A 123,148-nucleotide genomic window follows, 5' to 3' on the forward strand; every position below is an offset into this window, starting at 1 on the left:
TTCAGATGCAAGAAGTTCTTCCCATTACAATTTACCATTGGGAAACACCGTCTTAATGATTTGCATGGCCTTTAATAAATGTCTAAAATGTACGCGTAAACCTGGCACTAATACACATTCCATTGTTCCCTGTTTGGGGTGTAGCATGTAAAAGTCCTCTTGGGCGCGCCCCGCAAGGAGTGATGGCACTTTATTGGTCAATGCCATACAAATTAATACCAACTGACATTAATCACGGGGGAAGAAAAGCAATGACACAGTCAAGCCACCAGAGAGCAATGTTGCTGTCATTTATAAGCAGACTTGTAGTAAAATATGGCAACAATTTACAGCATTTACAAGCACTTCACCTATAATTCAAGCACTTTGATTCCTGAAAACAACATTAAAATGCAAGTACCGTATTTTCCGCACTATAGGGCGCACCGGGTTATAGGGCGCACCCCCAAAAAATAGTTTTTGGTCCTATATCTTCCATAGATAAGGCGCACCGGATTATAAGGCGCTACAATGGGAACGTCGACAAAACAGTCAGATGATTCAGTCAAACTGATTACCCCCTTAACATTCCCAAAGCTTGCAAAGAAGCAAATACGTGTCGTAGACACGTGCGGATGCGGTGTTCGTACGATGTCACTCAAATGCATCATTTCAAATATCATTCGGAAGGTTGAAGTCTTGGGATTCAAGAAATGCCAAACATTTCTTAGTTTCTATTTTCTTTTTCGCTCGCAACTTTACTGTGCATATGACAATAAACACTTGGAATTGAGTTTAATTCACTCAACTCATCACAGCAACATCAAGATTGTTCTAAAACAAGATACCGGGAAAATATAAAGCCGCATAGCTCACCTAAGTTCTCACGTTCAATATATAAGAAGACCATGATACGCAATCATGGTCTTCTTACAACTGAAGTAAATCCAGGAGAGTAAATTATTTGCAAATACAGACTAATAAAACATGTTTCTTTATGGTGTACTTTAGCAAGCTTGCTACGCCATTGCTAAACTCGGCCAATTGCAGGGTTTGTTTTGGCCATCTAGCCAATCCGAGGCTCCGAATAACTTCAGCCAATAGCGATCGATTTAACGGATGATTGACACATCTTTTTTGGCCAATTGCAGGGTTTGTTTTGGCTCTCTAGCCAATCCGAGGCTTTGAATAACTTCAGCCAATAGCGATCGATTCAACGGATGATTGATACATCTTTTTCGGCCAATTGCAGGGTTTGTTTTGGCGCTCTAGCCAATCCGAGGCTCCGAATAACTTCAGCCAATAGTGATCGATTCAAATGATGATTGACACATTGGTTAGCCAATGAAACGCCGGTATATAAATCCCAGCATACACCGCGGACTACTCCACGTTCGGGGGAAAATCGAGTCGGCGGCTGTGGCGTAAGTTGCGAGACCTTGTGATTTAATGTTGATCCATAAATAAGACGCACTGTATTATAAGGTGCATGGTCAGCTTTTGAAAAAAATTATGACTTTTAGGTGTGCCTTATAGTGCGGAAAATACGGTATTTTAATCATCTGTACGAACCCTGATAGACGAGTAAATCAACCGGTAAAAAAACAAACAACAAAATGTACATACACCCTTCCATTTCCTGCACCGCTTATCCTCAGAAGGGTCGCGGGGGTGCTGGGGTACATCCCAGCTATCTTCGGGCAGTGGGCAGGGACACCCTGAACTGGTTGCCAGCCAGTCGCAGGGCACACGGAGACATACAACCAGTCACCCATTCACACCGAGGGACAATTTGGACTGGCCAATTTACTTTGAATGCACGTTTTTGAAATGTCGGAGCAAACCGGAGTGCCCGGGGAGAACATGAAAACTCCCTCCGGGAAGGCTGCGGTAGCTGGAATCGAACTCTGGACCTCAGCACCGTGGGGCTGTGTGTGCTATGTACATACAGTAATTTTCAAAAGCTATGATAGAACATAACCTCGCCTTCGTCCTCAGCCTCAATCAGCCGTCTCGCTCTTTTCCTGCCGGCTCTTGTCTCTTTGGTCTCCTCCTTGACCAGCACGGTCCCTTTCTCCTCCTCGCCCATGACCAAGTCCACTCCCACGTCACCTTGGTCGCGGGCCGTGCAGCGGCTGCAGTGCCTCCGGAAACCGGCCAGGACATCGGACCTGAAGCAGCAGAAAGGGCAAGCGTAGCGGCCCGGCCGATGGCTCGTGCGGACGTGGTGCAGGAGCCGACTGGGCAGGAAGAACGTCCGCTTGCAGTCCTTGCAGGCGTAGGGACGCTCCACGTCATGGGTGCGCACCACGTGACTGATGGCAAAACCTAAACGGTAACAGTTGACGAATCCGCATCACGAAAAAAACTCCAATTTTAACTTCGGATCAAAACTACTAATTGAGGGAAAAAAGGAAGAAACTGGGGGGGTATAGGAATCATTTTGGAAATGTGCAAAGGCTTGTCGAAAGGATGCATGTCACATCTGACTTCAAAACATGTTTTTGATACCATGGTGGACATGCTCAGAAGGCGTCTCTCATCAGGGTTTCTACAGCTTAGGGCAAGTTACATTAAATACATTTTAAATGCCTTTTAAGAATAAAATTTAAGACCAAGTCGAATAAAAAACAAATCCCCAAATACTTCTTGCAAAGAATACATCGTGTCTCATACGCATTACCTGGCAGCTGCTGTTCATGAAGTTGCTATGCGTATTTTGGATAGACCGAGGACATGCGTCTGCTCTGAAAGGCCCGACTGAAACCAGATCACTTTGATAGTTCCGTTATTGTGGTCACGCCACGTTGCCACCAAAGTAAATCGGTGAATAATTAAAAGACAATTGATAAATGTGACTCAATCTTTTTCGTTCAAACAAATAATTCTTATTAATGTCTTCACATTTTTAAGACTTTCCAAAATTGGATTTAAGACATTTTAATGCCAATAAGGCCTTATTTTTAAAAATAATGAATTCAATTTCTTTTAAGACTTTTCAAGGATCTGCAGGAACCCTGCTAATGTATTGCCCGTGGGCACCAGGTAACCCCCTAAGAACACCCGAGTAGCCAGCAGATACGTTCTTGAAATAGCTCACCAATGATTGGTCTTAGCGCTTTTCGAGGACCGTATTTTCCGCACTACTGGACTGTCTCAGAAAATTAGAATATTGTGATAAAGTTCTTTATTTTCTGTAATGCAATTAAAAAAACAAAAATGTCATACATTCTGGATTCATTACACATCAACTGAACTATTTCAAGCCTTTTATTATTTGAATATTGCTGATTTTGGCTTACAGCTGAAAAAAACTCAAAAATCCTATCTCAAAATATTAGAATACTTCCTCAGACCAAGTAAAAAAAATAATTTTATAACAGCAAAACTAAATCAAACATTTGAAAATGTCCATTGATGCACTCAGTACTTGGTTGGGAATCCTTTTGCACGGATTACTGCATCAATCCAGCGTGGCATGGAGGCAATCAGCCTGTGGCATTGCTGAGGTGTTATTGATGCCCAGGATGCTTCGATAGCGGCCTTCAGCTCATTTGCATTTGTAGGTCTGGTGTCTTTCATCTTCTTCTTAACTATACCCCACAAATTCTCGATGGGGTTCAGGTCAGGGGAATTAGCAGGCCAATCAAGGACAGTGATGCCATGGTCAGTGCACCAGTTACTGGTGGTTTTGGCACTGTGGGCAGGTGCCAGATCATGCTGGAAAATGAAATCCTCATCTCCATAGAGCTTTTCAGCAGATGGAAGCATGTAGTGCTCTAAAATCTCTTGGTACACAGTTGCATTTACTCTGGACTTGATGAAACACAGTGGACCAACACCAGCAGCTGACATGGCTCCCCAAACCATTGCTGACTGTGGGAACTTCACACTGGATTTCAAGCAACTTGGATTTTGCTCCTCTCCAGCCTTTCTCCAGACTCTGGCGCCTTGACTTCCAAATGAAATGCAAAACTTGCTTTCGTCTGAAAAGAGGACTTTGGACCACTCTGCAACTGTCCAGTGCTTCTTCTCCATAGCCCAAGTCAGACGCTTCTTCCGTTGTCTTGAGTTCAGAAGTGGCTTGACCATGGGAATACGGCTATTGTAGCCCATTTCCCGGACACGTCTGTGAACTGTGGCTTTTGATACCTGGACTCCAGCTTCAGCCCACTGTCTTTGAAGCTCCCCCAAATTCTGGAAGCGGCTCTTCTTCACAATTTTGTTAAGGCTGCGGTCATCTCTCTTGGTTCTGCAGCGTTTCCGGCCACATTTTTCCCTTCCAACAGACTTTTTGTGGATATGCTTTGAAACTGCACTCTGTGAACAGCCTGCTCTTTAAGAAATTTCTTTTTGTGTCTTACCCTCCATCAGGAGGGTATCAATGATGGTCCTCTGGACAGCAGTCAGATCAGCAGTGATTTAGTTTACTGAACCAAGCTGAGTGTTTTTAAGGCTCAGGAAACCCTCGCAAGGTGTTTCGAGTTAATTAGATGATTCAGGTGATTAGTTGAATAGCCTACTTGTATACTTTTTCATGATATTCTAATATTTTGAGATAGGATTTTTGAGTTTTCTTAAGCTGTAAGCCAAATTCAGCAATATTAAAATAATAAAAGGCTTGAAAGAGTTCAGTTGATGTGTAATGAATCCAGAATGTATGACATTTTTGTTTTTTTAATTGCATTACAGAAAATAAAGAACTTTATCACAATATTCTAATTTTCTGAGACAGTCCAGTATATGTTTGCACAGGATTATAAGGAGCACCCCCCAAAAAAAATTTCATATATGAGGCGCATGAATTATTGTATTGTATTGAATGCCATTGAAAATTAATTGCTTTGCAAAAGAATGATCTCCAGAAACCTTTGCAAAGTAATGCAAAACAATTTGCATTCAGTGGTTTGCAGGCAAAATGATATTTTTATTATTAGATAAGGACTTTGGCATCACTCAACATTTTTTTTTTTACTTTGCATACAATTGACTCCACGGCACTAAAGAGAGGAATACCAAAATCCTGAGAAATGCATTGAAATACAGGATGTTTATGATAAAATTATGAATTCTAATGAATGTTTATACACCTAAATAATGCACATAGCCAATGTTGTGTATAGTATGTGGTTGGCTCCCAAATGCAATAACATATAAATTGCAGCACATTGCCATTTTGAATATGTACATGTTCTCACAACCGGTGAGAAATTTGAGCTCGCAAGTGTATACTTTTCAATGCTCTCTCTTTTATTGAAAATATAAAAAGCCTGAAAATGTACATAATATGTACCTGCATACCATGAGGGTTAAATTCAGTTTTTGTACATTTGTTGTTCCAGTTAATGCAACACACAAATGATAAAGTATATTGTGTTTGCGGTAAATAATTGGTCCATTTTGTTATAGTGCGTATGCAAAAAGTAAAATGCAACTTTGCTTGGTACAGGTTAGCAGCACGTTAGCAATGTTAAAAAGACACTAGTTGGAGTTATTTATAAATCTATTGTATATTAAGTATAAAACAAGTTTTGAAAGTCATCACTAGCATATTACTACTCGATTACTATCAGTGAATTATCATGTATTTCAGGAGTTCCTTGAAATGTCAAACATTTACTTAAACTGTATTTTGCGACCAATGTAATCAGCCTGTTATTTTACGTCATGCAAGGCCTGAAGAATTCCATTGTTATGCTTTTTTTTAAAGGTTTTGATTTAACAAATGTAAAGCATCTGCAGTTACTCTTTTTATGTTAATTAATGAATAAAAAAGGAAAGATCAGCAAATTCCCAAGAACAAATCGAGGCCTCACCTTTCATTTTGGTCTTCCATCCGCATATGGCACAGACGTAGCGATTAGAGGAATAGCTGACCACTTTGGCCAAGGCCTTCATTTCCTCTTGAAGAAAGTCGCCGGTGAGCTGGCTGTCCTCTTCTTCATCGCCGCCCCTCGGATGAGGTTTAGGGGTAAAAGTGGAGTTTGAGGCCAGGCTGTCTTCAGACTCTCTGACCCTATTGTTGACAGAGTGTCTGGAGATTCTGTGCTTGCGAACGACGTGCGTGATGGCCGAACCTTTCAGTTTGTTTTTCCACCAGCCGCAGATCAGGCACTGGTAGACTTCACCGTCAAACAAAATCACACTATTGTCTGCGTTGTAGTCCGACATTTCTAAAGTGGTGTCTTCGTCCTTCACCTCCCTCCGTAGTTCAGGAGATGCTTTATTCAGCTCATTCACTCCATCACAATCCTTCTGATTTTCATTCACAACTTTGCTGACTTCTTCGTCTCGTTCCCCGATCATCTCGTCTACTTGCCTGACTTCCTCGGCTACTTCCTTCACTTCCTCCTTTGCTTCCTTGTCTTCTTCCCTGACTTCCTCGTTAATATCCATAACTTTCTCTTCTACTTCTATCTCTTCCTCATCTTCTTCTCTTACTTCATCAGCAGTCTCGTGCACATCTTCGCCCAATTCTTTGTCCTCATTTTCAGTCCCGTTGTCCTCGGCGGCAGCCACTCCCACTGCCGACTCGTCCAAGCAGTGTTTGGCGATGATGTGCTGGTAGAGTTTGTCGAAGTCTCGGCTAGTGAAGAAACACTCTGCGCAATGAAAGAGCTGGGCGCCACTTTGGTACATGACAATGTTACCGAGGCGACCCATGGCAACGCCATCCAGGTAGGTGGGATGGGCCGCGGCAATGTGGGACAGCTGGAAGGCGTGACTTTTGGCAAAATTGCCGCAAAGAGGGCACCGGAGGTGGGTTGCCATGCCGCTGCTCACTTCTGAATGAGACTTTTGGATGACTGACATGACTGCGTGGTGGTATAGAGAAAAACAGAGTTGGCGTTTGAACTGTATTTGAAACAGTTGTTTGCTTACTTTTACCATTTTCATGCTACATTAACAGAAAAGCACAAGCATGAAATCAATCGAAGACACTGAATCCCTAATGCCCCCAATAAGCAGGTCGGCGCCTTGCATGGCTTCATGGCCGCTATTGGTGTGTGAGTGTGTGTATGAATGGGTAAGTGTCAAGCACTTAGTAAAGCGCTTTGGGAGGTCTTCCTTGACTTGAAAAGCGCTATATAAATGCAGACTATTTACCATTTAAAAGGTTCATTGTGATAGGTTGATATTCAAGCCAATTCCTTAGCCATAAAATACAACTACAATATTCTGGGTTTGCATTTTTCGCCCTTGGTAGGAATTGATATATGTTACAGGTAAGGTCAAATTAATGGTAAGGGGCGTGGGGGGTGGTCGTAACTATTCTTTTTAGTTTGTTTTTTTGTTAAAAACTGCACACCAACTATAAATGCAAGCATATTCTAAAGAATTGTTTGAACGCGTTTGATAACCTCAACACTTTTTCGCCTAGCTAATGTTTACGCTGGTCATTTCCATACAAAACAATCATGCGGCTAACGGCAAGCAGGCTAATGTTGTTGCTCCATTCGCCTGTATGTTTTAGGCATCATTTCGACTTCTCTGCCCTTATCTGACACTGTCACAAAGTCACCCCATTTGACCAGTTGGACATAAAGCTGAATATCTGAACAAAATGATAGAAATTTCAACTTGAGACAAACCAAATGTAACTCACCGTTTCGGTATGAGCATTGCGTCCTTACGCTAACCCGAAACACCAATCGGAGCATCTGATTCTTGCGCTCACAATTCGAGGTTTACCAATTGCAGCATGTCTTTCATTCCCCTTTGACCAATCAGAAATGCGTTTTTCGCTGCTCTCTCTTGATCGTACTTATCCCTAGTAGTCAACTCTTAGGACGAATGACTACTCAATCGTGATGGGCGAGAATTTTGGTATCGATGCATACCATTTATTGTCTTTAATATCATAAGTATAAATATTTCCATTGCAAAGCCAAGCGAGTCAAACAAAAAAAGCAGCAATGTAACAAAAATACAAACACTGTATAACAGTGTATACAAGACAACTAATGTATCTTCCGTTGCACAATATTTTGAGAATAAAGTCTGTAATGCAAAGAAATTATCCATTGTCTCTCATTGTCTCTGTTTTTGACAAAGGATTAACAGGTTTTTGTTCAGGAACAGTAATATGTTTACACATTTGGTTGCAGCTCGCTGCTCTCTGCAGCGTGAGCTTTTCTAACATGTGTTTATGTAAATGTGTGGTGTTACCACAGTTGCACATCACTTTACTCCACCAACTACACTTGGCAAGTTGGCATTGTCATTTTCTGTTGTTGAGAAAAAAGTCCACACCGTGCTGCACTTCCTTTTGCCTCTATCATTTTAAACTTCTCGTAGGGTGGGCGTATAGAATTTGCTCTCTCTTCTGCCTGGCAGACTATTATTATACTGCAGGAATTTCAAACTCAAACGGACAGAGGGACATATTAAAAAAGGCTACATGCTGAATGCCCCACGAATCAAATGTTGACTTTTTTAAATGACGTATATAGTCTAGTGCACTGGTTCTCATCTGGTCTGACATCAAGACCCACCATTCCAGTTCTCAAAATTACCCAATTAAAGGATTTTGCAATTTAAAGCAGAGATAGTAGAATATATGCACCTTTTTCAGCAGCAAAACCAAATTCAAATACTGTACATACGAGCATATGAGACCACATCGCATACAAGTAACCTGTTTAAAAATAGCCACATACGAAAAGAAATTCAAAATGTTATAAAACGTGTACCTTAACCTCCAACATTATTAAATTATATGGTTTAAAAAAAGGATTATAATGAATATAACATTTATAAACAATTTACTGTTCCTTGCAGCAGCACTAAAATGGCAGACACTCACACCGTTTTCATATTTCGAAAACGTTTCCTTCTTCGACTCGATCGTTGTTGTCACTGTTTTCCACTTTTCCTTCTCCTCATTGCTAACTTTCTTACGACCCATTATTACAAATGAAATAAAACCAACTATATCGCAACAAAATGAGACGTGGTCCCTCTCAAATGTGCCGATTGACAGAATGAGGTAAAAGAGATCAAGCAGGGCCTAATTGCCATCTATTGTTATGGAGTTTAATTGAACATCTGTTTTCATTCTTTCAGCAATATTTTGCTTAGGAAAAGCCCACAAAAGCCACTGAAAACAGGTCCGCGACCCACTTTGGGGTCTTGACCCACCAGTTAAGAACTACTGGTCAAGTGAACCATTTCGAACCAACTGAAATTCCAATATGATCACATAAATATGCTTTATTTATATTTATATTTTATGATGCCTTTATCAGCAATCTTGTCAAGTCAAGTCATTTTTATTTGTATAGCCCTAAATCTCAAAGGGCTTCACAGATTATTACACTATATTACACAAACTATTTTTCAGCCGACGAGAAGAGTAGGTTATTCATATGCTATGGAGTAGAAGTGAGTTTTAAGTTTAGATTTAAACATTTCCACTGAGGTTGCAGACCGGATCTCAGGGGGAAGAGCATTCCACAGCACCGGTGCCCGGATGGAGAACGCTCTCGAACCAGCAGAACACTTCTTTGCTCTTTGGATCACCAGAAGACCGGCACTCTGAGATCGTAGGCTTCGGACCGGGACATAGGGGCAAATCAGATCTGAAAGATAAGAGGGAGCAAGTCCATGTATGATTTTGTATAATACTAAGAGAACCTTGAAATCACATCTAAGGCTAACTGGGAGCCAATGCAGGTTAGCCAAAATCGGTGTTATGTGATCGTACTTTTTTGTCCTAGTTAAAAGCCTTGCTGCGGCATTTTGTACCAGCTGAAGAGACTTGATTCTAGACTTCGGGAGACCAGAGAGTAGTGCATTACAGTAATCTAGACGGGAGAACAAACGCATGAATTATAATTTCCGCATCCGACTGAGACAGTACTGAACGGATTTTAGCAATGTTACGAAGATGGAAGAAAGCGGTTCTAGTAATTTTCTTTACATGCATTTCAAAGGATAGATCAGGGCCAAATATGACACCTAAATTTTTAACTGAGTCACTCTGTGTGATGTGACATTTGTCAATGTTCACAGCAGTTTTTGAGAATAAGTCACGGCATTTAGATTGACCAATGACTAACATTTCGGTCTTTTCAGAGTTAAGACGCAAGAAATTGAGTGACATCCACTCTTTTATCTCAATGAGGCAGGCCTCCAAATTTCCACAGTTTAGTGTGGGAGATTCCTCCAACGGAAGATATAGTTGAGTGTCGTCTGCGTAGCAGTGGAAGCTGATATTGTACTTGCGAATAATATCACCTAATGGAAGCATGTAAATGCTGAAAAGAAGGGGGCCAAGCACTGAACCCTGCGGAACATCACAGGTAACATTAAAGGGCTCAGATGTCATTTCACCATATTTAACACAGTGCGTCCTATCTGAGAGGTAGGATCTGAACCATGATCTTCAATCATAAGAGTAATTTTTTTTCAACTAAAATAGTTTTTTTAAAATATAATTGGATTGAGATATAACAAAATAAAGCACAAAAATCTATTAACTAAAAACAAAACTTTCTCTTGAATCAAGATCATCTCAGGGGCCGCCGAGAACCTTCTCACGGGACGGATTTGACTTTGAAATATGTGCTTTGCTAACACAGCCCCAGCTAAAGTAAGTTATGACATTTTCCTACCGATGGTTTCCAGCACTTCTTCTATAATACTGTTACTTGATCTCAGCGCTGCCTCCGACACTGTGGACCTCAACGTACTACTGAATTGTCTGGAAAATATGAAATGTGCTCTCATGGTTTGGGTCCTAACTTTTAGGCAAGAGACATTGTGTAAGTTATGTCAACGTGATCTCTTTGGATGTCACCTCCACAGGGCTCAGTACATCTGCCTTTCTTTTCAGTATTTATATAATTTTGCTTGGTAATATTGTTCGCATGTATAATATATACTAAACATACATCCTACAGAGGAACACAGCAAGCAAATGAGTAATCACTTTTTATTAGGGTCATATTTCTGAATGTGGGCCTAATGCAGGAATGTCAAACTCATTTTGACTCAGGGGCCAGATGCAGACTTTCTTTTGTCAGTTGAGCCGGATCAGTTAGAAAATGTAAATGCCAAATATTTAGCTTTGTTTGTAGTCTGTCCTATACATTATAGTCACGCATGATTACCGATCTTTTCTAAACACGACACATTTTTTCAAGAAAAATGAGAAAAAAGACTTTTATAATCGGCATTGAATCTGTGACCAAATTGTTCATCTTAACAGTTACAGCTGAAACAACTTACCACAAACAAACTCAAGTGGGAGCAAATAATAAAAATATGCTCGCCTCATTTGTCACACTGCTTTAAAATAAATGAATACAAATAAATGAATACAAAATAAGAGTTTTAAAATGAGCTCACAACTACTAGGTTGGGCCTACTAAAGCTGAGAAATACTGTGCAATATTGTCTTTAACTTGAAACTAGACTGGACGTCAGCTTTTTTACACCTACTCTGCACTCTAGGGGCAGAAAGAAATATTTGGTTTGTATTTACTTTGTAAAACTCATAATTTTTGATAGAAATTAGAAAGGTACTTGCAAATTTAAGACGGATAGGATTAAATCATCCGACCTGTCGGACGTATGCTGCCATGGCCGGTTTAATGCATCCTGACCTAACGTAAGGCGTAAACTTTGAGTATTTGTGGCACCTCTGTTGGTTGTTTTTGACCTGATGCTAGATAAACAGTACGGTCTGAGCATAAGGGTTCACATCAGTGTCCGGGATCCTAAATTGGGAGCAACCTAGGGTGTCTAGGGAATTGAAGATGGAGTAACATGTGTTAAGGTCAGCAGCCATCTGCAGACCTGGATAATCCTCATTAGTAGATTAGCCACACACACAGGCAACGCTCCGAGGAAGATCCCATTTGTGGTCTAATGCTGCGGCAAGGTGGGATTTTTCGCTTTCATTGGGGAAAGATTGTTTTCAGCTGGAGGTTTTGTTTAGCAGGTGACTTGAAAATGCAGAGAGCTTTTTGGGTTAATTTCAAAGAAAGAATTTTGCCATAACAATCTTCAAAAAGCCGATTTCTGTTCACAACAGGATGATATCCTATGTGGAATGTTTGGGTAGAGAAGGAACAGGGAGCGGCATGGCGTCCCAGTGCTGGAATTCGGGACCCGATGAGGATCAAGACCAGCTCCTTCCTCGCAGGATTACGCCACTTCAGCCCAAAACGGAAGGTAGCCTTCGACGACGTCTGTTGACAGCTAAAATCCACCAGCACCATGAAGCCCTTTACGGACGGAATCCGGGCATGGCTAGTTGGTCGGCCTCCGGTGACAAAAAGCCTCTTTTACCTGAGCCACAGTCATCCAATCCCTGGTATGTCCAGTATACTTCGCCACAAGCCCAAATCCGCACAAATACAGAAGTTCGCAGCAAATCGTTGTTGACTGAAATTCAAGGGAAACATCATTCTCAGTTGCATCCGTCTCCACGCCCTGTACTCACCCACTGGCGCCGGACCAGCTCGTGCCCACCAAACCCAGAGCCTCGCCCCGGCTACACTGCCCTGCAATCATCACCGCTGAGTGTCCCATCTAATTTCAGGGATCTCCAAATGTCGCCTCAGTACAGCTACAGGTCCAGCAAGTGTCATAAAAGGAGATTTTTTAGCTTTAAAAAACAGCAACAGAAGGAGGACACTCCCCTTTTGCACAAAGGTATTATGTGTTAAATATTTTGAGTTGTGTTAGTTAGTAGATGGTTTTATTAAGCCTATTCATTCATTCATACCCTCTAACTTATGGCACAATTTAGACCTGCCTTAAGCTTGTCTACAGTCTGGTCTACTTCATGTCACCTAACTCTCAGGTCTGCCATGTCAAGTCAAGTCAAGTCACATTTATTTATATAGCCCTTAATTACAAAAATGTCTCAAAGGACTGCACAGGATTACAATTACAAAATTGCACAATGACCTGATCCTAAACCCGCATGCGGGCAAGGAACAACAAATGGATGTCTAATCCGAGTGTAGCATCGGCCAAAAACAGGACTTGAGCAAATCAAGTTCAAAAAACAAACAAGGATGAAGTGTCAATCTATTACTTTTAAAATGTAAACACAAGTGACATGAGTAAGACAGTTCTATTTCAATTAATCCAGCTCTCTGTGAGCTTGGGTGTGTTTTCTTAGGATTACCTGCAGCTTCAGGCTAACAGCATATTTGGAAGACAGATGGCTTTTTCGTTCAGCAGCTGTTACTTGTCGCCGCTTCGCCTGTCGACTTTAGGAAGTTGACGACTTCCTGTTTTTTAAGCATCAACAACAGCACCATGAAAGACACCTTCTCTCAGAAAAACAAATATTTTCTTTTAAATTGTATTTAGAATACTAATTTAATTTATGAATTCAATTAATATTTGTAAATAGCTGATTTGCACCTTGGATATTCCCCCCTAAAGCTGTATACATTGTAGTGCATTAAACAATCAAGTCATTTATTTGAATAGCTCCTTACTCAGAAATGCCTCAAAGGGCCGCACAAGTCCAGAGTTAAGATAGTGACACCAACCACTGATCTCAAACCTACATGAGGGCAAGGAAAAACTCAAAACCCGAGCATGAGCTCAAAAAAAGCAAGTAGGCCACAATTGGCCCTTGGGCCCAAATTTGGCCACCCCTGATCTACATTGTTTTCTACAGAGGGCACATAAAGGAAATGGATGATAAGGCACCAGTTTGCATAGTCATAGTGCATCTCAAGGCAAAGGTCTATACAAAAAAAGTAATCAATCTCTAATGGGATAATTGTAAAATGTGTTTACAAGACCCCAAAAAGTATACTGTAATGACAAAACATTATTAAATCTGAATATATCACAATACAATTACTTTTTTACCTCTTTTTCTGAGTCTTGATTCAGGCCTGGTTAAAATATATCATTGAAACTCGTGACAGGCCAAGTCAAACCGTGCAAATGCCCTTTTGTGCCAGACTTTTGACTCACCAGGTCTATGAATAACAAACTCAAGTGACTGTGTTAACGTTTTCTTGGTGTAACAATGCGACCTACTTACTGTCTAATTATTAAAACTAATTAAACCTTCATCGAAAAAAGACAAGCTGTCAGGCATAAAGAAAAGTAATTAGTTGCTCCACTGGCCTCAATAGTTGGCACACTTCTCATCCCAAGCCTTCTCAGTTTGTGGCTCAAGTTGAAGGTTGTGTTATCATGCACAACTTGTGAATCAAACTCAAAGGTCCAGAAGAGAGATGGAGAACTCTGAATCGTATTTTGTGGCCAATTATAGCAAGCACAAACTAGAATGGCTGTGTGCCATTAGAGCACCACCCGAGTTTAGGCGGGAAACCCATTTTTAGTGGCATTTCCCTTCTTGGCAGGGTCATTCACCTCTAGAGTGACCTAAATGAGTTCTTGTAAAAGATTGTGATCCTGGCCAAATGTGTCCTGGGCTGCGATAGTAGACTGTCTTTCACAGAAGACTACTGAGTTAGCAATACCAAAAATGCTGAGTCAGCTTTTTGGGGGATTTTTTTTCACATCTAGGGATTGAAGGATGTAAAAAATGGTTGTATTGTATCAATTCCTTCCCCCTTTTCTTGGGTGGACAGACACACAAACAGACAAACAAACAAATCTGTACTTAGATGCCAAACGGAAACATTCTCACCACCCTCGCTTTGCTTGCGAGTGATATTATTACTTCATCATTCTTCTGGAACTGATATTTCTAAGCATTCTGGTTTTACATTATTTTTTTGTTAAGCTTTTACAGTATTATATAATGAATGGGTCTTCAGCCATCATTTGATTTATATTCTTACTTCTTCCTGTCAACCTAAATATTGTGAGAGTTATTTAGCCAATTTGAGTTAGGCTCGAAAGACGTCGATAACCTCCTCAGAGAAACCTACATATTTACTGCAGCATGAAGATTATAAAAAAGAAACGCCCCCTGTGAACTGTGCTTTTATCTTAAATGATGGCGTCAGTGTGCTTGAAAAGCACATCTGCGGTAGTGCGGATAACCTTTATCACCTGGTGACACGCACGAAGGGCATTCGTGACTCTTGGCTGCTTGCCAGTATATTTGTGCTGGTGGGTGTTTGTGTGAGCAAGAACAAGAAAGACAGAAAAGAAAGTGGGATCTACAGTACATGGGATGGGGGCCCAAAGACTAATTGTGTGGATTGGTTTCTTTCTAAATTGCTCTAAGCAAAATTGTTTACCAATAAGTTAAAGTTGCCCCCCTCATTCTTTCAAAATTTGATACATGGTTTGTAGGTAATTCTATTCTAAGTATTGTTTTAGCATTGTACTTTATTTATACCCTATTTTCGGAGTAGAGGGTGAAAAAAAAAAGGATTGTATTTTTTTATAATGATTTTTATAGTGCGTCGGCGGCACAGGTCTGAGGACATGGGATTGAATCTTCCTGTGCGGAGTTTGCATTTTCTCCCTATGCCTGCGTGGGTTTACTCCGGGCACTCTGGTTTCTTCCCACTTTCCAAAAACATGTATGTCAGGTTAATTGGCCGGTCCAAATTCTCCCTAAGTGTGAATAAGCGAGTGAGTTTGACTGTCTGTGTGCCCTGCGATTGGCTGGCAAACAGTTCATGGTGTCCCCTGCCCAATGCCCGTAGATAGCTGGGATGGGCTCATAGTACCACGTTGTTTTATACATCTGGCCATAAATAAAAAATTTAATGACAACGTAAACTATGAACACGAGTTCAAAATAAAGTTAACAAATTATTCATATCAATAAATACATTTAAATAATGATTAAAATAAATGATTTTTAAAAAGAAAGGATTTTAATGTTATTTATTTTTAATGTGAACTATGAACACGGCACCAAAATAAAATTTACAATGTATTTAATTCCATAAATGGTTTCAATCATTGCCCCACATATTCAAAACTGTGTCACTGTGAGTAAAAATTGTGTTACGATGAGATAAAACTTTAATGCATTTTCTATGTCACCTGCATCCCTGGTGGTCTAGTAGTTAGGATCCGAGTTAGATTTCTTGTGCATCCAATTTCTAACAAATGTGGTCAGCAATCATTTTTGACTCATCACTCATTGCTTGAATAAAGTAACATAATACTGTAAAACCTTGTGTGTAATTGCACCCAGTCTTTGAGTTCTTTTGTGCGGGCCAGCACTGGTCCACGTCCCGGTGGTTGCTAACCACTGTACCAAACTACTAAACTAAAGATGATGAGGATGGGAAGACAGTGTATGCCTGGGGTTTGGTCCCGTCTCACTCCGCCTTCTGCATGCCCCTGTAGCAGAATTAAGATAAGCAGAATAATACAGTGGGAGAGAGAGAGATGAGAGAGGGAGAAAGAAGAGAGTGTGTGATCAAAAGGAGTGTGAGAATCACTGCGCTGTGCTGCAGTTCAGCTGCATTCATCGTGTGCATGTGTGTGTGTCCGCTGGCGGGATGGTTCTTATCGGCGCAGCCATCCAATATGTCTACAAGTATCTCAAAAAGAACAGAGGTGAGTTTGTTCTCATGCATGTCCAGTTCTGTCCACATATCAGTGTGAATACCCCCACAGTAATTGGACCATTTTGGGGAAGGACAACTTCACGTGCATGAAACACTGGCTTCCAAAGCAACCAACTGTGTACCTGTGTCAAGGTATAATGTAGAACGTTGTCCTGATTTCTTTATCCTGTCTGCAGCAAAAGACGGCGACCGCTGGGCCATTCATTATTCCAACCAGAAGCCCCAGCAGGGTTTGCGCTTCATCTCTGCAGAAAAGCAGCACGCCAGTGCCGAGGACTTGCAAGGTCAGATTGGATCAACGTTGACTACATCACCGGTGGCAAATTCTATGTGAAATATCGCAACAGATAAGGGCACCACAGCTTACCATTATGACAGTCATGATTTGACCCAGGAACTAAATTACTTAATCAAATGTCTTGTCTCATGATCATTTTGAATGGAAAATAATGTAATTTTGCAAATCAAACCTAATGGAGCAGAAGAGTGAAACATTTTTGAATTTTTTTGGATCAGTGGAGATTGCTGCTCATTTCTGAGTGTGCGTCACAGCCTCCTTGAGAAAAAGTAAAACGAAAGATACTAGGAATTAAGTAACTAGCGTTATAGCTCTCTAAGCTGCTACAAATTTTATTTTTAGCATTGTTTTGGCATTTTATTTTGTCAGTTACTGAGAAGAGACATGAGAAGTTTCTCTATTGCAAGCAACAATATATGTAATTCCCCACAATGTGATCAATGATGCACTCAGTCGCTGATCAAGTCTCGTCGCCAATTTATTAACAAAATAACAAACGGTATAAACATTCACGCAAGAGCTACTGTTGGTCGTAACACGCACCGTTCATGTGAACACAGAGACTGACTTCAAAGCACAAAACGTACGCATCTGTCGCTTCCCCCTTCCCTCGCACGTTCTATCTTAAAGGGTCCATACGTGGACACAAACAACAGCAACACAAGTAACAGTACAGTACAATAATACTGTTTTTACAAACAATGGACATACAATACTTCTGTAAATTTTGTTTTATCATTTGTTTTTTTGTGTTGTGCCACTGTTTGTGCTCAAATATCCACTGTTTTAAGTTCAGAGCTAAGTGCTATATGGGCTGTAGTCATTTAGCATTAAGCCAAACTGATTTTGTTAAAGAAAAATGAGCTTGATGTAAATAGTAAAAAAATATTTTTGCTATATGGGAGTCGTGTTAACCTACTTCTACCCTTTTTCTGACGTTGTTTTCCCGCTGCCAACCTGAGTGGACTGCCACCATGAATATTTATTTAAACCTCATCTAAACTACTTTATAATTGCCGATTTATGTTTGGGTGCATGTGCATATGTGACTTATAGGCTCCGAAATGGCTGAACGAATTTTCTTAAAAATTTACACGGTTTTACTTTATGCTTCTGTGAGTGTCTAGCTCTATGTAGGAAAGGGCAAAGCCGACTTTACTTCCTCAGAAGGCTGGCCTCCTTCAAAATCTGCAAAAAGCTCCTGAAAATATTCTATGAGACAGTTGTGGCAAGCGCCCTCTTCTATGCGACAGCGTGTTGGGGAGGCAGCGTCAAGAAGAAGGATGCCTCTCGTCTCAATAAACTGGCTAGGAAAGCGAGCTCTGTTGTAGGCAAAGAGCTGGACAGCCTAACAACAGCTGCGGTCAGTCATGGACAATCCATCGCATCCACTTCACAGAATTATCTCCAGACAGAAGAGCAGTTTCAGCGACAGACTGCTGTCACTGTCTTATACTACGGACAGACTGAAGAGATCTTTTCTTCCTCATGCCATGAGGCTCTTTAACTCTACCCGGCAGAGTAAAAGCCCACAGTAAACCACACCACCTACATTGCATATTACCGAATTTTATTGCAATATGTATTCTGTGTAGCACTATTTAGATATTCTATATAACACGCTACAGTGGGCATTTGCACGTCACACTGGGTATTTGTATATTGTATTCTTTTTGCTTTATTATTGTATTGTTCTCAGCTCAGGAGTGCTGCTGGAAATGTGAATTTCCCTTCGGGGATGAATAAAGTATCTATCTATCTATCTATCTATCTATCTATCCATCTATCTATCTATCGATCGATCGATCTAGCTAGCTAGGTTTATTGTCAAGGTCCCCTCAATAAATTCCAACCAAATTAATATTAATAAACATCTGCTTTTGTGGCATCGCTAATGTCCTCTGGCGGCTACTGGGTACTGCAGCTAACGACCACCAACCGCTCTAAACAGCCGAATCCAATTGTCTATCGACCCGGCAACGCCGGATCATTATACTCTTATTCTATATATAAGACCGTATCTGATGTTGAATAAAACTCATTGCTGTAAATAAACTAAATACAAATCTTGGAGCACTGTTTTTTCGAATAAATCTTGAGACAACATTTTTGTGTCATTATGCAGCATACACCAGAGTGAGTCAGCATGGGGACAACAAACCGACCACGACTCTTCTCAGCAGACCAAGCCCACCCTCCAGCACATCCCCTGGACTCTGCCAATCAGAGGGTGGGGTACATATGCGATGGAGAAACAAAAGCAGGAAAATGGTGAGAGTCACTTATAAGCATACCTGTTCATATACAGTGTTTGACTGAAATCATTTCACCCCAATACACAAGTGCAGCAAAATTCTTGAATTTATTTTCAGTATTAATATTTTCAAATGCATTGTACCCAAGTTGCAATGTACCCCATCTGACTATGTAAAGAGAACCCTCAGTAAAACCTCAATTTGAAGGTTTGTAGTTGAATGGATAACCCTCTATAGTCATCTCACTGTCTTTTCTTGTGTCCGTCCTTCTTTCGCCTCAGAAGTCTACGTTTTGGGATTTTGTCAGTGAATCATGCTTTTCTGTTTGTCTTGATTCATCAGTTTGGAGAAAAAAGGTAAACACAGAACCCCAGTTTAGAGTATAGAGTAGAACAGCACCTTAGCCGGCTTGTTTATCCAATATAATACCTTGTATAATAGATTAAATTAGCTTTAGTAACATACAGCTAACTATCTGACTGTTTCAGGTCTTTGACTTGTTGCTGAATTTATTACAAAATTTAGCAAAACTTAAGCCTTCTCCCTTTTTCAAATTATTGGTAACCTAAATCTGAAGTCATACACTTCATTTCATTTCATTTCATTTCATTTCATACACACATACAAATATTAAACATACTGGCCAAAAATTAAGATGAGACAGTCCAAATATGACTGAGGAAAATGTGTTTTCATAATGTTTGTAAAACTGAAATGCTGCTGTGTGTGTAAAAAGTACAAATGTCATTGATTCCTTACACATAAGAAAACCTTTTTGTTGTTGCTGAGAGCTTTACTACAAAAGAGCGGGCATGCTTGTTTGCACAGGTTTTTTTTCAATACATTTTTGTCAGTGGAGCATATAAATAGTCAAAGTAAGAAAAGGCCTGCTTCTAGTAAAGTCCAAAACCCCGATAGTTTATTCTAGCGCTCCTAAGAAATGCACGTACTTGCATACAAATCATGAACAGACTGCCTAAGCCTACAAAAAGACCAAAAGCCAAAAGATGGCGTCAGAGAGTTACAAAATTATCAAATAGTTACTTTCATATTAGCCAGGCTTCTGCTGCCTATTGTGGCAAAATTGGGCATTACAGTAAGAGTTGAACAAGTCCAGGACAAATTTTTCAGTAGATAGCCGAGTATACATTTCATGGAAAAGGAAAAGGCCACCTCGTGACTGGCGAATAAAAATAGGTGGGATTGCAAGTAAAACATTATTTTTTAATCAATCCTCAAAAAAATGAATTTTAAGTCCATTTACCCAGGTAAATGAAAAAAGTTCTTTTCCCAGTCCTCAGCCTGCTCAGATGGAGAGGAAATGGTCATCCTCAGCGACAACCGACCTCTAACCCCACTCGTCCTCCAGCCTATTGATCTCACCTCTTGTTGGGACGTTTTTGAATGCGAGGAGCTTGGTGTAAATGCAGATGTAATCCCCCAACTCCCAACTCCAGAGGAAAGGATGAGACAGCAAGCGGATATCGTGGCTGCTGAAATAGTGCCTATCAACATAACAGGTGAGTGATGAGCCTGGATTTAGATCATGACGCATACTTTCCACATTTTTAAATGGCAAATGAAGCTCAACCGAAGTCGAATTGTTGAAAACGGATGTAAGCTTCATTGCGGAAGCTGGTGAGGCTCAATCCAATAACATAAACTGTATCTTTCAACTTGGTCACAGGTCAGAGTTTTGATCGACAGGCTAGCTTCTGGAGAGTGTCTTGCAACACCCCCTCACCATCCAACCACCAACCAAATCAAAGCCACAGCATGACCCACATTCCCGTGAATGATTTGGATGTTGGCAATCAAAAGAGTACAGGTAACGCACTCGTATGACTACCAACCACTTTTTAACCATGATAGACCAATAAAACTTCACACCTGTGAGGCAAAAATGCAAGTAACTGAACACAGATATTCATGCATTACTAAGAGAGCCCGCATACCACATAAATGCTATCTTGGCTCCTATAGTGTTAGAATTTTCATCCTTTAAAGTACTATAAGTCATTTCAGTTTATTCCATACCGCTTTTACTCTCCCCTTCAGATCAATGTGCCCCATTTTCTTCACTGATCCAACAAGAACAAAAGGAGTTAGTAATAAAGAAACGAGACTCACTGGCAAGAAAGATCCGAGCCCCGAGAGGTGTGGGGATAGCCAGCCTCATGGTATCCCTCACTTCGCCACGTGCGGAGAGCCTTTCCTCCTCATCTGGCATCCGTAGCCTGCCCTGCATGGACACCAGCTCCTCTCTAGACTCTGATAACAGTGGTAACGGTGTCTCCTACAGGACACTCAGCGCGTCCTCATCCTGTTCACAGGTCAGTAGGTACAAACTATCATCATGGGAGAGTAGTTTACATCATATCTTAACCTTCAATTTATAGTTTTTGTCTTAACTTTGGCATAGTATTGAAAATAAGTAATTTAGGAGACCATTTTCCTCGTGGGACAGTTATGTTTTGAGAATGAACTGAACTAAGACTTTGTCCCAATCCGCAGGATTTCCTAAGTGAGCTCCAGCCCCTGCTTCCTTGTGACTTGAGAGAAAAGATCAATATTCATGAATCTCCAGATGTTGGATCAAACTTGCGACGCTGCGGAAGCCCTTCTTCACTCCAGTCCTATTCTCTTACTGGTGATGAATGGACCATAATAAACCAGGAGACCAGTTCTATTTCTTTGGTTTCTTCGGCTTGCTCCTCACCATGTAACCTTCAGTCGCTATACTCCAAAGATGTCAATTTGACATCCCCGCAGAGTCTAACCAGATCTTCTAGTACCTCTTCCTGCCGCAGCATCTCCTTTCGGAAGTCGAAGCGTCCCCCTCCGCCACCTTTACGGTCTGACTCCCTTCATCGTCGAAAAAGTCGCAGCAAGCAAAGTCGCACGTCATCAAGCCCTTGTGTGGAGCGCAGTGTTTGTTGGTCAACCCAAACCTCAAATAATCCTTGGGTACCACGGGACCATAGCGAACAACGCCAGAATGGGATTGGCTGTGGCACAGTAACTACAATTGAAGGTTCCAGTGTACACCCAACAACAGCTTTATCTGATAACCTCCATTTAACCTCTGGCTTTAATGTCGGCCTTAATCATAGTTCGCTGGTCTCAAATGAGAGGGGACTACATCAGAGTCTGGCTTCCCCTTCCAGTGGTTACTCAAGCCAGTCAAATTGCTCCCCAACAGGAACACCCCCAGGAGCATTTTCTCTCCCCCAGCACTCCACTTTCTTTCACCCCAGTGAAACCTCACTGCCCTTGACCCGCAAAAAGTCAAAACCTCACCCTCCTGAAAGGAGGTCCTCTCTCATCTCTTCCGTCTCCTCCTCCACATCTTCTTTGTCGTCCTGCTCCTCTTCTAACTCGTTTGTCCAATGTAATAACACTACTGGCCAGATGCTTCCGAAACCCCCTCCTCCACCTCCTCTGCCACCTTCTTCTATTCCTACACCCCTACAGATGCCACCTTCTTTTTATCGTCCTCCACATTCATCACCTCCTCCTAAACTTCCTGTCCTATCACCATCTCATCATTCCTTTCGAGGACATCCTTTTGGTGCACCTGGTAACCCTTCTTATTTCTCAACTTCATTTACTCCTCAACCTTCACTTCTCGCACCTACCCTTACTTCTTCCTCTCCTATCCAACAGTCATTTCCAAATCCCAACCCCTTTGGTCCCTCTTCCTCCCCTCTGCTACCATCAAATCACCCCTCTCTACCTCATTCTCCTTTGGCATCTTCCTCTGTCCATCCTAACCCCTCCCATTTCCTTTCATCTCAAGAGAACAGTCCCTTCCCATCGTCCTCTCCGCTTTCTTCAACTACCGTTAAAGGATTAGATATTCTCTCCAGTACCCTGCCAACTTCCTCTGTTCGCCCAAATTCTCATCATCCACCACCTTCTTCCCCTCCAAATCTTTCGGCCCCATCTTTTTATCCTCCCCAGCCTCCTTGCCCACCTTCTACTGTTCCTGTTCGTACTATTCCTCTGCCAGCTTCATATACTGCTCCTCATCCTCCTTCTCCACCGCCTCCACCACCATTAACTCGCATATCTTCATCCCTCCATTGTCCCCCGCAACCATCATCAATTCCTCCACCTCACAAACTTCCTTTTGCCTCACGACCCCCTCCTCCTCCGTACTCCCATGCAATAAAGCAGTCCTTGCATCCTGCTGTGCTGTTCTCAGCATCACCTGCCAATGCACACCTGTCACAGGGCCTCAGCCCATCCCCAAATAGCAATGTGAAAGGGTCAAAAATGTTTCAATCCCCCTTTGTTACTACACAAGCTTTGCAGAGTGTCAAGCTTCGCTCTATTACAAACGAGGAAGCCCAACCTCTAATGGTCATATCAGATGATGCCAAGCTTTCAGTAACTTCTCAGCTCAATTATCCTCCTAGTGGCTATACCTCTGCTCATGCAAATTCAAGGCAACAACCTGAAATATTGCCCAGCTGCATGGCGGTGTCCGAGTATAATTCTCATACCTGCACTGTGAATCAAGATGATAAACTTATAAATGACCAAACACAGCCAGAAGATTCTCAGATGTATGTCAGACTGCAAAATAATCAAAGAAGTAATGTTTCTCGTCTGACAATATCTGACGGTGCTTCTACAAGTCTGCAGATTCAGACCCAAATATCAGAGGATATGATTAGTGAGTCATCCCACCAACAGCAACATGACCATCAGAAGGATGTTGTTCATTTTGCAAGCCATCCAAGTGATGTTGCGAGCTTATGGAAGAAGCCCCTTCTTCCAGAAAGGCCCATTCTCAGTATTAAGGGGGTAGTGGTTTATTCGGAGGCCACAGAAGTGTCAAAAGAGGAAAGTGGCAAGGTGTCAGTTACATATGACCTTGTGAATCCAGAAGGCTTCCCAGAGACCATCAATAACACGGATTGTATAGTTGGACCCTCAGGTAACACTTTGCACAGTAATGCTTTGCACTGTGACACCTCATCAAACAATGTGGGCTGTCAGTCCTCAAGCACGGGGGATATCTTGTTCTCTTTTGATGGCATTGCTGCTAGACCTAGGTGCACTTTTGAGACTTCAACACGGGGAACATTAGCAAGTGAAACATCACTCCAACAACAAGTGGATAGAAAATGTCACAGAACAATGGTGAGGTCACCGGGTGAAGATGAGGAAGAAAAAGAGGAGCCGAGAAAGAGACTCATGACGCTTGAAACCCCTAAAAAAGACAACAGTAGAAAAAAAAGAAAGATGCCAGGAAGATACCTGCAAATGATTTCATCAAGTGGGTTATCTTCAACTTCATCATCATCATCATCCTCTACATCTTCAGATGAGGAAGATCCGTTACAGACAGAGGAGAGCGGTTTATGTGCTAGGATTGGTCAGAGAAGTCGCTCGCTGAGCAGTTTACTGTCCAGCGATAACCTGCAAGGGGCAATATCATTAAGTGACCTCCTCACCGAAGAGCCAAAGAATGACAAAGAGGAGTTCGCAGCCAAGAAAATGGGGAAGGGCTGTTATTCTGATGGTAAGCGGAGTCCTACAATCAATGTTGGATGCTTAGTCTGATATCACTAGCTGGCCTTTTTACAGGTGGATCACCAGGACCACAGACAACTGAGGACCTCTTCACAGTCATCCACAGGTACACACAATACAGATGTACAAGCAGCATGCGTCATGTCCATCAGGTTGACACACATGTTTTTCACATTTCGCTTGAAGCAGTGCATTATGGGAAGGAACGGCTTGATTGGCAGTAAGTGGAGGCATGTGGTTGAGTTTAGACCCTACTAGATACTGTTGTAGCATCCTACACTTTCTTAATATTTGGGTGTTTGGGACACTTTAAAGCAGGGGCTTTGACCTTTTTTAAGGTGGAAGCTACTTCTTGGTTACCGATTTGCAAAGAGATTAGTATTTGAGAAACACTTCCAAACACAAAAACAATTGACCACAAAATTTGCTAAAAACGAAAAGAAAAACGTCTTCATAAAATTCTCTCACATGTTGTCAAACTGATTAATACCAATGCTTATTCTTAGGGATTTACTGACTTGAATTGAACTCCAGGGTAACTACCTAATCAAGACTTTAAAGAGAAAAGAAGATAAAATAATGTCAGGATGAATAGTCAAACAATATTCACAATGTAGTGCCTGTAAATGGGGTGCCTAATTTGAGGTGAAGTTTAAAATAAAATATTTCCTCTACAAGTATTAAGTATGTGTTAACAACACTTAAATGAGTTTGAAAAACTTTTTTTGGATCTGTGTTCCGGCCACCGCGCGCATTAGGCTTGACGAAAAGAGTCGGAAGGTGTGCAGGGGCGAAGAGTGAATTTTTGCGCATGCACAAGGTTTTCTTTGGTTCCAGGATGAAAATGGTGAAAATAAGAAAATGACCATTTTAAAAACAGTCCATATGTCAACCCAAATCTCCAAAAAAGATGAAAAAAGAAGAGTTTATTTGAGTGCTTCTAAGAAAGATATGTACAGTGGCTTACGAAACTATTTGGCCCCCTTGAACTTTGTAAACCTTTTGTCACATTTCAGACTTCAAACATAAAAATATAAAACTGTAATTTATTGTGAAGCATCAACAATAAGTGGGACACAATCATGAAGTGGAACACACTTTATTGGATATTTTAATTTTTTCTAACAGTTAAAAAAACTAAAAAGTAGGTGTGCAAAATTATTTAGCCCCTTTACTTTCAGTGCAGCAAACTCTGTACAGAAGTTCAGTGAGGATCTCTGAATGATTCAATGTTGATATAAATGACTAACGATGATAAATGGAATCCACCTGTGTGTAATCAATTCTCTGTATAAATGCACCTGCACTGTGATATTCTCAGAGGTTTGTTTAAAGCACAGAGAGCATCATGAAGAATGAGGAACACAACAGGCAGGTCCGAGATACTGTTGATAGAGAGGTTTATAGCTGGATTTGGATACAAAAATAATTCCCACGCTTTAAACATCCCAAGGAGCACTGTGCAAGCAATAATATTGAAATGGAAGGAGTATCAGACCACAGCAAAGCTATCAAGATCTGGCCGTCCACCTAAACTTTCAGCTCATACAGGGAGAAAACTGTTTAGAGATCCAGCCAAAAGGCCCATGATCATACTGGATGAACTGCAGAGCTCTACAGCTAAGGTGGGAGAATCTGTCCATAGGACAACAATCAGTCGTATACTGCACAAATCTGGCCTTTATGGATGAGTGGCAAGAAGGAAGCCATTTTTTAAAGATATCCATAAAAAGTGTAATTTACAATTTGCCACAAGCCACCTGGGAGACACACCAAACATGTAGAAGAAGGTGCTCTAGTCAGATAAGACCAAAATCGAACTTTTTGGCAACAATGCAAGATGTTTAGCGTAAAAGCAGCAAAGCTCGTCACCCTCAACACACCATCCCCACAGTCAAACATGGTGGTGGTGGAATCATGGTGTGGGCCTGCTTTTCTTCGGCAGGGACAGGGAAGATTGTTAAAATGGATGGAGCCAAATACAGGACCATTCTAGAAGAAAAACTGATGAAGTCCACTAAAGACCTGAGACTGGGACGAAGATTTGTCTTCCAACAAGACAATGATCCAAAACATAAAGCAAAAGCTACAATGGAATGGTTTACCAAAAAACATATCAAGGTGTTAGAATGACCAAGTCAAAGTCCAGACCTCAATCCAATTGAGAATCTGTGGTAAGAACTGAAAACTGCTGTTCACAAACGCTTTCCATCCAACCTCACTGAGCTCGAGCTGTTTTGCAAGGAGGAATGGGCCAAAATATCAGTTTCTCTATGTGCAAAACTGAGAGAGACATACCCCAAGCGACTTGCAGCTGTAATCGTAGCAAGAGGTGGCGCTACAAAGTATTAACTCAATTGGGCTGAATCATTTTGCACACCCACTTTTTCGTTTTTTATTTGTTAAAAAAGTTTAAAATATCCAATAAAGTGTGTTACACTTCATGATTGTGTCCCAATTATTGTTGATGCTTCACAATAAAGTACAGTTTTATATCTTTATGTTTGAAGACTGAAATGTGGCAAAAGGTCACAAAGTTCAAGGGGGCCAAATAGTTTTGTAAGCCACTGTATGTGCACGCGATACCCAAGCAGCTTAACAGAGGCCGCAATGATGATTTCAGATGGCAGATGGCGTTGAATATTTTAAACTTACAGAGACAATCTTTAACGATACCCAAATAAGTCCAAAGAGCGTTTATATTTTCTTTTCGCGGTGCCTATCTGCTTTTATCTTACTTTTATCATTGTGTTTAGACCACGCAGTGCATTTGGCTGGAGGAAAGGAGGCGGAGAGATGGAAGGAGAGTAGTGATTTTGCGTGCATGGTTGCGGTTTTCTTTTATTCTAGGGATGAAAATGGTAAAAGTAAGAAAATGAATGTTTCTAATACAGTCCAAAAGCCAACCCAAACCCCCAAAAAGATAGATAGGAAGAGTTTTTTCGAACGCGTCTGAGAATTTCACCTCCAGTACTTGAACGCACAACAAAAGGAGCCTGACAGAGGCTGCAATGAAGATTTTATCCAAAAGAGGGCGTCAGCAAGTACAATATTTTGACGTTATGGACAGCCCCTGTAAAGACTGACCCAAGTCTTAATAATGATGCAATGATTAAAAATAGCGCATTGCACCAATAGTGCAAAGAAAATTAGTGTCATTTTTCAAATTGTTTTGGACCAAATTGATATTTTACAGATATTACCAAACACCAGTTTTGGAAACACTTTCTTCTGTCAACTATATTTTTAGTCCTCTTCCTTCTTTTCCCTGTCCTTGTTTTAGTAACACACTCTCCTAAAGAATAAAGTGTAATTGTCTAATCCTACCTGCTGTCCGTCTCAGGTCAAAGCGGAGGATGTTTGGACGGAGTGATTCACCCAGTATAGCCTCAGCTACCCACCGACCTCAGCCAACACCACAAACCTCTATAATGCTCAAAGATAAAAGATCGACAAAAAGCGAGCGCTTCAAGATATTGCTGCTCAGAAAAGGGAGTCGCTTGCAGTCGTCCTCTCGTCTATCGGCTGTCGAGCGTCTCCACGCCACTGCATTTCCTGCTTCCTCCGGCCCGCTACATGACTGCGTGCAAGGCACGTGCTTTAATATGGTAAACACTCACCTGACTCTTAATGTGTCAGAAACATACCCAAACATGGCTGCTCCCGTGTCGATGAGTCAAAGAAGGTTGGATGTTCCACTCTTTGTCACATCCGTCTTCCTGCAGTCCACCCATACCAAGTCAAGTCGGCAGCTGGCTTCTGGTCGTCGAAAGTTTGCCGGACCCATGACTGCTATTGATGAGACGGAAGGAGAAGAAGAGGATTAAGATCAACACTGTGCCCCAAAACTTAGGCACTTTTGAACTTTTGCATCCATTTAGCTCTTTTTAGAAAATGTGGACAGATGGCAATACTATTGATTGTAGACACATAGACAGGAAAGTAAGTTCATGGGAAAATTTCTGCCATGATGGAATTTGCACTCTAAAAATGAATGATGAAAAGGGCATACACCCATTTTAGTGTATGAGAGACATTATTATTTTTAACACGGTTATAGAGCAGGGATAGGTGAGTACCAATAACATGTAGTATTTTTTAATGTATCAGTACTTGATGGTAGCCGATGCAAGCATCGACTGCTTTTTTAGTAGCTGTTTAACATTGGGAACGTGAAACCATGGTGAATTGCCATTTAATAAATACATTTTAAATAAAACTAATATATTGTGTTTTAAATGTATTTCTTTAAAAATATCAGTCATTTTTACAGAGGAAAGATCATTCTACGTACTAATGGTAGTGCCAGTATTAATGAATCCTTTGTTTTTGGATCGATCTGACAACATGGTATCAAACATCCCTACTGAATCAATTCTGCTATGATGTAAAGTTCACGGTTCAGGGATCCCTTAAACGCCAGGAATGTCGGGGCACCACTTCTTGTGGGCAAGTACAGCCAAGTAGCGCCCATCCCTTTCCTGGAAGTTTTTTTGGGGTAGGGGTTTTCTTCCCCCACTTGAAGTCAGAGAGTACTGTTTTCCAACAAATTCACCTGTTTTGTTTTATTTATTTATAAAAGTAGGATTGTAATAATTGATCGAGAATTTACCATAATTGGGTTGTTTTAAATCATTTAGATGGTAGTGTGCCCGCTTTGAGACTGGGAGGTCGCTGGTTCGCGCCTCGGCCGAGACATACCTAATTGGTATAATGGCGGCGCCCTCTGTTGGCTGCGGCTGCATCGACTCGCTACAACGGGTCAGGTGTATCGACATTTCGTTCTGTGTACATTGTTACAAAGAATGACAATACAAAGGAAATTATTATTATTATTATTATTATTTAAGTAATGTGCCGAGAAGATTGTTAAGTGGTATCTTTTTGCAAACCACTGCCGCTTCGACCCTAATTTTCTTCTCCAGTGTCTTATTTTTACAATTCACAATTAAAATGTAAAACCAAACTCAAATATTTTTGGTTTCTAATAATGTTAATGGTTGTTTGGTCACACATGCATGTGAAAAAGTGGCATCTGGCTTCCAAAATGGGCACCACCAGGCTGTACTTGCCCAAGACACAGCACAGCAAGGCATTATAAACGAGGGATATGTGTACTGTTTGACATTTAAAAAAAAAATAAAACTTTACTTTTTAGGTGATGAACTATTTGACCATCTTCTTTTACAAGCCTGTTGGTGCACAATGGCCACATTAGCATGGTATAATCAGCATGTGTGATGAAGTAGGTGAAGTAACAGAGGGTTTCAGAATTCAAAGTCAAAATCAAAGTCAGATTTATTGTCAATTCTGAAGCGTAAACAGAGAATTTAAATTACGTTTCTCTCAGCCCTCAGTGTCTAGAACAGGGGTCGGCAACCGATGACACGCGTGCCACTGGTGGCAGGCGAAGGGTTAACCAGTGGCACGCGAGCGCATGGCAAAATAATAAAAATAATACTGATACACATTTTTACATAAATTTAAGACATTTTCAGTTGCGCGCCGTGTTGTTTAAGGGCTTTACTCTAGAGCCCCTCCTCCTCTGCTCCGTGTGCGTCTGCGTGGCGCCTCGCAGAGGAGAGATCTGTATTTAAACTCAGCCACAGAAACACCGGCGCGTGATAAATGAATTAAAAATAGGGTGAAATAGACTGTCAACCAATAAAACCCAATGATCCAGGACTGGTGATATACGTTCTGAACAGGTCCACGGACACATCAACTGTCCTCAGGGTACCACGTTGCAGCCCCCTGCCATAAAGCTTTCCCACAACCAGAAGGACATTTAAACAAATAATTAAGCCAAACATTTGGGCATTTTTATGGAACTTTCTGCCCCCCCTGCCTGCCATGTTTTATTATACTGTTTTGTTTTTTATCTTTATCTTTTGGTTTGTAGTTGGAATTAATAGTACTATTTACGTAACACTTTGGTTAGAGGTTTGTTTGGTAATGTATATGAGTTTGTTCAATAAAGCAACAACAACGACAACAATACTACTACTACTACTACTACTAATAATAATAATAATAATAATAATAATAATAATGGAATTTAAATAAAGAGGTCCTTTCCTGAAACGATCCGGATGCTCCAGCAATCGTCATCACCTGCGGCCACCTGACACGTGACTGTCAAATCAATTTGTGATTGGCTCTCTATAGAGAGAGAGGACGTCGCCACAGGTGAGGCGGAAGTGAAGAGAAACAGTCCCGGTCGAACAACCTGACGAGAGGCTGTCTAAAAGTAAGTTTCAAGAACCAACATTTTCATTTTTGTTTTGCTTTTTCGTTTGAGTACAAAAAGTCGAGTCATTTGACCATGACAGGCAACATGCGGTTAAAAGTTGTGAGATGAGTTTTAGAAACAACACAATCTGTCATGCTCACCAATGCCTGGAGGGAGAGTAGAACATTGTTTTGCTTTGATAAAGCATTAAACCAGAAATAATCAGAGAAATTGGGACTTTTTCAGTTCCTTGGTGTGCATCTTGTTTGTAAACAAGAATGAGTTCTATATTTTACTGAATGTTTTATGTCTTTCTGACTGTGGTTAACCAAGCTTTGTTTTCAGTATTTAAGTGAAGCCAAAATAAAAAAAAAAACCCTGACACTTTTATCCCTTTGTTCTTGCTGAGGAGTTAAATGTGAAAAGCTAATTTGTAAGTGTTATGTCAAAACTAATCTGATTCATTAATTTCTAAACCTATGCATATTTTTAGAAATGCATGATTGTATGATTTTGTATTTTTGCTTATAAATCAATATGGTTGTGTTTTAATGAGCGTATTAAGTTTTCACCACTAAAAGATGCTAAAATATACACACTGTTCGTTTCAAGGCTGGGTGCGTTGTTTGAGGTGTCCTTAAAAAGTAGAATTAAATATATATTCTCGATTCAGTATGTGTTAACAATGCCCATTCTTAGCTCCAAGAGCCCTTCTGTTTTATTTTTCACCGCACCTATCTGCTGTTATCTTTTTTTTTTTACAGCTGTTAGGGGCAGAACACATTTGGTAGAAGGAATGGGTAGGTGGGCGATTGTGCTGGAAAGTGATACAATGCCCACCCCCGCGTTTTTGTGGTGGTTTCTATTTGTTAGTGTAGCATGGAAATAGTGAAAGGAAAGTCCTGCCTCAAGTAAAGTGCTAACGCTGATCCAAACCCTAAGAAAGAAGAGAAAAAAGACTTTATGTGAGCGTGTCTAAGTAATGCACCTACTTGCATGCGCATCATAAACAAGCTGACTGAGCACACAATGTTGACATGAACCAGAAGATGGCAGCAGCGAGTGAAAAAGTTCAAAATTCCGTACAGCTCTTTTAATGTAACAAGTTGATGAGTCTATTTTGTTTTATGACTTGCCACACGATAGTGCTGTCTTCAGTTGTTTACATACAATAGTTGAGTTTGCCTCCTATTCACAATGGCATGCAGTGATTCGATTGTGTATGTATTCTATATGTGTATGGATTTGTTATTTTGCCAAACGTAGAAAAAACATTTTTATTTTTCACGTTTTGCCTATGAATCATACCATTTACGTATTATGACCTGAGCCAAAAATACTTTGACACACCCTTTGAATTAACATAAAATTGTTTGCATGGCTTTAACCCGTCAAAACACAGGCGCACCTCCTACCTATTCATGTATGAATAGAAACACTAGAACTGTCGCATAGACCCAGCCAGAAAATGTGCTGTAAAACCGGAAGACTATTTAGTGATCTAGCACTAATCTGCTCCTGTTAGAACTGTAACAATACTGTGGAGCCTGCCTTGCCTGTCTACCAACATTCCACCTGCTTCCAGAAGCAGATTTTTCTGGAACATCCACTTGGACTTATATTTTAAATGGTATTCATCCAAAAAACAGCTGAAGTGTCAGCTATTGTACACAACTTTCCATTCTATAGTGTAAATGACTATAGAAATGTCCTACTTTATGTCTAATCGACCTGTAACTGTAAATAATAATAGCTGTGTCACTTTTTGCAGTGAACAGCTTAATCCCATCTGATTTATCATCTGAGGTCAAGAAAGCCACAAAGATCCTCAGAGGATTCACTGAAATCTCTTCCGGGAATGGAGTGGACAAACTCATCCCAGGTAGGGGCTCCACACAACAGCTCTAGGTGAAGTTGAGTTGTTGCACTTATGATGCAACTTGTTTAGAAATTGGAGGCATAAAAGAAGCTTCTAACATGACAAATCAAACCGATGTGCCTCTGTATCCACCACTTTTACTTTTGGTGTAACATTGTAAAAATGGTAATGATGACGTCTGCAATTTTCAGCTTTTTTTGTTTTTTTTTTTTTTTACAGTGGGCGCTAAGCTCGGCTGCTCTCGATGTCTCCTTTAACAACTATCTCTTGCTCAGTTTCCTTAAACTGATTGTGTAACATTTATTAAGAGCAGTGTACACATGATATATCCAAATTAGTTTCTGACAGTTTGGCTTACCAGTGAACCACCCTCGCTATTAGTCGATCGCTTTTCCAGTCTCTCTACTTCATATATTTGCATTGTATTTTTTTTAAATGTTACTCTTATTTTTTGTATTTATTGCTCGTTTGTTTCATTCTAATTTTATTGCAGTTTTATAGTCTTTTTACAGCGACCTTGGGTGTCCTGAAAGGCGCTGTGAAATAACATGTATTGTTATTACTCTTATTATTAATATTACTTTAAAAATGTGATTTAAAGACTGCATACAAGGAAATGATTAAAAAAAGATTCTACCAATATGTGCCATCCTGACCTTAATTTTAAATCAAAATATTAAGTATATTACATTTTGACGTTAGGTGGCTGATGAGAGGTGGGGGGCATACAACTCTGGTATCGATAAATACTAAGTACATATAAATACCAACTACTTATAAGTTAATTGAGTTATGTTGTTCTGAACTGCCCTTTGATTGGCTGGCAACCCATAAGACTTGTCCCTTGCTCGATCTCAACTGGGATGGCCTCCCGTACCCCTGCTACCCTATTGAGGATAATGGTTTGGAAAATATATTTCTAAACTAAAAATTTTACATTGATGGTATATCATACTAATTATATGATTTTCATATGAATTTTAAGCCACACCAACTCAAAGAGGAACACGTTGTTGAAGACCCAAAGTGGGCAACTATAATGAAACTCGACTGCAAATTTTGTTTGTACAATAAATGGCATTATGGCTTTATTTGTACAAAATAAATGCAATGTCTGTTCGTGTGTTTTGAAATTTTCATTAATTGTATGCGTGCAGCCAATGTGATTGCATCTGCTGAGGGGCTTGCCATCATCTCGGTGGTGAAGGCAGGCTTCGTGATCACTGCAAGGGGTGGCAGCGGCATCGTCATTGCCAGGATGGGTGATAAACGTGAGTTGCACACGTTTTGTCATAATTTGAAAAGTGTAATCAAAAATCGATTTGTTTTTTGTTTAATTAGTTAATAAATAGAATTCCATTTGACATCTACATCCATTAATATAAGAATACAGTTACATAACCATTTAATGCCTATTCCCTATAGCATTACAGTAAAAGAGAACTCGTACAAGAGAGCAGTTTTTCCAAAGTCTAATACTTTTTCCCAAACAACAATGTTGTTGCAGGCTGGTCGGCCCCCTCTGCAATCGGCATAGCTGGTTTAGGCGGTGGCTTTGAAATTGGTGTAGAGGTGAGTGGTTGCAATGGCATTCCTAATATGTATGTTGGCAGGAAGACTTGATTCTCGGGCTTGCTTGATCTAGGTTCAACAGCCACTTTAACATGTACCCCATTTCTCCATCCTTCTCAGATTTCCGATCTAGTGATCGTCCTAAACCATCGGCGGGCAATCGACGCATTTACGAGAGGCGGGAACCTGACGCTAGGTGGGAACTTTACGGTCGCCGTGGGTCCGATGGGAAGGTTAGTTGTACTGTACTGAATTGACAGAGACCTAAACACTCCGGTAGTCAGTTTTCATGCAACAGAATCAGAATGTTTTTAAAAAGTCATTTTTGCCTAAATTGTGTTCTGTAAGTAATAGATAGATGGATAGATAGATAGATACTTTATTCATCCCCGTAGGGAAATTCACACTTCCAGCATTCTACCCCGTTGTTTATTAACGAACATGATGCCCTAGGGGTGCTTGTAGCGAAGTGGATGACGTCACGCCAGTCCAAAAATTCGACATCCCTGCGGCAGATGGAAAACTTTTCTTTGTGAAAATCTAGGGATACACCACCTCGTGTTAGCAAGTCCGCCTCCTCTCCGATTCCCCCCGGCTTTCGTGTCTCTGTTTAGCGGCGTTGAAGCCGGATTGCTCCGGGTGGCTACACGTTAGCGTCCGGAATGCTAATTGTGAGCCACGTTTAGCATTCCGGACGCTAACGTTCAGTCTTAAGAAAATGACCAACTTAAGTTACAAAAAGTTGCTTTTAAAACATCAGTTATTTTGCATCTTTGGCTGTAGCGCTTGCTAAGATTTAGTTTGCGGACAGTGAGCTGTAGTTTGGACGCCTCTGGTATAAATTGAAATAAAGGATGGACACTTGTCCACAGTGGTGGCATTATCCAAAGAGACGAAAAAAGTAAAATGAAAATGTCAGGCCAAAACTAGAGATGTGAAACGGTTGGCTAAAGAAAAAACAGAAAATGAAAAATAACTACCCGCGTCTTGCACAAACTCCCAGGTGAAAACCAGCTTCGCAAGCCTTGCCATGTGTTTGGCGTGACATAATCACAACAATTCGGTTTACATGCAGGGAATTATCCCATTAGCATCTACATTTGGATTTTAAGACCAAACTGAAAATATACATGCCTAGTGACAAATACCCCTGCATACATGTAGTTTTCAAGCATTTCCATTAGGGTAGAGAACATAAGCCTAGGTCATTACGCAAAAAGACGTCATCTCCGCATTTTACTTTTGGTATTCGGTTAAAGATCATCTCACCCATGTCAGTCACCAAAATGAACAAAGTAATCGTGCTTGTTTGCCCTAAAAGTGTGCTCCATTGCTGCTGTTTACAAGTTGTGCTCATACATGGCTTGTAGTAAGCATGGACTTACACTATATATGGAGGGATACAACTTTGGCATCCAATAAATATTGATGAATAAAACGGTGTCATTTCTGTTGCGCTGGCAGGAAATGTTCGGGAGAAATCAACTGAAACACACAAGCCTTGTTTAGCAACTAAGCTGGAGTTTGCTTTTCAGTCATTTCTTTTCTACAAGCCCACAGTTCACTGCGGGACTAAAATATCTTGAAGTAAACTGGTAATTGTAATGTGTATACATGCACGACTGATCAAAAAATGTAAGGACTAACTACCATTTCAGTTGTGGTTTAAGACCCTAAATGTATTTCTATACGTGTCAAAACATTCTCTGTATGTTAACGTGGTCAATTTTTTTTAGCACAATTCTTTAGTTTTTCTTTTAGTCAAAACCCAAAATTTCGTTTTGGGTCATTTTTGGGTGACATTTTTTGTGCCCAATATTCAGTGCATCTCTAGAAAAGTGTTACTTTTTACGTACTTGTCCCTGAACTCTAGTCTTGTTTTTCGAAATGATGCGAGTAAACAATACTTTAACATTTTTGTTGCGGATGCCCACCTCCAAGTTACAACTCCTCGAGTTTTCAAGCCAACAAACATCCTGCAACATTTGTTACTTCTAGCTTATGTAATACAATTTTGATACAGGAACATGGAGGCCGATGTCACACTTCGCAAAATGGCTGCTGTCTACACCTACTGCAAGTCCAGAGGGTTGTTCGCTGGCATTTCTCTGGAGGGCTCATATCTTATTGAACGCAAAGAAACAAACCGCAAGTAAGACAGATCGACAGCCAACACTTTCAGTATTTTCCGTTTTATTCCGAAATTTAATGCAGATGATGGTGCATTTGCAGGTTCTATTCTCGGGAACTGCGAGCGTCTGCTATTTTAAATGGTGACGTGGAGCCGCCACAGGAGTGTGATTATCTGTATGATATGTTGAATAGCTACACTGAGGCCCATGTCACAGAGTGGAGCAACAGGAATGTTACTCCAAAGGTAAATTGGTCTAAAAGAGCTTTTGCGCATGCTCTGAGCCAACTGTGTAGCCGCAACAGATGGTGTACTGGCAAAGTTTCTCTTTTTACTTTCATTTTTATTCAGTTTACATTTGGCATTTATGTCCATCCAACCATTTTCTTTGCGGGGGCAGCAGCCTCAGCAGTCGATCCTAGATCTCCCAATCCCCAGGCATTTAAGCCCTTGAGTAAAAATCAATGGATCAAAGAAAAGGAAAAATTGACAGGGCACTGACGAGATTTGAGAAATTATACTGATCATGACGATAATAACCAAATGCAATGCACGTAACTTTAAATATATAAACATACTACTTAATCCCTCATTGGTTCCATTTAACAAATTAATAAACATGTTGTGCTTATTTATTTACGACGTCTGTCACATTTTCAACAAGTACCAGCCTATTGACAACCTTTGTGGCACTCTTTTCCCCAGAGTGCCCCTGTACACAATGAAAATCTATTTTTTTGTGAAGCAACGTAGCTGCACATTAAACTGTGCTGCAATCAGGGCCAGCTTTCAAATGATATAAATGTCATGGTTACATTTTTCAGTATTTTCTAGTCAATTTCGTTCATCAAGAGTTTCACCAAAATGATCAATTGTCATGCAAAAAACAACTTTTTAGTTAGCCCTATTGCATTTTGCGTCTTTCGATGCATATGATCAAATTAAGTGTTTAGAAAAGAGTCGTCGTATTACAACTGTTTGAAGTTGAAATGAATCGTGAAATACCTAAAGTCCAGTAAAATATTTTTTTTCAGCCCTGCCCCTTTTCGAGTTTTAGAAACTACACTGGGTGAAACGATTGCCCGCAACTGTTTGAAATTGCCATTGAAGTTATTGCTGAGACACTCAAGAAAACCTCTCTCAAAAGTAGCAAACTCAAATATCATCCATCAATCTGTCGATTTTATGTGCTGCTTATCCTCAGTAGGGTCGCTAGGGTGCTGGAGCCCATCCAAGTTATCTTCAGGCTGTGGGCAGGGACACCCTGAACTGTTTGCCAGCCAGTCGCAGGGCACACAGAGACAGACAACTCACTCGCTCATTCACACCTAGGGCCAATTTGGACTGGTAAATCAACTTGACATGCATGTTTTTGGAATGTGGGAGGAAACCGGCGTGCCCGGAGGAAACCCACGTAGGCACGGGGGAGAACATGCAAACTCCGCATGTGGAGGCTGCGGTAGCTAGTTTTTAACTCAGGATCTCCGACACTCGACTATCAAACTTGCCAAAAATATTGTCGATTTCAGTCGTCCCGTCCTCCTGCCAGGCCTCCAGCTCCTACTCATTTGCCAGTAGCCAACACCTACCAGCCCACATCTGATTTTGGTGAGTTTATTATATGCGCTCCACAAGTTCTTGAGTACATGACCGCCACATCAATGTGTTTTATAGTAAAAGCACTCCTACTTTCTGAAAGAAACACATCTCAAAGTTCCCAGTTGGCCATCAACATAGCAATATTAAATGTTTGTGCAGGTGCTTCTGGAGAAAGATCACTTTACCCAAAACTTTCAGTCTACAAAACTGCCACTTCAAGTAAGTTGTTTTTATGGACGTGTTTCTTTCAGGCTTTTTTTTGGATATCCCCTAACCTGATTTATTCTTGGGGTGTTGTATTATTTTTTTGAAGTTCCCTCCAAGAAATCTCCAAACTTAGGTAGGACAGCTATTCACTTTGAATGTATCTGGCTTCGTTGTTAAAAACTGTTTCTGATCCTAACACCTGTTATTCCTCTCAAACTTTTTATGAAAAAGCTCTTGCACCAGTGGGCGGAGCAGACGAAATCCTTGTCGTCACAGCAGTTCATGCATTTACGGGTCAACAGCCTGGTGACCTCAGCTTCCAACCCGGCGATCGCATCACCATCATCACTAAGACAGAGAACCAGTATGACTGGTGGGAGGGGCAATTGGGTGGGAAAAAAGGTATATTTCCTGCAAACTATGTCACTTACTGACTTAAGCTACCTGGTGGACTATACGATAAAATGAAGCTGCACATTGGGTTGGGTACTATGGTAGGCAGATTGAGGATTTTTCAATATACGAAATCTGAATGTTTTTATTGCATTATGCGGCACTAGGAAAAATGGATTAACCTTCAATTCCAAACTTGGCATCTACAGTGATTTTTGTCCAAGTGCAAAGAAATGCCATCAAATTGGTGAAAAGTATTTGCACAAACAATTTTTTCACAGGTCAACAATTTATCTCAAGTCATTTTGGTCCAATGTCTTTTAAAATTATCTTTACAATTAAAGCAATTTTGTATTTAAGGTTTTTTCTTCACTAACACTTGGTCATGCACACTTTCACATTTTTTATATAAGAAAGTTACGGTTACATACATGATGTGTCTTTTAAATAAAGCAATGAAGAAAACAATCGTGTAATCACTATTTCAGCAACAAATGACCTTTGGTTACTTATAAATAGAATAACGCTTCAAGACCTAAACAGCATCCAAAAAAATACAAGTGGCTCAGGAAACGAGGTTGCTTTATGCTGCTGCAGCTGTTGTGCACTTGCCTTCACTCTGGTTTTATTTTTATGACAATTTATTACTGGAAGATTTTCTCTGCTTGCCTGACATGCATCAGCAAAAAGAGGATAGTGTTTTCAATATAGTGACATTGTTACAGGACAAAACGAGTGGATAGCAACTCATTCCTAAGCAAATAACATGAGCTGAATGAGTGAGTCAGTTGTCTATGACAAAGATTGTGCTTATTAAGAGAAGTGAAGAGTTGGTGGGAAATGATTATTTTTTTCCCCTCTGCAAAGATACTGCTTTTTATGTAAAGGGGTCATGTTTAGATGGCCTGTGCCACAGGCTGGTGCTGCGGTGACCCGCACCAGATCCTTTGAGGCGGCCTGACACAGTCCTCCACAGAGTCGGGAAGCGGGTTGTTGCTAGTTTCTGGAAGCAAGAGACACAACCCGCAGCCAATGATTGGCCCGCTGCTGTATATGAGCATGGCGGCCAGTGAGATGTTTCCTTTGGGGTCTTTGGGGAACAGAGTGCTAACCAGACACCCTAGCCGAAAACTCAAGTTGACCAGTGACACGCAACGCTGTCTGCAGATAGAGAAAAAACTGAATTAAAATGGACTTGCAACTACTTGTCATCCGTGTCATCAGTCACCTGACCACTGTGGGGAAAAGCTCAATGCTGTACAAAGCCAGGATGAAGATTGTGGTCAGGATGCATAATTTGCCCAGCAGTGCCAAACTCATCACGAGAATTGCATCACCTACAGAGAAGACATTTGATCATAATTCCACCATTGATCTTGAAACTAGTGTAATAAATAATATGCACCAGGGGTCACCAACCTTTTAAAGCTGCACGCTACAACTTGGTACTAACTAGTGTGAAGTGCAGCCAGTCTGATTTTCATTTTCAGCCTATATCATTACTGTGTGGTGGATGATACTAATCTTATTAGTTGTATAGCGAGACTGATTCAACCACAAAAACCTTTTCCCTCAAAAAGGCACCTATTGAAAACATATATAATTGATTGATTGGCTACACAGATACACAAACGCTGAACTCCATAAATGGATGTTGATAAAGGGTGTATTACCCCAAATAGCTCGTTATGGAGAGACGCAGCAAGACAGTTGAGTATAGTGGAGGAAGTCTTCGAAGACAGGGACAGGCAATCTTTTTGAGTGGCTGGGTGCATTGGGTTGAAAGAAATTGTCTAAAAGACTGGGCCAGGAGGAAAAAGTGATATATTTTATGTTTTGTATCTACTGATACAGTTTTGAGCTGATACTCAGGCAATACATGAGAAAGATAACAGTGCCTATCCAATTTCTCATTTCCTCGCTGCTATCCAATTCTAAGCATTTATTACCGCATCGTAAACACTCAATTCATGCAAAAAATAAAAAAAACATATATTTTAGAATGGCAGTGATGATATGCGTTTATGAATAAATATGCAGGAAGACATCAATGATCTTTTTCTTGTCTCAATGGAGCACTTCATAAAACTGTTTTTGAAATACCAGAATTAATGCAAAATACATCCCTTTTTGCATTGAAAAAACTCAATTTAATAAGACTAAATGAGATATGTTTTTTTGTGATTAAGGGCTATTCAAATAAATGTGACAAACATTTTTTGGGGATCTTAAAATACTTGGCAAAAAAGAAATGTAGGTTCATTTTGGAGACACTGAGGATAAGAGTGGCAACTAAAGCAACACTTTTATTAGTGATCCCTTTTTTAAACTTTTATACATATTATCAACATATTTCTAACAATAAGCAGGCTGCATGCATACAGAAGCCTGACTGGCAGGAGCTTGCCCACCCCTGTTCTATCAAAATAATTGATAACATACGTAAAGACAAAAAACATGCACGGCAGGTTAATTGGTATACATCTCATCTCATCAGCTTCACCGCTTATCCTCAGTAGGGTCGCGGGGGTGCTGGAGCCCATCCCAGCAATCATCGGGCAGTGGGCAGGGGACACCCTGAACTGGTTGCCAGCCAATCACAGGGCACACAGGGACAGACAACTCGCTGGCTCATTCACACCTAGGGACAATTTAGACCGGCCAATCCACCTGAAACGCATGTCTTTGGAATGTGGGAGGAAACCGGAGTGCCCGGAAGAAACCAACGCAAGCACGGGGAGAACATACAAACTCCGCACAGTAAGTCCGGTAGCTGGATTTGAACCCACACAGGAGTTGTTACTGATGTTATTGTTATCATCCATCCATTATCTGCACCGCTTATCCTCAGTAGGGCCGTGGGGGTGCTGGAGCCCATCCTAGCGATCTTCGGGCAGTGGGCAGGGGACACCCTCAACAGGTTGCCAGCCAGTTGCAGGGCACATAGAGACAGACAACTCACTCGCTCATTCACACCTAGGGACAATTTGGACCGGCCAATTAACCTAACATGTATATTTTTGGAATGTGGGAGGAAAACTGAGTGCCCGGAGGAAACCCATGCAAGCACGGGGAGAACATGCAAACTCCACACGGGAAGGTTCGATCTCATGACCCCAGAACTGTGCCACACACGCGCTAACCACTGCGCCGCCGTGCTGCCCCCAGTCATCTGTATTCATTTATAAATTCTGCGCAGGGCACTTAGAGACGGACAACCATTCATCCGCTTACTTATATCTAGGGACAATTTGGAGTTACCAATTAACCTGCCATGCATGTTTTTATATATATATATATATATATATATATATATATATATATATATATATACCAAAAAACACTGCCCGATGATTGCTGGGATGGGCTCCAGCACCCCCGCGACCCTACTGAGGATAAGCGGTGCAGCTAATGAGATGAGAGATGAGACAAATGATTGGAAAATATAAATATTTTTGTGATGTTTTTTCTTCTTCAAAAATCAAATTTTTCATTATCAAACAAAGAGTGGCCTGTGGCTCCAGAGCCGTCTTTTGCTAACCCCCCTGCACTTTGCAAATGACTAATACACCGTGAATCAATGGCTCACATTGGTATCTTGAGAGCAGCAAAGACAAGCAGCAAGCAGTACCGCTCAGGAACAAGGTCAGCATGCTGAAGGGACGCCGGTCGAGGCGGATCAGCGGGATGATCAGACAAGGAGACTCTGACACCCCGGAGAAGAACTGAGCCCAGAAGACGTTCACGCCGAAGGAACCGATGTTCAAACAGATGCCGTAGTATGTCAGCGCAGTCGCAGCACTGACCAAACACAGCACACATGAAAATATTACTCTGCACAGGATGATAAGAGATCTGCAGCATAAGACTCAGAGCAGAAACACAAAAGCACAGAATGCAGCTTTTACACAACTTCGCGACAAAAGACCAAAACAGATTTGTTCTTCACACAAAGTCATATTTTATGAGTGATTTTCCTATTGAAAGGACAATAAACCATAACTCATAAGCCCTGTTGCAAAAAGTACTAAGTTACTGATGAATTTTTAAAAAATCATACATCCCCCCACAGTTCTAGTTTTGCACTTCAAAACAAATAAGGAATTTCCTTTACTAAAAGGCACACCTCCAAAAATTGTCGTCTGTCATATATTTTTCATACTTAGTTAAGTCATGTATATTTGTATAGCCCTTAATCACAAGGAGTCTCGAAGGGCTGCACAGACTATTATTACACCATCCCCTGATCTAAAATATGCCTTAGGTAAAGGAAAAACTCAAAAACCTCAGCATGAGGAAATGAAACCTTGAGAAAGGGCAGTACATAAAATAATTGCCATTCCAGGATGTCCAAGCTGCAATGGATGTTGTAAGGGCATCAACCAACAATTTTATGATTGATGCCCACCTCATATTCTGTATTGTCCTGTCTTTTTCCGACTGCCTGCCTGGTATTGATACGAAGGAGAAGAACGATTTGGAGATGACTCAGCGGACCAGCGTTTGACCTGAATCATGTGAACGCCTGCATGGACCAGCTGGCAGAGATGGAAAACTGCGTCGTGGCCGTCATAGACTTTCTGGACTAGCTTAAAGGCTGGGGGCATCGCTGCTGTCATGCACTTTCCAGACAAATTTTCAACAAGTTACCAAGTGTTCACTATGCTTGTGTATAGTAATGCTAATTGTGATTCACCCTGGTCATCCTGGAAGGGGGATTACCACTTGTGAGGTCCTTTCTCAAGGTTTCTCTTTTTCCTCACGCTGAGGTTTTGAGTTGTTCCTTGCCCGCATGTTGGTTTAAGATCAGGTAATTGTGTGATTGTAATCCTGTATAGTCCTTTGAGACATTTTTGTGAGTAAGAGCTATATAAATAAACGTGACTTGACTTGACTATACACACATCATCGACATGAAATTTAGGTAATAACAGAGTGTCTAATTGACAGCTTCCTGAGGTTAACTTAATAGTTAAGGTGCACTGGGTTATAAGGTGCACGAACCTGAGTAAGAGCTAATGTGTCTATTTGTGTATAACCGTTGAACTCCTCACACACTTACGGCATATGAAAGTGTAATAATTAACCAGCCGATAATCCGCGGATTGCAATGGGAATCCAACCTGGATTGCGACCGTGAGGGCGCTGACGTATCATCACAAGACCACCAGTGGTACAGATGACATATGAAAAAGCAATTTTTTTCTTACTCACAGTGTCAAACACTGACTTGCATAGTGTGTTCTGATAGGTTAAACAGTTTCTTCACTTCACGTGAGCGTCAATACCATTGCGGTTTGATATGTACTGTATCCGTACTGTATGTAAAAGAGCTTGTATAGTATTTGGTTGAAATACTTTGTTTCCTGTTTTTGGCAACGTTATTGACACAAAGGTAAAGAAATAGAGAGTGTTTGAGCCATCTCGATGCAATATGCAAATCGGCGTTTCTGGCAGTAAAAAAAGTGTGATAATAAGATTATCGCTAATGCCTTTACACATGTCAGTTGTACTATTGGGGGTCTAGTGGGAAAGTGTCGGCGTGCTCAACGCCAAGACCTGGGTTTGCATCCCATTCCGTACAATGTATTGCAATTTGAGTCAATGAATTATCTATTGGTCATTCATTGCTTAAATACTCGAGTAGTAACGCACACATACATTATAAATGCTGTGTCCATTTCCAATGCTATCCACCGTATTTTGTGGTATATAAGGCGCACTTTTAAAATATCTGGCCAATTTTCGGGTTTTCGCCGATATTATTTCATTTTTACCCTCATCGTTAGTTTTTAAAATGAATTATTCGCGGCTGGGCGGCACGGCTGAGTGGTTAGCGCGTCCGCAGCACAGTTCTGAGTTAATGGGAAAAAAACTAGCTACCAGCCTTCCTGTGCGGAGTTTGCATGTTCTCCCTGTGCTTGCATGGGTTTTCTCTGGGCATTCCAAAAACATGGATGTCCAAATTGTCCCTTGGTGTGAATGAGCGAGTGAGTTGTCTGTCTCTGTGTGCCCTGCGACTAGCTGGCAACAAGTTCAGGGTGTCCCCTGCCCACTGCCCAAAGATAGCTGGGATGTGCTCCAGCACCCCCGCGACCCTACTGAGGATAAGCGGTCCAGATAATGGATGGATGGAAATTAAAGGCTGGAAATTTGTCATTGTTCTTTTTCATTTCTGAATAAAAAACGGGATAAACTATGATATTTCCTGTCCTGCAATGATCTTGAAATAATTTACGTTGGATTAAATATTTAAAAAAATATATATGGGTTATGATCTAGATGTGTTGCTTTCCCCGCATTGAGTGTATTGTTACAGACCAGATATATCAATCTACACAGCATACCAGTCTCCAGTTTATGTATTTTGTGGCCGTTTTATATAATGTATGGGCAATCCCCTGTTCTTGTGGTGGAAAAGGCATCACTTGTTTGTGGATGCCTACTGTGTTATCACTCACGACTTGACTACTGCCTTGCAGAATTACACCAAGCCCAAGAAAAAAACTCAATAAATGGATATTGATAAAAGATATATTACCCCAGATAGCTCATTATGGACAGACGCAGCAGGACCGTTGGGTGTTTGAAGTAGAGGAAGTCACTCAGCGATTGGGTTTTCGGAACATCTGTGGCTTTCTGCCTATCTAGTGTGTTTGAGCCCAGAAGCTACATATAAATACAAGTAGATTATTCAAACAGCAGGTTGGTATGTTTCAGTCTTTATGTCTGCGTGTACCATGTCCACACACTGCTTGTCTGCCGCATTCTCGCTACCGTAGCGGCGCAGAACATCCGTCCTCCCCATTAACAGCAACCAGCTAGGAGACTCTGGAAGTGAACTGTACAGACACAGAAAAAAATCACCTGAGAAGGACAAACAATGAAACGGTAGGACAGAAAGACACATTTCCAGTTGAGTACACACCGGTACAATGGCAGGCAGATAAACTGAGGGACAGCGAGAGACAAGTGAAGCTGTGTCCAGGTGGGACTAAGCCCAGCTAGGAGAGCTCCAACCATTGTCCCAAGACTGAAGCAAAAGCCCAAAAGGGCCGGGGGCCAAAGGCGAGAGGATGGCGAGGTCCACTCCACAGCTGTAATGTCAAAGCATAGAATTTAGCATTTACTGTATGAGAAGCCAGAGTATCATTATGAAACCACTAATGTTGGAAATAGAACGGGAAAAATGCTAAGAAGGAAAATACATCAAATACATTTGACTTTGTTTGGGGTTTGCTGTATCGATTTTCAAAAACCTCTCTCGTCGCTGGTTTAAAGAGCTAATATACCAAATGTACATTTTCTGGAGACCTCCTATAATACCATACGTCTATTTTTAAGTTATAAGTGTTCAAATCAGGTATAACAGACGCTAAACTAATCACGCAGTACGGAACTGTGCATTAAAGTACATATCAACTTTAGACTATTTAGTGACATCTAGTGGTAAGCTAATATAATGTAACCTGTCCTCTCAGGCTTCATGTCCTGCATGATTTTGTCGTTTATTTCTGCTCCAATATAGGTGATTCTAATCACCAGGATCGTTGCTGATATTTGGTATCACTCGACTTGGGGAAAGGAAACCTCCAAAATCATGCAGGACATGCGGCCCTTGAGGACCGGAGTGCCCACTTCTAAATTTAAGATATGCTCAATGTAAGGCGCTCCATTATCATATATCCTATTTCAACAAACTGAGTACAGTAACTATGAGCTAGCAAAAAAAAAAAAAAAACTGTCAGGTGGGAAAAACTGCACAACGTGGGCAGTTATTGTAATTTTTTATGTCACTAATAGTACAGGTAGCACAAGTGCCATTTTCAGTAATCACTCGTACCATGGCAAGTGTCTACTAGAGCAGACAAGTAACTTTGCCTGTGTGCAATGATGTCATTTACAACACAGATAAGCTGCAACTGTCCAGCGACCAATTCAGGGTGTCCCATTCCCACTGCCCGAGGACAGCTAAAATGGACTCCAGCACCCCCTGCGACGCTATTGAGCATGAGCGCAGCAGAAAACGCAGGGATTAACACAGATAACACTGATTATACAGGTGAGGACTAAGTACAAGAACAGATTGGCACAAAGTAAATCATCCACTTCCTACACCGCTTATCCTCACTAGGGTCACGCGAATACTGGAGCCCATCCCAAATGTCTTTGGGCAGTGGGCAGGGAAACCCTGATGGTTGCCAGTCAGTTGCAGGGATCACGGAGACATTCATACACTCACTCATACCTAGGGATGATTTAAAGTCCCAAATTAACCTGCCATGCATGGCTTTTGGAATGTGGGAGGAAACCGGAGTGCCCGGAGGAAACTCACCCAGCCACAGAGAGAACATGCAAACTCCAGCTCGGTAGCTTAGATGGTAGGGCGCCCGCTCCGAGACTGGAAGGTCGCTGGTTCAGGCCTCGGCCAGGTCATACCTAAGACTTACAACATTGGTACTCATTGCCTCCCTGCTTGGCGCTTGGCATTAAGGGTTGGAATTGGGGGGTTTGGTCACCTAATGACTCCCAACACAGCAGTTGGGTCTAAAAATGCGGCGCCCTGTTTGGCTGCGGCTACATCGGCTCGCTACAGTTTCACTGTACAGGTCAGGTGTATCGACATTTCGTTCTGTGTGCATGGTTACAAAGAATGACAATAAAAATACATTCTACTCTATTTTATTCTATTCTATTCCACACAGGGAGGCCGGTAGCTGGATTTAAACCCTGGACCTCTGAACTGTGGGGCTGACGCACCATTGACTCCATAAAGTAAATCAGCTTGATTTTAGTGGTCCGTCATTGCACTACATTCAACCTGTTTTGAACTCTATCACAATAGCATCAAATTCTATTTTAAGGAGCAAAATTTTACATCACTTATGGTGCTAGCTTTTCCTCTAGTACGTAGCTGTTGTCACTTTTACCAAGACTGATGGAACAGTTGTTGATGCAGCAGCAGCAAACGCCCGTCAGGCACCGAACAGCAAGGAACAGAAAAGGTTGGGGGAGGACGGCGGGCACCAGGCCGCACAAAGCCTGCAAGCATACGCTCAAAAGTAGCACCAGGCGCTTCCCGTATCTGTATTCACAAAGACAAACAAAAGAGTGCAGTGCTATGTGAAAAAAAGATACAGGAAACCACGCGTAGTCATTTTCATGTTTTTGTTTTGTTTCAACGGGGAAATATTTTCACAGTTTTTGCATGCTAAGGGAATCATGCAACTGTCAAAAATACAGATGTTGCCAGTTCCATTGAAAAATAGGAATTGCTGATAACTGTTATTGCGCTACTTTTCATTGCACTATTATAGTAACTTGGGCCAGTATAATGCCTTTGTAACATTATCTTCTTTTAGCTTATTTTTTTTCTTCTAAAGTCTTTATCGGATGTTCAACCTGAAGTGACAGGTCTTATCCATTTGGAAAAAATGTTCACTACAATTATATCAATTACAATAAAGAAATTCAATTCTATATATTAGCATTGCCCAAGGTATTAAAGTCTTACCTCCAATATTTGTTCTGCATGTGACTTTTAAGTATTGACTGTTCATCTTAAAATACAAACTATAGCTCAGAGGTCGGTAACCTATGACACGCGAGGTGTTAACCAGTGGCACGTGAGCGCAAGGCAAAATAATACAAATAATAAAGATTTTTTTTTAAAGCGTATTTTTACCTGAAATTTAGACATTTTCAGTTGTGCGCCATGTTTACGGTAGCGCCCCTCCTCTGCTTCGTGTGTGAGTGCATGTCTGCGCCGCGCCTCGCAGAGAAGGAAAGATCCGTGTTTTAACGCAGCCACAGAAACATCGGCGCGCGATAAATGAATAATTCATGAGGGCTCCTCCAGCAAAAAAATCTCGTTCTTTTCAGCCAGCGTGGACAAATGACTGGTGCTTTGTTTAAAAAAATGACCGTGCTGTTTGTGCATTATGCCTCAAGAGCGTTGTACCCCGCACATCAAGTGTTAAACGTCATTACGAGACGAAACATAAACATGAATTAGAGGATAAGTCTGACAAGACGGATACATTAAAACACTCTGTGTCGAGGTACGGCCAAACAAACACAGACTCTGAAAACCTTTGTCACTGCTAAAATCACTACCACTGAAGCAAGTTATCACATTGCTTACTGCATAGCAAAGCGCGGAAAACAGTTTAATATCTGCGACCAGATCAGCTGTTTTTCTGTTGCACTTATTTTCAAGTAGCCTTCTGCCTTGCTCCTGTTTTTTCAAATGTTGATATTTTCACTGATGAATGGTATGGTAGTTGTCCATATAACTTGTTTTTGATTGTAGTTCATTGTTGCTGAAGAATGGTTGATTCTTGTGGTAAAAAGTTGAAGTCATGGATGGCTACAGGCCTTTCCACACGTTGCTCACATTCATTTTTTAGTTTATTAATGAACAAGAATAGTGCTAGATAAACAGGTCAGTAATACGATTTCAATGTATATCCATGTTGTATGTCCGAGCTGGTGTTAAATTACAGCTCTGTTGGATATAAAAAATTGTTGTGCGAGTCATTGATCTTGGTGTGGCACACTGATTTACAAGGACATTTGAAAGTGGCACTCCACACCGAAAAGGTTGCTGACCCCTGCTATTGCTGAACAAGAGTTAGATGTATTTCTATGCACCTGCTAGAATTTTAAAGAGACACTGTGTAATATTTCACCCCTAGATGTTGCTGTTTTGTGTAGTGCAGGGGTGGGCAAACTTTTTGAGTCACAGATCGCATTACTTTGAAAAATTAATGCTTAGGGGCCGGGACAGAGGGAAAAAATGATAGCTTATTGATGTATTTTTGTAAATGCCAATAGGCTTAAATCCGATACCTTGGCAATACATGAGGAAAATGGATAACAGAAGGCTTGTTTGTGTTCACCTGCACAAGTTGTATTTCATTGACTATTTGTTTATAAGAGGACCATTTTATCCATTTCACAAAATATACAAATAGATTCATTTAATTAAGAATAATAGCAAAGTAATATCTACCCTTTTAAGCACTAAATTTGGTCATTTGCATTTAAAAAGTCAACGCAATAGGCTTACTTCAGAAGTGTTTTAGTGCATGAAATTGGATATCATGATAAATGAAATTGATTTTAAAAAGCATTTAAGAAAAATGTTGCCAGATATTCGAATGTTGGCCATATTTTAAATAAAAAAAATCTTGGTGGCCGTTTGCACAGATGATCTACAGTATTTGTTAAATGGTAGTCAGCATGAAAAGCTCCTGCGGGTGGAGTACCAAATGGCTTTGGTGACATCCAGTGGACATATTTAAAACCACAGGTCATTGTTTGACTAGAGGTGTTTTTTTTCTCTTATGCTTCTCTTAAAATAGTCACACACGCTGGATTATAACTGTTTGGGGGCCTGACACGGCCAGTGGGACATACTTTTGTTCCCACTAGTGTAGTCATCCGAAACAGTACTACAAATCACAAGGAAGAATACAAACTATGAAGACTTTATGTCAGTGGTTCCCAAAGTGGGCGGTACCATCCCCCCTGGGGTTGTGGAAAGATCTGGGGGGGAAGATGAGGAACCTAGGAGGGCGGCAGTCCGAAGTCAAAGTCGAAGTCAAAACATTTGTTTGACGATTTATATTCAACACGTTAGGGCTGCACAATTAACCGAAATTGGATCGATATCTCGATGTGACGGAGTGCGGTTGTGAAACCGTAAGGCACTGCGTTTTTTTTTCAAGATTTTGTGGTGAGTGATGGAGTTTTGGCCTACCACAATTGTTACTGTTTGAGTTTTAAAAGTGCGGACCAATCAGAGGCAAGTTTTTATAAAGGCACGAGCCAATAAACGTGATTCAAAGTTTGCAAGCACCACACTATGCCACACCCACTTTGTGAGCTCATTGAGTGTCATGGCGGAATACGTAAACATAGTCCCAGAGTCAACAAACAAGAAGGAAACGAAGCTTGCACCGAAGAAGGGCGGTACATCACTTGTTTGGACCTATTTTGATTTTGACGAAGCGGACGTGAAACAGAAGAAAAAGCCCGTTGCAGAATTTGCTTTGGCATAGTCGCTAGGTCCAGAGGAAACACAAGTCATTTGTACCAGCACCTTAAAAATGATCACGGCATGTCAAAAAGGATTACAAGATATTGACTTTGTTTGGTTATGTAAAGACATGTCTAAATGAATTAATAAATAAATCATTGGAATGTTATTTTGTGATGTTTTATTTTGAAAACTCCCCAGACCACTATTTTAATGAGCTCGAAGTGCCAACTAGTGCATTTGAAAAGTACGTAAAATATACTGTAGTCAACAGAAAGCAACCCAAACCAAGCTCGCCAGAAGATGAAGCTGTTTTCTCTAGGTTTAGCATTTAAATATGGTTGAGCGTTAACAAAAACAAAATTAACACAGAAAATGTACTTAAGAAACAAAAATCGAAAATTGCATCGAAATCACTAGAAATCCACCGGGGAGCCAAGGGGGTGCCAGCCTACAAATGTTTGGGAATCATTAATCTATGTGATCTATGTGACCTATTGCTTAGCTTTTTACAAGGTTTTTGCTTTTTGAGAGTACCCTTATCTGCAAGGTGGCAGACAAATATTTCATTGCCATCCAAACGAGCCTCTTGTTGTGTCCAATGAATACAAATTCCTTGACCAACGAGTATTTAAAAAATATGCACGTTCATATGATAGTTCATGTACTTTTGTTTCATGTTTAATTGAATATTTGTCATGATTACTGATGTAATGCACCAGTGCCCGCTCCTTTGGCGCCAACTGCCTTGAACTCTGATTGGCTCCTTGTCCCTATTCAAACCCATGTCTATCTGTCACCTGTTGTCAGTCCACCTGCGAACCTCAGTGTACTCTAGGCAAGCTTTTTCGACCCTGACTACCACCTGTTTTTGCTCCCGTCTGTTTCCTGGCTTCCGACCTGTTTCCGATCCCGACCACGTTTTGTGCTCTCCTGTCCCGGCTACTGACCCGTTTTTTTTTTTTTTTTTTTCAGTTCCCGACACCGCCATCGCTCGCCACGGGAGTCCCACTTCCACGTTCAGAGCAACCTGCTTCCCGCGACCAGCGATCACCGGATCGTGGGTGCAACCCTTTCCTTTCTTCCAATAAAACTGAGAGAAACGTAACTCAAGTGGGTCCTGTCGCTGTTCTGGTCCTGACAATAGTGTTTTTTATTAACGATTTGTTTCCCACTAGGAGGTGCTTAATGAAATACAATGTCCCTTTAAAACACATCTTATTATACTGTAATTATTTCAGCCCAAAAAAAAGCCCAAAAAAACATTTGATTCTGGACTACTCATAGTATAAAATGACTTTTTGACATTTTTTGCAGTTACAGCACTTACATTTAACGCTTATCTTCGCTTCTTCCTATAATACAGTGTGAGTACTTTTGCCATGATAACTGTACCTGTCAGACACAGTTCCGCCCACCAGCGAGCCGAGAAGCAGACCAACCATGAAGAACATTTGGCCGTGAGACAACCAAACAGTCCAGCTGCATACTGACTGACACAGACAAGAAACAACCGGTGAAAACAAACTCAGATTTCTAAATGAAGAGTTTTTCAACACAGAACAATGAAAGAAACGTGTGTTGAACCTTCTGCCCCAAATTCATTTAGTGAGCAATCAGGGGACAAAAATGTGAAACACTAAAACAATAAATGTAAACTATAAATTTGTAATTTCATGTATTTCTTCTGATATTTTTTTACTTGTCTTTATTTGTTATTTTCACAGTCATACCATGAACAGTGTGTGTTATTTGACCACTGAATGAAATGAAATGAAATGAAATGATCTGCATTTATATAGCGCTTTTCAAGTCAATGACTTCCCAAAGCGCTTTACATTGTGCTTCACATTTCCCAATAGCGGCCGTGATCTGTGCAGCCATGTAAGGCGCTAACCTGCTTATTGGGGGTATTGGGGGTTCAGTGTCTTACCCAAGGACACTTCGGCATGTAACACGGACAAGCCGGGATTCGAACTGGGATCCCTTAATCCTAAAACGATCGCTCTACCTCCTGAGCTACTGCCGCCCACTGAATGGATGTATTATGTAGTGCAACTGCCAAAAAGCGCCATGAAGAATCCAAACTATGGAGACTCAAAAGTGACCAGAGTGCACTATTTTTCTTCTCATTTTTTTGCGAAGCCTTTCGCAAGATTTTGGCGTTTTGTGGGTATGAGTGTGATGACGGACAATTATGTCAGCTCCCTCCAAGTTTGGCTCATGTAATGTAAAATAAGTGCACATTTCTTGAACTACATTTTTAAATGCACATTAATGTGATAGTTCATGTATTTTTGCTTATTATATAAATCAAAATTGTTTTTTCTTCATTTATTTTTTAACCACCACGTAGTGTTAAATGATACACACTGCCCCTTTAACGTGGTCTCTGACCTTTGGCTTACAAACGACAACACGTGCTAAGAAAGCGAGCTGAGTGCTGAGTTGTTTGTTAACTCCTAATCAGTTTTACTGCTGTCAATCAATAAGCAGTTGCTCCTTTCCTCTATCTGCAGTGAGAGTTTTAAGTGCCATTCCTAGTTGTATTTGTACACATCAGCTCAGTGCTATTGGTTATGCAATCTCTTCTTTTCTAATATTGTATTACAATTTTACATGGAACTGTTGCCATTTTTAGATAGATGACTCGACATCCACCACTGCAAGTGTTGGGCAAACGCAGCAACAATCGAAGGTATCCTCCAAAGAGATACCACACACTACAATAATGTTCCATATTTTCTGCTAAAATTTGTACTGTAATATTTAGGGATAGCAGTGTACTGATGGTAGCTCAGGAGGAAGAGCAGTTGTCTTAGGTCTAAGAGATTACAGGTTCAATTCTGACTTAAATGTCGAAGGGCAAGACACTGACACTGAATCCTTAATGCCGCTGATAGGCCGGTAGATGCCTTACATGGCTGCATCATAGTTGTTTAATTAAGATAAAAAAAATAGACTATGTTTTTACTGTTTTTATTGTAATCATAAACTAACTCGAAGGGTACGGGTTTAACTATTCAATGATAAGATTTCCAAGCAGAAAGTATTGTAACGGTTCGGTATCGATTGATACTTCCCTGTATTACCTTGGATTGGATTGATACCAAACTACTTAATGGACCAGGGGTCTCCAACCTTTTTCAAGCCAAGAGGTACTTTTTGTCACTAATTTGCGCAATGGGCCCTTAGTTTTATATGGATTTCTTAAATAACAACTTATCGTGTTATTACTATGTTATTACCAGAGAAATTATTGGAAGTACGGTTAAGTAGACTTCGTCAACTACTAAAAAATGAAAAAGTAGGCCAAGATCACAATGACCCAGCACTTGAGCTATTTCCCGAACAGGTCCGCGGGCGCCTCAGCTGTCCCTAGGAGGCACCACGTTAGAGATCCCTGTCATAGAACCTTATAGGCATGCTGACTTTCCCCTGCAACATGATTGCCAGAAAAGTCTTTAGCTTTACTATTATAAACAACGCAATTGAATAAACTTGAATACAAACAATCTGCCTAAAATAACAATACAAACTTTAAGTTGTTTCAAAAAGGTGAAATGCTGTTTTTGAACCAACTTTGAATGCGTCACTAACGTCTTGATTGCCGCCTCGAGTGCGCCATTCAGATCTGCCGTCCCAAAATTCCTCAATCTCTGATTGGTTTCCTGGTTGAGTTCTTCCGCCTACGGTGCCGGAATCGCGCGTGTTGTTGCCATGGTTGCAGTTGGCCTCGACGACGGCGGCGACGACGATATCGAGGAAGAACAGGAACGAGTTAAAGAAAAAGGCGAGCGCCAAACGCCAGAAGACGGATAGCTGTATCGGTGACATGACGCTCTTCAATTCTTCAATTTCGTCTCGGTTTAATTCCCGTGGCGCTGGACTTCAACAGTCCTGAACTTCAACAGTCCTGCGCCATGCTGACTGAGCGAGCAATATGTCCGCCGTTGGGTATTTGTGTTGTGTACTTGCGACCTGACGGCTTTTCTTTTTCAGTTTCAGCATGACTCGTCTCGACCTCCCCCCTTTTGCCTTTTAAAGACGAGGGTGGAAGAGGGCCGGGGAATGTCAGTCAATGCACGGGCTAAAACGTTGGGACGACATGTATGACGCACCCCCTCACGCCCCCTCTGAGTTATCTGAGCTAAAGTCCGTTTTCTTGAGGAACTCTTACGAATCCTTTGATCTCGGAGTTAACGTAACTCCGGTAATAAACAAGGGGAGGGATGTATACAATTGCAGATTAGTGTGATCATTTTTGCAACAGTTTGATGTGTATATTTTTGTCTTTTTTCAATTATTTGAGTTTTGTAGTAACTTCCGATTTTCTTTTGTATTTTGTAATGTCTAAAAAGAAACCTGGAATCTTAACAAATGTAAATCAACTTCCTAAAGCCGCTGTCCAAGTGTCATTTAAAGTTTTAAAAAACGTATAAATATATGGCTGTAGAACACCGTTAAGTACAAAAAATGTTGCAGAGCGACCAGGCCAGAAGAAAAAAAAAATGATTACCGGTAATTGGTTTGATTTTAAGTATCTGCAGATACAGTATCTGGATCTGATACATGTCATGATATTGTTTTAAAGGGATAAGAGTTAAAAATAAATTATATTTACCTTTTTTTATGCATTAAATTTGACGTGGTTAGCACTTGTGCGGCACAGTTCCGAGGTCATGAGATCGAACCTTGTGGAGTTTGTATGTTGCTTGCGTGGGTTTCCTCCAGGCACTCCGGTTTCCTCCACATTCCAAAAACATGCATGTCAGGTTAATTGGCCGGTTCAAATGGTCCCTAATTGTGAATGAGCAAATGAGTTGTCTGTCTCTGTGTGTCCAGCGACTGGCTGGCAACCGGTTCAGGTTGTCTCCTGCCCACTGCCCAAAGATAGCTGGGATGGGCTCCAGCACCCCCGTGACCCTACTGAGGATAAGCGGTGCAGATAATGGATGGATGGATGGTGTTGGAAACTCAAGGCAAATTGGCAAGGAAGTGCCGGTTTTCTCCTCTTCTCAACCTTTGGTCCTGGGCTTTTTTTTTTTTCTCGATGGATACGATTTATACAAAATACATTTACAGGGGGAGTCTGTCGTGTCCAGCATGGTCGCCGTGGCGACCGGCTGGCCCCGCCCCCTGGGCACCGGCTGTAGCAGATCGTCTAATTTGCGTGTGTACTTCTTAAAGGCGGGTTTTGGGGATTGCCGGTTGCTGGTTCATTGTGTTTTCTGTTCTGCATTAATCTGTTCTGTTTGATTTCATTTCATTTTCATTTCATTTCACCTGAGGAATCCTGTGTTTGCCCGTTCTGAGTAAAAGCCTGTTTTGTGGGTATTCCTAGTCTGAGTTCCTGTTTGCCTGTAAGCCTGTTTTTGTTTTGTTTTGTCCCTGAGTGTTGGACAACTTTTATTTTGCTAAATAAAAGTAACTGGTCGTCACGCGATTGAGTTCATCCTTCCTGCCTCCGATCTGGTCCGGTCCCCTGACAGAGTCTGGGGTAAAAAGTGACACCAATGTCGTTAATAGGCTTGGGCTTGCTGAAAATGTGACACAGTGATTTTTTTTCATCACCAAACAAGCCTTATTTGTACGCTAGTTAAATTCCACCAACTGGAACCACGCTTGTGTGTCATCAAATAATTAGGACATGTTTTAAACCTTAAATTGTAGCTGCTAATTACTGTAATGATCACCTCTCTAAACTTGTCGGTGCAGTGTCCATTTTTCTTTCGTTAGCTCATTTTAACGAAGGGCTTAATTTCCAACAACATGCCTCCTAGAGGTAAAAAAAAATCATGAATAAAATATTCATTTAAATGATAGGCAAAAATGGATGAACTATCATATAAAAATGCATTTTTTTTTATTTCGCATAACCTGAGTCTCACCAAGAGGGAGCTGTCATGATTGCCATCAGCTGCAACGGATACATTCAAAACCAAATACCTTGTGAAAGGTTGAGCAAAAAATGAAATAATACAGTGACATTTAGTGATCAAGATTGCACAGTGATAAGTTTTTAATGTTGTCAAAACTGTTAAGTTCTGTTTATTTGTATAGCCCTTAATCACAAGGAGTCTCAAAGGCCTACACAGACCACAGATTATTGCAAACTATGGACTTTTATTACACCATCCCCTGATCTAAAACCTACATGAGGGCAAGGAAAAACTCAACCTCAGCATAAGGAAAATAGAGAAACCTTGAGAAGGGACTGCACATGAGGTAATCCCACATCCAGGATGACCAAGCTGCAACATATGTTGCAATAACAAATAATACACAGATATTGTCAACATAAAATATAGGTTATTCATATGGTATGGAAGAGAAGTGTGTTTTAAGCCTAGATTTAAACAGTTCCACTGAGGTTTCAGATCAAATCTCAGGGGGAAGAGCAATCCACTACACTGGGGCCCGAATAAAGAACGCTCTTGAACCTGCTGGTTGTGTTCATATAATACTTATTTGTAATGTTAATTCAAATCGGGATTTATTCCCTCTGGAGCGAAATATTTGCTGTATTTGAGTCTCGTGGACTTGTGTGTGAAGTCTGGCCGAAATTGATGTCGAATAATGACAGTGAACCTGACTATTCTCATTGCGTCTGCCACAGGGTTGAACTTGGCCGAAAGGAAAAATTATCCACTCAAAAATGTCTGAAAATAATCCAATACAGAACACAATAGTGGGGGTTTAAGCACAGTTTGGGAAGCTAAATGTTTAGGCACAGTTTACATTAATTAGCACCTCCTAGTGGTACAAAAAAAAACTATTCATTTGAAAGAACAATATTGATTTGAATAATAATCGATTACACAAATCATATAAACTATCCTTCCATCTTGTTCAGGGGTGTCAACCTCATTTAAACTCCGGGGCCACACGATAGAACAAACATTCTGTCGGGGGCTGGACTAGTAGATTAAAGAGAAAGAAAAAGAGATAAAGAAATAAGAGAAAGAGGGAGGGGAAAGGAGTGAGGGCGGGACAAAGAAAGAAAGAGAGGGAGAGAGCGTGAGAAACAAAAGATAAAAAGTCGTGAGCAAGGGGGAAAAGAAAGGGAGAGGAAGAAAGAAATCCAAAGACAAATAAAAAGACAGAAGGAGAGAAAAGAAAAGAAAGTGCGAAGGGTATGAAGAGAGAAAGAGGAAACAGAGAAAAGGAAAAAAGTAAGTTAAAAAAGCAAATGATGGATTTATTGTATGAGCATTTATTCTTATTTTCTATTAATAACATTTTTTGTTCTTTGTTGTTCCTTCTGTTATTTATGAGTGTGTCAAGTGTATATATTTTGTGTTGATGTAAGATGGGGGAATCAAACCTCTGTCAAAAATGGGTGTGAGAAATAAAAAGTTAAAAAAAAAAAAAAAAGCAAATGAAGAGCAAAAAAAGTTAAAAATACACAGAGAGACAAAGAGGAACAAAGGAAGAGAAAAAGAGAGACACAGAGTGAAAGAGACGGAGAGTGGGAGAAAACGGGTGGAAAAGAGAGAGAAATAAATACAAGTACAGTGTTTTTGTGAGAGACACCTTGCTTTGGTTACATCAAGTTGACATATTTCAGCCTGCAGCTTGTTTTTCTCTTGCGCTTCTCTGAGTGTCTTCTCGCGGGCCGGATTCAATCCCTTAGCGGGCCTGATCTGGCCCGCGGGCCGCCTGTTTGACACTTGTGATCTAGTTGCTGCGTTGCTTATCGACACCGGAGTCTTGGGGGTCCTGTAGCCCATTGCAGTTGAGTTCGGGCAGTGGGCAGGGGACAGCCTGAACTGGTTGCCACAAAGTCACAGGGCTCTCATAAACTCACTTTTTTTAAATACCCTTCGGCCAAGAAATTTGCATTTATTGGCCTAACACGAGCCTCACCTAGAGGGAGCTGACATTGTCTGCTATCTTCCTGCTACAGGTACCTTGAAAAAACAAAAACCTGCCGAAAGGCTTGGCAAAAAATTAAAAGAAAGATGGTGCGGTTTGGTCACTTAAGGTCTGTAGTTTGTTTACTTTTTGTGATATCTAGCACTTGTTTTCAGTGCACGACAAAATACATCAACAAAGAGTGCTCCAATAATACACAACATCCCTTTAAAACAAGTGTCTCAACTCGAGGTTGGGGGCCATAATCGTTTGAGGCCCCAGCCTTAATATGAAAGTTAAAGAAACAGTGTGTATTGTTTCCCCACTTGGTGTCGCTGTACTCTGCCATACCACCGAAATCAAGTGCTAATAGCACAACGGAAGAAGACAAAATATGGAGCCTCAAAGTGACCAAAATGCACCTCATTACTTTTGAAAAGAAGATAAATAAGAGAACAAAAATGAATTCAAGAAAAGAAGGACAAAAGAGAAAAATGACAAAAACAAGAAATAAGACAAAAAGAAAAAAATAAGAAAAATGAAAAATGGGGAAAATGAATTGAAAAGAATTTAAGAGAGAAAATTTGTTTTCTTTTTTCTCTTTGATAACTTTTTCTTTTTATCCATTTTCCTTTTATTCTATTGCTTTCCCTACTTATCTTTTTATTTCCGTTTTCCTTTTTTGCCTCTTTTCCTAGTTCTTCCCATATTATCTAATCTTTTTTATATATATATATATATATATATATATATATATATATATATATATATATATATATATATATATATATATATATATATATCTCATCTCCCATCTCTCATCAGCTTACACCGCTTATCCTCAGTAGGGTCGCGGGGGTGCTGGAGCCCATCCCAGCAATCATCGGGCAGTGGGCAGGGGACACCCTGAACTGGTTGCCAGCCAATCGCAGGGCACACGGGGACAGACAACTCACTCGCTCATTCAGACGTAGGGACAATTTGGACCGGCCAATTCACTTGAAATGCATGTTTTTGGAATGTGGGAGGAAACCGGAGCGCCCGGAGGAAACCCACGCAAGCACGGGGAGAACATACAAACTCCGCACAGGAAGTCTGGAGCTGGATTTGAACCCACGCAGGAGGTTCCCAAGACATGAACTGTGCTGCACATGCGCTAACCACTGCGCCGCCATGCTGCCCTATATATATATATATATATATATATATATATATGTCCCTTATTTTTGTCTTTATATATATATATATATATGTCCCTTATTTTTGTCTTTCTTTGTGAAAGGCTGGGAAAAAATTGGAAGAAAAGGAGTGATTTTTGCCCTTTTTCACGCTCCGTAGTTTGTAGTCTTCCTTGTACTAATTTCTTGTTGCACTACACATTACAGTAACATCTAGTGGATAAATATAAAACACTGTTCCTTCAAGAACAGCGTAATGTTCTTATCAGTGCTGTTTTTGGGGTAAACCCCATATGACCTCACCCGGACCCTAGCTTCAGTGGCCCCCAACTCAATTGAGTTTGAGACCCTTGCTTTAAAAGATTAAAGTGGGAGGGGATACCTCCCAGTGCCTGGCATATAGTTCATATCTTGGATATCATGCCTCTTGCCATAAATAAGGCTAGCCTTTTTCACAGATGATTTTTCCTAATTCATGTACTAACTGTGATATCAATCTTGTCAATGCATGGCGAAAGTTTAAATGTGATGGGGTTTTTTTTCCTTTACATGAACGCCTATTTAATTTGAATGGAAAAGAAGCAGCTATATCCGTATTCGTATCGCTTCACCCCGCAAAAAGTGTTCTATAGGGGATTAAAGGATTAGGAAAGTAGGTCAAACTGCCATGAATAGTAAAAACATTTCTTTAATTCATTCATCCATTGATTCATTCGTTCATTCACACAATCCAGTATAAAGTACTTTGTATAATAACTTCTTTAAAGTGTTTTTACAATGATAAAACACAAAACAGTTTGATAAAACAATTGCACAATGGAGGTGTGTCCAAAGTCCAGCCCGGGGGCCAGTTACTGCCTGTGTTCAATTTTTTACTGGCCCGCAGTTTCTTTTTAATAAAATGAATAATTTGTGGCTCACCAGTACTGTTGACAGCAGTATAAAAGAAATTTGTACCCCCCAATTTTTTTTAAAAATCACAATCTCACCAGATGATGGCATTAGCCCGTTGGCCACTTTGTTCTTGGCTTTTTGTGAGAATTCTAGCTCACCCCATTTCCGACTTGGCAACCGTAAATAAAAAAAGGAAAGTACACTGTAAGGGCCGCCTTTTTTTAGAACAGGTAGAAATTGGGGTATTTTTTTCACTGAAATCCCAAACATTCGTCTGCCTTATTTGCCAAGAGACTGTGACTGTTTTCAAAGAATATCATATCAAGAAACACTGCCAGACGAAACATGCTGACTACAAAAAGCTAACTGGAGATGAACGCTTTGACACGTGAAGCAAATGGAAGTTGTTCTAACGGAACTGCAGCGCTTTTCACGAGACCCCGCGAGTCAAATGAAAATGCTACATGATGGTCAAGCACTGCAAACCCTTTAACTGAAGGTGAATTTATTAAGGAATGATCAAAGAAGGCCAGGCTAATAGTCAACCCGCACACATTTTTATCTTACAAAATCTGGCCTGTTTTCTTGTGTGGACACCCCTGCACTAATGTATTGATGTCAGAATTCATATAGGATTTTAAGTTGTACATTTCAAACATTTGACAGAAAGAGTCCAAGCAGGGGCTACTCATGCTCTTCTCCTTTCTCCCCATTGTTGCTCCATTACTACGGCCACAGCTGACAGCGGTGTGGAGAAAGAGCCAGCCAGGGTCTGCAGACCGTACACCAGGCAGCGCCAGCTGAAGCTGCAGGCCTTTTTGACATTCTGCAGAACAAAATATATCCAGGTAGTGAGACTGTTGACATATCTTGGTCACTAATACTATATACAAGGAGTGGGGCAGCTCGGCATTGATTTGAAATAATTTGCCAGGTCACTGAGAAAAAAAGATGTATTTCATATTTGTATATGCCAATAGAGTCTTAAATCTGATACCTCCGCAATACATGAAGAATATTCGTAACATACGCAAATATTTTTCATTTTTTCTCAAGTTGTGTTTCATTGTCTGTTGATTTATAAAGGGACCTTTTCATCCAATAAGCTGCAAACACTCAAGATACACAAAAAATGTTTTAATTTACAAACAAAAACTGTCATTAAGAACAATAGAAAATGAATATGTCCCTTTTTTAATCAAACATTTGATCATTTGCTTTGAACAACTCAAACGTTTCACTTGCCTGCTTGCTTCAGTTGCGCATGCATGAGCGTGACCTGACTTAATAAAGGAACAGTGTATTATTTGACTTCTAAATCTCGCTGTATCTCAAACAACCAAAAATGAGTGTTTAACAGCACAAGGAACAAGACAAACTACAAAGGCTCAATAGGACCATTATTTTCCATTCATTTCTTTGTCGAGCCTTTCGTGAGGTTTTTGGTCTTTGAGTACCAGTAGCAGCAAGATGGCGTGACAATTATGTCAACTCCCTCTAGGTGAGGCTCTTGATAAAAAAGTAAAAAAAATCTTGACCTACAGGGACTTAAAATAAATGCACATTTATATGATAGTTCTTGTATTTTTGCTTACTATTTAAATAAATGGTGGCTTTTTTTTTTAATAATGCGTTTTTATACCATTTTGGGGCGCTAAATAATACAGGCTGTCCCTTTGAACAGAATTTCTCTAGTATTTGTTTCTGTTAGAGACTTGTAAGAAAAATCTGATTCAATTCTGTATTATCCCAACAAAAATGGACAGAATAGGCAAAACAAGCTAATGCTCGGTGATCGACAAAAAAAAAAAAAAGTACAAAGAGTCATTAACAGTTGGCAGCTTAGCTACATGTAAAGATTTCTATCTGAGTTTTCGCCGTAACTATTTGATTTGCATCTGCTTTGTATGAAATAAAAAAATGATATGTTTAACACACTTTTAGTGAACAAACCTTGTACTACATATCCAAGCATTGTTGCTGATCTTATTACCTCTTTTTAAATGAACGGTGCTTGTTCCAATTAAAATTCAATGTTTTGTTTCATTCAAATTGAGCAAAAAATCCAGGACCTAACTACAAAAATATAATAATCTCTTACCCTAACATACTTCTTTTTCCTCTTCTTTTTCTTCTCTTTTCTCTTCAACCTTTCCTCCGATTTCTCCTGCTTTACGTCATCCTCGATCAAAGGTTCATATTTATCCGGTAGTATGGCAAAATATACTTCCTTAGACGTTTTCTGCTGCGTTTCCTGGGTTCCCATCGCTTGTCTTTGTTGCAAACTTGTTGTTTTCTGTCTTCCTCAACAGACGACCTTTGGAGTGGGGTGGCCAACTTTATTAGTAGCCTGCAGCTAAAGATTTGTTGGCTTTTTAATAAATTCCAGGTTAGCCCAAGAATGTACGAATGTTTTGCCCCCTCTTCGACCTTCCACTCTTTGCATCTTCTCCCAATTAAAACATTCTGAATTTCTACGAAGTTCTCCATGTTTGTTCTACAGAATAAACAAAAAAACTTGTCACTGAGTCAATAGGAATGTTATGTCAATGATCTATGTGGGAAACCTCTTCAGTATGCTTGATTAAAAACAATCCCATTGCCATAAAACTATTTATGAGTCTGAGGTTCCCTGGCAAGTAAGACAAAATAAGAAATTCACTACAAAACCTTGCTTGTTTTTTGTGTGTAGTACGTAAACTTTGAGACAAACTTGGATCTTTTTTTTCAATGGTTTCTTTGTACTCAGTGACAGCGTCCTCAGATGTCTCTGGGGGAAGCTTCTGACTGTGAATGCACCTGTATCAACAAATTGAAGCATAGCAGAGATTCTATTTTCATTTTCAAGTAAAGTTAGAAACGCAAGTTGGACCTCTGGAATGATTTTTGTTCCACTTTTTTGTTGTTGAGAGCAGGTCTAATGTTTTTGTACACGGTAAGTAAGGAAATTTGTTGGTGGACTTAGTTGATTATCTTCCAAGCCTTGACTCATAAAAAAAAATGGGCATCGAGAACACATCCACTCACTACGGACATAAAAATTAATTGTTATAAACACAATAAATGGGCGGGTCGGTTAAAATATCAATATAATCAATACCAAACACGTAATTGGATCCGATCATTACGGATGTCCTGGGATCGATACTTCACTCCAGCAATTCTCTCAAAGCGTCACTTTTATATGTGATCGATACTATTGTCCTGGGATCAATACCACACTCCTCCACCACTTTTCTCAAACTGCCGCTTCTATATGTATGTAGCACAGCCCTTCTCTCTCACACAGATCCCTCGGCATCTCTCTAAGTTTATGCCAGAGTGTGTGACTGACAGGCCCCCTTTTTGCAACTGTTCCTATATGGCTACCTGCCAGGCAGAAGGGAGGGCCAAATCTGTGAACCCACCCCAAAAGCTAAAACTGACAGAGCCCAACAGGAAGCATGTGTGGACTTTTTTTCAACTACACAAAGGGATAAAGCAAAATGTCATTTGTGTGCTAATGTGGTCTGCTACTGTGGCAACATCAAAAATTACGTAAACGCACAAAAAAACTCACCCTGCAGAGAGCAACAAGCTGCAAACAAAAATGTTACCCTGTTGATTCAGGACTTTGTCCGATGGAGCGACGCAAACCACCTGCACCTGAACACCACCAAGACCAGAGAGATTGTGGTGGACTTCAGGAGAACCAGAACTCACCCGGTTCCTGTAACCATCAAAGGAGAATGTGTAGAATTTGTCCAGACCTACAAATACCTGGGTGTGCAGCTGGACAACAAACTGGACTGGACTGCCAACACAGAAGCTCTATATAGGAAAGGGAAAAGCCGACTTTACTTCCTCAGAAGGCTGGCCTCCTTCAAAATCTGCAAAAAGCTCCTGAAAATATTCTATGAGACAGTGGTGGCAAGCGCCTTCTTCTATGCGACAGCGTGTTGGGGAGGCAGCGTCAAGAAGAAGGATGCCTCTCGTCTCAATAAACTGGCTAGGAAAGCGAGCTCTGTTGTGGGCAAAGAGCTGGACAGCCTAACAACTGTAGCTGAGAGACAGGCACTGGAAAAGCTGCGGTCAATCATGGACAATCCATCGCATCCACTACACAGCATTATCTCCAGACAGAAGAGCAGTTTCAGCGACAGACTGCTGTCACTGTCTTGTACTACGGACAGACTGAAGAGATCTTTTCTTCCTCATGCCATGAGGCTCTTTAACTCTACCCGGCAGAGTAAAAGCCCACAGTAAACCACACCACCTACATTGCATATTACCGAATCTTATTGCAATATGTATTCTGTGTAGCACTATTTAGTTATTCTATATAACACGCTACAGTGGACATTTGCACGTCACACTGGGCATTTGTATATTGTATTCTTTTTGCTTTATTAATGTATTGTTCTCAGCTCAGGGATGCTGCTGGAAATGTGAATTTCCCTTTGGGGATGACTAAAGTATCTATCTATCTATCTAAAACCTGTAAATCTGTTGTCACATGGCAAGAGATAAGATTATTTACAGTACTGACTTTACTTTCAAAACATTGTAAAATGGAAGGTATTTTAGTTCTGTATGTGTCATTGTTATAAAGCATTTGTATTTCAGTCACTGCTTTTTTGTTTGACTTTTTTGGCTTTTGTTCTGAAACAGTTGTTACAGAAATAGTTATATTTATTTTTTATTGTTAAACTTTGCAATGTAATTATCTAATTACAAAAATGAAACATTTTAGTGTCTGAGATATATGTTCTGTGTCTATGTTTATTATAAACTCACTCAAAGAGGGTGGGTATAATTTCCAAGCAAAAAGTGTCGTTATCGGGTCGGTATTGATCGATACTACCATGCGTTTACTAGGATCGGATCAAAATTCACCAAAATTCCAAGTCTCGCTCACCCCCTAATAACAACGTTCAAAAAATTGTTGGACTCGTTAAAAACTCTTTTTTGTTTTAGACGACAACCATGCACATTTATTTTTCTTTGTGTAGCAAAGTGTTGTTGTTCTTTCCTGGGTGAAATTCACTATACCATTGCGACATCTTTTAAAGGCAGAACTATTTGGTGAGCATCTGTTTTACACGTCAGCTTTAAAGCGACGGACAAAATCAACAGGTAGGACAAAAATAAATAAGCGGCGACTTCAATGCGTTGAATGGGCATGTGACAGTCGTGTTTGGTTTTATTAGTAGCCTCTAAAGATCATTTATTGCTGTTTTTTGGGGCAGTATAATATAATAAACAATTTGTGCTAATTTTTGCTCTCGATGTGCAGCAATTTCAACGTTGGGTTTAGCAACGTAGTATTTTCCAAGGACGCGGTGATGTCTTCATGCAACCGCGCCCCCTCAAAAAAAGTATTAGTGTAACAAATATTAAGCTTTTATTTCATATCGTTTAAAGGGCGCTTTGCTACTAGTTCGCCAATGGCAATACAGCAAGATTATATTTGGGCTTTCAATTGTTCATTGTAAGTAATGCTTTGCTAATAAATTTAATTCAAAGGTTAATATGTTTGTTTCCTAAAAGGCCTGTAGAAAACTTAAAGTGAAAATCAGCTATGGAATGTTAAAAATGGTATAACACAGCATTTAGCAATATTAGCATGGTTGTATCACAAGCATACATTCCTATTTAGGATTGTTTCTCAGTCACAGGAGTGATTTTGCATGTGAAAAAGCATTGCATGAGAATTGTCTGTCTCAGTTGCTCAAGTGTGTCATGTTAACCATTAAGCTACAAATGGCTTACCTTTGTTTTCGTTCTTAGCCATTCCACAACGCAATGTTATGTGGAAGTGATGCCTAACTTGTTAAACATCGGAGGGACAATGCCTTACCTCAGAGGCTTTTTACAGATATGCGCTTGTAAAAGACTCAGTTGGGTGAATCGCACCTGCAGCACTATAGTGACTGACAGCAGCAAAGGTGGGCTTGTCCTTTACTCCCAGTCTACCAACGTCTATGAGAATCTAGCCCTAGAGGACTGGATTGAGGCCAACGTAGACCTGCAGCATCGCAGCATTCTTTTCCTGTGGCGCAACATGCCATCTGTGGTCATTGGGCGACACCAGAATCCGTGGCAGGAGTGCAACCTCCCGCTCATGAGACTTACTGGGATATCTCTAGCCCGCAGGCGAAGTGGTGGAGGCACTGTTTTCCATGACCTAGGGAACCTGAACTTGACATTTTTTACTTCAAAGAAGGGTTATGACCGACAGAGGAACCTGAAGGTCATCACCGATGCACTTAAACGTCTCCGGCCAGAACTGGATGTTGAAAGCACTGAGAGGTTCGACATTTTGCTCAAGGGCCACTATAAAATCACAGGTAGTGTTGCAAAATGTTGTCGTTTTTCCAAGTTGAAAACATTACATCAGAATTTATGAGAATTTACAGTCATATAATATTAAAATCTGGGTCAAACCAAATTTCATGTTAATACAGTTTTCACTTTATCAATCTAAACACTAGCTTTTTTTTACAGTCCGTAATTTTTTCATTGTCTTTGTAAGCTCACATTTGATAGATTATCAAGCTTTTGATATCCAGCTCGTCAAAAACCAAACGAGCAATTCAAGTATTGTAATCTTGCCTCTGGGCATGGAACTTGTATAATCTGTATTTTGTCCGCTTATGACTAAATTATCAATGTGCTTGAATAATACAGTAATCCTTGGCAGCATGTTTGCAGAGCTGCAAGGATGGAACTGGCTCTTTGAGAAGACGCCAACATTCTTTATAAACGTTTTTTTTTATTTTACAATTTACGTCTGCACTGTCCAATTATACTTTTAAAAATAGTCTTGCTCTTACAGTATAATGCATTATTGATTCAAGACACTATCACTTTTTTACTTCAGATGATATTTTGTCACCGGCGTGTGGATGTTATTGGAAAACAAAAGTGGGGCGTAGAAATGCTTTTGCCTTCCTTCGGAATGTGGAAAAGTAAAACTTTTTGGCAGATAGAAACTCAAAATTGAAAAAGTTTGGCGTGTACGTATTGTAGTCAAGCTATTTTACGTATGTGCACAACTTAAAACTCAACGTGTTTGATGCATCGGCAGAAAAAGTGACTGTTTATCTGCTCAGAATGCAGAACAATGCATGTTGAAAATCCACGAAGTTGCGAAACTGTGAAAAGTAAACCATGATACAGTGAGGGATTACTGTGATATGTACATCAGCATATGAAGTTATCTTGTTAAGGGAGTGGTGCATTAGGATACTTGTGACCCTATTCAGACGATATTAATTTATCAATTCTTACCAAAATTCAAGTATTATTGCGTTTAATCAATATATTGATGGCTCTAATTATGTAGCCAATTTACCTTTACAATACTGCCAACTAGTGTGAAATTGCAACTCAAAAGTGAGCCTAACAATACAATTGTAGGGATGGAAAAATGAGCCATTAAATGGCTCAGTCTTCATTTGGAAACTTCCTCACTTCGAAATATAACGAAAATCAACTTGAAATCTTATTGCACAGTTCAACAAACATCCCAGCCTTTTGCGTTTTTTTTTTTTTTACAAAGGTGTTTTTTTTAAGTACACTAAAATACTGCCTCTGCCCCCAGGAAGTGCCTCGAGAATAAGTCGAAAGTCGTCCTACCATCATTGCACCCTCCTGCACTCGGCCAACACCGCCACCCTTTCCCCTGTGTTGCAGTCGTCCTGCCGGGGTGTGTGCAGCAATGCCACACCCAGTGTGCCCTCGCCTGTGGCCAACTTGGTGGACTACGATCCCACACTTACATGGGAGGAACTACTTGATGCCTTAGCAGATCAGTACAGTACAGGTACACACAACAAATCCTCTAAACACTGAAAAATAATAAAAAATAATCAGGGTATAAGACAAAGTCCAGAAAGCATAACAATGTACCAATTTCACTATACATTCTTGTTTGAGATTGAAAAATGACAAAATGTATTACAGTTAAAGGAAAGGTGTGATGAATATTAATAAGAACTATACAAAAATGTTCATGTAAGAACAAATTCAAATTTATGAGAATGAAACTGCCTATTAGTTTGAAAAACACAAACTTAAAGGGAAAGTGTTGATTATTTGACCACTACATATTGCTGAATGAAGTGTAGTTCAGTTGTCTCCAATATGGTGCCTTCCCAATTTACAGCTTATAAAGTTCAAATAAATTACGCTATTTAACAGTAAAAACTGACCAATTTTTTTACAATATAAAATGGAAAATTGGCCAGAAAAAATTCCCTTATTCCGGCTTAAAAAAATTCGAATACTATTATGATGGTTCATAGATCCCTTAACTACCAGGGTCGTAAGGCCTATAAGTCCTGTTGTGCAGGGGTGGGCAACTGTTAAGAGTCAGGGTTAAATCATTTGACCAAGGGGCCAATCCTGGAGACCTATCCGATTTTGTTACATTTCTTTTGAAAATGATTAGTCTCATCATATTGGTTTTGGAACACTCACAATTAAAGCAAAATAATGAATAAATAATAATGAAAAATAATAGTCCCTCCTTTAAGCTCTGAATTTGATATTTAGTTTTGTAGTATTACTGTAGTTGTATCTTTGTAGTGTTTCCGCGGTTGGTTTTGTAGTATTTTTGTGGTATTACTGTATCCTTTTGTAGTATTTGTAGCTCAGGGATGCTGGAAATGTGAATTTCCCTTAGGGGATGAATAAAGTATCTATCTATCTATTTTTGTATTAATTCTGCAGTAGTATTTTTGTAGATTTTCTTTCGTAGAAGTGTGGTATTTATCTATTGGAAGGGTTTATTTTTAATCCGTAGTATTTTTGTAATATGTTTTGCTATTATTTTAGTTTTAGTTTTGCTGTATATTTGGGGTATTTCCATCGTAGTAATTTTGTAGTATTTATATAGTCATATTTTTGTTATACATCTGTAGTATTACTGTACTTTTATCTTGTAGTATTTCCATAGTATGTTTTTGTTGTATATCTAGTATATCTGTAGTATTTTTGTATTTTACTTTAGTTGTAGTTTTCCAGTATTGTTGTAGTTTGTCCATCAATTGTGGTCAGTGCAGCTCTTTGAAACTTTTTGTGATTAAGGGCTATACAAGTATGACTTGACATAGAGGTATTTTTGTAGTACTTAAGTGGTGTTTTTATTGGTTTTCTGTAGTATTTCTATAGTAATTTTGTTGTTTTATATATGCACTATTACTGTAGTATTTCTGTGGTCTCACTGTGGTTTTATTTTTGTAGTACTGTATTTCAAGAATATAAATTAACCCTAACTGTAGTATTTCCGTAGTTGTATTTTTTAATGTATTCTGTCATACTTGTCGGAGCATTTCTGTAGAAATATTTTTCTAAAAAAATGGTTTTGTATTATAGCAGGGGTGTCCAAACTTTTCGGAAAGCAGGCCAGACTTGGTACGCTGAAAATATGTCAGGGACAACTATTCAGCCTGACATTCTTTGAACAGTCTTTAATAAATTCCCTTCCACTAATGTTTGTTGTCCTTGGCGATTAGCATTGTTACCTTGTAGCTCGCCTTTATAACATTTTCTTTTGACTCGCAAGCTGTTGTGCAAAAGCACTGCCGTGCCGTTTAAAGAACCTCCAGTTTCTTCACCATTTTGAACTTTGTTCGTTTCCAGTTAGCTTTTTGTAGTAGCGTGTTTTGTGTTTCAGTGTTTCATGATATTATATTCTTTGAAAACAGCCACAGTCTCTTGGCAAGTTAGGCAGACGCAGTTGTTTTGGATTTCAGTGAAAAATACTCCAATTTCCACATGTCCTAAAAGAGGCGGTCCTCACTGTCAACTTTCCTTTTTTTAAATACAGTCGCCATGTCGAAAATGGACTGGGCTAAAATTCTTACAAAAAGCCAAGGGCAAGGTGGCCAATGGGGTATTGCCATCTGGTGAAATGGTGATTTATTTATTTTTTGTACTAATCCAGGCTACATATTATTAATTTTATGACCGGGGCCGCGGGTCAGTAAAAATTTAAACACTGGTCATAACGGGCACTCGGGCTAGGATTTGGGCTTGCCTGAGTTATAGTATTACTCTTGTGGTATTTTTGTAGTACCTCTTAAGAAGCAGTTTTGAGGAATTTCCAAAATAGTATTTTAGTAGTATTTCTGTAGACTATTTTTGTCGTATTTTCAAAGTAGTATTTTTGTCCAATTTCTCTAGTGTTTTTGGAATTATACTGTAGTTGTATTTTTGTAGTATTTCTGGGGTAATATTACTGTATTGTAATATTTGTAATATTCATACAGTATTTTTTTTCTGAATGAAAACAAAACAATTAATTATATGTTTTAGGTACTAAATTTGATATTTAGTTTTGTATATTTTTTTCTGCTGTGGTATTTCGGTTGTTGACACACAAAGGGTACAATGGGAAGAAAGTTGGCACTAAAAAACATGTTTTTATTAGTAGTAGTCTATTTTCTATTATATATATTGTTTTATATTTTGATCATTTTGCATTAGTGGACCAGATGAAAAAGCCTAAAGGGTCGCATGTGGCCCGTGGATCATAGTTTGCCCACCCCTGCTTTAGTGTGTCTTTGGCAAGTACAGCTAGTTGGCACCTGTCCCTCTTCAGATAGTACTGGTTTCCACGATTACCAATAGCAGATAAAGCTTCCTGATCTGACTTATATAAAGCACCTTCATCATCTGGTTGCTGTTGATTTTTTGGTTTAAAGCGTCATCTCGCTTGTCAGAAAGGAGCCAGATCTCAGCATTGATGGAAGGTGCGTGACCATACTGATAGTGGGGAAACAATATTTTGTTCCGAAATAATGACTATCAAATTGTACAATATGAATTGCATCACTTGTGGCTTTCATATTTTTGTAGACCCACCTCTGAAAAATCATTAGAACATCTAAACCAAACTTGACTGTTGAAGATATCAACTTTTTGACAATCAAATCACAAACAAACATCCTTCAACCTACATTATTGTTGCCACTTCAACCATTTTACCCTCCATTTTCATTAGATTTTTTTGTATTTTTCTTGTTTCATACCTCATTAGAGTTTGGCGGCAGCGCTGTAATCAACTTGGTGAATCCCACTGATGGCCCGTCATTTCCTGGGCTCAGCAGCATGTCTGCAGAGCTGCAAGGATGGGACTGGATCTTTGGGAAGACGCCAAAATTCAGCGTTCAGACTTTACTCAAAATGACAGACGATTTTTCTTCAGCTGTACGCACTTGTGAGCTTTTTTTAGAAGTCAAGCACGGTGCGATTGAAAACTGTCACTTGAATGTTCCCGCTGACTGGCTCCCGCGCAGCTTAAGCAACGAGCTAAAGGACGTGCTCGAGGGACAACGATTTTGTCCACAAAGCACCGCCGCAGCTTTTGCAATGTTGTTTCGCTGCGAGAGTGGCGAAAAGCAGAGGAGAATGCGAAGACTGTGTGATGCCATATTGGCTGTCATGGGCTAAATGAAACGCAAATCGTAGTAGTAGATTTTTATTAACTGGGTTTGTACGGGTGCTTGAAATCCTTGAAAATGCTTGAATTTGAAGTTTGTATTTTCAAGGATTTAAAAGTGCTTGAATTTTCTATGCAGTTCTTGTAAATACTTGTTGCCATTTTTCCTCTGGTCTGCTTGGAATGACACCGAAACTGCTGTCTGGTGGCTTTGCTTTGCCATTGCATCATTTCTCCCCACAGGTCGCGCCCAAGACGACTGGTGCATGCTACACCTAAACAAGTGCTAGGCTTACGCATCAATAATAGACATTTATTATAGGCCATGCAAAAAATTAAGGTAGTGTTTCCTAGTGGCAAATTATAACAGGAACAACTTCCTGAAACTGAAAATGTAAGCTACCTGTTACCGTAATTTTACCCAACACCTATATAGGGAGAGATTTGTCTCAGAAATATTTACACATTGTTCAGATCCACAAGTATATTTGCGATTCACTCGAGATCTAAAATCATTTGTCTTGATAAATGCACATGCAAGATTAAAAATTGCATATATGAATCACGGATACATTTGTGGCTGTGGAACATACGTGTTTTACACTGGATTTCTTCATTATATGGTACTGGATAGATTGTAAAATAGGATTTGAAAACCCTTAAAAGAGCTCTTATTTGGCCATGAAAAAAGCTGCACGAACCTTGTATTATTTTTTTAAAATTGTTCCTCAATGTTGTGACTGATTTAAGTGTGTGAATGGGTAAGTGTGAAGCACATTGTAAAGCGCTTTGGGACGTCTTCATTGACTTGGAAAGCGCTATATAAATCCTGACCATTTACCATTTCCCCCACAGTTTTCATTCCTTGTTGTTTTAACAAGTGATTTATTGATCTCTAATAGAATAAACACAATTTGACATGAACGTTTTGTATTTAAGTTTTATGTTAAAATAAAAGAAAATTATGAGAGATTATTAAATTAAGAACAGATTTTTTGAATTTCTGAACAGTATCTGTTTTAATTGATTTTTTAAAAGTGTGTTTATAATGTAAATTTGATGATTTGTTGAACCCTCGTAGATTAAAATACTACTGTATTAGCTTCCATTTTGGGGTATTAAAATGTTTACAGCCTAGGTCCTGAGTTTTGTGGACCCCTTAATCAAGTGAAAGAGGATAACATTGTGTTATATGTTCAAATAATTGAAAATATTTTGAGTTGCCTTCGTAACCACGATTATTAAATTAATTGCCGTCTTCCCGTTTCAATTAATCACGTAGAATTTGCACAACTCTTCATTCCCACCCAAATTTATTTTGAAATGTAATAAGCCACACATTTTTATATACCCGGATCCAATAGTTTCGGGTTAAAATCAAAGAACAATACCCCCATACAGTATTGTGAAACATACTGTTGTTGCATTATTCTAAAGTGGCGAAAAGGCATTATTACAACAAAATAGATTGATTTTTTTAGTTTGGCCCCCACAAATTGTAATCATAAAATTATTTCAGGGCCACCATAAATTTCTTAATTGACACGAATTAAGAATGTGACGTCACTTCCTGGTCAAGACATGAACGCTAATCATTTAAAAGAACATAACTTCTCTCACCTTTTTAAGTGTTCGACCCTAATTCAATGAGAATAAAAAAACAGTTTCTATATTTATATTTTCTTTGACAATTATTTATACCTGAAATGACGAATTGACCCTACGATGTGACGTTGGCTGGACCCAGGTGCCTTTGCGCAGCGTGGCGTGTATCACTATCCGACTACGAAGCTATCTCACTTTGTGCGTTTCTTGTTACCAAAATATAATATCGTGCTTATACTGTTCAGTATGAACGTGTTGCCACTTGTTTTTTACTCTAAAATATGAATGTGATTTATTTTAATGACATGATTTTAGCCGTTTTCTCCTCCGAAGATCTGAAATTTCAAATTGAGTATGACCTTCTAGCTACAAATATATTAGACGATCTTTGGTCGATGTGAGTTATCCGTCTACGGTCTGCGTGGATAAGTGAGAAACATCGTCTTCGAGAATGGGAAAGAAACAGAAGAAATCTGGAGAGGACAGGTAAAAATGAGACCCGATACAATCATGGTAAGGTTTGCCCTCCTTGTCACGGAGCCACAAGTGACTGCTGCCAACACTACGTTCGAGTTATTCGGTTAGCTTAGCGGCTAACAAGCTAACCACGAGTCAGTGTGCCAGAGCGTGAGGGAAGTTCCAAAGTAGCCGTGGGAAAGTACAGCTTAAACAAATTTACCAACTCGTACACGGTGGTCGTGCTTTGTGCTCAGAGATTGTGTAAAGCTCACTTGTGTGATTAGTTGGTGTTTAGCTTAGCTAAAAGTCGGTTTCGTTATGCGGCTAGTGCTAGCAAATTAAAGTTACTTGGAAATGACACGGTTAACATTACATTGTTGTGTGTCAATTGGCCCACCTCCCGAATAGGTAATGCCACATTTGTATATCTTCTGTTATCATAGGTGTTTCCATAACTGTATTCACAAGACACTATAAGCCTACTACATCTATATAGCCATGATATGAAACCAGCGATATAAACAGAAACTTCGTTTATCCACTCATTCTTAAAGTGCACGTTTTACTGAAACCTAGAGACAATCCATTCCTTTGCATTCAATTCGGGTTTTTTTGAGCATGGAAACTTTCAAATCACACAAGACTGCTGCAGAAGATCACGAAGCATTACGGCAATTATTCCCTAAATAGATTGAAAAGGACCCATAGGGTTTTGGTAGCATACCTGTCAACCTCCACGGCTCCATCCATGCTCTTACAAACTCGTATTTTCCGTTACAAAATGCAAAATAATCTTACACCATATTTTTTTTCAAACGTGTTTATCTGTGTACTTTAAAATGTTATATTGTACATGTGTTTTGTTATATCCTATATATTATTAATTAACATTTTGTTGTGAGATGCTGAGTTGCTTGGCATGAATGAGGTTTATTATAAAAAAAGTACAAAAAATTAAGTAGCTTGGACAATCACCGTAGCAGGAAAAAATACATGCAAATATAATTAAGTAGAATAATACATTTTTTCATTCAATTTCTGCATTAAACTATTGTTGGTAATATACTGATTAAAGGGATAACCACAAACCTGTCTTTTTTTCATTTTCTTCTTTTATACTTCCTTTTATTCTTAATTTCTTTATTCAACATAATAATTCGTAATATGATGCATCAAAACAAGTGAGCCGTTTGAGAGCTGGCTCTCTTAAATGAGTTGAGTCGAAAAAGCCGGTTCTCTAAAAAGAGACGGACTTCCTTTCACTACACAACTACCACATGGATGCAATGGGAAATCCCCAGGCGGCAGACCTCATGCGCACAGTAGCATTAAACGCTCGCTTCGTTTGCAACAGAAAAAAAACGATACGGAGATGGAGGCTATTGCAGCAAACTCGTTTGACTTGATTGATTTGCTGTTTCGTGATAGTCGGTGTATACCGGATGGTACCCATAATTGAGAAATTTGCGCTTTTCCGTGCGGATTTAAAATGCATAATAAACCTACTTTGTACGGCAAAAACGTACAGGTTGACAGGTATGTGGTAGGGACGACCCAATTATTGATCAACGTTCAGTGTAGAATGCTTTTGTAGGGTTACAAAATAACTTTGTAAAGTTCCTTTGCATAAATGTCACTAAATACTTCAAACGAGAAGGATACAAATGTATTTAGGGGAGTGTGCTGTACATACAAAGATCCCCCAACCCCTACTGCACATATAATCCAATTGATCTGAGTGCTTGTCTGACGTTTTCATGTAATAAAGTTTGTTCTATAGGTTTTTATCATAAAGTGTCTCAACCGTTAACAAAGATTGTTTAATGAATTTCATTATAAAGGATTCTTGAGAGACATACAACCAAAACAGGGTCTGTTAGTGTAACACAATTAGTGTAAACTGCAGTTGAAACTTTGCCCTAGATACTTTGGATCAAATACATTGCTTACTGTGTTTCTTTGGCTTCGTATGCATTAAAATTGGAAAGTGATAGGGAAAATTACTATGGCCCTTATTTATCACCTAGCTCCGTTTATGACATATAAAGTGTCATATCTGGCCCGTGAGCCATGTGTTCCAGATCCCTGCCTTATTGGATTCCTGCATTTTATATTAACTGTGTTATGGCTTTTTTTCATGGTCCAAAAATGTTTGTGTTTTTTTTTTTTTTTAAATGCTATTTATTTCCCTTTTATTTTCTTTGTTATTGTATGTGTGTGTCTTGCTGTCGGTCACCCCTCTTGAGGGATATGACCAAGGTAGATAGATAGCATTATGGCTATTCCTAAGCACTGCACACTTTTACTGCAGTGCATGGGTGTCCTAAAATCCTTATTGGCTGCTATGTATGGTGACAAGCAGTTGGGGCATTTAGTGTTTTTCGGGTTGACGACAAATGTTACAATTAACCGGTCTGTTCACCTTTTGCCATTCAGACAACATAATAATGGGCTTTCCTTCACTAAATAGGCCCCAAATCACACAGAGTATGTACAGAGGGTGATGGGGATGCAACACTGAACAAGTTGCAGAGTCAGCAACGTTTGCGCTTGTTCCAACAGAGTGACCAGAATGAGCGGGTTTATGCCCTTTTGACTGGTTGTTTGACCGGTTGATCTTTACTCCATCAGCGCAAAAGATGACGATATTGATGCTCTGGCGGCAGAGATCGAAGGAGCTGGATCCTCAAAGGAGTCAAAAGGGAAGAAAAAGAAAAAGGGGGCCAGGAAAGATGACTATGAGTATGTGACATCTTTTCTTTTATTCCCCCTATACATTTCTGACGTGTTTGTTTTCTTCTGCAGTGAGGATGACATCTTAAAGGAGCTTGAGGAGTTATCCCTGGAGACACATGGTGGAAAAGAAGTGGTAAATCAGTCTTCCAATGCTAATCCAATTTGTTAGTCAGTTTGCAATATTGCTTTTGTCATGAGATACTAATATTTCTGCCATCAAAATCGCATATGTGTAGAAAGACATCCTTGTTGAAAATGATGTGGAGCCCCCTAAAGCAGAGAAGAAAAAAACTAGGAAAGGAAAGATGCAAAATACCACCCCTGAGGAAGAGGATAACACTCAAGTCGAGGGTGAAGATAATGAACTGAGGAATGGAGAGCATAAAAAGGTGGGACTGAAGAAAATTACTGATAATCAGCATTGATTTTTTTTTAAACCTTCATGTCGTTAATAATGTCAGTGTTGCACCTCAAGGTTGCGCCTTCTGCTCCATCCGAGTCTGAGGATGACAGCAGCTCTCTGTCCCAATTAAAGACTAAAGGAGGTAAGAAAAATGCCAAGAGACCATCAGATTCTGACGAAGACTACAATGAAGGTTCTGCTACAAACGAGAACGGGGCTGATTCTGAGGACGAGGAGTTATTCAGCTCTCGGCAGGACAAAAAAAACAAGAACAAAGGTAAAGCCGCAAAGAGCGAGGATGACGATGAACTAAACGAGGATAGTGGACCAAAGATGAAGACAGCAGCTCAGAAAAAAGCAGAGAAAAAGGAGCGTGAGAAGAAGAAAAAAGAGGAAGAGAGGCTTAAGCAAAAGAAGATGAAGGAAAAAGAGGCAGGCGGGGATGTCAAAAAAGAACCAGAGAATAGGAATGCAGAAGCTACTGCTACACAAGAGGTCCCTGTACTGGATTTAGAGGAGCAGGAAGGAGCCTATCCAGCTGTTGATGGTAGTATACCTGCATATTTGTACCCGTAACGAATGCGTTTAAAAACAAAGATAAATCATCTTTTTTATTTCAGATGATAGTGACAAGAAGAAGAAGGATAAAAAGAAGAAGAAAGGGGAAAAGGATGAAAAGAAGAAAGGTCCAAGCAAGGCCACAGTGAAGGCCATGCAGGACGCTTTGGCCAAGATGAAGGAGGTTTGCTGCTAAAAGTGTGGAGAGGAACATGATAGTTATTCAAATCCTTGAATATCAAAGCTCCATTGTGTCCTTGTAGGAGGAGGAGCGTGCCAAAAAGGAGGAAGAGGAGCGAATTAGGAGACTGGAAGAGCTGGAGAAACAGAGACAGGAACAGGTGGAAAAAAATAGATAAACATGACATCCAAAACCTTTAACAATTTAAATGTGACACATTTTGACCAACACTACTGGTTCAGTAGCTCTTACCTTTTAATCAAAGTATTAAATAATGACTGCTTATATATAATATATATATATATATATATATATATTAAGTTAATGAATAAAGTTAGCAGAAGATAATGGAAAAAATAGATGTTATGGTCTCGCAGTGGAACTCACATTTTGTCTCTGACACTTGGCAGGAGCGCCTTGAGAAAGAGCGCAAGGAGAAGAGGAAACAGAAGGAAAAGGAACGAAAGGAACGCCTGAAGAAAGAGGGGAAGTTCATGACGAAAGCCCAGAAGGAGGCTCGCGCTCGGGCAGAGGCCATGTTAAAAGCGCTGCAGGCACAAGGTCTTTTGTCCAATCAGCTTGCTTCTTTCCTTTATTAACATCACCAATTGAATCAAATTCAACAGGATCATTAAACCAACCAAAGGATTTTTGACCTATACAAATATGAATCAATCTGTTTCTTTTGAGCATATGTCCAAATTGTGGTACAGAAACATGAGGCCAATGATATTATGGCAGTATATTATAGTTGGGTCTCTACTAATCAGCTGACCTGTTTCCTTGTTCAGGAGTGGTGGTGCCTTCCAAAGAATCTGCCGTAAAGAAGAAGCCAGTTTATTTGGACAAGAAGAAAAAGAAGCAGCAGCCGATTACTGAAACCCCCGAAGGTAAGGTCAACGGGTTTGTTATTCACAACGTATCTCATGTTTTTTCACTTTGCATTCCCACTTAAAAGCTATTTGCATAGTGAATTTTATATCTTGGTGCGTTTAAGCATATACAACTTTGTTTTTAACTATCCATGAGTAGAACGTGATCATTAACAATTGCCAATCGCAAGGTTTTACTCCACATCTATCTCACCGTTTTTTGATACATACTTGCTAATATTATTTTTAGAAGTCGGGCCAGCTGCATTAGGCATTTGTGTGCAAATTATCCTCCAATTGCTTTTAACTTACCAAATTCATAGTGGCCAATACGTATTATGACATCATCATTTCAGATGTCCAGTCTCAAATCTTTTTCTATTTGTCTAAAAGTGAAACATGGATCTTTGTGGTTTAAATTGAAAAAAAAAAAAACAACAATGTAGCGTATTGCTAACTGCTCAACATGTTCCAAATCATACACTCTCAAATACAGTTGTAATAATTATCTTTTATGTACAAAATCATAACCAACAAAATTAGGGATTTATTTTTTTCATTTTTGCTAAACAAAATTGTATAACACCAAAACTAATTTGTGCTTCAGGGTTCATTAATCATTTTAATCCTGTGTTTTTGTAAGGTTTGAAAAGGGTTTACATTTTGGGTGAAGCTCTTTTAAATGCTTGAAATTGTTGCCGTGTTTCACAACAATTCTGCTTAAAAATGATGCTCTCAGGTGGCTTCTCTTTGCCATTGCATTTCCTACCTTATGATCAATGGCAGCTGGCGTTGGTTTGTTTGGCATTGTCTTATGAGTAGATCGGTACACCTAAACTGAGCACTATGAAATGTGTTTTAGTGCAAGGATCTTGTATCAATAACGTACCTTCATTTTGGGCCCTGCAGAAAATGAAGGTAGCGTTTCCTAGTGGTAATTGTATTGGAAAGACCTTCCTGTAGTGAATGATGATCAGTGTTTGTAATAACGCCGTTAAATACTGCCGTCACATATCGACGTTATTTTTTCAGTGACTGGGTAATTTAACTTTTTTTTTTTTTTTTTTCTGCCATTATTGTCACTGACGGTCAACAGCAGTTTATGTGGTTTTACTGTTGACTTTTGTGAACAAAATATTTGAAGCGGGGTTGCCTATTTCTACTTGACCAGTTGTCTCATTTTGCAGAAGTTTGATTTATTTATTTTACACTGCAGTGTTAAATGCACTTTATATTGTTGAATTTTTTACTTTTGTTGTGTAAAAATACTTGAAATACATTAGCATATGTCTACTTGAGCTGTTGTCTGACTAGAGATTGTGATTTATTCTATAGAGTAAAACTTACTTTATATTGTTTTAAAATTGAATTCATTTAAAAAATACTTTCTCTCCTGTTCAGATCCAGAAATATATTGGTGATTTACTTACGATCTAAAAATCATGTCTTGAAAAATCCACACGCAAGATTAAAAATCGCATAAAATGTCATTCACAGATATATTTGTGGCTCTGTCAAATACACGATTCACGCAGGATTTATATTTTAATGGTGCTGGAGGAATTGGAAAATTGGCAACCTTTTTGAAGCTAAGCGCTACTTTTTGTTGCTGATTCGCGTGAACGGCTACCAGTTGATATACATTCCTAAAATAACAGTTTATGTTATTACTATCTTCTCACCAGGTTGTAATTATTTGACCAATAAACATCATGCCAGTTAGAAATCTAATATCCTGGATAATTGCATTGACACATCAGTTATTTCCAGAACCTGTCCTCAGGCTACTCGGGTGTTGCTAGGGGGCTAGCTGGTGCCTGCTACCCATTTTGGAGACCCTTGATCTAGTGAATTCAAATTGATCTAAGTGCATTGTAGCCAAAAAAAGTTAGAAAAAATGTCAACTTTGATGTAAAAAAAAAAACAGTTTTAAAGTGTGTTCTTTTAAACAGAAACCTCTGCGGTGGCCTCACCTACATCAGAAACAGCAGAATCTTTTGCCCCGGAGATTGAGAGAGTGACACCGCCAATAGAGCCAGGTGAGAAGTTGGAGGTGTTTACACAAGTAGGAAATGGCTTTAACTCTTGTTTTGTTTCGAATAATGCAGCAACTGATGAAGAGATTAAGGCAGATTTTGCAGTAGAAGACTGGGAGGCAATTGCCAGTGATGAGGAAAGAGGTTAGTGTTAAAGTCAGATCAATTGAAAATATCTTAAGCCATTTACAACTGCTCACTGGAATGACTCTTGCAGAGGTGAAAAAAGTCCACATAGAGGTTAAAGAGGAGCCTGCCAGCAAGCCTGAGCCCGCTGCTAGCGAAGATGAGGAGCAGGAAGAGGAAGATGATGAGGACGACGACGATGAGGAGGATGATGAAGAAGAGGAAGAGGAAAGTGATGACACTCCAGAAGAAGAGATAGTGAAGGGGGTGGGAGGAAACCAGGGCAAGAAGCAGCAGGTCAAGGAGAGTGAAAATGAGAGCAGCGAGAGTGACGATGACGACAGGACCAAAGAGGAGCGTTCGTACGATCGCGCTAAAAGGCGGATCGAAGTAAGTTTCCGGAGAACGTGTAAAGAGAATGATCACCTGTTTTGGTTCATTTCTAAATTGATGTTCTTGTTGCGGTAGAAACGGAAAGCAGAGAACCTCAAGAACATCGACACTAACAGGCTGAGGGCGCCTGTCGTGTGTGTGCTCGGACACGTGGACACGGGAAAGACAAAGATCCTTGATAAGGTACTCGTGGCTGACTTATCTTGCTCTGACTTCTTCCTAACTACTGATTGTTTGTGATGGGAGTTGAAGGGTTATTAGTTTTGTGACTCGCCTTGCTCTTTGCAGCCTTACTGCGGCATGAATTTTTATGTGGCTTTCTGTTAGTTTTTTTAATCTGACAATCGCTGTAATATTCTGTGAGTCAAGTCAAGTAATGTTTATTTGAATAGCCCTTAATCAAAAAAGTCTCAAAGGGCTGTACATACTACCATTACACAACCCCCTGACCTAAAACCTACATGAGGGCAAGGAAAAACTCAACAACCTCAACGATAAGGTGAAAACATAATTGATTGTTTAAACTAATGATGCCCAATTTGTCTATCCAAATTGACCAACACTGCAAAAAAACACAATATTCTGCGTTCCCCTACTTTCGACCATTCAACTTGCGTGAAACGGTATATACAAACATTTTTTGGGGATTTCGTAAAATATCTGGACATTGCTGTAAGTTGGATTTTTTTTTATCGTGTGCCACTTTTTACCACGGAGAAGGACCTTTGGAAGCACATCTTCCAAAAGTTACACATAACTTTAAGGCTTGTATAAGTAACCTGTATTGTTTTTTGTACAAAAAATAAACATTTCATAAAATAATATACAAGCCTTAAACATACAATATATAGCACAGAGGCAACTTACGAACGATCATCCGAAACATGTTCGTAAGTAGGGCAGCGTCTGTACTCAGTTATTTAACATACAGGTTGTTCCAAAAGTCTCGCACACATTTTGTCATTGATTATCTCGGAAATCATGTTGAATATGAAAACACATATGGTAAATTCAGAAAGTTTTTAATCTAATTTTTTACATAGACTGTTCAATGTGAGCACCATTGGTCACATGACACACAAAAAGCTTATTGTCAAATTCTTGCATTGCCTTGTCAATGGTGGCTTATGTTATCGGTGCCTTCAGCTCATCTCCATATTTTGAAACAGGGGGCACGAATCCCTATAAAAATGAATCACGTGGTGTGAAATCTGGAGATCTAGGTGTCTAGGACATGAGATCATTATGATTCCGTGCTGACCATCCAAGCCATCTGTCTGGTAGTGTTGTTTTTAGAAACTGTCTAACTCAGTGCGGTGTTGCCCCATCCTGTTGGAAAATGAAGTCACCAGACTTCTTCACTCAATTTATGCATTAAACAGTTTTCCAGCATATCGAGGTACATCTCACTATTGACTGTTGCTTTTTAAAAAAGAGTGGTCCATAGACAGCTTTTTGACATTGCACAAAACACTGTCACCTTTGGGCAATCTCACTGATACTCAAAAACTTGGGTTCTCAGTACCCCATATGCGTGTGTTGAGTTTGTTAACTTAGCCATTTATATGGAAAATTGCTTTATTGCCAAATCACAAACCGGTTGTCAAATTCATCATTTTCCATTTTCTTTTGCATTGCAATGCAAACGTCACAGCTAGCTGGTTCTGGTAGCTGGTAAGGCATTATGTGCTGTTGTTTTCTTAAACATTCAAAACTGTTTTTTTTTAGAACACTGAAGTTCCCGATTGGCTTATCTGATTGTTATACAGGGGCTGCTGGACAGCAGTTTGAACTTATTCAATCACATCTTCTTAAGTTGATGGGCGTTCTGGTGTTTTAGCAGTGTATGAGCACCCATTTGTTATAAAATTCAAATCCAAAGTATGGACACATTTTGGTTTTTAAACAGTTCCCAGGAAGACTAAGCTTGACATGATCAAAACTCTCTACAAACTTGATTGCTTTTTCTTTTTTTCCGGTTAGAGGCTCTATTAAGTGCTAACTGTAAATAGGATTATTAAAAGACACAATTTGTGTTACATTGACATTTCAGTTCATGACATTTTGTAGCTTTAAACCTGTTGCACAGTGTTCATATTATGTTCTCATTGTCCCAGTTGAAATAAAATGTCAGCTTCTGGACTGACTGTGACAGACTGATGTGCATTGTTTCAACATCATTCATGGTTTATTGTCCCAGAAGTGTATGAAATAAGTTGGTAGAAAATTAAATCACAATCGTCAATTATATCAAATCTCAATACCGGTAGAATCGAAATTACCGAGAATCATTCTATAAATCGAAATCGCACCTTTAATGTGGTGATACAATCGAATCATCACCGAAGCATATCGTCGCACCCTTATTAGTGGAGGAGAAATGAGGATTTAATTTACCCGAAACTTTTTAAAAACCCTGTACAATCAACGCCCACGCTACCCCCTTAATTGTTGTCATGATGTCACCAGCAGCACATCCTCTACACAAACACACAGGCCGCTGGAAATACAAAATGCAGATTTTCTGTGTTATCATCCTTAAATGTCACAAGATGTTTATCTGCAGCCATATGGTGGACTGAGCTCAAATATTTTTTTCCTAATCGAGCTCTTTTAAAATTGCTCTAGGTTTTTTGTTTTCATAGAACAGTTTTTTCAAAAACCACAAGTCAGATTTAGCTGTTAATTTCTCAGAGAAAATTGTTTTCCTGCTAATATGTTTTTGTGGTCTCTTTTCATTTACGCAGCTCCGACACACTCACGTTCAAGACGGCGAGGCAGGCGGAATCACGCAGCAGATTGGAGCCACAAATGTCCCGAAAGAGACAATTGAAGAGCAGACCAAGATGGTGAAAAATGTGCGAAGATGACACAACAAAACACACAACCAAAAAAAAAAACACGCAAATGTTTTAATTTTATGCAAATGTGTAGTTTACCAGAGAAGGCATCAAGATTCCTGGTATGTTGATCATCGACACACCAGGGCACGAGTCATTTGGGTAATTTCTTAAATATGATGCTATTTATAAAGTTATGTAATTTGAGCAGAGAAATTAATCATAACGGGCCAATCTGCTTTGATTCAAAAACCTTTTTCCTTTCTCAGTAACTTGAGGAATCGTGGTAGCTCACTATGTGACATTGCGATCCTGGTGGTGGACATCATGCACGGTTTGGAGCCTCAAACTATCGAGTCAATTAACCTGCTGAAGGAGAAGAAGTGCCCCTTCATTGTTGCGCTCAACAAGGTAAATCTCCATTGACTGACAGGTGTGTCATCCTTTCGATACTGATGAATGGATTCTCTTCAGATTGACCGTTTGTACGACTGGAAGAAGAGTCCTGAGACGGACGTCTCGGCCACATTGAAAAAGCAGAAAAAAAACACCAAGGACGAGTTTGACGAGAGGGCAAAGGCCATCATTGTAGAGTTTGCTCAGCAGGTGAACATTTTTGGTCTTTAAAGGTATTCAAAAATTCTTAACCATGCAAAATTTGTAAATCATATTTGTGTTTGTCATCCTGAGTTGTGACGTCATCAGAGGAACACCAGCATACTAGCAAGCCATTCGCCATATTGTTTTACGTGTTAATCAGTTTAAAAGGTTACAAATGTTTTAGGCGAAGTTTTGGTAGTTTTTGTGGAGAATATTCAGGCGTGTCTCAGGTGGATGCAGTGATGTTACACCAGAGGGCGAGCAGCCAAAAAGGGGCAAAAAGATAAAAAAAAACACAGAGCCGCCAACAGAGGGCTAACGGGGACTGATAAACAAAAGGTGGCCTTCGCTTCGGCGGGAAAATGTGAAGCTGGATAACTCCAAAACAAGCAGTGAGAATTCAGGTTATTAGGGGACTAGAAACAAAAAGCGGCTACAGCGACATATGTGAAGCTGCCAATGGAACACTGCAAAACCGGCGCTAACACCAGGCTAGCTAATCAAATAACTCAACAACATAAAGCGGCAACAGGAATAAATGAAATGTGGCCGGGAAAAAAACAAGGGACACGGCAAAACTGGTAGTTACGCCAGGCTAGTCGGCCACACATTGTGGGCAGCCAACAAATGGTAATAGGGTGCAAACAAAACAAAAAAGACCTTGGCAGCCCCGACGCTAGCAGGGAGCTGGTCAGACAAAATACACCAGCAGCGACACAAACGGCAAAATACACAAATGAAAAGTCATAATAGCCCAGCTCCAAGGAGAAATGAACGGTATGCAATCACTGTTCACCTGCTGTGTTAATGGCATTCGTCATTTCAAAAGTGTTTTATGTTGCCTCAATGGCGTCACAATTTTCTACAGCAAACAAACCGGATGGTTAAACTTTGAGACTAAATTTTTCGAGTCCCTGGCGCATGGAATGTTTTGCAACATATTTGAATAATTGTGGGGAGGAACACTACATGTTCGGTGCCTAATTGAAACAAAACATTATGTCGTTGATATCCTCAGAGTCTCAACGCCGCCCTTTTCTACGAAAACAAAGACCCGCGCACCTTTGTGTCACTGGTGCCCACGTCGGCTCACAGCGGTGACGGGATCGGCAACCTCATAGCGCTTCTGGTGGAGCTCACGCAAACCATGCTGGCCCGCCGGGTGGCACATTGCGAAGAACTCCGGGCTCAGGTCATGGAGGTACATGAATTTACCTGAAGTGCCTTAACCGCTCCAAACACTAGCAGGCGCTAAGCTTATCTGCTTGTCAGGTCAAAGCTCTCCCGGGGATGGGCACCACCATTGATGTCATTCTGATCAACGGGCGCATGCGGGAAGGCGAGACCATCATTGTCCCGGGAGTGGACGGACCAATTATCACGCAGATTAGAGGGTTGTTGCTGCCACCTCCCCTCAAAGAGCTTCGGGTCAAGGTATGTATGTCACAAGAAATTCAAAGATGTCATTTTCTTACCCTGATTTGGACTGTATCCATGTGGTATATGTTTTAATGGTAGAGAAACACAACAGCAGAGTAGGTAAAATGTAAAAAAAAAATGTAAGAACTGGTGACTCTAAAATGATGGTACGTGAAGTCTAAGAGTTAATGAGTTTGAAACCGATATTAAAAATTTGCTTCAGTATAAAACAAAAAAATATGTTGGGACTGGCTCATACGGCCAAAATGTAAAAACTTGCCTTTTATTAGTTAGTTGGCCTATTTTAAACAAAACATACCTAACCCAAAAAATATTTAAAATTTGATTACAATAAGCACCCAAACACAAACTCATTTCTAATTTATATGAATTACCAGTCATAGCTTGTGCCTACCCATAAGAAGTATTTATTGTAAAATGTCTTCAAATATTTTGCCACTTATGCAATAGCTCTGAGCGAATCAAAATAAACCTTTTCAAATTGTCAAATGCATTGTACACCTCTAATATAAGTTAATAAAATATATTTTGCATTTAGCAAGCTATTAATTTTGTTGTTCACACAAAGTGCTCAGCACACAATCGTTTAACCCAACCTTCCTTTTTTATTTTTTTTTAAAGGGTGTGTTGTTTAGGGTGTCTTTAAAAAGTTGAAGGGAAAATATTTTCTCGATTAAGTATGTATTAACAATGCCCGACTGAGTTCAAAGAGCCTTCATATCATTACGCCTATCTGCTTACAGTTTAGGTTTTCCGGCTGCGGAACACAGTAGGAAAAAAGGATTTCTGTTTGTGAAAGAAGGAAAAGGACTCTTTTAGATACAGTCCAAACCTCAACCCTAACCCCAAAGAAGAATTTATTTGAGTGCATCCAAGATATGCACATACTGGCACGCACCACTCAAATCATCATCGTAGGCTCCGTCAAGCTACTTAAGCCAGAAGGTGACATCAGCAAGTAGAAACTTTTCAAATTACAGAAAGCACCTTTGTATGTATTCTTTTTTTTTTCTCAAATATTTAGAAAGAACCCAGAGTGCAAAACTGTTCAACAAAATCAACATGCTTAATTTTGATAGTTTTTCATCTCCTTTTTAAAATTCTCCTAACCCAAAAGTATTTTCCTGCAAAAAATGTTAACGCGGGTACATTGATAAAAACATGTTTGAGAACGACTGTCAATTAACCATTACACCATTCTCCCACAGTCCCCAAAAATTTACATTGGTAAGCCTTTTAAATATCATCACTGTCGAGTTATTTATTTTTTAATATTTAGAACCAGTATGAGAAGCACAAAGAAGTCTCAACATCGCAGGGTGTGAAGATTTTGGGTAAAGACCTGGAAAAGGCTTTGGCAGGGCTCCCTCTGCTGGTGGCTCACAAAGAAGATGAAATCCCTGTCCTCAGAGTAAGTATGATGCGAGTCCCCCTACACTCACAAATTCACATTATCGCCAAAGATTATATCTATTAGTGTTCTTTTAGGATGAACTTATCCTTGAGCTAAAACACACTCTGAACGCCATCAAGCTTGAGGAAAAGGGGGTGTATGTGCAGGCATCCACTCTAGGATCACTAGAAGCTCTGCTCGAGTTTCTGCGCACATCTAAAGTACCTGTAAGTACTGATGTTTTTTTGGGCAAGGGGGGTGTGAATTTTTTGGGGGGTTTACAAAAATATTTGAAAGACTGGCGTAAAACTAATAAAGGTGTGCGTTTGTGTCCAGTATGCCGGTATTAACATTGGTCCAGTCCACAAGAGGGATGTAATGAAGGCCTCAACCATGCTGGAGCACGACCCACAGTATGTCCACTGTGCTTTTTTTATCAAAACGTGCTCTCATTTACGCTCTCATCATACTGTATTGCTGCAGGTATGCTGTCATTCTTGCATTTGATGTGAAAGTGGAGCGAGAGGGTCAGGAAATGGCAGACAGCTTCGGCGTACGTATTTTCTCTGCAGAAATTATCTACCATCTTTTTGATGCCTTCACCAAGTACCGCGATGACTACAAGAAGTCTAAACAGGAAGAGTTCAAGTAAGTGCAAGCAAAAAGGATTTGAGTGTGTGGCTTAGGTTTACTGTGTTTTTTTCTTGTTCAGAAATATAGCAGTGTTTCCCGCCAAGTTGCGGGTTCTTCCTCAGTTCATCTTCAACTCCAGAGATCCGATCGTCATGGGCGTGTCTGTGGAAGCGGGTCTCCTTAAGCAAGGGACCCCGATATGTGTTCCCAGTAAAGGGGTGAGTACGGTTGGAATTGGGTGCAAAGTTAATCTTTATTTCCTGATAAGTTAATAATTTAGTACAGTGTTTGGTCAGGACCCAGAAGTGGGTTGTGGACCCGTATTCAGTGGGTTGTGGGCGTTTGCGCCCCGGCGATATAATGTGAAGAAAAAAATAACTAAGGTTCAGTTAAAGTTAACAGTAGATGGCGATAATTCCCTGTAAATGCAGTTGACACCCGGCATTTACACCACAGAAAAAGAACAATACAGATGCTCCCATATTTAGACCATTTGGGTTTCGAACAATGGTACATCCAAACATTTTTTGGGGATGTCGAAAAGTATCCGGACATTGCTGCAAGTTAGATTTTGTATTGTGCACCTTTTTCCGACTACAGGACAGTACTGTAGTGCTTCTTTTCGCTGCTACCGGCGTGTGGTGCTGTAAGAGCTCACCCAGCATCCACAGTCTTCTTCTTCCTGTCATAGTCCCAATGTGTGTGTAAACATACCGGATTGTATCTCCAGCGTGCAAAGAACTTTGACATTTCTATTGTTTAATATCTCGTGCATCCACTCAATATGGTATGTGTAAAGTAAAAAGAAGAGGCAAGCCGTTTCATTTGAAGTGAAAGTGGAATATGAATGTTGATGCGGTTGAGAAAATGGTTGGATCGCTTTTTTTTCGGCTACTTTCTACCACGTAGCCTGACTTGAAGCCCATCTTCCAAAACTAAGTTAAACTTCACTTTATTTATCTTTATTGGACTATATTATTTTATCAGATTCAGATTTCAGATTCAGATCTACTTTATTGTCATTCTAGTACACGTGTATACAGAACGAAATGTCGATACATCTGACCCGCACAGTTTCCTTGAATGTACAGATATAAATAAAATGTTGTATTGAGTTGTAGTATTGAGTGCTAATAATATACTAAATAATTATGGCTATGTATAGTATTTTACAGTAGCGCAAATAGTGCAAGAGGAGTAGCCAACCAGATGTGCAAAATGGGCAGTCAGGTAAACAGAACAATAACATTGTAACAATAACGCTGTAAGTACAATAGTGCAGAGAAACAGATGTGCAAGGTGTGGCTAGCTATAAAGAACTGCCAGTAGTGCAAAAAGTCAAACAGAACCCACAGATGTACAGATTAGCAGCAGTTTAGATTTACTATGTGTTTGAGTGACCATTTAACAGTCTAATGGCCAGGGGGACAAGACTATTGTGGAACCTGGTGGTCCTGCACCGCACACTGCAGTACCTCTTCCCAGAGGCTAGCAGAGTGAACAGTCCATGATGGGGGTGAGAGGGGTCCCTTATAATGTTCTTAGCTTGGGATAGGCAGCGCTTCTGGCCAATGTCCTGAATGGAGGGAAGAGAAGTCCCGATGATTTTCTCTGCTGTCCTCGTCACCCTCCTCACACTACCCCAGTCGGTAGCGCTGCAGCCTCCACACCACACAGAGATACAGCTGGTCAGGATACTCTCTATGGTGCCCCTGTAGAATGTGATGAGGGAGGGTGGGGGCAGACGGGCTCTCCTCATCCTCTGCAGGAGACCCGTGACTTCTATCAAACTCGCCGAACCGAGGACTGTCCTACCTGCCACATCAGCTCACAGTATTTGAAATTTCAGTTACATGAGCGATATTGTTAAGCTCATTACAGTGCAGTGTCACAGTGATACGAAGGCTGCTGATTTATTTTATGATTTTTACTTATTTACATTTTTTTCTGTTAATCTTTGAAACATGTTTAATCAGAGCAATGTGTTAGCTCCACAATTTGACACACCTATTCACTTTGGCAGGGGCAGGGGCATGTTTACCCCCATCCCCTCTGATGATAGTTCTACCCCAGGTGGTGCTACACATAGAGTAGAGGCAGTTTCCAGTGTCAGCACCCATAATGCAGCTGACCAACATGCTAGCCTACCTTCACCTCAGGTCAGACCCACATCTACGCCAAATTCCACGAGTGAAATTTCTGAGGGTTTAGCTGAGCACATGACAAATATTATTCAGGAGATAGGACATAAATTGGCTGATAGCATTTTCTCACGTATACAGTCACACAATATAGTAGCTCCTAGCGCTGCTGCCACACAAGATGTAGCAAAAACGTTGAGTAAGCCTGGTCATGTGTCAGATGAATCACAGGTTCAGGTGGTTACACAGAGAAAGCTCAAAGAACCACCATCATTTACTGGGGAAGGCTCAGACTCAATAAAAGTACATGAGTGGGAAGATCTAATGAGGACATTTATTAAAAAGAGTAATGTGAGACTTGAAGAGCAAGCAGAGGAAATCCTTATGCATTTGAGAGGAAAAGCTAAAGATGTAGTTAAGTTTGGCATTAGAAACAGTAATATAGACGTCTATACCCGCCCTGACAAAATTTATAGTCTTCTCAGGAAACACTTTAGCTGTACCAAGTACTCTGCTGTCCCTTTAGCTGACTTTTATTCAACTTTGCCCAAAGACCAGGAAGACCCCTATGACTACTGGCTGAGACTAAACAGAGCAGCTGACCTTGCCTCTGACTGCTTGAGTGAGCAGGGCAAAACATTTGACAACCCTGAAATAGAGGTTACTCGCATGTTTATTAGGAACTGCCCTTGCAAAGAACTGGCACCCACTTACAGATCTAAAACCATCGATAAGTGGTCAGCATGTGAAGTACTAGAGGTGCTGAATGAATACCACGCTGAGAAGAGCTACAAAGCAGCTTCCCTACAACAACCTGCGAATAGAGCGGAAATTGCCGTACACAAAGCTGAGGTGAACCATGGTCCAACCCTCATGCACGAGCCACCTCAGACTTCGAGCACACAGTATGTCCCTCTAACGGACGTTATTAGTATGTTGGAGAAAGTTCTGATACGTGTTACCTCAAACCAGTTTCAAGAGAGAAGGCGAGCTCCAACCAGGCGACCTGGAGCCAGAATCAATGGTTTCATTGCCAAGCCATGTATCATTTGCAAAGAAGTCGAACACAGTGCTCTCTCTCATTGCCGAGACAAAAACCTTTGCTTTCACTGCCCCAGGGCATTCTCGACGTGATTGTCCAGTGGCGAAAGTTGTCCCACTGCCTCAGGGAAACTAACTGATCTGCGCTTAGGGGAGAACAGTGCAGATCAACTGAGTATACCTCCCACCACTAATGTGATGCCTGACATGCAAGATAATAAATCAATTTATGAGTTGTATAGCAACACGATACCTCCATCAAAGAAGCTGATCTTTCAGGGGTTTCAGAGAATAGCGGAGACTGACGAACTGTTTTACACACCTGTACTTGTGCAAGATGGCCCCACTTTCAGAGTGCTGTTAGACAGCGGGTCGATGGCTTGTACAGTAAGTGAGGACACTGCTAAGTCCCTGCTGCAGCAATTCCCTGATATGATGAGTTACACGGCCGATAACTATGTCATTGTAGGCTGCGGTGGACACCAAGTTTCTCCCAGAGACATGTACGACAGTCACGTCACAGTTTACAGATGCCAAATGATAATGCCAGTAATGGTTGTGCCAGGCCAGACAGAACAGATGATCCTTGGCAGCAATGCCATCAAACATATTTTGACTCAATTGAAAAGCACTGACGGCTATTGGAGATTAGTTTCCACTCCTGACAACGGTCTGTCCGATAACCACAGTCAATTCCTGTCAATGCTTTCTAACACAGAGAGATGGAGAGGTGATTGCATTCCAGACAAGGTAGGGACAGTAAAAATCAAGAGTTGCGTGACGCTGAATCCACGGACCGAGTACGTTATTTGGGGCAAGTTACCTGAGTTGGCCGGGACGTCAGAAGGCAGCACAGTGGTCGTTGAGCCAACTCAATCTAAGGCTAAGCCCAGACAAGTCCTTGTCGGACGAGTTGTTACTCCGCTCTGGGGAGATGGATGGGTGCCTGTTAAAGTCTTTAATCCCACGGACAGAGTTGTGGTGCTGAGAAGAAACAGGAAAATTGCAGATGTGTCTCCTTGTATCGCAGCGGAAGACCTGCCCAATGCAGAGGAGGTCAAGTGCAACGTGCAGAGTGTACAGAGCAAAGAGGTCCGACCCAGGTCAGAAGAGGACATGATGCGTGCATTGGAAGCTCTGGGACTGCAAGACATTGACCTGAAGTCATGTGAGGTTTCGCTGCAGTGTAAAGACAAGCTCCTTCATATCATCGAACAATTCGAGTCAATCTTTTCTTGCCATAAGATGGACTGTCGAGAGGCCAAAGAGTTTGTACATCGTATCCACCTTGTTGATGATAAGCCGTTCCGTCTACCCTACAGACGTATACCACCAAGTCAGTATGAAAAACTGAGGACGACTCTGAACGAGATGGAAGAGAAAGGAATTATTCAGAAGTCGACTAGCGACTATGCATCTGCGCTTGTTCTCATATGGAAGCGGAATGGAGAACTAAGGGTATGTACTGATTTCAGAAGGCTTAATGCGAGAACCATAAAGGATGCCTACCCACTACCGCATCAAGCTGATGCTTTGGCCGCACTTGGGGGAAATGCCTTTTTCTCCACGATGGACCTGACGTCAGGCTACTACAATGTCCCCTTGCACCCTGATGACAAAAAGTACACGGCATTCTCATCACCCTTCGGGCTTCACGAGTACAACCGGCTCCCTCAGGGACTTTGCAACAGCCCAGCAACGTTTATGAGGATGATGATGTCGATATTCGGTGATCAGAATTTCATGAGCCTATTATGTTACCTCGACGATCTGATGGTGTTTGCCCCCACAGAGGAAGTTGCACTCCAACACCTGCAGATGGTGTTTACTCGCCTCAAGGAACACAACCTCAAACTCGCACCCAAAAAGTGTTTTTTTCCTCAGACGGACTGTGAAATTTCTTGGGCATGTCATCAGTGAGGATGGAATTCGGACTGACCCCGAGAAGGTGAGAGCGATAAATGACGTACAAGTCGCTGACCTAATGGAGTCTGACGGAAAGACACCGTGCCCTAGTAAAATAAGATCTTTTCTAGGGATGGTCATGTATTACCAAAGCTTCATTGAAGCATGTTCTGCGAAGGCAAAACCTCTGTTCAGGCTCACATCTGAATCTGGTGCCCAGCATAAGTGCAAGAAAGGCCGCAAACTAGTGAGGAAAGGTCAAGTGAAGCTGACGCCTGCTGATTGGTCCGATGCATGCCAGAACGCATTTGAAACACTGAAGCACAACCTCGTGACAGGTGTCACTCTGGCCCACCCAGATTTTGATGCGCCGTTTATTCTGGCTGTCGACGCATCCTTCGATGGGATTGGAGCAGTCCTGTCACAGCTGCCACCTGATGGAAAAGTAGCCAGACCAGTCGCCTTTGCAAGTAAAACGCTCTCTCGCTCCCAGCTCAACTATCCTGCACACCGGCTTGAATTTCTTGCCTTGAAATGCCCTCTTAACCAGTGATGCAGTGTTATGAAATGTTTATTTTTCAATGCAAATATCGCACTAAAGCAACTTATGAACAAATTCAACTTCCGAACGATCGTTTGGAACGTATCTCGTTTGTAAGTGAGTGTCCGTAGTTTTACACATGTTGAGCATGACCGAATGCAGATAAAGTGTAAAACATATGAGATATGGATTATCTCGGAGACAAAGCCAAAGTGAAACCCTTAGGATGTCATTACATGTTCTACTGTCTCTGGTTTAAGCTACACAATCCTTTCATTCAGCAATTTGTGTGGGTCCTGAAGTATGACCTGTTGAGAACAACTGGTTTAAAAGACACTCAAAATAAAAAATAAGGAGAGAAGACATTAATGCATTTTGAACATACAAGGAGAAGATACTACCCAAACCTCAGATATTCTAAAAAGCCTCCCTTTAGCCCCTTTTTTTAATCTCTTAAAAGGAGGTCTGCCCTAAAGGGTGTGGAAATCAGAGACCAGCAAAATTGGCTGATGAGCACAATGATGTAAACGGTGCATAATAGTCAAAATAACGAACAACAATAACAAATAATAGTCAAATAACAAACTGTCATCTTATGCAATCTCCTTTGCAGGTGTACAATATTAAAAAAACAAACCGTTATAAACTTATTACAGGTGTATTTCAATCTGTGAATTTAAGGTAGTCTATTTTTTCAGTTTAATTTGCCAAAGATTGAAATACATGCAAAAATCCAACCACTCTTCCTTCCACAGACCTGCATTACAAACACTTGAAGAGAATTGAGTACTCAAGCTGTTGTGTGTTGCAGTTTGTAGACATTGGCATCGTCACCAGCATTGAGATCAACCACAAGACCGTGGACAGCGCAAAAAAAGGCCAAGAGATCTGTATCAAGATCGAACCCATCCCTGGAGAGTCACCAAAGATGTACGGCCGCCATTTTGAAGCCACCGACTTACTAGTCAGCAAGGTGAGTCCGCTTGGGCTGGCTTTTTCAAGTCATCACAATGAACTTAATTTTGTATAATGTGCATAATTTGTGCCCGATTTCTGTTTATAAATCGGTATATGGTTTGGTTTCACACTTTCACAGCTCAAACTAAGTATTGTGAGTGGGAAACGTTGTTAAATATGTGCGGCCATGATTAAGATAATTTACTGACAACATAAACTATGAACAGAATACCCACATAAAATTTACAATGTATTTATCCCACGTCTTTAGAAGTGCAAATCTTTATTAGTTACTCCAAAGAGTGTTTTCCCTAATTGTGCTTTTATTTTTATTTTTTATATCTTTCAGCACAACTTTGTTTATCTCCATTTTCTAACATTCATCTGTAGTACCGTGAGTAAAAATAGTGTGATAACGAGATAACAAGTAATGCCTTTGTTATGTCAACGATATATCACGTCTTCTAATGGTTAGGATTCGGTGCTCCCACCGCTGCAACCCAGGTTCTTATTGCATCCAATGTTATGCGATTGTGTTCGGGATTAATTGTGGACTGATCAATTATTGAACAAAAACAGTAATAAAACGTGTATAATGCTAAATTTAATTGAGAGTTCTTTTTTAGGTTAAAAATAATGCGCTTTATAAACAAATACGCGGTAGATTTTTGTAAGCCATTTGAATCTGCTTTGTGAGTGAGGTGTATGCCCAAAAGAAAAACACAATGCATTAATTTTTTTCCAATCAAGCTTTGTCTAGTTTTGATCTTGTTTTATTTTTATTTTACTTGGTTGGTAGGATCAATCACTTTCCCCTTGAATTTGCATTGTGTTATTTTACTTTGCATGATGAAAAAAAGTTATGTTCCTTATTCTATGCTTAAAACTAGCATCATTTTATTCATCTAAATCTTCTGTCGTCATCTTGTACACAGTAATATTACATCAAAATCTAGCATTGAAAGAAAACAAGCATTGTTTTTTTTTAAGCTTGAAATTGGCATGAACTCAAAATCGATCTTTTGCTGCATTTAAAATGAATATTTTGTTCTTCTGCAATAAGAATTTGTCTTGTTTTGCACTGAAAAAAAATGTCATTTTCCTCTTTAATCCAGAAATCTGACTTTGTTTGAAAAGCTTGTCTCAATAATTCTATGCCAAATATCTGAATTATCTTCCACAGAAGAATTTGCTTAGTCTTCTTCATTTAACTTATTGTAGTCTTCTCCTGCACTTAAAAATAGCATCCGCTAGCTACTGTGAACTAGTTTTGGTTTACTATACACACTTAAAGTTATTATTCTAATGAAAACAACCTAGTCATCTACACACAAAGTTTGAATCGTGTTCTTGTCCAATGAAAATGTACTGCTATATCTTATGTTTAGGATACTAGCGCCTTCCTATTCGCTAATCTTAAGCATCTTATCTAAAGCTAGATTGGTATTATACACCAAAAATTAGTCTTCTCTTTGCCCAGATGTAATTGTGTTCTGTCTGTACTGAGCACTAGAGTCTTTGTGCTGTCGTTCTCTGTGCCAAAAGTTTGCAAATTAAGACACAAAATAATGGTCTATGGTCTGGGAAAATTAAGTTCTGCTCACAACACATTTGCTATTTAGGTTTTACAAAGAGGCTTTCAAGAAAAGGACAATATTGACAAGTTCAGGTTTAATATTGTGGCAGTTAATGTATTGTTTACAGAGCTTGCCGCTGATTGTAATGACAATCTTGCAGATCACGCGGGCATCCATCGACGCGCTAAAGAATTGGTTCCGGGACGACATGCAAAAATCGGACTGGCAGCTGATCATGGAACTGAAAAAGACCTTTGAAATCATCTGAGTGGATCCCACTCACAAAAAAGGAGGCACCTCTCTTCCTGTCATGACACGGAATGAAACGTTTTAACCTGCGAGGACGCTCTCGTTCATTGCGCCCGGTGGTGAAACTGCCACCCTGAAACATTTCACTCTCAGTATCCCAACGTGCCTGTTGTCTTTCTGTTCTTTGCTCTGGCTTGTGGCTCCCGTTGCTTCCTGTTTCCACCTCCACACAGATGGGCATCTACAAGCTTAAACAAACCCAGATTTTTTGGGGGGCGGGCTGGGGGTCATTACGGAGCCGTAAAACACACGAGGAAACTGCACTTGCAGTTGTAAAGACAGCGGTGTTGAAAATGTTTGCAGTGTGCTTTCTCTGTCATGTTGGCAGCAGGGAGGAATTTGACAAAGGACAACACTTGGAAATGTTTTACTGAAATGCTGGTGTAATAAATTCTTAAGAAAGTTGACCAGTTATTGTGTGGGTGTGTGTGTGTGTGTGTGGGTGGACAGCTGTGAGCACTTATTACTGTCAATTGGTGTTAGGGATAAAAAGTCCATGAAGGTCCAAATGAACACTGACAGGAATGGCAGCTCGTGCCAGTTCCTTCATTGTCCTGGCATCAAGTACGAGCATGAACGGGGAGGTCGTAGGTTCGGGAGAGATCACTGATGACAGGATCACACCTGTAGTAAAAGTGATGGGCTTTCTTAAGAGTACTTCATAAGACAGTGGAGAAAAAAATGGTGCATACTACCATCATCTTCATCTACAGCTCCTGGTGACGCCACAAACACTGGTTCTGATGGGTAGCAGTTGACCTGATGCCATTCTATGTGGGTTTTGGTGACTATGTCAAACTTGATGATCTGGGGATACAAAAGTGTGTTATTCATCCATTTGATAGTTATTGGAATGTATTCAGAACTCTGGATTGAAAGATGGGACTAAAAGCATGGACTTAATTTTGCACTTCCTAATCTTGGTTCTTGAGAAGAGTCTTCCAGGTCAGTGGGCCGCGATCTCTTCTGTACCATAGATTGGTTTGATGTTGGAATAGACTGTGCTTCTTGCATTTTGGCCCGATTACTAACATTAGTAATAATAAGGATGTAATGTAATTGCATTTATATAGCGCTCTCCAAGTCAAGACCTCCCAAAGTGCTTTACAATGTGCTTTACACACTAATCGATAGCGTCAGCCATGCAAGCCAACTACCTGCTATCGGGGGCATTAGGGATTCAGTGTCTTGCCCAAGGACACTTCCACATATACTGGACTGTCTCAGAAAATTAGAATATTGTGATAAAGTTCTTTATTTTCTGTAATGCAATTAAAAAAACAAAAATGTCATACATTCTGGATTCATTACACATCAACTGAACTATTTCAAGCCTTTTATTATTTGAATATTGCTGATTTTGGCTTACAGCTGAAAAAAACTCAAAAATCCTATCTCAAAATATTAGAATACTTCCTCAGACCAAGTAAAAAAAATAATTTTATAACAGCAAAACTAAATCAAACATTTGAAAATGTCCATTGATGCACTCAGTACTTGGTTGGGAATCCTTTTGCACGGATTACTGCATCAATCTGGCGTGGCATGGAGGCAATCAGCCTGTGGCATTGCTGAGGTGTTATTGATGCCCAGGATGCTTCGATAGCGGCCTTCAGCTCATTTGCATTTGTAGGTCTGGTGTCTTTCATCTTCTTCTTAACTATACCCCACAAATTCTCGATGGGGTTCAGGTCAGGGGAATTAGCAGGCCAATCAAGGACAGTGATGCCATGGTCAGTGCACCAGTTACTGGTGGTTTTGGCACTGTGGGCAGGTGCCAGATCATGCTGGAAAATAAAATCCTCATCTCCATAGAGCTTTTCAGCAGATGGAAGCATGTAGTGCTCTAAAATCTCTTGGTACACAGTTGCATTTACTCTGGACTTGATGAAACACAGTGGACCAACACCAGCAGCTGACATGGCTCCCCAAACCATTGCTGACTGTGGGAACTTCACACTGGATTTCAAGCAACTTGGATTTTGCTCTTCTCCAGCCTTTCTCCAGACTCTGGCGCCTTGACTTCCAAATGAAATGCAAAACTTGCTTTCGTCTGAAAAGGACTTTGGACCACTCTGCAACTGTCCAGTGCTTCTTCTCCATAGCCCAAGTCAGACGCTTCTTCCGTTGTCTTGAGTTCAGAAGTGGCTTGACCATGGGAATACGGCTATTGTAGCCCATTTCCCGGACACGTCTGTGAACTGTGGCTTTTGATACCTGGACTCCAGCTTCAGCCCACTGTCTTTGAAGCTCCCTCAAATTCTGGAAGCGGCTCTTCTTCACAATTTTGTTAAGGCTGCGGTCATCTCTCTTGGTTGTGCAGCGTTTCCGGCCACATTTTTCCCTTCCAACAGACTTTTTGTGGATATGCTTTGAAACTGCACTCTGTGTACAGCCTGCTCTTTGAGAAATTTCTTTTTGTGTCTTACCCTCCTGATGGAGGGTATCAATGATGGTCCTCTGGACAGCAGTCAGATCAGCAGTGATTTAGTTTACTGAACCAAGCTGAGTGTTTTTAAGGCTCAGGAAACCCTCGCAAGGTGTTTCGAGTTAATTAGATGATTCAGGTGATTAGTTGAATAGCCTACTTGTATACTTTTTCATGATATTCTAATATTTTGAGATAGGATTTTTGAGTTTTCTTAAGCTGTAAGCCAAATTCAGCAATATTAAAATAATAAAAGGCTTGAAATAGTTCAGTTGATGTGTAATGAATCCAGAATGTATGACATTTTTGTTTTTTTAATTGCATTACAGAAAATAAAGAACTTTATCACAATATTCTAATTTTCTGAGACAGTCCAGTATATATATACACGGAGGAGCCGGGAATCAAACGTGTGACCCCTTGATCCCAAGACCAGCACTCTACCTCCTGAGCTAATGCTGCCCTACTGTATAATCCCTAAATCACCAGGAATCTGGATGACAGGAATTGGCATTCAATTTTATCTCCATCACACTATTACTACTCGGAGTACCACCTTGTACAATGTTTTTGGCTCTTGAACGCTTTGCTAAAATGCTCCATTACTATCTGGTATCGCGTGTAAAAGTAGTGTGATGGCAAGATAAAATCTGATGCGATTTACCTTGCCTACTTTTGAGGATTTGACGCTCCCACCGCCATGATTCAGGTTCATCTCCTTTTGCAGCCAATGCTAAGCAAATGACAGTGATATTTGGCGACGATTCACTACCGTACACCTTTTGTATGATGTGCACCCAAACTGAGAATTTATTCTGGTGAAATGAAATGCGCGTATGCACGAAGAAATTCGGTGGAAGCAAATAGAAGGCCAATTTTTTTTTCTGTGCGATCTGGTACCGGTCCACGGCACGTTAGTTGCTGACCACTGCTCAAGGTGATCGTTAGTTCCCCCCTCCAACACACCTAATTCATATCCCTGGCAGGTTAAAGATGGTACTGCTCTAACACTTTGTTTTCCTTACGGTAGCAAATTATAAACAATTTAGTGGTGTAAAAGATAAGCATGATGTTATCCCACACAGGGACAGACAATTTGCTTCCTCATTCACACCTAGGGACAATTTGGACCAGCCAATTAACCTGACATGCATGTTTTTGGAATGTGGAAGGAAACCGCCCGGAAGAAACTCACACAAGCACGGGGAGAATATGCAAACTCCACACAGGAGGTTTGATCACATGACCTCAGAACTGTGCCGCACACTGTGATGTTTGATATAAGTCACATTTATTTGTATAGCCCTTAATTGCAAAAGTCTCAAAAGGGCAGAACACCATTTAAGCATCCCCTGATTTGAAACCTACATAGTATTGGTGGGGGTAAAAAATTGATTGTTTTGATCCATTTTCTATTTGCATAAAATAAATATTGATAATGAAATAACTTTGTTTCTATCTTTTTTTTTTCCAAATCTAACATTTAATAACGTATTAGTATAGCAACTTCTACAAGCAGCTTAATTACCGTTCAAGGGCATTGTCCAACCACCATTGTGAGTAAAGATTCTTGGGATCGATTCAGATAGTGATACCAGGTATCAGTGCGTGCTCCTCCTTACTTAAATTTAAATTACAACAAATGAAAGCATGATATAGAAACCATACAGTACAGTACTTTCAGGTATTCCCAGGGCTTCATATTTTGTTATACCACCTCTTGCAGAAAAGCATGGTCGGGATGTTTCTCACAAAATCCACCCCCCTTGGTTGATCCGTGTACAATTAATTTAATCCATTTTGGAATAAGGCTGTGACTTAAGTGAAGTGGGTGCATTGTATGAATGTTCATTATAAAACAACAGCACTAGCTATATCACTAATAATTTGTAAACAATATCATTTATACAAGTGGTCATTCAATATGGAAATGAGAATGTAAAATGCTAGATTTTCAGCGAATAGGACCGGCAAGTACCAAGTGGGAGGACTTCCCCCAGTCCTGACCTTGTTGGGTTGTGGTGACCAGTCCACTTTGGAGCCGTAGAAATATCTGTACTTCTTCCCGTTGAACTTATAATTGATGTTGGGCAACTCGAGACCTGACCAGACAGACAGTAATTATTTCCTGCATGATAGTAGCTGTAAGCTCTTATCTATTACAGTTTGATAAACTCACTAGTGCCTGTAGTAATATCATCCCATACTTTACGTGCCAACTAATGCAATTTGTCTTCATTGGTAATCCACTCAGACCCGAATACTGTATGTGACATGTTACTACATGCTCCAAGTGGTACATATACCCAACTTGATTGGCTGTGCCCAATGTTCCCTCTAATTTTCCACGAGTCACACAAAGTCGGTGAGCAGCGCTTGAAACAACAGTGAGCAACCATAATCCCAAGTGTGGCAAGATAATTAATTATCAAACATGTCCAAAACTTGACATCAAGTTATATTTTGCTGAGTTTCCGGCAATGCAAATTTTTTTTTTTTCTTTTGAATGAATTGACTCATGTACTATTGCAAAGGTTGTACGGCCTACAAACGTCGTTTGTTCTTTCACAAGATATCCATTTCTTTTTATTACTTGATATATTTTGTCGCATAATATTAACATTTTTGGGGGCTTATTTAGTCGGTTGTAAGATACAGAACTGTACTTAATCACATTTTTTAGTGGAAGCCCAATGTTGGCAACAAGATTCACTTGATATAATTGGAAATTATTTGAATGCAACACAAACCTTTTCTTTTTTCTGTGTTTTTTTTCTACTTTTTTAAAAATTCCTTTGTCATTGCGTTTATTTTTTCAAAGCTGTTACTTTTTTCTTTTTGTTCTCCATTTACCTTTTTCCTCCATTTCTTTTCTTTTTTTCTGGCTTTTTTTCTAAATTTTTCCTTCTTTTTTCTCTTCCTTTTGTTTCTTTTTTTCTCAGCTTTTCACTACTTTTTCGTTTTGGTATTTTTTTCTTTTTTGTTCTATTCCTCCCTTCCTTTAAGTTATTTTGTGCATAATTTTACATAATATTTGGTCATGTTGGGATTAAAGAAGCAAAAACAACCCGAAGAGCCGTTTAGGACCCGAAAGAGCCGGTTCCTTTTAGTGAGCCGAGCCGAAGAAGCCGGTTCCCCGACAAACTTCACTAACTTTACTCAACTTCGTTCTCCTTCGACCTGACTTCAAAGTACCGCATTTAGGACACAACGTCAGGGGAACCTGTGTATTTTTACCTTCATGCACTGTAACTTTGACTTGAGTTGCTTCTTAATTAGTAATTTTGAGCCCTCATTTCTGTGCACTGGCTAGATTTTCTTGTGCGCTGAGAGTGTGCAAGCAGTGCGCAATTGCGCTCGCGCGCAGCTTAGAGGGAACACTGGCTGTGCCTTTTCCGTATTTCACATTAAACTCATGTCCGGTCGCTCTGTCGGCTTATATGCGCAGGGTGTATTGAGGAACATTAAACCAACAGGATATTAGGATTTGGTCCCCACCAATGCCAAGACCAAACCACCCCCAGTAGTAGTAGCATACCTGTATATTGTTCCTTTCATCACCTTGGGCACTAGGTTCAAACTTAATGCTGACCTTGGAATAGAATTTCTGGCTTGCAGTAGACTTGAGCATTATCCTTCATGACGGCGGTAGCTCTTGTGTTTGCGAGAGTCACCAGGTTGTCTCCTTTAGGCGAGTCCTGTGAGCCAGACGTGCACTGTGAATACTTTTAAAATGTAATCGTGGGATTTATTTTTCTGACTATTTGAGAACAATTTTAAGGTGACTTGGCAACTTAAAATGCATGACAAAAAAACGAAGGTCTTCCGAATGGTACAAAGGGAAATTTGCTGTAGCCATTATCAGTATGCTTTTTAATGCACAAAAATTCCAAAAGATAAAGTTCTCAACTAAAACAAAGTCATAATTTGTGTTAAAGAGACACTAGTGAAATGATATGATTGGACTTGGAACAATGATGCTTTAGCTTATTGTGAATAAAAATTGATTTGTTTTTAGGACTTTTAACCCAAATATATATATATATATATATATATATATATATATATATATATATAAAATTTGCCTAATAGTTTATTCTCAGAACAAGATTGTGTTCCTAAAAGTCTAGTTTGGAGCTGTTTTTATTATTTTTTTTTGCCAAACAAATGTTAATAGTGTTTAAAGTACTTGGTAAAATAAAAAACAAAATACTGTATTTCATATACGATGACGTGCAGTCAAGGGAGGCAGGTGAGGCTAAGTCTAACCTGTAATCATGGAAATATGAAATTAAATTGTTATATTTATTCATTGTTAAAGTTCTTTCTCATTTAACTTCACAATGTTTGGAGCTTATTTTTCAAAACTGCTGAGTTTTCACATAATATGAATATTATTAATAAAATTATTAGCTAAATTATAACTGTTGAGTTTCTGGAGATACAGAGTGAGGCAGACAATACTTTTGCCTCCTGGCAGGGGTTGATAGAGAGACCAAAGCTTCCGTTTTGGCGCATACCTCAATAAAAAATAGGAATTAGTGATAGTCTTAACAAACTAACAGCATGCCAAACCATTTAGCATTCTTGTTCGGATGGGCCTTTTTTTTCATAATGGAGGATTACCTATCAATTGACGCTTTTATTTAAACATCTATAGTATGTAACATGTGCTCTATCTACAGATGCAGAGTGGGGAATGCAATTCTCCGCCCTCATGTCAGAGGGCGGTAGCAAGACAAAGGATCCTGATTTGGGGCATACATCAGCCCCAAACAAAATTGTTAGTGATTGTATTAGCAAGCTAACAATTCGTTAAGCCATCTGGTATTTTATTCTCGTTGCTTGGACCTTTTTTCATAGAGGAGGATTACCTAACTATTGATGATTCTATTTAAAAGGAGCATCACACAGACTTTATTTAAAGGTTAAGGTAAGACAATGAAAAGTGGGTTTCTATGCTACAGTTTATATTTTGCTTTCTTGCTCCACCAATCAGGCTGAATAAGATTAGGTTCACTCATTTGTACCAGACACAAACTTCACAGCATGTCAGTGACTTGGAATATACTGTATATAGGTTAGGGGAACCCACTCTCCCACACTAACGTCCTGTAGTACTGTAGGTATTACCTTGTTAATATTTAGTGGTAGGACAAACCGTTGGCTGACTGGCGGCGCCAAGTTGGAGTTTGATTCAACAAAGCTACTGGTATCCATCCTCAGTTTCTTCATGTAGAACATCTCGTAAAGGTCGCCGTCCTTGTAGGCAATTAGGTCAAAAACCACGTGGCCCTCTGTCTCATAGGCATTAATGTGATGAAAGACCACCAGGGGATCGGCAAAGAAATTAGTAGAAATCCTCTCCCCAGTCTTCCGGTTGAATAAGTGAAAGAAGGTCTAGGAAAGAGCAGTGTCCTCAGTTGCTGAGCGATGAGGGCAACAGCGTCCCAATCCATCCACTTACAGCTTCATCCTTTTCGAACTTGAGACAGCTCCCCCAGTTCAGACCTCGGAAATAGGCGGTCGCCAGTTTCACAACGTCCAGTTTGAACGGTTGCTCCACGAAAACGATGAAGTTTTCTGTCATGCCGAAGCTGTGGAAGTAGCTCGGGTAGAGCATGGAGCGGAAGGGGAGGGAGCACACCTGTTGAACATGCCGAAGGGCTGGTTTCTTCTGCCCGGAATCTGAAATAAGTCAGAGTAGTCAAAACCAAAGTCAATCTGAAGCCCCGCTGGTGAGTTTGCTGCAACAGCCTTTTCTTGTGTCTTCATAAAAAATGACGCAAAGGCCGCATTGAAATTATTAGCCTAGTTTTAGTCTAACATACATGCCAACCTTTTGACATCAAAGGGAGGTAGACGCTGGAGACCCACTAAAGAGCAAGGGCCCAAACTTGATTTAAGCTACCGGTGCCCTCGTATGGTAATAAGAGGAAAAATTGCACAACTGTCGTTTTGGTTCTCGGGTCATTTAATTGGTTATCTGAACTCCCACCGTGTATTCACAAGTTTTCTAATCACCGCAGGATTCCCTCTCCCTTCACACATGTTACCTGTTTTTATTAGAAATGTGCTGAGTTTGTCTTGTTGAAATGTTTTCCTACTGATTTTATTTTACAAATAAATCCTGTTGTTACATCAAGCAACGTGTGCCTCTGTTTTGTTTACATTCTTCTTCGGATTTATAATTCTTAACAAAATGAATTGTCTGCAAAATTGATAACTCGAGTAAAATATAAAATTAATGTATCAGGTGTTGCCCTACAGAGAGACTTGAGAATTTGAGACACGCAAGAGACTGATACGGTTCTAAAAACTAATCCTTGTGGTGGACCTCTGGCGACCTTTGTTGGTTAATATGACAACTGCATTACAGAGGTTAAATTCAATTAAAATCAAGCAAAAACCCTTACACAATGTAAAAACATGATATGCATTTTTTTCTACTCATGTGTGGTAGTAACATGCTCCCGAATGAATAACACAAAACCTAGAAGTTATAGCAAAAAAAAAAGCAACAAAACCGGAAAACCATCTGATGGATTCCCCTTCTGTATTCTGATCACCCAGTCACTCCACATAAGCTAACAAATTGTTTTGTGGTTACCTGGACCTGGACCTTGAGCATCCGCTGGGACTTTAAAGATGATGTACTTGGGTGGACCAAGGCCTATGAGGGCGGTGCCCATGTTGTATGTGTTTCCTTCATCGTCATAGTGAGGGTGAGCCGTTGCCAAGTTGATTGCGATATGATTCCTGTAGTTAGTCTAAAATTTAGTGCTAAGTGTCAATGAATATATACAAGGCTTGTGATTCTTACAACAATATTCACCCTTGCAACTGTTTCCAAAGTGACAGGATCAATTTGGTTTATGTAGTTGATCTCAGATGAGGCGTAGTAATCTTGACCGTAGCGGATGATGTTAATCACGTTGTTGTCGGTGAAATCGGGAATAGCATTGCTCAGATGTGTGAAGGCTCTGGTCAGGAAGAGACATGTAATTGCCGGATCACATTTCAAATAAAAAAAATGTTTTAACAGCTGAGGCCCGGACTGATCATGTGTTATCTATATGGTAACTTTCAATTTTCAACCGGAAAATGGATGAATTTACTTTGCATAGAAATAACATGAACATTAAATAGAAGAAGCATTATTATTCAGACACCATCAGTAGCCGATACAGGGATACCTCTACAAATGAATTTACTTAGTTCCCGGATGGTACTCGTATATTGAATTGCTTGTATCCCAAGCTAATTTCCCCAATACTAAATAGCTGAAAACCAATAAAGCCGTTCCCAACCTCCCAAAGGCATGTGAGTTTACCCTAAATAGTTATAAAACTTATATTCCTGATTACCAAAACACATTGAAATAGACCGCACGAGATGCAATGGTATAAAAAACACACAACAAAAAACAACAATAATGGCGGCGGTGAGTTTCTCGAGTGGTAGCACCTGGAAATTTTCAAAACTTGGATTTTCTCTCATTTGTCCGGCTTGAGTACTGTATAATTCAAAAAACATCTCGTATCTCCAATTTCTCGTGTCTTTACCTACGCGCTGTGAAAAAGTATTTGCCCCCTTCCTTATTTAGGTGGTTTTTGCATATTTATTACTCACTATGGTTTTGGCTCACCAAACCGATTTTAATATCACACAGAGAAAACCCAATGAAATACAAAATTCAACATCACAAATACATACTCTGACTTAATAAGATTTGATGGAGTGACTTTGATTCAAATCATGTCAAACTTGTTAGTCCAAAACCAATGTGGTGTATTTCCATAAATTACCTTGAGAAGATATTTTTGCAAGGATCCGGATAGACCATGGTGCCAAACTCGGAGACGACAATCCGATTAGCTTTCATGTTTTTCTCGTAGGTGTGACTCTTCAGGAACTTACTTCTGTAAAACACCTCACCTGCATACACGAAAACCTCAACATCAAAAGGAGCAGTTGGAAGATTTCTCTGCACTACAAACCCATGTGTCAATGTGTTATTAAAGGTATTCCCAAATTCTAAAGCATTCAACATAAAAAAATAGTGCATGTCTTTTGCATAAAATCTATATATATTTCATCGGTCTATTCCTATTATTTTCCGAGAAAAATGCATTTTGAAGACTGCCTGTATCTTCTTTGACTTCGTGAGCTGTGACGTCAAGTGAGTAAAACCTAGCAACCAAGCAAGTTATATTGATTTACGTGTTAATTAGTCAAAGAAGTTACGACTTTTCTAAGCAGTGTCTAAAATAACGTCTGCCCGGACGCCGGTGCATCTTTTACGTCGGGCATACAACTTACAAAAGGATTTTCAATTCCGAAATGTTCGTTTGGTTTGGAAATTTCGGGATTTCAGTTTGTTTGGCAATTTGCATACTCGGCAGCCGATCAGAAGCCTACATCGATTAACTTCGTGCATCCGGACTTTCCCGAGCGTTATAAGCTCACGATTTAGCATATCATTTTCCAAAGTAGACTCACACAGACCACAAGAAAAATGGATAAGTGGTTAGGAATCAAGCCAAAACCTCAGGCCCAGAAGAAATATTCAAAAGAAGCTAACAAACTTTATGACTCTACAAAACGTAAGCGTACATTAAAAGCATCAGGGAAAGAGGAGTTCACGTGGCTTGTAGCAGACGACGCAACGCAAAAATTGCATGAATGAAGATGAGTAAATACAGGTACATACTGATGGCAGATGGAAAACAGCGATGTCATATACATGCAATGAATGTTATAAGTAGATTTCTATCAAACTTAATTGTTAAATGTTGTTATGTATTCTGATTATCAATCCTTAATACTTTGCAACAATAGGTCTTTTGCAATTAGTCGTCTTATTGTGTTTCAAGTTGTGAAAAATGGGGCAGGCAACTTTATGGCTGAGCAGGCGTGTTGTCTACCCTGGTGTCCGGTAACTTTTTGTCATGAGTTTCAGACACTGGTTTTAGTTTTGGTAATGTTTGCGGAAAATCCCAAAGTTTTGTGTCAAAGGTCGATACAGTAATGGTACAACAAAGGGTGAGTCGCCAAAAAGGGGCTAACTGGCAAAAAAAAAAACACACGGAGAGCTAACGGGGGCTAACTGGGATGATCAAAAAGCGGCCGCAGCCTCGGTGGAAAAACGTGGGGCTAACCGACTAAAAACACGCAGTGAGCAGCCAGGCTAACTTGGTACCAGCAACGAAAAACACCTACGGCAACAAATGTGAACCTGGCCGGGAATAAACCAATAGGCACAGCCGCCAGGCCAACTAGTCGGCCAAACAACATTGTGTGCAGCCAATGGGGGCTAACCGGCAGCAGACAAAACAGGAAATCCTTCGGCAGACCCGACGCTAACAGGGAGCTTGCCAGACTAAATTATACCAACCTAAATGGACGCGAGGGTAAACAAAGAATGCACGCTGTAACGGCGGCAGTAAAGCTTACCTTGCGCAGCTTTTGGAGGTTAAAGCATGCAACTAAGACAAAACAGTCACAAGCCACCAGCGACAACTAAGCAAAGATCCAATTTCTCCAAGAATAGACCTTAAAACAGGGCAGTGAGCGCTCTCGAGAGGTTTTTAGTGGTAGCCTCTGGAAATTAGCATAACTTGGATTTTTCTTTGATTGTCGAGCAAGATTTTTTGTTCCAATTAAATTTGGTAAATTGTAAGTCTCAAGGGGCTAGTACAAAGAAGTACCTCTGAACTAGTAATATAATTGAACTAGTTGTTACCAGTATTGGGCGCGTTACTGAAAAGTCTTTAGTTAGAATTACTAGTTACTTCATTTAAAAAGTAATTGTGTTACCCTCCAGATTACTAACACCCAAAAGTAGCTAGTATCTAGTTACCAATTACCGCATATACTTGCATTGAAGCCGACCCCTGTAAACTACTGAAAAATAGCCACATAATAAAAGAAATAGAAGAAAACATGTAAGCCTACCTTTGGAAGTGGTGAACTCTTCATATTTCTTGGCTTTTGCAATTTTGAGAGCTTGCGGACTAACAGTTGAGACTCTCCATATCCATTTTGTCTTTTGTATTCAAACCACTTGCTTATTTCCTTTTTGATGTCTGGTTAATGTACAACATGTATTCTTTTTTTTATCTAGGCATGGTTTATTTCAAAAATAATTTTACTAATGAAAAATCCCAAAAGTATCAATTATGTGCTCACGTTTTTCCCATTGATTTCGTTGATCCTGTATAATCGCTGTGTGTTTTGCAGCTGCCTCTTCATGTTGTGTCAACGGGAGTAGCCAATTTGGAAGTGTTCTGTTGACGTTGCAGCTCTAGAGGATTATTTTGCAACACATCTGTGTAGAACACTGTGCCTAACTAAAAAGAAAAGGTATTTTTTTAATACCTTCCTTCCTACCTAAGTTTTTGTCCAATTAGATTTCAGTCGTTGTTACTAGAATTTAATTATGTTGTCTTTTTGGGTAGAATTAATGGATTTGTGTTAAAACAAGAGAGTGCTTCTTCAATCTTTTCTGTCATGCTCTCTGGGAAATATTTCCTAGAGGTCAAACCTGCCCGCGCCCCGCCACGGTCAGAGCCTCTCCCCACTTTCACACACTATTCGAAAACCGCTACGATATCTGGTTGTTTTAGGTGTCGTCTGGAGGCTCAGCTAGAAAATGCATGCTCGAGACTCACCGTCTTTGAACGTGAAGCTGTGAATGAGAGACATCCCATCAAACCAGTGGTTGTATTCCGTGTCGCCCACAGAAAAGAGAGCAGGCCCGTTTCGCATGAGTATGCCCTGCAGCCATGCCGGCACGCAACCTGCAGAGAAAACAGAGGTCTTCTTTTGGATTGCTACCGACTACGGTCGCTGGTGCAATCACATCGTGGAGACACGCTTGAGAGGGGTTTCTGCACGCTTTCAACAATCATGGGCGGCATTATCTCAGAAGGGAGAGAGCCTGTCTTGGGTTCAAGAGGTCGCAGGTTCGATTTATGGCTCCTCCGTGTTACATGTCAAGGTGTCCGTGGGCAAGACACTTAATCCCTAATGCCCCCGATAGCTGACACTGCTACCGTTCCGTTAGTGTGTAAAAGGGAAAAGTGTGAATAACATTGTAAAAGCGCTTCGGGAGGTCTTCATTGGCTTGAAAAGCAATCCATTTACATTTATTCACATCTCTAGTATTTGACCTTCAAAAAAGGGATTTTTTTTACTTTTATCCAAGGAAATGCCATTTTGAATAACTGCTTAAACAGGGTTGGGTAGGGTTACTTTAACTGGATTACTTTCAATTACTTTTGGATTACTCCAATACCAAATATGCTAATAAAAGACAAAATAAACTAAATATGAATAAAATTACTAAATTTTGTGCAGGCTTGGGGAGTAACGGAATACATGGAACGGCAAAAAAGATGTTGGCAAGCTGTTTGGATTTATTTTCATTTTGTTTCTGTCGCATTTTATGTTAGTTTTGCCGGAGATCAAAGAGATCAAAGCCAGGAGAGAACGCGTACCACGTGTTGTGAGTCATAATTGTATTCATATTTAGTTTCTTTTGTCTTTTATTAGTATATTTGATATTGGAGTAATCCAAAAGTAATTGAAAGTAATCCAGTTAAAGTAACCCTTCCCAACCCTGTGCTTAAAACAGTAAAGTATCTTTCATTCGTTCATTCATTTGTTCGTTTATGCATTCATTCATTTACCGTACCATTTATCCTGAGATGATCCGAGGATGATGGGGGTGCAATAACCCATCACAGGGCAGTAAAGTATGAAACGTTTTAATCAATTTTATGAGTCCCCACTGATGAGCCTCCCATTACCAGATATCTGTTGAACTGATGATTTAATCCAAAAATAGACGCCTAAATTTGGGTCTAGAAATACCTGTTGTGTTTACCTTTTTTAAAGTAGTTGTGTAACAGTAAGGTCTCGGGGTGCAGGAGAAGAATTGTTCTTTTTGGTGTCTTTAAGTCACCGTAGTTTGTATTCTTTCTCGAGCTTTAGAGCCCCTTATTTTCGGTTGCACTACTCAATAGAGCGATATTTAGTGGTGAAATATTACACTGTGCATCTTCCAAAAGTAAGTTAAACTCAATTTTATTTATCTTTATAGAGCATATTACTTTAAGAAATGTTTATCTTTGGTACAAACAATACAGGTTACTTATAAAAGCCTTAATCATTCTTATATAAACCTTAAACATACATTCAATACAAAATATAGCACTAAAGATACTTACGAACAAATTCAACTTACGAACGATCGTTTGGAACGTATCCCGTTTGTAAGCGAGTGTCTGTAGTTTTAAACTTGTTGAGCATGACCGAATGCAGATAAAGTAGGGCAGCGTCTGTACCAGTTCTCTCGAATTGGTGTGATGTGAATTTCCCAAGCATTTCCCCTAATGTGGGGGTCTCAAATGACTCTGGGGCTGCCGGCGCTAGGGTCTGGGTGAGGGTGGGCCAAATCATTCTTTCCACAAAAAATTCTGATAAAAATATGCTACAGTTCTCAATTGTTTTCTGCACTGAATACGTTTTAAAAGTAAAAAAAGAATTTGAATGAAAATAAATCAATCCAACTGTAGGAAATGAATTCAAAATTTGCGTGGGCTGCATTTACATTAAAGGGACCACCTGTATTGTTTGACTACGAGATGTTACTTTATTACGAAGGTGAAACAAAACCACTGCAACCAAGCAAAGTACAAACTGGAGACTCAATGTTACAAAAAAACACATCATTTTTCTTCTGTTGTTTGGGGTTCAACCGTTTGTGAATAAAGGATGAAAATAAAAAATAAAAAAGAAAGGAAAAAGGAAAAACAGTAAGAAAAAATGGAAAATGAAAGAAGAAGAAAAAACAAAGAAAAATAATAGAGAAAAGAACAAAAGAAGCAAGAAAAGAATAATGAAAGGAATGGAAAGAAGTAAAAAAAAAGAGAAAAAGGAAGCGTCAAGATTGCTGATAATGATGTCAACTCCCTCTTCAGATGAGCCCCATGTTATGAAAAATAAATACAAATTGTCTTGCTTATTTTTTCAATCAATATCGCTTTTTCTTGATATTTTTCTTTCTACACTTGCAGACGCTAAATAATACACACAGTTAAACATTTGTATTAAGGCGGAAGCCTCAAACTGGCATACAGCCACAATTGGCTCTTTGGCATCGATTTTGAGACCCCTTCTCTAATGCTCGTGAAGCCATTTTAAGTAGACAGCAAGTGGAGATGGATGAATTGTCTTTTCCCCTCAAAAAAGGGAGGGGGATGTTAATTGCGTCTTCTATTTTTCTTACCTGTGACTTGAGCTTTGACCGGCTCCGATGTTTCTTTTCCGTTCTGAAGAAATAAAGATTGCATTTTCAAAGCTGAGCTGGATTCATTCATTTTGGATTCAACGCATGTGCTCTTGCTGTTACAACAGCACTTATTTGAGCTTTCACTTATCTATTACTGAGCGTCCTGTTACATAACAACTGCTTCGAACACATGTGTCACACTCATGGCCCGCGGCCCAAATCTGGCCCGCCACATCATTTTATGTGCTCCCCGACAGCTTAAAGCCCCAGTGTGTAACATTTTGTGAGTAGTGCAAGGGAAAACATGGCGGCCTTTTCCTCTGTGTAAATGACATACTAATTTATCAATCTATGTTTTTTTTATAAGAATTAACGACGGTATGATAGTTTGTGTAGTTTTGCCCGGTATTCAGATCACTGTGTTTTTTACTGAATTGAAACTTGTTTTTGAACGCACTGTCCCGTTAAAATGTCCGAGCGTTTAAAATTATCCTTATATTTCGTGATACAGTGATACCTCTATGTAAGAGACTAATTTCTCCCCGGATCGTGCTCGTACAGTATCTAGAATTGTTCAAGCAATTTTTCCCAAGTACAGTGGAACCTCGGTTTTCGAACGCCTCTCAGTTCGAACAAATCGGAGTCCGACCAAAAATTTCGGGAAATTCTTGATTCGCTGTTCGGTCAAAAAATCGGAGTTCAAACGCCGGTAATGCGTGAGTGCGTACGCTAGGGTGCGATGCTGAGCGGCGTACGGGTGTTTTAGCCCCTAAGTATGCCTCCGAAGAAAGTCAGTGCAAGCAAAGTTGCTACAGGTGAAAAAAGAAAAGTAGTGCGTACAACTATTGCATTTAAGAAAGAAATAATAGCCAAATATGAAGGAGGTGTGCGAGTGCCTTCTGCTGACCACCACAAAGGTAAGAAATCCTATTCATAAGATTACGATAACGCGAACGTTAAAAAAGGGAAAAACGGCAAAAATGAACGACGATGGAAATGAAGGACGATGGAAATAAAAATAAATAAATATGGGAAAATAAAGCCAAAAAGAAGCAAAAAACGAAAATGGTGTGGGGGAATAAATAAAACCATGAAAAAAATATACAAGGAAAAAGGACAAAAACAAAAAAGACCGTTTTTTTGCCGTTAACCGTTTTTTAAAATTTTCAGTTCCTTATTTTTTTATTTCCGATTTCTATTCTTTTTCTTCTTAGCTTAGCTTTAAGTTTCCGTTAAACATTCAGGGTGTTGGAACGGAGCCCAACATTGAGGATGTTGGAACGGAGCCCCCTTTCCAATGAACCGCTCACCACTTGTTGTGGAGACCCGGGTGCTAAATGACTTGTAAACGACCTGATTTTTTTTATTTTTACACGTTCATGTTAGCGTAATCTTTCGTACGGAAGATTACGATAACGCGAACGTACGACTAGCCTGGGTGAGCTTTATGTTTACGTTAAACATTCATGGTAAACATTCAGGGTGTTGGAATGGATTAAAACAATTTACATTATTTTTAATGGGAAAAATAATAATAATAATAATAATAATTTCCTTGTATTGTCATTCTGTGTAACAATGTACACAGAACGAAATGTCGATTGCATCTGACCCGATGCAGCCGCAGCCAAGAGAGGGCGCCGCCGACCACTTTTTAAGTCTTAGGAATGACTCGGCCGGGGCGCGAACCCGAACCTCCCAGTCTCAAAGCGGGCGCCTTACCATCTAGGCTACTGAGCTGAGCTGATTTCCGTGATCAGGGCAGCATGGCGGCGCAGTGGTTAGCGCTTGTGCGGCACAGTTCATGTCATGGGAACCTGTCGTGGGTTCAAATCCAGCTCCAGACTTCCTGTGCGGAGTTTGTATGTTCTCTCCGTGCTTGCGTGGGTTTCCTCCGGGCACTCCGGTTTCCTCCCACATTCCAAAAACATGCATTTCAGGTGAATTGGCCGGTCTAAATTGTCCCTAGGTGTGAATGAGCGAATGAGTTGTCTGTCCCTGTGTGCCCTGCGATTGGCTGGCAACCAGTTCAGGGTGTCCCCTGCCCACTGCCCGGAGATGGCTGGGATGGACTCCAGCCCCCCCCGCGACCCTAACAAGGATAATAATAATAATGAGATGAGATTTCCGTGATCGAACAAATCAGTTTTCGAACAGGGTTCTGGAACGCATTATGTTTGAGAACCGAGGTTCCACTGTAACTGAAAACCCATTGTTCCCAGCCTCCCAAAAGCATCCAAAATAGTTATCAAACGGATCTTCCTGATCACTAGAAACACATTCGAATAATAATTGAACTCAAAAATAAAGTCAGAAAACCAATAAGAAGATGATTACATTACAATAAACCCCCAGTCTCTAGTGGTAATGTATGGAAATGGTCATAACTTGGATTTTCGCTCATATTTGGGGCAACATTTTTGCTTGAAACTCTCATATCTCAAATATCTTGTTGCTCGTGTGTAGAGGTGTCACAGCATTAAATCTATAACATTATATAGGTGTAGTAACTTTGTTTTTAACACAACTGTCATGTTTTGGACTTGAATAATGTTAGGTTCAAGGTCTTTATCATAATACTCAAATTAATTATCTGACTTTAAATTATTGAACATAAATTTACCATTCAAACCGATATTAACCTTAGCTTCACCTTTCCTAACAGTTATACGTGCTTGTTCTGTAGAGAGAAGACCAGGAAACCAATAGGCCGAATCGCCCGAGATTCTATTCCTAACAGCAAAACACTAATACAGTACAGTATCGGGGGCTCGGGTCCCTCTCAATACAATCTGTGCTTCCCATCAGGGACACTACCCACTCCCATGTTATTGGTTACATGACATCTGCAATGTTTCTTAACATGCTTATTGACTCTCTTCTCTCACATCCTCAGATGACGCCCTTTCTTGCGTACGTGACTGTCTGGGGTGCAGTTCCGAGAATCACCACACCATTAAATTCCCAGGAGCAGGGAATCTTCGTTCGACCTTGGGCCCCCACCTCATCAGTTTTTGTTTGGTATGTCTGGCGAATAAGCCTCAAAAACATCTTTATAACAGCACTATTCAACTTATTTGCAATACAGCTTTGATATATCAAAAAACAGCATAGCCCTGCATGTCTGCACAAAACAATAAAATCCTTCAATAATTAGTATATTCAGATTTACTCTACATTAAGGAGTATTTACATTTAATTTACATACCGACTACATTTAGTTACATTTATAATTTTCATACGGCCCTTAGAGGACAGCCGTTATGTTGATGTGGCCCTCAGTGAAAATTAGTTTGACACCTCTGGCTTAGACCGTCCCGTTTGTTCCATTGTTTTGAGTATACTGTAGCTATTGTAACAAATAGAACAACTTTGAAATAATATGAGTGGATGTATCATTTTTCTTTTTCCGCAATCACTTTTCTTGGAGAAAAACTGCTTTAAAGTTGGGAAGTTGCTTAGCACTTTTGCCTTTTTGCCAAGAAAAGAATAAAATATAACTCCATGATTTAGGAGAAAGGAATTTAAGCTAATGAGTTAAGTCCCCTTCTTGAATTGCCACTAGGGGTGGGCGATACAGGGGATTTTGGTATCGATCCGATCCAAGTAAACACAGTGTGGTTTTGATTAATAAAGATGCAAAATCGATACTTTTTGCTTGGAATTGTCAATTCATTGAATAATTAAACCCCTGCTCCCATGTGTTATTTTATAACTATGATGAAACGCAAAGAATTTTAGGCACTAAAAATGTTTTCTTTTCATGAAACAACTACAATACAGACTTTAACAGTATAGTAAAATAAATTGCTTCTACTACAACGGGTTCAGAACAAAAGTCAAAAGAGTCAAACCCCAAAAATCAGCAATGTAACAAAAATACAAATATAACACTGTCAATATGACAAGTATAACACCTCCCTGTACACAATGTTTTGAAAATGAAGTCAGAAAGTAATGTAAACAATACAACGTAAAAAGAATTTAAAAGTACTTCTGCTAAAAAATGTTTTAGTCAAGCCACAAAGAACAAAATTCGTTATGTAACAAAAATACAACAGTGTCAACAAGACAGCTTAAATACCTTTCATCGCACAATTATCTGAAAATAAACTGAGTGGTGTAAAAGAAGTGTGAAAACAATTGGATAAAATGTGAAAGTTATGATGTATGTATAATCTTATCATCCACAAACATGAATATACTGCTAGTTTAAATGGGAATACGGTATCGATCCCGGGACAATAGTATCAATCCGATCCAGGTACTTCCTCGGTATTGAAAATATCAATATTTGGACCGATCCGCCCACCCTTAAGTACCACTCCAATACTTCCAACCGAAATTGAGGGCCTCAATTTGAACTAGCACAAACTTTTAAGTACATCCATGCATCCATCCATCCATCCATTATCCTCACCGTTTATCCTCAGTAGGGTCAGAGAATTCGCTCGCTCATTCACACCTAGAGACAATTCAGACCGGCCAATCAACCTGACATGCATGTTTTTGGAATGAGGAAACCGGGTGCCCGGAGGAAACCCACGCAAGCACAGGGAGAACATGCACACTCCACACAGGAGGTTCGATCTCATGACCTCAGAACTGTGCCGCACACGCGCTAACCACTGTCCCGCCGTGCCGCCCAACTTTTAAGTCACAGATCAAAAAATATTACAATCCAAACGTTTTCTTTTTGTAACAGTTTTTTTAATCAGCATGGTAACAAACACGCATAGCAGGTACCCAATACTGAAACTAGTTACTCAGTAAAAAATATTTCATTTTTAAATGAGTTACATGTGTTTTAACTGAGTTTCAAGGCGCTTGGGCATCTATTAAAGGAAAAACAACAAATGTATCAACTGAACTATCTCTTTTAATTCTATTTATCTATCTATCTTGGTCATATGCCTCAAGAGGGGTGACCGACAGCAAGACACACACATACAATAACAAAGAAAATAAAAGGGAAATAAATAGCAAAAAAAAACCACACAGCATTTTTGGACCATGGCCAACCGAATTGCCCAAACACAAAAACAAGTTAGGCACCTCGGCACCCAAGTTGGTCATGCTTTCGTCCCTCCAGATGAAACGGGATACCAGAAAGCGGCCATGTCACTCGGGTCAGGGTGACACAACACACTCTTTTGTTCAGCAGCAGGGCCCGACAGCTTTCACTGGTTTACCCCTGCCGCATCATACGGGTGCCCAGCCCATCCTTAAGAACGCGTCCACAATCCCACTATCCCTTCACAACACCTCTCCACTCCTTTCGATCACCAACAAGAGCTCTAGCTTTCATTATATTTAGACCTCTTTCCTGCAGTGCACTCATAACACCATCCATCCACGTCAATCGCGGCATTCCTCTTGGTCTCCCCCCATTGACTTCTGCACTGTAGATCCTCTTAAACATTCGCTCCTCATCCATCCTCTCCATGTGTCCAAACCGACCGAGTACTCCCTTATCAACACGCTTGCTCAGTTCCACGACTACTCCAGTTCTGTCTCTCACATTTTCATTTCTCAGTCTATCCAATCTTGTCACTCCTAACATAGTCCTCAAACACTTCATCTCAAAAACATTCAACTCCCTTCTTAAATCTGCATTCAGGCTCCAAGTCTCTGCACCATACAAAACAGTCGGCACAATCACACTCTCATATAGTCCCCTCTTAACATGCATACTCATACTCTTGTTGTTCATCACTCTCCTCTTTTAATAGTATTATTAAATAGTATTAAAGGGGGCGGGGGGTATGTCGTTTGGGGTGTCCTTAAAAAGTTGAAAGTAAGAAATGTTCTCTATTAAGTATATGTTAACAATGCCCCACTGAGTTCAATGCGCCTCACTCTTTTCCACTGCGACTATGTGCTTTTATTTTACTTTTACTACAGCTGTTACAGGTGGAACACATTAGATTTGAGGAATGGGATCTGGGGGTAGTGCTGGAGAGTGAGGTCATGCTCGTCCCCACGGGGTTTTCTCGTGTTTATTTGTTAGCGTTACGTTAAAATGGTGATTGTAAGCAGAGGCCTGCTTCTTGGACAGTCCAAAGGCCAACCCAAACACCAACAAAGATGAAATGTATGTACTTGCCCACCCAATATGAATGAGTTGACTGAGGTTTCAATGATGATGACAGGCCATGAGATGGCGGCAGAGAGTAACACAGTTCTCAATTCAGCACAGCTCCTTTAAGTCCTGAATTACTCTGTTGTCTGTCATAGTTCCACGATGCACGTCTTTTTAACCAAAGCTGAACCTAAGGGCGTACATTTGACCTTGGCGTTTGTGGGAACGTAGCACATATTTTTAAGTGATCACAAAATATTGGTGAGGACAAAACAATATTTGCTCTATGTTGGTGGAGACACGTCCCGTCTGTCCATGCCATAACTACACACCCTGGCTGGAACTGAATGTTCATTGACACATTTTTAGTGTGCTAGCAAGGAGACCTTTAGACTCTTGTATCTGTAATTGGTTAAATCAGTTTATGGCTTTGGAAGTGATCTTATCTATGTCTCAACAAGCTTCCATGATCACCTTCCGTCGTGTCATTGCTGATAATTTGATTGTGGCAAAGTACTCACACGTACAGGACTGTGGGTAAAAAATGGAAGTATAGGTTGTGATCAGACTCTGTGAAAGCAGTGCTGTCAAAGTGAGAGTCATTTAGAGCAATGTTGGAAGTAAAGGGACACTGTGTAATATTTGACGACTAGACGTTACTGCAACCATAGCGAGTGTTACAAAGCCTAGGCCAGGCATGTCTAAAGTCTGGCCCGGGGGCCAGTTACGGCCCGGGATAGGATTTTTACTGGACCGCAGCCTCTGTTATGAAATAAATGATATCTGGCCCGCCAGAAATGTGTACCAGGATCAAGATTCCCGGCTCCTCTGTGTTATATGTCGAAGTGTCTTTGGGCAAGACACTCAATCCCTTTTCAAGTCAATGAAGACTTCCCAAAGCGCTTTACAATGTCCTTCACATTTACCCATTCACACACACTCACACACCAATAGCGGCCGTGCAGCCATGCAAGGCGTCAACCTGCTTATTGGGGGCATTAGGGGTTCAGTGTCTTACCTAGGGACACTTCGACATGTAACACAGAGGAGCCGGGATTCAAACCTGCCATCTCTTGATCCTAAGATGAGCGCTCTACCTCCTGAGCCAATACCAAAGAATGCCAGGCTGAATAGTCGGCCCTCAAATATTTTAAGCTTACCAAATCTGGCCCGCTTTCTGAAAAGTTTGGACACCGATGGTCTAGGCCAGGGGTGGCAAACACGTGGCTCTAGAGCCGCATGCGTCTCTTGGCCAATAAGAATGCGGCTCTTTGCCTCATCATATTGTCTATATATTGTGGCTCTTTGCCTTGTTTCATGTTAATTTTTTTGTGTATTGAGGGTGGACACTTTCCTTGAAATCAACACAAGAACAATACTTGTTGTATTGTAAGGAGAGGAGTGTGTTATGGGAAATAGTGTTTTTAATTGTGAGTCTTTGTGTGTGTCTGTCTGTCATGGCAGGTCAGTGTGTGGTGTGACTCTCACAGTTAAAAATTTCGGCTCTTTATGTCAAACTTGCTCGCCACCCCTGGTCTAGGCGATTCAAAATAACCAATTCGCACCATTTTTCCTCTCATTTTGTTTTTAGGGGTACCTGTCAGCTCCCTCTAGGCGAGAGACATGTTATGTGAAATAATTACATAACATGTCTCCCCCTCTGATATTTAAAAATGTACGTTTATATGGGGGGTTATTTTGTTCTATTCTTATCTAAATTAAATTAAATTGCCCATTTTTTTAAGTCACCACAGTAACGATTCATAATCACAGAGCTGTATTCTTCATTCTAAGGCAGCACTTTAAAGGCATTAGTCTAGTCCAGGGTTTTTCAACCAGTGTGCCAGGGCACACTAGTGTGTCGTGAGAACTAGCCTAGTGTGCTACATAAAATGGCCCCTTTTTGCAAAAGCATGGCATTGGTCACTATCTTTGCTTTCATCCAATTAACTGAATCACTGTAGCATTCACCTATATTATTGGGTGGCAGAAGACTACTAGTGCTTTTTATATACAAATTGTTACGGTCTGGCATGCCTATGTCCACCTGGGGGCCTAAAAGAAAAAAAAATGACAGAGGCTGCAGCAATAAGATGGCTAAAGGTCCTTTTGCTGCAGCCTCTATATTTTTTTTCTTTTGGGCCTTCTGGTGGACGGAGGAGCGCCAGACCCTAACACTAATATGTGCTCATGCAATAATACAGTATGTTGAACAACTCATTTCGTTTGATGATGCTCTTTAAGATTGCACTGCTAAAAATAATATGATACATTTAAAAAAGTAAAGGTATTGCCCATATTTTGACGATTATTTTTATTTTTTAAAGAAATTGTCTTACTTTTGATCAATTGTACTCATTTCAAGTATTTTTTTAAATTTATTTTTCTGGAAAAACCTCAAAAACAGGTTAAGAATATAGTCAAATCCAAAATGACAGCGAAAGAAACCAAAATGTATAAATTGTATATTAAATCCAAATGTTATCAATTTCACAACAGGATCATTTAAGTTTAAAAAAAGAACATTAATATAACTAATTAATTCGTAGTACTTTTAATGAAGGGTGTACCTCAAGATAACAAAATGAAAAAAGTGTGCCTTTGCTCCAAAAAGGTTGGGAAATATTGGTCTAGTCTGGACTTGTTTTTCTTTCTGATATTAGGCATCTTTTGGCCTGTACAAGTGCATCATCCTGACTAGCTGACACTTTCAGAATATCATTTAAGTGCTTGTTTGTGAGCTTTGAACACATTTTTGTTTTATTGATATTCACTACTGAGAAGACTTGTTCACAAAGGTAGGTTGCTCCAAAAATGCACAAGATTTTAGCAGCCAGGGCTGTTAATTTGGGGTACCCTGGTGTTAAATACTGAACAAATTTGTCCCGACCTACGGAGGCAAATTTGCCCTTCAAGTCTGTATCACACGGCATTGATCGAAACAGCACCACTCTGTCCCATAGTGGACAATTCGTGAATTGCATCCTGTTGAAAATATGAATTCCATGTAGCCTAGGCATTTTTTTCCACTTTAAATTATTCTGATGGCCTGATTGAACATCCTTGGGGGTTAGTTCCGGCCCGCGGGCTCTACGTTTGACACCCCTAATCTACGCGTTCACATTGTACTTCAAAGTGCTCGTCTATAAATTCTGCAGCAATTCTATCAAAGGCTAAAGCGGTAGCTGCACGCACGAAGCGAGCGAGCATTCAAGGAAAGAGAGAGGACCTTTTAAGGGTAATCGTCGAGGTCATTGCCTCAATAAACAGCAATCACAAAGAATGAAGTCTGGTTATTCAGGACGTTGTTCGCTTTGCTGTCTTGTTCAGTGAATCGGTGAAACTTTTTTTTTTGGATGAAAATATTTTACCATTAAGACTTGCTAAATAATACACACTGTCCCGTGAAGTGCAAAAGAATAATCACAATACATAAATAAATAGTACCCAATAATAATAAGCGCGCTACGAAAGTAATATTGTTCATGGTGCTAATGCTCGCGTCGTGCAGTATGCATAATTTTTGTTGCTGTAGCTCACTTTATCCATTTTAAGGCAATGGTGGTCTTTACTGTATTTGAATACATTTTTTTGCTTTATCATGAATGAAACTTTATTTCGAACATGAAAAACCAAAAAAAGAAATAATAAAAAAACAATTCAAAAAACAAAAACAATGTGAACGTAACATGTCCGAAAAGGAATAGGTAGAAGCATATGCTTATTTGATCCTACCCCACTTCCTTAATAATTGTGTCTAATCACTACAAATCATATGTATTTACATATATCGCCTCAAGAATATACATACGTTTTGTGGATGCGCAGTCACTCCGTCATCATCATCATCACCATTTTCACCGTCTCCATCCATTCTCAGCATACTATATAATAAGAGTATCAATTGTAATAACAATAATTCTCATTGGTGCTCATGGTTACAAGTGACTGTTTTGTAGTGTGTGTTGTCCATCATACAAAGTATATTTGAACCCGCTGCTAGAGGGGGCCGCCCCCAAGCCGCAGGATCACCCGTGGCTAAGTGTCCTGTTCTGTGTATTAAAAAGACAAGAAATGGGAGTTTGAGCCAGATACCTCCAGCATCAAAACTCCCACTTGTCTACGGATCTGGATTTGAGTGTTGACAATAAGAGCTTGCTCTGTCCACTCCACGTATCGGCCCGGTATTGCAGTACCTCCGGGAACGGTGCATTCGCAATGATCGCAGCAAGGCTTTAGGGCTAGGACCTTAGCTTGGCCTTTTGGCTGAGAGTAAGTGTCCCAGCTCCTAGGCTTTGTAGCGTATTATGAACTGACCGACAGCGGATAATGGATAATGAATAACGAAGATAGAACAATAACCCTTAAACCCCCCCCCCCCCTACCTAAGAAATGTGCAGAAATGTCTGTTTTGTGTTCTTATTAAAAGTTATCTCTATGTGATTGTATCTTCATTTATTTAGTTTTTGTTTAGTTTTCCCCATTGTCACCAACATATCTATTACAGATCTAATACAGATCCAGATTGTGATGAATTTGTATAATTTGCCATGAGGCTCTTTAACTCCATCCGGGGGAGTAAAAGCCCCCATTAGACCCCACCCCCACATTTTCAT

At 40.1% G+C, this 123,148-nt stretch overlaps 8 protein-coding genes and 1 long non-coding RNA gene across 19 annotated transcripts; 4 read left to right on the top strand and 5 right to left on the bottom strand.

Moving 5' to 3' along the window:
* Positions 1 to 893: 893 nt before the first annotated feature.
* LOC148369387 (uncharacterized) lies at positions 894 to 7,681 on the bottom strand. The gene is made up of 3 exons (XM_088331372.1): positions 7,586 to 7,681; positions 5,796 to 6,794; positions 894 to 2,307 (listed from the first exon to the last, which is right to left on the bottom strand). Exons 1-3 carry the CDS (start codon positions 7,638 to 7,640, stop codon positions 1,937 to 1,939), a joined length of 1,425 nt encoding a protein of 474 aa, XP_088187498.1. The 5' UTR covers positions 7,641 to 7,681; the 3' UTR covers positions 894 to 1,936.
* Positions 7,682 to 11,816: 4,135 nt separating this feature from the next.
* LOC148369388 (uncharacterized) lies at positions 11,817 to 29,949 on the top strand. 6 transcript variants are annotated; one of them, XM_088331376.1, is made up of 11 exons: positions 11,817 to 11,866; positions 12,020 to 12,642; positions 16,646 to 16,753; positions 18,893 to 19,038; positions 19,304 to 19,378; positions 20,317 to 20,542; positions 20,710 to 20,850; positions 21,081 to 21,355; positions 21,537 to 24,555; positions 24,621 to 24,672; positions 27,910 to 29,949. In XM_088331376.1, the coding sequence occupies exons 2-11, from the start codon at positions 12,021 to 12,023 to the stop codon at positions 28,391 to 28,393; spliced, it is 5,148 nt and encodes a 1,715-aa protein (XP_088187502.1). In that variant the 5' UTR covers positions 11,817 to 11,866; position 12,020; the 3' UTR covers positions 28,394 to 29,949. The 6 variants fall into 6 exon arrangements, with proteins under 6 accessions (XP_088187502.1, XP_088187501.1, XP_088187503.1 ...); XM_088331375.1 differs by having other exon boundaries at positions 11,831 to 11,926; XM_088331377.1 differs by adding an exon at positions 24,753 to 24,786 and having other exon boundaries at positions 11,865 to 12,642; positions 27,910 to 28,059.
* On the bottom strand, positions 19,055 to 28,760 carry LOC148369389 (uncharacterized). The gene is made up of 4 exons (XR_015850007.1): positions 28,214 to 28,760; positions 27,894 to 28,146; positions 21,153 to 21,345; positions 19,055 to 20,527 (listed from the first exon to the last, which is right to left on the bottom strand). It is a non-coding gene; the product is annotated as an uncharacterized LOC148369389 (long non-coding RNA).
* A 721-nt stretch (positions 29,950 to 30,670) lies between the features above and the next one.
* Positions 30,671 to 39,047, top strand: sh3yl1 (SH3 and SYLF domain containing 1). The gene is made up of 11 exons (XM_088331390.1): positions 30,671 to 30,816; positions 32,570 to 32,680; positions 33,835 to 33,948; positions 34,185 to 34,249; positions 34,370 to 34,482; positions 36,273 to 36,401; positions 36,482 to 36,626; positions 37,910 to 37,988; positions 38,139 to 38,198; positions 38,293 to 38,319; positions 38,418 to 39,047. Coding segments are annotated over exons 1-11 (1,047 nt in total). The 5' UTR covers positions 30,671 to 30,815; the 3' UTR covers positions 38,621 to 39,047.
* A 110-nt stretch (positions 39,048 to 39,157) lies between these two features.
* On the bottom strand, positions 39,158 to 54,699 carry LOC148369391 (solute carrier family 22 member 6). Of its 4 annotated transcripts, none has more exons than XM_088331384.1 (9): positions 54,205 to 54,699; positions 52,018 to 52,115; positions 47,510 to 47,664; positions 45,508 to 45,676; positions 45,319 to 45,421; positions 45,121 to 45,248; positions 42,169 to 42,380; positions 39,808 to 39,916; positions 39,158 to 39,740 (listed from the first exon to the last, which is right to left on the bottom strand). In XM_088331384.1, the coding sequence occupies exons 1-9, from the start codon at positions 54,457 to 54,459 to the stop codon at positions 39,476 to 39,478; spliced, it is 1,494 nt and encodes a 497-aa protein (XP_088187510.1). In that variant the 5' UTR covers positions 54,460 to 54,699; the 3' UTR covers positions 39,158 to 39,475. The 4 variants fall into 4 exon arrangements, with proteins under 4 accessions (XP_088187510.1, XP_088187511.1, XP_088187512.1 ...); XM_088331385.1 differs by having other exon boundaries at positions 54,223 to 54,698; XM_088331386.1 differs by having other exon boundaries at positions 52,018 to 52,111; positions 54,223 to 54,405.
* Positions 54,700 to 59,487: 4,788 nt separating this feature from the next.
* On the top strand, positions 59,488 to 72,897 carry lipt1 (lipoyltransferase 1). Of its 2 annotated transcripts, none has more exons than XM_088331389.1 (4): positions 59,488 to 59,559; positions 66,328 to 66,880; positions 68,137 to 68,358; positions 71,578 to 72,897. In XM_088331389.1, the coding sequence occupies exons 1-4, from the start codon at positions 59,488 to 59,490 to the stop codon at positions 71,988 to 71,990; spliced, it is 1,260 nt and encodes a 419-aa protein (XP_088187515.1). In that variant the 3' UTR covers positions 71,991 to 72,897. The 2 variants fall into 2 exon arrangements, with proteins under 2 accessions (XP_088187515.1, XP_088187514.1); XM_088331388.1 differs by lacking the exon at positions 59,488 to 59,559 and adding an exon at positions 65,644 to 65,666 and having other exon boundaries at positions 66,321 to 66,880.
* Positions 61,233 to 63,139, bottom strand: LOC148369393 (uncharacterized). Its single transcript, XM_088331392.1, has 2 exons — positions 62,653 to 63,139; positions 61,233 to 61,377 (listed from the first exon to the last, which is right to left on the bottom strand). The coding sequence occupies exons 1-2, from the start codon at positions 62,815 to 62,817 to the stop codon at positions 61,240 to 61,242; spliced, it is 303 nt and encodes a 100-aa protein (XP_088187518.1). The 5' UTR covers positions 62,818 to 63,139; the 3' UTR covers positions 61,233 to 61,239.
* Positions 72,898 to 73,642: 745 nt separating the features above from the next.
* eif5b (eukaryotic translation initiation factor 5B) lies at positions 73,643 to 97,132 on the top strand. The gene is made up of 26 exons (XM_088331380.1): positions 73,643 to 74,070; positions 76,675 to 76,785; positions 76,849 to 76,912; positions 77,016 to 77,168; positions 77,255 to 77,729; positions 77,803 to 77,924; positions 78,004 to 78,081; positions 78,332 to 78,482; positions 78,713 to 78,811; positions 80,746 to 80,832; positions 80,902 to 80,973; positions 81,047 to 81,345; positions 81,424 to 81,531; positions 84,096 to 84,206; positions 84,283 to 84,350; positions 84,458 to 84,599; positions 84,663 to 84,794; positions 85,807 to 85,989; positions 86,061 to 86,222; positions 87,508 to 87,639; positions 87,717 to 87,848; positions 87,958 to 88,034; positions 88,105 to 88,269; positions 88,334 to 88,472; positions 94,694 to 94,855; positions 96,577 to 97,132. The coding sequence occupies exons 1-26, from the start codon at positions 74,036 to 74,038 to the stop codon at positions 96,682 to 96,684; spliced, it is 3,567 nt and encodes a 1,188-aa protein (XP_088187506.1). The 5' UTR covers positions 73,643 to 74,035; the 3' UTR covers positions 96,685 to 97,132.
* Positions 96,527 to 112,518, bottom strand: bco1l (beta-carotene oxygenase 1, like). Of its 2 annotated transcripts, none has more exons than XM_088331383.1 (11): positions 112,448 to 112,518; positions 109,827 to 109,955; positions 106,962 to 107,091; positions 105,989 to 106,136; positions 105,776 to 105,923; positions 104,621 to 104,841; positions 104,287 to 104,553; positions 102,746 to 102,851; positions 101,161 to 101,255; positions 97,421 to 97,532; positions 96,527 to 97,349 (listed from the first exon to the last, which is right to left on the bottom strand). In XM_088331383.1, the coding sequence occupies exons 1-11, from the start codon at positions 112,509 to 112,511 to the stop codon at positions 97,195 to 97,197; spliced, it is 1,575 nt and encodes a 524-aa protein (XP_088187509.1). In that variant the 5' UTR covers positions 112,512 to 112,518; the 3' UTR covers positions 96,527 to 97,194. The 2 variants fall into 2 exon arrangements, with proteins under 2 accessions (XP_088187509.1, XP_088187507.1); XM_088331381.1 differs by having other exon boundaries at positions 105,764 to 105,923.
* Between the last annotated feature and the right edge of the window lie 10,630 nt (positions 112,519 to 123,148).

The sequence above is a fragment of the Urocampus carinirostris genome, chromosome 3, assembly GCF_059441175.1.
Source record: "Urocampus carinirostris isolate Australia breed hairy pipefish chromosome 3, RoL_Ucar_1.0, whole genome shotgun sequence".
NCBI classification, from domain to species: Eukaryota; Metazoa; Chordata; class Actinopteri; order Syngnathiformes; family Syngnathidae; genus Urocampus; species Urocampus carinirostris.

What these genes read in the sequence shown, in the direction of transcription:
- LOC148369387 (XM_088331372.1), bottom strand. Translation starts at nt 7,640, where the DNA reads ATGCTCCGATTGGTGTTTCGGGTTAGCGTAAGGACGCAATGCTCATAC. An exon ending in GCAATGCTCATACCGAAACG is followed by an intron (nt 6,795 to 7,585) that starts GTGAGTTACATT and finishes ACCACCACGCAG; the next exon opens with TCATGTCAGTCATCCAAAAG. An exon ending in ATGGAAGACCAAAATGAAAG is followed by an intron (nt 2,308 to 5,795) that starts GTGAGGCCTCGA and finishes GTTACCGTTTAG; the next exon opens with GTTTTGCCATCAGTCACGTG.
- eif5b (XM_088331380.1), top strand. Translation starts at nt 74,036, where the DNA reads ATGGGAAAGAAACAGAAGAAATCTGGAGAGGACAG. An exon ending in GACACCGCCAATAGAGCCAG is followed by an intron (nt 80,833 to 80,901) that starts GTGAGAAGTTGG and finishes CGAATAATGCAG; the next exon opens with CAACTGATGAAGAGATTAAG. An exon ending in TCAAAGAGCTTCGGGTCAAG is followed by an intron (nt 86,223 to 87,507) that starts GTATGTATGTCA and finishes TTTAATATTTAG; the next exon opens with AACCAGTATGAGAAGCACAA.
- bco1l (XM_088331381.1), bottom strand. Translation starts at nt 112,511, where the DNA reads ATGCAATCTTTATTTCTTCAGAACGGAAAAGAAACATCGGAGCCGGTC. An exon ending in TGCTCAAGGTCCAGGTCCAG is followed by an intron (nt 104,842 to 105,763) that starts GTAACCACAAAA and finishes GACTTATTTCAG; the next exon opens with ATTCCGGGCAGAAGAAACCA. An exon ending in AGTTCGAAAAGGATGAAGCT is followed by an intron (nt 104,554 to 104,620) that starts GTAAGTGGATGG and finishes GCTCTTTCCTAG; the next exon opens with ACCTTCTTTCACTTATTCAA.
- lipt1 (XM_088331389.1), top strand. Translation starts at nt 59,488, where the DNA reads ATGTTTTTGGAATGTGGGAGGAAACCGGAGCGCCCGGAGGAAACCCAC. An exon ending in GCACGGGGAGAACATACAAA is followed by an intron (nt 59,560 to 66,327) that starts CTCCGCACAGGA and finishes CTTAGCCATTCC; the next exon opens with ACAACGCAATGTTATGTGGA. An exon ending in AGCAGATCAGTACAGTACAG is followed by an intron (nt 68,359 to 71,577) that starts GTACACACAACA and finishes ATACCTCATTAG; the next exon opens with AGTTTGGCGGCAGCGCTGTA.
- LOC148369391 (XM_088331384.1), bottom strand. Translation starts at nt 54,459, where the DNA reads ATGTCACCGATACAGCTATCCGTCTTCTGGCGTTTGGCGCTCGCCTTT. An exon ending in ACGTTAGTGACGCATTCAAA is followed by an intron (nt 52,116 to 54,204) that starts GTTGGTTCAAAA and finishes TGTCTGTGTCAG; the next exon opens with TCAGTATGCAGCTGGACTGT. An exon ending in GGCGGAACTGTGTCTGACAG is followed by an intron (nt 47,665 to 52,017) that starts GTACAGTTATCA and finishes TTGTGAATACAG; the next exon opens with ATACGGGAAGCGCCTGGTGC.
- LOC148369388 (XM_088331376.1), top strand. Translation starts at nt 12,021, where the DNA reads ATGATATCCTATGTGGAATGTTTGGGTAGAGAAGGAACAGGGAGCGGC. An exon ending in AGTGCCTATCAACATAACAG is followed by an intron (nt 20,543 to 20,709) that starts GTGAGTGATGAG and finishes ACTTGGTCACAG; the next exon opens with GTCAGAGTTTTGATCGACAG. An exon ending in CGTCCTCATCCTGTTCACAG is followed by an intron (nt 21,356 to 21,536) that starts GTCAGTAGGTAC and finishes CCCAATCCGCAG; the next exon opens with GATTTCCTAAGTGAGCTCCA.
- LOC148369393 (XM_088331392.1), bottom strand. Translation starts at nt 62,817, where the DNA reads ATGGGAACCCAGGAAACGCAGCAGAAAACGTCTAAGGAAGTATATTTT. An exon ending in GGAAAAAGAAGTATGTTAGG is followed by an intron (nt 61,378 to 62,652) that starts GTAAGAGATTAT and finishes TTTGTTCTGCAG; the next exon opens with AATGTCAAAAAGGCCTGCAG.
- sh3yl1 (XM_088331390.1), top strand. An exon ending in AGTGGACAAACTCATCCCAG is followed by an intron (nt 32,681 to 33,834) that starts GTAGGGGCTCCA and finishes GTATGCGTGCAG; the next exon opens with CCAATGTGATTGCATCTGCT. An exon ending in ACAGGAATGTTACTCCAAAG is followed by an intron (nt 36,627 to 37,909) that starts GTAAATTGGTCT and finishes TGTCGATTTCAG; the next exon opens with TCGTCCCGTCCTCCTGCCAG.